The following is a 122,259-nucleotide window of genomic DNA, read 5'->3' on the forward strand; positions in this document are numbered from 1 at the left end:
ATCACTTGAAAAATTTGTGGGGTACTTATGAGAAATTTTAGTAAAGTAAGAGTGAAATATATTAGGCGACAAACCATGTTTAGATTTAAACATGAACAGCATAACTTCCCAGTAGGCATAGGACCTAAAGAAGACGTCTTTTGAACGTTGAAAAGACGTCCAAATCGTTCAAAAGACGTTTAAAAGGTGTCTTTTTTACGTTCCGTGCCCACTGGGTTGATATATGTTAAGTTTATAAACATTGAGTGCATTAAGTTCCATTAAGAAAGGCTCTCCATGAGCAGTTCTCTTAACGCCAAAAATAATTTTGCATGCAATTTTTTGTTTACTATAAATTTTTTTAAGCTTTCCATAGTTGCTACTTCCCCATGCAATATTGCAATAGGATAGATAACTATGGATAAATGAAAAATATATAGTTTTTAAAGACTTGATATTAAGAAATGGTTTAACTCTATATAGAACAGAAATATTTTTGGAAATTTTATTTTCAATAGATTTAATATGAGATTTCCATGATACATTTTCATCTAATATTATTCCCAGGAGGTTTACATTTGATTCTCTTTTAATAACTGAATTATTCATAAAGAGATTGGGTAATTTTAGAGGGATGTGATCACTCTTACTAGGTTTATGAAACAACAAAAATTTAGTTTTCAGTACGTTTAATGAAAGTTTATTACAAATAATCCAATCATTAACTTTTATTAGTTCTTCATTAAATATTTTAAAAAGATCTTACATGTACACTATGTATTGTTTCCTGTTTGACAGGTAATTTTTAAACCAGAGTAGGTTATTGTTTAATACTCCATAGAGTTCTAGTTTTTCTATAAGTATGTCATGGTCAACTGTGTCAAATGCTTTTGACAGATCAATAAAAACTCCTAGTGTATAACAATCACTATTGAACCCATCGGATATATAATTTATTAAATCGATTACTGCATGATCCGTTGAATGTTTTTTTTGAATCCAAATTGTTTATTATACAGTATTTTGTTTTTGGTTAAATATTTATTAAGCCTATCATACATAATACGTTCTAACAATTTTGAAAAGCATGGTACTTCTTAAACAAAATCTGAGTTAAATAGATTTAAATCAGCTTTTTCTATTCGGTTAGCTTCAGTCTTTTTGTTATACGGTAGCACTTAGCCTCAGCCTTATACGGTAAAAAATTACTGTATGAAATATCATGATACATTTTTTCAAGATTTAATTTAGAACATGACAGTTGTAATTAAGAACCGTAATAAGTAATTTGAACATGAAAGCTATAATTAAGAAACGTAAGGGATCGTCCATAAACTGCGCAACGCTGAATTTAACGAATAAACAAAACAAATAGAATCAAACGTTTTTCCTCGCAAATCTTTCTGTCCCCCAGACCCCTCAGATCAAACCAAAACTTAAATAATTACTTTAAATTCAATGAAAACTGCTGCGCAAAAGAGTAAATGAATTTTTATTTTATTTTATTTTATTTCGTCATTAAAAAAAAAGCTTTTACAATGTTTTTACAACATAAAAATATAACATTAAAGTTTCGACCGGACCCGGCAGAAGACATGGTCTTATCATCCAGCCCCGTTAATATAACTAAAAAATTCGATAAAAATGACAAAGGAAAGTAGAAACTAAAGAGAAAACTGATTTAACAATCAATTTACTATTTGCAGAAAAAAAAGAAGAAAAAAAAAAAAAAAAAAATTTTTAATTATTTTTTTAAAATTATTATTTTTTTTAATTCTCTATTTTATTCTACTTTTATTTTTATTATACATGCACACACACACACACACACACACACACACACACACACACACACACACACACACACACACACACACACACATACACACACACATACATACATTCATACATACATACATAAAAGGATAGTAATTGCTTTGTATCAAAATCAAATAAGTGTTGTTTTGTTGCACGTTTAAATTGTTGAGTTGAAGTTAAAGTTTTTATATTACTCGTTAAAACCAAGTTCCATAACCGCGGCCCTCGGCAAGATATCGATAAATCAGCTTGTTTTAGAAATGTTTTTGGTATAAAAAATTTATTTATTGAGTATTTAATTTCGTATTTGTGGTTTAAAGAAAATAAGTAAGTTTGGAAAATGCTTGGTAGCATATTATTTTTAAACTTAAACATAAAAATAAGTATATTAAGAATATTTATTTCATAGACATTAGGCACTCCAATTTCTCTTAGTAGTGGTCTGGCACTAGCGTATTTATTTGCATTTAATATTAAGCGACTTGCTCGTTTTTGTATTTTGTAGAACGAGAATACTCAATCAAGTTTTTGCCTAAAAACTTGATTGAGTATTCTCGTTTAAGTTTTGTTTTATCAATTAGTAAATCAGGTAGTTTTAAGGGGAGGGTTTCAGATTTTGATAATTTTGTAAAAAGAATATATTTACTTTTTTCGACATTTAAAGAGAGTTTGTTAGCCTTAAACCATTCGTTCAGGTTCTCAAGTTCTTGATTAACAGTGTTAAATAATAGGCTAATGTTTGTGTGGCTAAAGAATACTTGCGTATCATCAGCAAAAAGGACAAAGTTAAGTTAAAAGGACAATGTTAGAAGATAAGTAAATATCGTTAATGTAAACAAGGAATAACAATGGACCAAGAATTGATCCTTGTTGGACCCCACAAGTAATGTTTTGTCGTGTTTTAGTGTTGTCATATGATAAAGCTTGTTTCCGATTTTTAAGGTAAGAGCGAAACCATTTTAAATTGTCATTTCTTATTCCATAATTATACAGTTTATAAAGAAGAATCTCATGGTCAACTGTGTCAAACGCTTTTGAAAGATCGAGAAAAACTCCAAGAGTGTATTTATTGTTGTCAAACCCATTTAAAATTTCGTTGACAAGTTTGGGTACAGCGTATTCTGTTGAATGGTGTTTTTGAAAACCATATTGGTTATTATTAAGCAGGTGGTGGTTTACCAGGTAGTTGTAAAAATTGTGCATTATGCGCTCTAATTTTTTTGAAATGCATGATAAAATAGAAATAGGCCTGTAGTTAGAAGCTATAGAATCATCTCCGCTTTTAAATATAGGAACAACTTTTGCTAGCTTTAGCTGATCAGGGAATACCCCATTTTTTAAAGACAGATTACAGATATGCAGATCGGGATATTCAATAATATCGTAGACATTTTTTACAACGTTCACGCTAATGTCATCTAGACCTGGACTTTTATTTTGTTGTAAGGTATTAAATGCATTTTTAAGCTCATCCGGAATTATATCAAGCTCGTTCATAACTGACGTTTTTTTTTCTAAATACGATTTATAACATTTTTTTCCAGGAGTTATTTTATTAGCTAGTTTTCCCCAATTTTTATGAAATAATTATTAAATTTCTCTGCAATATTTATTGCCTTATTGGCTACTGTATCATTCTCATCTGTTTTTAAGTATTGCAGGAATACTTTGGTGGCATCTTTTTTTTCCCCTTTTACCTCTTTAATTACGCCCCATGTTTTTTTGGTGTTACCGCAAAAGTTTTCTAATAAATTGCAATAATAGTTTTTTTTTGAATGCTATTTTAATTTTTCAAATAGATTTTTGTATTGTTTATATATTTTTTTGTTTTTATAAGTCTTTTTTTTCAAAAACTTTTCATAAAGCTTTTGATTTTTTTTTGAAGATTTAATAAGACCTTTTGTCATCCAAGGACTTTTAAGGTTTTTGAGTTTAGTTAACTGTTCAAGCTTCGGAAACGCTTTTTCGTACAAACTTGCAAAAGTGAGTTTAAAAATATTGTAAGCTGTGTTAGTATCTTTGCAATTTACAATCTGATCCCAGTTTTCCATTGCTAAGTTGCTTTGGAACTTTGTTATATTTGTTTGATTTATTTGCCTTTTTGTTATTATCATTGTTTTGTTTTCTTTTTTGTTGTTGAAAATGTTAAGCAGAAAAAATATTGGAAAATGGTCACTTATGTCAGATTTTATTATTCCGCTTTGAATGTTAAATTTTATAGTATTATTTGTAAATATGTTATCAATGAGGGTAGCGGTTACTAGAGTCTTATCGATGAGGGTAGCGGTTACTAAATGTTAGAGATGAGGGTAGCGGTTACTTAGAGTTACTAGAGTCGGCTTATTTATTAAGGGTACTACGCAGTGCTGTAAGAGATTATTTAAAAATCATTTGACATTGATATTAGTTTTTATTTTTAAAAGATCCAAATTAGTACCTCCCATTATATATAAGCGCTTATTTTTAGCCAGTTTTAGGTACAGAATTATATATTTTTTTAAAGATTTTATATTGCCATCTGGTGGTCTATATAAGCCAGTTATATACGCATTTGCTTTATTTTGGTTTGTTAATTCATTTTGGTTTGTCAATTCATGTTAATTTATTTTGGTTTGTTAATTAATTTTGAAAATGAAGTAAAAAAAAAATGATATTTTCAATTTTTAAATAAGTTTCGCGTTTCGTAATTGGTGGACGATCCTTAAGATAATTTAGAACATAAAAATTGTAATTAAGATAGGTAAGGTGTGATTTAGAACATAAAAGTCGTTATTAAGTAATGTAAGATGAAGTTTAGAACATAAAAGTTGTAACTAAGAAATTTAAGTTGTAATCGAAAACATGAAAGTTGTAAATAAGAAATAGTAAGATGTAATTAAAAAAAAGCGCTGTAAGGATCTGCATTAACAACTCAGCTGGTAAATTTTTGACCGAGGGCCATTGTCTGCTAAGACGACCAAATCCCCTAAATGAATCCCAGGCGCAACCCACTCGCGAAACAAAGCCAACATTCACCCGCCACAAGAATCTAGATTAAATAATCCTCTACAAGTTTTTATCATGACAATATTTGTTGTTGATATAGCTGCAATCAAATGTATGTTTGCACTAGGGCTTGGCAAAAACTAGAAAATTTTAAAAAACCGGTTTTCGGTTGTTTTTTTTAATTGTAAAACCGGATAACCGGTTTTACAATTAAAAAACCGGATACCCGGTTTTACACCGGTTTTATATTTTAAAAGCGAATTTTTATTATAGCCGTATAAATAAAACGTAACCTATAGGATTAATATACTGAAACAAAAAGAAAGATTTTCATACTTATTTCATTATTAAATATTACTTCATACCTATTAATTTCGTTCAAATGAACTTGGATCACTTTTCCTTTAAGTCTCTTTTTTCTAATCCTTCTTTTGAGACAAACCAATAACCTTTTTTAAATACTATTCATAACTGAATGTGCTTTTAACTAAAAATTATGCATGTGATCTGTATACAAAAGTGTAATGTAAAAACTTGTTTTTAAATATTATGAATCGTAATCGAAATATTATGAATCGTAATCATAATATTATGAATCGTAATCGAAAAACTTGTTTTTGTTGTTTAATTTTTTTTTTTTCAGTTTACAATGATAGTCGTGATGCTTAATAACATTAAAATCTTTAAAAAAAAAAAAACAGCCTACTAAAAACATAAAGCTAGGTTTCGGAAAGAAGATCATAAGGATCTTATAATAAGAAGCTTAAAAGTTAAACATATTTATTTGTAATATTACAAAGATATATTGAAAATTTAACATTATGCAAAGATGAAACAATCAAAAATTTTAATATATAATATGCTGAAGATTTAACAAATACATTTTACATACGTTTTTAGTAGAATTTTAGAATGCTGTCTATAGAGAAAATATTAGTTTTAAAATCAGGAAGACTAAAAGAAGGGTTCAAAATTTGGTAATACTATTTTATTTCACAGATGGAGTGCAAGATTTTGAGATTTAACAGTCTCAAATTAAAATAATTATTTTAATTTAACAATAAAAAAAGTGAAACAACAAACGAAAATATCAAAAAGTTGACAAAATACTTTAAGTTAATGTTACTCGACTTTCCTGGATTGTTTTGATTAATTTAACTATTTTAAAATTTAAGTATTGTTTAAAGATTCTGTCAGTATGTAAACTATTAATAATTGGTAAATAAATAAAACTAAATGCAATATCAAAGTGCTTTTTTTAAAAGTATATATTTTCACGATATTTGTGTTTTCCACGTCACTTATGTTTTTCAAAACAAGAAATCTTTAAACTACTTATCTATTTAGTAGTGTATAAAAACGACCGATTTTTTTTAGAAAAAAAAACCGGTTTTTAGTTTTGAAAAAACTGAACAAAAAACCAATTAACCGGTTGCGGTTTCCATCGATTGCCAAGGCCTAGTTTGTACCTTTTGAAACAGGTATTTTCATTGTTGCTCTTCTTCCATGTTGGCAAGTCCTTGCCTTTTTCTACAAAAAAGGGTAAAATTTTTTTCATCCAACTAAACTAATTGATGACCATTGATGTGTTCGTTGATATTCCGAACATATTCAGCTCTTTTTTGTTTGTTTTTATTACTGTTTATTGTAGAAGGCTCCTTGTGCACTCTTTTTTTAATGAAAATCTGCCTTCGAGGTAATTGACAATTTTTGCTAACTCTAATACTAAATTACTAAATTGTCCTAATATTTTTGTTTTGATGGCCACAAATGTCAATTGACAGTCACTTTCAATCCATTTTAGCAATTCTTCGATTTGGTTCTCAGGCAATTATTTTTTGTTTTAAACCACCTCGTCCAATAAAGTTTGAATTTCCAATGCGAACCCAATTGTAAGCTGTCTTATATTTGACCTAAAGATTGTGCGAGAGTCACCCAATCGTCATTTCGCTCAGAACCTCAAGATAGAACGGTATAGTTATTTTAACTAAGTATAACAAACCTCTTAAACAATACATCATATCTACTTTTTTTCATTATTAAAAAAATCTGCTAATAATTTATTTAGAAAAAAAAAATCATTTTTGGAATTATTCAAGTTTACCAAGCTGCTCAACTCGGCACATACTAATGTATATCCACGAAACACACTAATGTATATCCACGATAATATAAATAATATCCACGAAATTAGATAAGCCATTAATAAAGCTATTGTAAATAAACACTTCAGTCACATGACTTTTTTTCGTGACAAATTCAGAATATAAATATTGGCGAATTTTTCCGCAACTTTTTCGGAAATTTTTTTAATGCCACCTAATTTCAAACCCAATTGGCAGTTGTATTTCTATGTCAATCAAAATTAAAAAATGTTGATCTGTTAAGGTTATTTTTCAAAGTTTCTTTAAAAAGAATCTATTTTATTTTAGATTTTTCAAGTCGTTTTCTCAATAGTTTATTTTATTTACACTTTTTGACAAATTTACACTATTTGACAAGTACATATACTGTTTTAAAATGCTTTTTTTGGGTTCTAGCACATCAAAAAAAGATTATTTAGCTTATCAAATTACAATATTTGATATTTGTTTTTATAATAATTTGTTTTTTATGACTAGACTTTTCAATTAAAAAAAAAACACTATATTTTTTTTCCGATAATTTTCTTGATGCTATTATAGTACTCCGTTAAAGTCCCGTTCAAAAGTTTTAAACAGAACATTATGGTGCTCCGTCTAAAACTAGTTTGTACTTTTAATTTTAAAACATAATTAAAGAGCTTAGTACTAAAAAAACTCAAGTCATGTTTTAAGAAAATCTACTTTAATCAGAGATATAACACTTTAAAATAAGTATTTAAAATGACTGATTTAAGTAGATTTTCTCAAAACATTTTTTGGGACTTTTGTACTTTTAGCATTAGTTCTTCAATTTGCAATGTAAATTCTGATACCATTTAGACATACATTAAACGTTCAAATTTGGACGTACACGGTACGTTTAATTTTGGACGTACATCATTACTTACTATCTGAACTAAATTTGTACGTTCCGTCCGAACGTTTTGTGTAGGTACAATGAACGTACCCGTGCCCGCTGGGAAGTCAATTCAGCATGAAAAAGCTACAATTTTATTTACCAGTAACTTACGGTCCTAATTTTCAATACGCGTTAGTTACAGCGTCAAACAAATTACTATACTATACATTATATATAATAAATTGCTATAAAGAAAATAAAAATTATGAAAAAGTGAATGTGTGTGTGTGTGCGTATATACAGGACCTGCGCGAGTCGTCGTTTTTTGAAATTTCTGAAAAGACCTCGTTTTTTAAAATTTACCTACTGCCTAGTCTAAAGTTGCGGATAAAGAGCTCCCCCCCTTCTCCCATCAAAATATATAAAATTTAAATATTTATACTTATTTATTTGCTATGAAATAATTTGCAAAAATAGTTTACTTTACCTCCAGTCTACGTTGTAAATCATAAAATGCAATGTATCTATATACTATATCTTTATCTATAAAATATTACATCTATATATTATATTTCCAAAAATTAATAACTATTAAATAACAAAATTATATGAAAATTAAAAAAATATATATTTAAGAAAAAATAAAACGGATTATAAAATTTAGCCTTAATCCGTTCAAACTGACGATAAAACACGCTTTATTCTCAAAGCGCATAAAATTGTTATAATAAAAATAAATATATTGTATAAAACAACAATAAAACAATACTGCGAGTTTTTTTTTTGTCAATATAAAAAGCTTGCGCTAATATAAAGAAAACTCAGTATGTTGTTTTATTGCTGTTTTAAACAGTTTATAACATTAAACTTAAATTAAAGTTAAAAACATAAATCGTTATTTTATAGTCAGTGTGAACTAATAAGAAATGTTTTTATATCTTTTTTAAGATATTTTAAAGTTTTATACTAAGGTCTTTTTAAGTTATTCTTTTTCAAAATTGTCAAACTTACAATTAAGCACTCTTTAGAAGATGATATTCAATGAAAATTTTTGAAACAGGTATTTTCATTGATGATAATTTTCTTTCTCTAATTTTAATATAAATATATATATATATATATTTCACCTATTAAGATACAATATTTTTTATAAATGGTTTTATTTCCTTATTTCGGATATTATAAATATTAGGCGTAATGTTAGACCATTTTGTCACTGAGATCACAACCATTGTGTGTGTGCGTTTGTTTATATACTTTACATTAATAAAAAAAAAATTGTCAAGCATTTAGCGACCTTGATAAGTTAATAAACCTCTTTAATGTTAATCACATTTAATGTTGAAATATAAAACTTTTATCGCCATTATTAACGTGCTTTTTAAACAAAAAAAGCTTAAGCTCAAAAATGACGTCATCAATATTTTATGCCTCGTCTTTCGGCTTTATTATATTTTCGTCGATGCCACTTTTATTTAAAAGCTCTTTCAAAAACATGATCTCATCCTGGATAAAATAACTTTAATTAGAGGGCAAAAAAAGAGAGGAAAGTTTAAAAAAATTTTAAACAAAATTATTTTTTCGTTTACTTTTTGTGTGTTTATTTGCTGCAAAAGCATCTTGTTCTCCGTTTCTAAAGTTTCTTTTTCCGCAGCTAACTTTCGTTCTTTTTCAGCAGCGGTTTTTTTAATCGACGATATTATTCCTATAAAATAAAGAATTTTTCTTAAAATAAACCAACCTCAGCATCTATAAGGAATCCTTGATAATTTGTTATTTAAACACACACACGTACGCTGACACATACTGAAAATCAAAAATTTGGATTTTAAATTTTATTACATTTATAGTTTTATTTTGCAACGCTATTTTATAACATAATCCACGTGCTCGATAAAACGTAAAGCAGATGTTTTCTCGGATAAAATATAAACCATGTGTTGTATTAAACAAAACATCAACCAAGTGTTAGATGGAAGATAGCGTGTTATTGGTTATTGTTATAAACTCGTTAGATTAAATTTGTAAAATAGTTAAAGCTTTATACTGGAATAAAAAAAAAAAAAAACGAAAAAAAGAATAGAAAAGTTTTAACTTTACCAATAAATTCGGGTACAAAGTATTTATTACATAGTTTTAAAAAAGGACTCATAATTTTTAAAAAAAATAATATTTTAAACAATTGATAGTACAGTTAAACGTTTAAAATAAAAATGACTATTGCGATAAATAAAGCTAAAAAATAATTACAACTATCGAACAAATGATTTACACTTTTAATATTTTAAAACTAGCTACTGGCATAATACAATTACCAGAATTAATTTTGTAAATACACTTCAAAAAATATTAAAAATTAATCTATTACCATTAACAAAAAACTATAAAATGAATTATTAACATTCGATTGGATATTTACATAAATTATTTTTCCCTGCATAAATTAGAAATAGGATGTAAATATATACATTAAATATCATATCACTTAAATAAATTATAATAAATAAATTTCATATAAGGTATATATAAATTTACTTACAAGATACAATAAATTAAATGAAGAATAAAGTTCAATTTTTTTAAAAATATTTTTATAAATTGCAAAATACAAAATTTATAAAATCATTATTATATCTGACATTTGTATTTATAATAGCGGTTACAACATATTAAAACATATTTATATAGTATTATAGCATATTTTTATTTGTATTATAATTTAAATTTAATTTTTGTTATAACTTAGTTGAACAAAAAAGGTAACAACGATTTTTATTTCAATAAAGGACTTGTGTGTATATATATATACATTCATATATCTACTTATATATACACTTATATATATACATATACACATTTATATATATAAAATCTATTTCTATAAGTTTTACGTATATATAACTATCGTTAAAAAGTTTCTAATTATTATATAAATAATTATAATATCCTGCTATACTTTTTAAGATCGTGTGAAAAAAAGTATTTAGTGTATTATTAAGACTTTTAACTTTAGACAATTGCTTTAGATTTAAATTCTTTCAACCATCCATGAATTCATTGATAACACTTCAAGCCAGATTACCCAATCAAATATTAGCCGAACGCAATGTGACAATTCATCATCCCATTTGCTTATTTGTGAGAAAAAAAAGGCTCATTTTAAGTAGTTATTATTTAAAAAAAAAACAACGGTTACTTAATTTTTATTTATAGACCTAATAATACAAAATACAGATACCCAATAAAATCAACAATACCGGGTGCTTACTTTTCTTAACGTTAAAAAAAAAAAAAAATTAATTTAGTTTAAAAAAAATTAATTTTGAATGAATAAATTTTTTTACATCTTACACATTAAAATGACAATATTCAAAATATTGGTATCCATTTATAAAATCTATTTATACATATCTATTTACAATTAAAAAAAAAAAAATGAAGCGAAAAATCGCACACAAATTTTATGAACATAAAGTTCATATTGCAAAGTAATTTTTAAAGCTACATGTCAATAAGATGTTACATCTTCAGAAAGATTACCTGTTGTAACATATTACAAAAGGTTTCTAAAAACAAGCAGAAAGATTACCTGTTGTAACATATTACAAAAGGTTTCTAAAAACAAGCAGAAAGATTACCTGTTGTAACATATTACAAAAGGTTTCTAAAAACAAGCAGAAAGATTACCTGTTGTAACATGTTACAAAAGGTTTCTAAAAACAAGCAGAAAGATTACCTGTTGTAACATATTACAAAAGGTTTCTAAAAACAAGCAGAAAGATTACCTGTTGTAACATATTACAAAAGGTTTCTAAAAACAAGCAGAAAGATTACCTGTTGTAACATGTTACAAAAGGTTTCTAAAAACAAGCAGAAAGATTATCTGTTGTAACATATTACAAAAGGTTTCTAAAAACAAGCAGAAAGATTACCTGTTGTAACATTTTACAAAAGGTTTCTAAAAACAAGCAGAAAGATTACCTGTTGTAACATATTACAAAAGGTTTCTAAAAACAAGCAGAAAGATTACCTGTTGTAACATTTTACAAAAGGTTTCTAAAAACAAGCAGAAAGATTACCTGTTGTAACATATTACAAAAGGTTTTTAAAAACAAGCAGAAAGATTACCCGTTGTAACATATTACAAAAGGTTTCTAAAAACAAGCAGAAAGAGTACATATAAAAAGTAAACCTACCACAATATTCAGAATCAAAAGCAGCTTTAAATTCAATTAGATATTTTCCACAAATGTCCAGATAGTATATCATTTTCATAAAAAGTCATGTTATACCAGAAATAAATTTTACTAAAAAGTCATTTATAGAGCCTATAGAGCTCATATAAGTATATAACTTAAATGCTTCTAACTTAAGAAATATGCAAAATAATTAAAAGCAGTGTTCTCCTAAGTTAAAAAACTTCAAGTTAAGCAAATTTAAAATTACCAATGGGGAAATTCTAATTGGGCTAACCAATAGAATTACTAATGGAGTTAGTTAACCAAAAGAACTACCACTGCAGCTATTAAACAACTTTGACTGTTGGTGCAAATAAATAATAGATTATAACAACTATAATCTAAACGTCTATTATTGCAACCACATTTATTAATAATTTTTTTATAAGGTTTTATTAAACAAATCATCCCATGACATCCCAAATAAACATTCTGAAAATTCTAGAGAAAAAAATAAATTTTTTTTACCAGAATTTTCTACGTGATTTAATATTTTAAGTGGTGTACCCTATGGCTCTATTCTGGGAATGTATCATTAAATTTTTTAAATTTATTTTTATTTTAATTATGCGTGAGTTTCTGTAGAAAATAGAACTTTTGTTCAGTTGGACTTATCAGATACACTCTTTAATGTTGATATTCAGTTGGACTTATCAGATACACTCTTGAATGTTGATATTCAGTTGGGCTTATCAGATACACTCTTGAATGTTGATATTCAGTTGGACTTATCAGATACACTCTTGAATGTTGATATAATTAAACTGTTATAGTTTTTGCTAGTCTAAACAAAATTCTAAGATACTCAAAATTACTTTATGAAAAAAGATTTTAAAAGCTTAATTTCATAATAATATTTTCTATAAAGAGAGAAAAAAGTGATACGATTAACTTATTTTTTATGTACTATATTTCTTATCAGCTTAATACGATACCTTCCATGAGCAATTTCCTTAGACCAAAAGGACCCACTGAAAAAATCTGCAAATATAACTGTAAAAGTTATCTCTAATCAAAATCAAAAAAATATTTTAATAGTTACTCTATTAGAAATTTTTTTTTAACCAATTGAGTCATTTTGAAACAATCTGATGTCAAACAAATTAAATGCGATAAAATTAGAGGTGTGTGTATGTGTAAAGGGGAGAGAGAAGGGTTTATAACCCTTAAAAACATTTTAAATAGCTTTACTAGAAAACAATTTAATTTAAAAAACCTGTGGATATACTATGATGATAAGAATTGTCGTAAAAACAAAAGCAACAGTTATAATATCAAGCAACTTTTGAAGCATTCAAGCAACTTCTGAAGCATTCAAGCAACTTCTGAAGCATTCAAGCAACTTCTGAAGCATTCAAGCAACTTAGTAAATCTTGATCTTTTAAGCAGAGAATCTAGAAAACTGATTTCTATTCTGTTTTTTCTGAAGTTATTACAGTGTTCAGTAAATTAAATTTGAAGTTAGTGATGAAAAGTTTGATTGAAACCTGGTGCGTGATAAAGATTTTTCTGACACTGTAGTGAACATTATAACTGAGATCTAGATTGCTAGATTCATATAATTACCTAATAGAGTTTTGAAACTATAATTACACATAACCCATAACATGGAAGGTCCCCATCATGATGGCCCATATTGTTCCTTTTTGGTAAAGAAAATCAATGCCAGATTTGCATAACAAACACAAGAATGAATTCATTTTAAATTAAAATTTGGGCAAGATATAAAATAGCTGTAAATGAAAAGGAGATTTTTATATTAAGGACTAATTTATTACAAATTAAAATAACAAGTTTAATTACTAGTATATTATTATATTATTTTGTATTAGTTTATAATAAATTATTATAATTTATAATAGTTTATAATATATAATAATTTATTATAAATCCTTTCAAATAAAAATAATTTTTATAATTTATTATAAATTCCAAAAATTTATTATAAATTACAATAAATGTTTATAGTGTCTTATAGTGTAAGATGTAAATTATAAAACTTTTTTTCTTTTTTTTTTACCCATATAAATTAACAAGTTTTTTTTACTTGAGTTGAATGTTTTTAAACATATGAATCAATGTAATACACCCTGTATAAATTATATAAATTTAGTATAGATGACTTTCATGGTTAATGATATAGGTCGATAAATGAAAAATAAGTAATAGTGACACATTATAATAAAAATGCTTTTTTACAATTAATATTAAAAAATGTGCATAGTGCAATACAACACTAAAAATAGGCATTTTACAACATGTCTCACTTATTAACAACTCTATTCTTATCATGAAGCTTTTGAACTATATAAAATCAGCTTGTTAAAAAATTGAACAATAATGCCAGCTTAGCAATAACAAACATTAAAAAAAAAAAATATCTCCACACTTGGAAACTCTACTGTAGAAAATAAAAATGATGATAAGATATCAGTCAGTGCAGATTATGTTAACAACTACATTATTATTTAAAACTAATGTAACTACATTATTATTTAAAACTAATGTCACAAAAATTAAAAAAACAAAAACAAATAAATACCACTTATCACTCTTGTGATTCTCCAAAGCCGAAGAATAATTAAAAATTCAACTCCAAATTTTAGCCCACCAGAACTGCAGAGAAAATGATTCTATTTTAAACTCTATTCTAAAACGTTGCATTGTATAGCATATTTGTATACTCTATTGTATGTACAAGAATATAAAACACTATTTTATTTATTTCAACAATAAAAAATATAAACCTTGAACATCAATAAAATTTAAGACCTTGATGTTAAAAAACATGCATTTATTCAATAAATACCAGTAAATCTATGCTAACATTTTTTTAATGTTTTTATCGTATATATACTATAGATTACTTTGGGGAGAAAAATTAGAACATTTAAAGAACAGGAACATATCAATTTTCGTATTTATAGTCATTATGTAAAATGATCGCCAAGAACTCCAGACTAAAAAATAGTAGACTTGAAAACTTTAAATCCCTTAGGTGGTAAGGCCAAGGTGACAACTAGAGTTAATGAAAATACTCTTTTTCATAATTTAACTGCAACAACACTGTCTCAACCATTTAGTTTCAAGCCATAAATCTTACTAAAGCAAACAAGGAAACAAAAATGTCACTAAACAGTTTAAAAACACTTTTAATTTTGACCATTGATCATTAATGTCTTTATCAGGGTTGTTATCTGTCAAATATGTCTGCGACATATTTTCTATTGACATATTTTGACATAATTATATGTCTGAATTATTTTCTGCTGACATAAAATATGTCAGACTTATTTTCTATCGACATGTTTTGACATAATTCTATGTCTGACATACTTGCTGTTTGATATTCTTGAAGAAAAAATCAATCTAACAAATTTATTGCGCATTTCAGCTTAATTTAAAGAGTAAAGTGAAAATAGTTTAACAAATTGTTGCTTTTTCGCAACCAATTATGCTTCATAAAACTTTTATTTTAAACCCTGTAAGCAAACATCAGTTGTTTCATAAAGGTCTTTTTCTGCTCTTTTTAGAGATGCATCATTTGATAGTATTGACTAATATTGACTAGTATTGATGTATCATTTGATAGTATTTCATAGTATTAATTAGAATTGTCGATTTCCCTTATTAGAATGTAAAAATCATCTCAAGTATGTAAAAATCATCTCATTTGAGTTTTTATTACTGAAAGTAGTTTTTATTACTATGACTAAGCTTAAAATTATTCTTTTGATTAAAATAATTTAAAAAAAAATATTTTTAGTTATTTTTAATTAATAGTTGATCCTGAAAAAGGTTTCATTATGAAAAATTGAATTCAAAAGATTCTATGAAAAAACGGTTCACAGAATTTAATAAATTTTGTGCCAAATTATATTCATTTAAGCTGAAGAATTTGAAATATTTCGCAAAAATTATATTCAGCTCATTAAATTCATATTAAGAAGTCTAACTGGTAATAATTTATAACTAATTCTGTTAATTAATTTGTAACTAATTACGAATAATATACTTATAGTTTTAATAGCTATGATTTATTTAACAATAAAAAAATTGACAATTCCTCGAAAGTTTTCATAATGAAAAATTGAATCTTAAAAGATTCTATGAAGACAAAATTGAATCTCAAAAGATTCTATTGCAAATTAAGAGTTCATAGAAAAACAGTTGTTTGACTAAAAGAAAATGTAAATTGTTGAGTTTTTTAAACAAATTTTATTTTATCAATCAAATCCAGATTGTTTTTTACCAACATGGTAGTTAAGAAATCATTTGAAATGCAAGTACATAGATGGCTATAAACCAAAGTGAATCAAGAGAAATCATATTCAACTTTTACGCTGGAGAATGCTGCAGCGCAAACTACTTGCAAAATTTCATAGAGCCAATCCCATATCATTTTTTGATTTTTCTTCCAATAAGCAAGAATGTTGAATTCAAAATCTAATGTCACTCGCACTTCATTAAGAACCCATTTTAAAATTAGTTGATATCTTCATCTGATTCTGAAGATGCATTAACAATACCTTGTCTTGTTTCTCCTTCAGTATATTCAATGAAACGATGTACTTTTTCAGCTTCAACATCTTCTGAGTTCATCGGAATCATCTGATGAATATGACGCATTTAATTGTAGGGATTCTTCTGTTGATGAAGAATTTGACTGTTCTTGTCGAGTGCAAAGTTTTTGATGGATTTTGATCAACTGTGTGATTCTTCTATTCAACAGTTCTGTATTAAACCTGATGTAAAGCAAAATCTAGGATCCAGAACTAAAGCAGCAATAAATCTTCACATTAAAAAAAAACTTGTTCTTGTGTATTGATTGCGTTGGTCAGTAACAATTTTAATCCCAAATCACTTGCTGGAATGTCCTTGATTTCTATTTTTTCATTTGAATCCATTGAACGTAGAATTCACTAATTGATAATTTTGGTGATTGAAAACCCATCATAGCCGAATGTATTGGTAAAAATGCGTTGAAATATTCATGTATTAAGCTCCATGATGCATCATTTAATTTAACTTGTCGTGTCTTATCCTTTGATATGATTCTGCGTTGGTATGAAAATCTTTTATCATCAAAAAAGGGGAATCCCAACGTGGTGCAATGTCTATACAAGACTTTTTTAGATTTTTAAATGTTTGAATATATGCTACTTTTTTGGATTCAATAGCAACCTTTCTTATATAATTCAATGCATCTTCAAACATTGACGTTATGTCCTTGGCAACTAGCTGACACACATGTGCGCCACAAAACATGGCTGAACAGAACAATCCAACCGATTTTTCAACGCAAACAGTGTGAGCTTCACTATAATTTCCTTCTTCATTCTCTAAAGCACCAATATCAATTTTCTTGTCTTTGAAATCTATAAATTAGTCAACATAAATTTCAAGAATTACTTTCATTTGATCTTGTACATTTTGGAGAATATTTAAAGCCTTCATCATATTCTTTCCCTGATCTGTGCAAGTTGCGTAGATATTATTAGCACATTTTCCAATTTTTCCAATCACATTTTCCAATTGAGCAGCCAAAATTTCGCCAAACTGTCGACCTTCTTGAGTAATTATGCCTAAGGTTCTGTAAACTATTTCCCTGTCCTTGATATATCTGCAGCTAACTCAAAACACGTTTCTTCCATATCGCGACACACTATCAAACATCAACGACATAAGAACATTTTCAGTTTCTTCTCTTATTAGCAAAAAAATATTTTCACATGCATGTTGAATGTAGCGTTTCATGCTGTGACGATTTATAAAAAATTTGAATTCTTCGAATGCATTTTTCACTAAAGACATTTGTCCGATTTCATCAGCTGATGCTAAAGATAAGTTACAGCGCATCATTATTCAAATCATTTCTCTAATTAGTTGATTAACATCAACTTCTAGCTTGATTTGTTTAATTAATTGAATCTCATTGTCATTTCGATGCCTTGTAGTTGGGGTAGCTTCAACTAATTCAATTTCATTGGCTTTTTCTTTGTGTTTTCGAAGAAGGTGATCTTTGAGGTTACTTAATTTGCCTTTGTAAAATTTTTATTAATTTCAGATTGACTTTTCACTTGTTCATTCAATAAATTATTCTCCATTTTTGACTTTAAATCCTAAGGAAAACGAAAAAAATAATTATTCCAATATATATTTCACTCAAAACATTTTATGCAAGTTTATGGCAGTTAATTATACAGTTATAATGCAATTGTCAATTTTTTTATTGTTAAATAAATAATAGCTATTATAACTATGATTATATTATTCGTAATTAGTTATAAATTATTACCAGTTAGTCTTCTTAATATGAATTTAATGAGCTGAATATAATTTTTGCGAAATATTTCAAATTCTTCAGCTTAAATGAATATAATTTGGCACAAAGTTTATTAAATTCTGTGAACTGTTTTTTGATAATCTTTTGAATTTAATTTTTCATAATGAAACCTTTTTCAGGATCAACTATTAATTATAAATAACTGAAAATGTTTTTTTTTAATTATTATTTTAATCAAAAAAATAATTTTAAGCTTAGTCATCGTAATAAAAACCACTTTCAGTAATAAAAACTCAGCTTGAGATGATTTTTACATTCTAATAAGGGAAATTGCCAATTCTAATCAATACTATCAAATGATGCATCAATACTAGTCAATATTAATCAATACTATCAAATGATACATCACTAAAAAGGGCAAAAAAAGACCTTTATGAAACAACTGATGTTTGCTTATAGGGTTTAAAATAAAAGTTTTATGAAGCATAATTGATTGCAAAAAAGCAACAAATTTGTTAAACTATTTTCACTTTACTCTTTAAACTACAGTGCTGGCCAAAAAGACCTGACCACGCATTGTTTATCTATGTATACAGTATGTACATTGTAGTGTAGGCGCATTCCTCGGAATTTCACCATCACGCATTGTATGCGTGATTGGCTAGTTATTAGCCAATCAAAACAGTTGTACCATTGTTATATATACCATCCCATGCGTGACTGTGAATTACTATTTGTATTTGACTATGGTGACAACATCACCTGGAAAACGTGCTAAAATACAACTTTTGATGGAAGACGAGAAGTCTGAATGTGTGATTGCCGCACATTTACAAATGACTAAGACAACTGTTCACGACGTCATTCAGCACATCATGTTAACAGGCACCAGCGCTGCAGGAAGATCCAGTGACAGACCGAGATGTACCACATTAAAAACTGACGCTATGATCTGCCGTGCAGCCACAAGGACCCACTAGCATCATCTTCACAAATTCTCCATGAACTGCCTCCTGATGTGAATGTGAGCTCTCGCACCATTTAGCGACGTCTTGTGGATGATTTCAGTCTTCGATCCTATTGCGCTGCATTAAAACCACAACTCAGAAAAATATTGGTGACCGCCTCAAATTCTGTAAGGCACATAAAAATTGGACCATGGCAATGTGTCATGTTCTCAGACGAATCGCAGGTGAAACAATTCGCTATGCATAAAGTGAATGTTCGACGACCACCAAACACATGCTACAATGCCCGTTATGTTGCTCGGGCGGTAAAATATTGCCCTGCAATTATGATTTGGGGAGCATTTACTGCCAGAGATCGAGCGGGAATCCATCTCATGTCGCCAGGTGAAACTATCAAAGCTGTTAATTATTTGCAAATAATAAAGGAAAATGTTCTATATGGCTCAGAACTCTCAACTGTGACATCTTTATGCATGACGGCGCGTCATGTCATCAGGAAAAGATCGTCAAGACATGGTTTCAAGAGAATTCCATCAATGTTCTTGCTCCATAGCCTGGCTTGTCACTAGATTTAAACCCGATTGAAAATTGCTGGGTAAAAATGAAAGCAGAAGTGGCAAAAGCAAACTTGACGTCGGCAACAACTTTGAAGGAGGCTATACTGAAGGCGTAGTCCCAAAAAATAACGCCTGATAACTGTGACTCTCTTGTTGCCTCTATGTCTTGAAGAATAGAAGCTGTCCTCAAAACCGGAGGAAGACATTCGAGGAACTAGAAACTCTTTTCTGATGTGAACTACTTATTGGTTTCTTCGAAAGTGTGTCATTGACTTATGTGAATGTTGTTTGTTGAGTTTAATTCAATCATATTATCATTAAATTGAAGTGGTATTTTGTTTCTGTCTAAAAACCTTAGTGGTCGGATCTTTTTGGCCAGCACTGTTAGATGAAATGTGCAATAAATTTGTTAGATTGATTTTTTCTTCAAGAATATCAAACAGCAATTATGTCAGACATAAAATCATGTCAAAATATGTTGATAGAAAATATGTGGGACATATTTAAATGTAAAATGAATTTTAAATAGAAAAAATTGAAATTATATTTACAACACATATTACCTGAGAAAAATATCTAAAAAGAAAGAGATAGTGATGACCAGCCCATCAAATATCTAAATTTACAACAATCCATAAAAAAATTATGCTTAAAAATATTTTTAAAAAGTAACAATTTTAAAAAAAGACTTACTTCAAACTTTTGTTTGAAAAACTCTATTCCCATAGCAAATATTTTAATTACTAACTATAAAATACAAAAAAATGTTTAGTATTACTTTAAAGAAAATCATCATCGTCATCATCGTCATCATCGTCATCGTCATCATCATCATCATCATCATCATCATCATCATCATCATCATCATCATCATCATCATCATCATCATCATCATCATCATCATCATCATCATCATCATCATCATCATTATCATCATCATCATCATCATCAGCACCACCTCCAACATAAATATCATTACCTCCAGCATAAATAGAGTAAGTATTGAAAGGCTAACATAATGCAAAATCTTTTCTGCTTTTTCCACTTTGTGATTTTCTATGAAAAAAAAAAAAATTTTAAACAACCTATAAAATAAGATCCAGACAGTTATAGAAAAAAAGAAAATTTTTTAAAATAAAAACAAAATATTTTAAAGAAGGTACAAATTTTTGCATAATAAATGTCCCTTACATCAATACTTCTCAGCCCAAACCCATACCCCCTCAGTCAATGTATGCACTAAAAGCCCAAGCTAGCACCAATTTTAACTTAGTACACAATTGTGGTTTATAATATTTACTTTTTAATTTTTGGGCAGTAAGCTATACAACCTTAATCAACCACTTTTCAGTGGCACTACTTTTGACACCACTTTTGTGATTTTCTCTCCTTTCAGCAATTATATTTGTGAAGTGCCACTAATTAATGTCAACTAATTCTCTTTTAAAATTTTATACTTAATAAAAACTTATTATCTATTATTTGAGTTCCTTTGCACAGAATTTTCATTTTATTTTCATCTTTGTACAAGAAACTATGACAAAGTCTGTCAAGAAAGATCTGTGTATAAAAAAAAATTAAATTTGATATTACTTAGAACATGGCGGAGTACAATCTTTAAAACTCCCTCACCTCAAGAGGATCAGTATATCTGTTTTTCACAGGACTTATAATTTATATTAAAACAGTTATAAAAATAAACTAACCATTGTTGTTGACAGACTCTAACATTATCTCAGTAACAACTATAGCAATGTCTAGCAACACCAGCAAACAAATGATAATCTGGAAATTATGATGATGAATCACAAAACCTAATTTCTGTCGAATGCATGCTGTCCTATATAATCAAATAAGTAATATAACTATATATAAGCACACACATGCACATACATATAAAAATTTAGTCAATTAAATTACATAATACTATTATAGTGCAGATTTACATCAATGCATTTGTTGTATAGTGGTAGAGTGCTAACATTGTAAGCAAGAGGTATGGAGTTCAAACCCACCACATCTCTAGAAATACTAGCCTCAACAAGTTTCTCCTCGTCTCTCTTAAGGTTGAGATAAAACATCAATTTAGGGAAAAAATTGCTGTCAGCAAAAAATTACATAGCAACAACATTTAGAAACATTGCTAACAAAACTGCAAAATTTTAACTACTTAAATAAAACATAATGACATGCATATACAATTCTATTTTTAACAAGATTTTATTAGGGGGTGATAAAATCCTTTCTGATTTTTAATGTAACGGTCAATCCATACTATTGATATGCTTTTCAAATTTCCAATCGATTTCAAAAATGTGATATTCAGTAGATTTTTATATGATGATATAAATAAAGAAATTTAATAGAAAACTTAATTGATTACTTATATCAATAAGATTTATAACTTTTTATTACCCCCTGTTTTCTGTATGAAAAATAAATGAACGGTTTATATAGTTTAAAACTATATAAACCGGCAAAAGAATTTTATAGAGATTTCAGTTTTAAATTAAAATTAATAACTTACATTTTATATACAAGAAAAGAGCATAGTTAAACAAAAATGTATGGTCTTTTTTTGTGACATTTTGAAGCATTTTTTTTCAAAATGTTTTTAATAAAAAGGATTGTGAATTTTAAAATATTCATAAAATTCTTTTGTGACTTTTAATAGGTTGATACAGTTTTAGAAACATAAAATTTCACTGAGATATGGTACCCAGCATGTAACATGGGATGAATTTTGAAAGTGAAAATGATACAAATGATTAAGTAATTACTTTGTAAAGTTAAACTTTGTAAAATACTAAGCCTTCAGTTTTAAATTGACTACAGATTTGGGTCGGGGCAGAATATAATTTAGATATGAAAGACATTTATTAAAATTTTCATAAACTTTAAACATGCACGCGCATGTTCAAAGTTTATGAAAGCACACACACACAAACACATATACACACAAACACAATATTCATAAAGTATTTTTTTTCAAATAAATTGCTTACTTGTTAAGATGATTTTTTTAAATTGGTTAATAATAAAGAAAAAATTTTCTATAAATATTTTAAAATAATGTTACCAGGAAGCTATGAATCGCAAACCAAATGGTTAAAATAATTTTTTCAAATAAATTACTTACTTGTTAACATCACTTTTATTGTTCAGAGGTTTTTCTTCAACAATAATATCAGAATATTCCAGCACTTCTGCATCAGATAAATTTACTTTGGAGTCGTCTTTCATTTTAAATCTTCATTAAAACAAATCTTAAGAGAAAAGGTCTGTCTTTTTTTGAAATCAAATTCGCCCTAAACAATATTTCTAAGAAAATACATGGGTGTATATACACACACACACACACACACACACACACACACACACACACACACTGTAGTATAAAGTAAAAAACAAATTGGTTAAAATAAAAAGCTATGAAAACTTTTAGTTTCCATTGTTTTTGATTTTTGATCAATCAGTCAAAAATTATTGTAAACATTTTCAAGGGCTTTTTTTTTATTCTTCGAAAGATCATTGAAAATCTTCAAAGTATCATTGTACTGCACAAACTGCTTTAACCATTTACAAAAAAAAAGGATTATATTACTTAAATTATATAGGTAATTAATCAAACTATTTATCTATATAAATCAAATATGTGTCATATGTTATTATGGCATATATTCTATGAACATATAATTCTGGTTTGCAATTTTTATAAGTTTAATAAATTGAATTATAAAAAAATAAATATATATAAAAACATTGAAGAGTAATACAATATTTAAACTAAAAAATAAAAATAAAACATGTAATATTATTATTAATGTATACTCGGGTGTTTATAAAAACACCTTACTATATTTTAATATGCAACCTCTAATAATACCTCTTAATAATAATACAATATTATCAATAACAAAATAACAATAAATTTTATTCTTTTTAAATTTTAAATTTATCAACTCTTAACAAAGATTTATATTTTTAAATTTAAAATGTTTTACTAATATATAAAACTATACCCTCCCCCCAAAAAACAAAAAAAAAAACAACAACATTAAACTTGACTTTGTATTAGTATTTTTACTCTTAAAATTATTTTTTTTAGCATTTAATTAGTATTTTAAAATAGAAAAATATGTAATTTAAAAACAACAACATAATAACCTCAAAATCCATGTAAAAAGTTTTTATTTTGAAGTTTGTTTTGTACATGATCTTATCTTATACAAAAGAATAATGTAGTTGAAAGAAACAAAAAGAGGGCAAGGAAAATTTAAAGAAAAAAACAAAAAAAAAACACAACATATGGAAACATATTTTTGTGAGTTATGTGAGAAACTTTATTTATTTATTTTTATATTATATAAAAGAATGACATTTTTACACAAACAAAACTGAAATAAAAAGGAAATCTGGTTCAAAATGTTGAACAAAAACAACAAAACATATTCTTTCCATATAGTTTGCTATGTAAATGAAAAAGAAAAATCAACAGACTGAAATCATTATACAGATGGTAAACAACATGCAAAAATAAACAACATCTTTAAAATTTTTTTTATTAAAACAAATACAACACCAAAAATTTTTTTTTTATAAAAAAAAATACTTCTCACTGTTTTTATTTTCCATTGTCATTATGAGCCATCATCCTCTATTAAATTGAATTCTTAAATCTGAAACCATTTTTCTATTCAATTATATAAAAACATTTTACTAAATTATATATTCATATCTCAAAACATTTATTGTGAAAAAATAATAAACATATATAAACACACAAATATATATATATATATATATATATATATATATATATATATATATATATATATATATATATATATATATATATATATATATATAAATCAATAATTAAAATAACAGTATATGATATGATTTTTTATTTTAAACCATACTTTTGATTTTAATCTATAAAAACACATTTAATTTTTAAATCCCATTTATATATTTATAATTAAAATTTATGAATAAGCATATTTTTATATTTAATTTATGTATGTATGTATGTATGTATGTATGTATGTATGTATGTATGTATGTATGTATGTATGTATGTATGTATGTATGTATGTATGTATGCATGCATGCATGTTTGTATGTATCTATGTATGTATATACATTTATATACACAAATATATATTGATATAGATACATTCAATTTAAAATAATTAACCCAATATAAAATGAAATGGATGTCAAACAAAAAGCAAACAAAAACACTCATCCATTGCTCTGAAATATATACAGATAACACACTTTAATATATTCCTCATTCAGTAAATTTCAGAATTTTTATTTTAATGAATAAAATTATCACAAAATTTAAATAAGTTGGAATAAAAAAATAATTAGAAACAATCATTGCATACATTTACATTTTAAAAATAAATATTGACCTCTTTAATGATAGCATATAAACCAAACAATAAAAGTAACATAGTTTAATTAAAAGAAGAGCACATTAAGATTCAACCAAGTATTCTTAAATTCAAAATTAATGAAGATAACTTATAAAGAAATAGTTTAAAAAGAAAAAACTTAAAAAAATAAAAAATAAAAACATTTGCATTAAATTTTTTTTCTTTTCAATAATACATTTTTTATTTATGAACTTATGTGAAGAAAACTTTTTTTATGATGTAAAAATATTTTTAATTTTCTGAATAATATCTTTTCAACCACTTTCATAAAAAAGCTAAGATCCACCAATCAGTCTTTCGATGGCTGCATTTACATCACCTCCAGTGTTGGTAAGAGCTAAAAAATAAAAAATAAAACTAGAAAGAAGAGGTTATGAAGAGGAGAGCTGAAAAAAAAAAAAATCAAAAACATTAACAGAAAAAAACAATATTACAAATAAATAAAAATTTCAAAACTTTTTTTTTGTTAAAAACATTTTTTTACCATTTTTAAATTTACAATTTAATATATATATGAATATAATATATGTGAAAAAAAGTAGGAGTAAACATCAGACTTCTATCAATAGCAGTATAAGTATAAAATAAAAGTGGTATAGTATAATAATCTCCTGATCTGGAAAAAAACAAAAAGGCTGACAAAAAAAAAAAAAAAAAAAAAAGTTAACAACGAAAAGGGCCTTCTATAGTTTTATATCAAAATGAGAAACTGTCATCATGAAAACCTTGTAAAAAACAGTGTGGAACCATGGGTGTTAAACTTGAAAAAAATAAAAAATAAAAAAGTCTCTCTTAACCCTAAAAAAATAGTAGCACCCACAATACATCAAAGATTTAAAGTTTGGGGTTTGAACTCCATAAATCTTACTAAGTGACCACCATATCTTAATACAAAGTGACCTCTAGCACCACTAGTTGTTCTAACTAAACCCCCGAGTTGATGCATGCATACTCAACCACTAAATAATTCAATCAATGGTTTTGTATAATATGTAAAATAATATATATTTTCATATAATGAAAATATATAAAATCACTGTTTTCTAGTAAACCTATTCTAGTAAAAAATATTTTTATTAATGGTTAATATAAATCACGCAACATAATCAATAAATATATAATATAATATATATATATATATATATATACATATATATACACAAATATATACATATATATGTAAATATATATATTTATACATACATATATAAATATATATATATATATATATATATATATATATATATATATATATATACATATATATGGGTCATTCCATGCCAAGTGGTGCAAAGGTCCCTTATGGACCATCTCAGATTTTATTGAAATTTTTTGATTTTGTACATATATATGTTAAAAGCATGTTTTGAAAATTTTAGATCAATATCTAATATGGTTCTTGAAAAAACGCTATTTAAGTAGTGGGCTATTTTGCATAAAATTTCACTCTACAAGAAAAAAGGGTTTTTTCATCATTTTTAACAGCCAATAACTTTTGAACAAGTTAGTTTTTTACTTCAATTATTATAAGATAGCAAGTGTGCTGTGGATACTTTGAAAAAAGAAAAAAATATTATTTCTGGCATCTTAACTTTTTCCATAATGGCGGGCTAAAGTTGATTTTTTTGTTTTAAGAATAAGTTTTTTTGTGATTTTAAAGACCTTAATCTTAAAAACTAGTTACAAAGTTAATACAAATCAAATTGCCTGCTGATCTACATGTGGTGGATAAACATTTTTAAAAAAATCAGTTGATTAAAGAGCTGCATTCAAAAGTTATAGGTCTCCAAAATGAGTCCGATCGAGATTTTCGTATAATTGATCTGTGATGCAAAGCATATGTTACCTAAGATGGCACTTTTTTTTTTTTATAAAATTTTTTATACGCATCAATTAAAGACTGTTAATTAATAAAAACCAAAAAAATTAATGGGCGCTTATTTATAACCCCCAAAAGGTAGTCTCTAAAAGTCAGGTAAATTTTCCATAAAATTCTGAAATTGACATAATAAATAAATGCATTGAATTATATAATTTTATTTATTATGAAATATCAATTAAAAAATATCAATGCTTAAAGCCTTTTAATCTCTTTAGATAAAGAACTTTTAAATCCCAATAGATAAAGTCCCCTCCCCTCTGTCCCCTCCCCTCTTTATAATACAATAATTTTTTTAATGAAAAACAAACAAAATGTTTTTAAGAAAATAAACAAAAATAATAAAATTTACAAAAAGTTAAATTTCTCACATAATAAAATAATCTAATTGATTTCTTTTAAATCAATACTATAAAATCTTCCACTGTTTGACTGGACTTTAAGAGATTGCACTTTGCATAAAATATGCATTAGAGGTACCCAACAAAGATCATCTCTGCATGGCCACGTAAACTTGTTACATAAAGACTTTTTCATGAATTTCATATTAAGATCTTGATGCTCTTCTGAAATACTAAGAATATTTCCTAAATACCATTGAGCATCATAAACGCAGGCCACATATTCTCCTGGTGAGTAACTGGAAATTTTATTAATATAAATTCTGCAAGTAGAAAAATCCACATTAGTGCAAATAATATCAAATGAGACTCTTCTTAACTTTATTGAGGTAAGTGACATTGGGATAAAACTGTGGTGGTTTCGTGTCCCAGGTATTGTCGAACAAGAACGATATCTCTCTTCCAAATTGAAGTTTGTAGTATGTGTTTCTATTGAAACTTTGTCAACAAAAAAAAAAGATATTCCTTTGACGTGTTGAACACACCAGCTGTACATTTTGCTTGGTGTGTCAATAGGATCGTTTAGTGATTGTAGACGGGCTCGTTCAACAAGACGTTTCACTGTTCCACCAACACCATCACAAGGGCTTTTACCATGCGATGTTGCAAAAAAGTGCCACTCTGCAATCATGTCAAAATCGTGTTTATGGTAGCATAAGTTGATAAGATTTTTGTAATTTTTATATTGTGATGCAGCTCCATCACTAAAATAGATAATGTGTTCAAATGTTTGTAATTGTTTAAGTTTATCAATAACATTACCGATAAAGCAATGAACAGCATCTGTTCCATGTTTCAGATGATCTGATATAACACAATAACTTTGACTATCAAGTTTTCCATCTTTTATAAAATACGCAACAAAGGGGTGCACAGTTGCTTGGCTGTTATTCCAGTGAAAACCTTGCACTGCATCCTGTATTAGAAAACTATAGTTTTCTGCAAAGTCATGAAGAACCAAAGCTTGATTTTCTTTTAAATTAGTTTTCAAATGTTGGTAGTAGGTGGCTTGACTTTTTGATATAAAATGATGCACTCGTAAACTATCTAACTGTTCATAAACCATTTCAATAAATTCATCTAAAGGTAGAGTTGCTGGTACTAAAGTACATTGGTAACTTGATTTTTGCCATTGATAAAAGTTAACTTCACTAATTTCTTTTTCTGTAAACAAAGTGTCAATGTAGTCTAACAAAACCTTTTTAGCAGGACATTTATCGCAGCTATGAAGCATACAATCTCTATTTTCAATGCTACAAACCATTAATTTTAATAAGATTTTGTAATCAGAAATTCCAGGAATTTTCTGTACAAGGAGCTTTACATTTTGATGGTACTGGCAAACACAAACTGCATGCAGACCAGAAGCACCACCCACAGGAATGCACCACTTGGGCCTTAGCTCACAAAATTTTGAAAATCCAACTTTAAGATAATTATATTTCTTTTTAAACTCAATATGTAGCTCTTTCATATTGACTAGTAGAAGGCGCTTTTGGATATGTTGCTTTTTACTATCTACTTTAACTGAAACAAACTCTTTTTTTCCTGGACAAACCCTTGAATATTCATCGCATTCGTAGAAATGAACAACCTCTGTAATTACATCTTCGCTTAGTTTTCTACCCGATTTTGGAGAAGGTTTTGATAGTATTCCACTTTTTTTACTTAATTTTCTGGCTTGTACTACAGATCTTTTTGAAGTAAAAAAAAACTTCTGAGTTTTCTCTATTGACCAACTGTCTGGAGTGAGTGTAAGAAGTGTGATTTTTTCAGAATTTGACAATGTTTTTTCAAATTTTCATAATATTGTCATAATATTGTCATAATATTGTCTAAATCTGTGTTTTAGACAATATTATGAATGAATCACCCTCTAAAAATGTTTTTTTCAAACATTTTTTTGAGGGTGATTCAATTCCACAAAGTGCAGCTATTTCTAAACCTAGCACATTGGCAACAGCCTTTTGTGTATGAGCTCTTACGCTATCAATTTTACGCTTTCCATATGCAACTCTATCTTTTTTTGAAACAAGTTTTAGAGGTGAGCATCCAAAACTTGCAATACTTGAATTAAGATCTTCTTTTAATGTATGGTTGTCAACATAAATTTCTTTTTCTTGGAGTTCATTTTCTTTTGTATTATGTTTGCAATTCAGAACTTTTCTGCAACTAGTGCAAATTTTTTGACCAGGTATTAAACCAAAATCTTTGGCATATGAAAGACTGATAACTAATAAATAACTCTAAGAGAATCTAAAAAATAACGGAAAGAATTATTAAATATATTTTTTTTTATTTATTTAGTGTTATTAAGGTATTTTTATTAAATTAAGATATTAAATATTGAAACTTACTTTTCACATTTTTTGCGTGCTTGTTCAACGGATTACAACAATACCTGCGATGTTCATTCTCATACCTCGACAAGTAAACTTTCTTGTGATAGCTACAAATAAAATCTATAAAATTTATTTTGCTTCTCAAAGAAATAAGCTCTTGGTTTAGTTTAGACAGTTCTTGGTAGCGTTTACTTTTATTAGATAGATAGCACTGTTCATTTAATGCTTTACCAATACAGCAAGTAGAAAGCTCAGGCATATTACTTATTATTAATTAGTTCTAAAATACAACAATTTATTTGGTTTTATTAGTACTTTTTAGATTGACATACTAGTAATATAGAATTACATGAAACAATAACTAAACTTTTAAAAAGTAATAATTTTTTACGGAAAATTTACCTGACTTTTAGAGACTACCTTTTGGGGGTTATAAATAAGCGCCCATTAATTTTTTTGGTTTTTATTAATTAACAGTCTTTAATTGATGCGTATAAAAAATTTTATAAAAAAAAAAAAGTGCCATCTTAGGTAACATATGCTTTGCATCACAGATCAATTTTACGAAAATCTCGATCTGACTCATTTTGGAGACCTATAACTTTTGAATGCAGCTCTTTAATCAACTGATTTTTTTAAAAATGTTTATCCACCACATGTAGATCAGCAGGCAATTTGATTTGTATTAACTTTGTAACTAGTTTTTAAGATTAAGGTCTTTAAAATCACAAAAAAACTTATTCTTAAAACAAAAAAATCAACTTTAGCCCGCCATTATGGAAAAAGTTAAGATGCCAGAAATAATATTTTTTTCTTTTTTCAAAGTATCCACAGCACACTTGCTATCTTATAATAATTGAAGTAAAAAACTAACTTGTTCAAAAGTTATTGGCTGTTAAAAATGATGAAAAAACCCTTTTTTCTTGTAGAGTGAAATTTTATGCAAAATAGCCCACTACTTAAATAGCGTTTTTTCAAGAACCATATTAGATATTGATCTAAAATTTTCAAAACATGCTTTTAACATATATATGTACAAAATCAAAAAATTTCAATAAAATCTGAAATGGTCCATGAGGGACCTCATTAAAATTTGCACCACTTGGCATGGAATGACCCATATATATATATATATATATATATATACATATATATAAATATATATACATGTATACATATATAAATATAAATATATATACATGTATACATATATAAATATATATATATATATATATATATATATATATATATATATATATATATATATATATATATATATATATAAATAAACAAATACTATAATATATAACAATATATTAACAAACCACGAATGTTTGCAGCTCTATCAAGGAACCCCATTGAAGCTAACTGGTCCAATTGAGTTTGATAACGTTGCTCAGGAGTTAAATTTGATTCCCCTGGTGTGGTCCCCATATTTGTCATAAGCTGACCAAACAACTGGTTTAGAGAAGCATTGTTAGCTGGCATTGATGGCGTGCCGTTTAAATTTGATGGAAGATTAAAACTACAAAATAATTATTGAAAAATACAATAAAATATCAAATAATCTAAATATTTTATGTTTTACACACATACACACACACACCCAAACACAAATAACAATCTAAGTGTTATCTCAAAAATAAAAATTTTGATTTTATTCTATTTCCGAATTTTATATACTGAAATCATCTACTTAAATATTAAGTTCAACATTAGACTCTTAGTCCTAATAATAAAAATAAGATAAAATAGATAAAATTTCAACTTCTGTTGTTGACTTCTCAAAATCAATTAACTTGTACTCGGTCTGTTTTGAAAACTTTATTCACAGTCTGTTGAAATTATTTTTTGTTACAAAGTAAAAAGTACTTTTAAAGTACTTTTGCATACATGAAACAAGTTTTTTAATCATCTTGGAATAAAACTTAGCATATATTCAATCCATAAATCAATCATATGTTTATTGCAACAGACTGGCAGGTTGACACTAGATTATGAGGATTTATAAAACTAACTTGATTTCTTGGCATTATATATATATATATATATATATATATATATATATATATATATATATATATATATATATATATATTTTAATTTATTTTATAGATTATTTCAACCTAGTTTCTAGCTTTGCAGCTGCGCGGAGAAACTAAGTTGAAATATATATATATAAATATATATATATATATATATATATATATAAACATACACACACACACATTATAAGCATTGAAACATCATATAGGGTATCATACTATTTATTTCATATTTTACGTGATATTTCATTTTTTTTTTTTCATGTGATATATAGTGAGAGCCATTATCAAACTAATAAAACCGTTAAAAAAACCCTTTAAAATTTTTTTAATGAAAGTAACAAAATGATGTCATTGCAACATCAGATATTCAACATTTTTTAATTTTACAAACAGTGGTTTCTAATTGTGAGTTGTCACCAAATTGCCATTGTCACGATTTATAGCGTTTTCTTTAGATTTTGAAAAATAAAAAAAAAAAAAAAAAAAAAAATTGCTGCATTTATATCACATTTTGGATGCAGCCTCTGAACACGTTTACAAGGAAATTGATTTTTATTAAAAAAAAAAATATTTACAAAGGAAAACCAAAAAACAATTGTGATAAAAAATAAATAAAATATAAATTTTGAACAATATTTAGTAATATTTTTTAATAAATTTGACAGTTAAGTTAACCCATAACATTAACTTTGGTTTTATTAAACTTAAATATATCTTTATAATCAGAATTAAATTATACATTTTTAAAATCAAAATTAAATTATATATGTTTTTATCAGAATAAAATTATATATTTTTATTAAATTTTCAAATTAAATTCAAATTAAATCATATATTTTTTTATCAGAATTAAATTACATATTTTTATGATCTTTGCTTTCAAGCCCAAAAACCAATCATTACGATAAAATAAAAACAAAATAAATTAAAACTCATAACATAAAATAAAGATAATACAAAATAAAATGTGACTTTTTTTTTAATTAATTTAGTTTTTATTACTAGAAAGATATTTAAGTAATCGTATTCTTTTTAGGTTTGGTTCTTCTATTAAAATGTTTTTTTGAAGAAGATTTTTAAAAGCTATATTATTAAATTTTTACCATTAATTATCTTCCAATTGTTGAGTTTTTTTTACATGGAAAGTAATTAACTTTATTGTGCATCAATTGTTATAAAAAATATAAATTCACTTAAATTTAGAGCCAGAACTCTAACCACGGCTCTTTTTTTAAATCATTGTTTTAAAACTCACTAGTTTTAAATCAATAAAATTACTAGTTACTGGTGATTAAAAATATGTCTTGTTACTTTGATACCAGATGAGATTTGTGAAGTTTTAGCTCAATTGGATAATGCTGGTGTGTGCCTCATTGATGTTAAAAAATTAATATAAAAAATTGTGACATTTTAGAAAAATTCATGTTTTTTTCTTCAGAAAATTAAAATGGTTCAACTTTATTTAGGTCTCATTTTTTTTCCATTGCTTTTATTAACTCGCTGTCTCTGTTTGTCTGTGAGCATCGAATCTTGCAATCAATTTTTGAGTCACTTCCTGATGATACATTTTTTTCAAATTTTGCATACTTTGCAATCTTGCTTGATGACAATACAACATTCAATAATTAGTTTTGCAATAAGTCAATTAATTTAGTTAATTTTAATTAAGTTTTTTTTTATATAGAAACAAGAATAATAATTTTTAAAATAAGTATTGATTAATAATGATTTATAAAATAAGTATTGATTGTTTTCATACTTACACCTGCGTTTAGCATATTTGGATAAGGCGTTGACTTCGTTAACGGATTGTCTGTTCGAGACCCTATTCTTCCTGAACTTTTTTGTTTTTTTACATACGCATACAGCCAAATGTTAATAAAATAAAATAGTAATATCAGAAAAAATTGATTGCAAAATTTGTCTTTTAAAAACATAAAAACATTGGGTTTTAAAAATTCATTTTTAATTTTACTTGTTCACATGTTTTTATTATCTTCAAATCGAAAACGGGAAAAAACACATACTGAAACATTTTAGTCGCTGTGTAATAAGTTTAATAAACTCACAATAAGAGGTAATCCACTGTTATTCAAGGTGGTAGCCCTCTCAGCTATCAATTTTAAGTTCACAACAAGAGATAATCCACTGTTATTCAGGGTGGTAGCCCTCTCAGCTATCAATTTTAAGTTCACAACAAGAGGTAATCCACTGTTATTCAGGGTGGTAGCCCTCTCAGCTATCAATTTTAAGTTCACAACAAGAGATAATCCACTGTTATTCAGGGTGGTAGCCCTCTAATCAAGAGAGTAGACAATATCAGTTAAGGAATGAATTTAGATTTTCTTAAACAGGATAATTCGCTAAAATTGGGTTCACACTCTCAAACAACTAAAGACATTCATAATTGGTGTAGCCAGCTTTCTAACGCTTATTTGGAACTCTTTGAATGCGCGACAAAACTAGAAACAACAAAAACTGAAAATGATGAAAACATTAAAAATCTGAAGACAGAAATAAAGCAGCTGAGTCAAGCAAGTCTATCAGTAACTGGTCGCTTATTGTCGAACAGGGTATACAAAAAAACAAGCCTACAGAGCAGCTGATGATAACAAATGTAGCTATTAATGAGTTAGATGAAAGAAAAAGAGCTAAAAAAGTCATTATTTATGGAGTGACCGAATCAACTAAAGAAAGCATAGAAATGAAATCTGAGGATATTCTTTGCAATACAATATTAGCATCAACTAAAAAATTGAGAAGTAATGTCGCACATAAAGATATTTAACTTAGTCCAGATTTGAATGAGGCTCAGAGACTCCAAGACTTTAAACTCAGAATTGAAATAAATAAAATGAATCAAGCAAGACCAGACAATGACCCCTTTTGGTATGGTATCTGTGGCAATAAGATCATCAAATTCAAAAAGAAATCAGATCAATAATTTTATATATAGTTCAGTGTCAGATTGCAATGAAATTAAAAAGCTGTCATGTTTATACCTAAATGCTACCTCTCTTGATAACAAGTTAATTGAGTTCAAAGTAGAACAAGTGTGGGCAGTTGTTTATTTTGATAATGACAAGTATTTAAATGGATGTATCTATAAGTCAAATGATTTTTATGGATATAGCAGAATTTGAAGTGGTTTTTGGCCTGGCATGCAAATATATAGACAAAAATAAGTTCAAAGACTTACTTATCATGGGTGACTTCAACTTCCCACCAATCAACTGGTCAAATGGCTGTGTTGATGCAATTTCAAATGAGAATGGAATTAAATATAAATTTACAGATACTTTAAATGATAATTTTCTTTATCAGCATATTAACATAACAACTTTCCAGCTGTCAGATAAACAACTTGGAATACCTTAGATTTAATCTTTACAACTCAGTCAGCAAGTGTTAACAAAATAGATTCAAAATTTGTTTTGGGAAATATAACCAGAGGCCATCTAATAATATGTTTGAGTTTCATCTTGTCTGATAAAGCAATCCGCGACAACAAAAGTAAGCAAAGATTTATGTTTGCTTATTCCAATTTTGAACAAATATCTGATCTAATTTCAAATGTTGGCTGGATACAATGCTTCAGTAACAAAAATGTACAAGAAATGTTTGATGAACTGATTTTTTATACTGAGGTGGCATGTAATCATTTCACTCACTCAATTAAAAAGACATTAAACTTTTTGAAAATTAGAACAGCCTGGTTTAATGCTAGGTTAAAGTTTCTTATTAGAAGCAAACAAAATTTAAGATATAAAAACTGCTCATGTAAATGGAAAGACCCTGTTTTGAAATCTAAATACAAAATGATTTGCAAAAATGTAGCAGATAAGATTAAAAAAGTGAGACAAAACTTAATCTGGTAAAAAGAGCCATCGAGAATCCAAAGCTTCTCTACAGCTACATGAACAATCAACAATTAGCCAAAGATCCTATAAAAGCATTAAAGGGAGCAAATGGTAAAACCACACAGAATTCAAAAGATATTGCTGATATCTTAAACAAAAATTTTCAAGCTGCATTTGTGAAAGAAGATTATGGTTCACTGCCTTCTTTTGATTTAAGAACTACTGAAACATTCATTATGACAAATGAAGATTTTACATATGAAGATGTCTATCTAAGATTAGAAAACTTAAAAGATAACAAATCAAGTGGTGTTGATAATTTACATTCAGCTATTTTAGAGAATTGTGCATCAGCCTTTGCCATTCCACTTACGTATATTTTTAAAGAATCGTTTAAAACCAGCAAACTGCCAGTGCAAATTAGATCAGCAAATATCACTCCTCTGTAAAAAAAAGGCGTAAAAACCTTAGCAGGAAACTACCGACCAGTATCACTCATCTCAATTGCATGTAAAATAATGGTATAATCAGATGTAAACTTGAAACTTTTCTATATAAGTTTAAACTAATAGTCAAGCAACAGCACGGTTTTATTAAAAATAAATCATGCTTAATAAATACACTTGAAACACTTGATTTTATTTCAACCGCCTTAGGGAATGGTAAACCTGGTGATGTTATTTTTATGGATTTTGCAAGGGTATTTGACAAAGTGCCACATAAAAGATTGTTGCTTAAACTTACAGCTTATGGAAAATCTAGTCTGACAATACAATAGATTGAAGCATTTTTAAAAGAAAGAAAACAAAGAGTTGTGATAGGCGAAAATGTATCCTCTTGGGCAGAAATTACCAGTGGTGTGCCACAAGGGTCAGTAATTGGACCACTCTTGTTTGTACTATTTATAAATGATTTGCCTGAAACTCTAAAAAATCTAACCAAGCTGTATGCAGATGACACCAAAAATGAATGAAATGCTTTCCAGTGCATCAACTTTTTCTTTGCAATCAGATCTTGATTTTCAAGTGGACTCAAGACTGGCTTGTGAAACTTAATATTTCAAAATGTACGGTCATGCACTTTAGCCGGAATAACAAAAAACCACCCCTTTATATCAATGAACAAAAGTTAAACATAACAGAATCTGAAATTGATCTTGGAGTAATCTTCTCAAGCTAGCTGAAATGGAAACATCATGTAATAAAATGCATAGGCAAAGCCAACCAAATGTTGGGTCGGATTAGAAAACGCTTTGTTTGCTTAGATATTAGACTGCTGAGACTACTTTATGTTTCTTTTGTACAACCACTGTTAGAATTTGCAGTACAAGTTTGGTCACCAATTTGAAAGGGAGAAATTGAGTTATTAGAAAGAGTTCAACACCGTGCAACTCGATTAATACCATCACTTAAAAAAAATCAACTATGAGTATTGGCTAAAAGCTCTCAACTTGACCACCTTGACAAAAAGGAGACGAGGAGATATGATTCAACTTTTTCAATTCTTTATAAACAATAAAAAAAATTAGTATTCAACAAATTCAAACGAGAGTTTGTTGAATACTAATTTTTTTGTCACAGCTTTAAATATGTCAAAGAAATCACTAAGCAAGCATGTCGTGAAAACTTTTTATTTAATAGATCGGCCAATTTATGGAATAGCTTGTCAAACGAGTTAGTTAAAGCACAATCAGTTAACAGTTTTAAAGCAGGTCTTGATTGCTGGATGAGCAGCAATCAAGCAAATCGGCTGTCATAGTGTGTTAATACCATACTCACTGGCTCACACCAGTTACAGCAATTACTAATACTAATACTAAATTCTATTATAAACAACTTTAGATTCAATTTAAAGTTTCTAAAATATTTTTTCAATCAGAGCTTGAACTTTATGGAAAAATCAAACTGTTTTAAACAATGTAGAGAAAACTAATTTTTTTCCTTTCTTTATTAAAATCATAATTTCATGGTTATTTCCCTTTTTCTTTTAGCTTAACTCCAAAACACAAATCTTGACAAATAAGGTTGCTGTGTGAAGGATCAAGTTGAGCACGCTTCTATCAGTGATGAGGTAGGGATCAAACTCTGAACTTCTCTCGCTTACAAAGCTTAACCTTGGGCTACCACTACAGCATAACCATGTTTACTATTTAATTATAAATATATTTTTTCAGAATGTAAATAACTCTGAAACAGGACTCTTATCTGAAAAGAGTTTCTAGGACTATTTTTATTTTTTATAAAGAAAAAACCATGAATTTTTTCAAACTGTCACAATTTTTCGATCTTTAATGTCAATGAGACACAGTTTAGTATTGTCTGATTGAGTGTCACATTTCAGAGGATTCCCGATACAAAATTTCAACTTCAACGAAATTTCAACGACTGGAATAACTATAAATGCAATGGAGAGCCCATATGTTGACTGATATAGCCATAGGGGCAGTGGAGTGAAGTACAGTGGACTAGGTATTTTGACTTGGACAATCTTTTATTAAACAAAACAAAAAATAAAAATTTTTATTTTATGCATGTATTGGTTTTTAGTATCTACTTCATATATATATACACACACATATATATATATATATATATATATATATATATATATATATATATATATATATATATATATATAGTTCTATAGATTGTTGCATTTGGGAGTACGGAGGGAAAAAAACTGATTCTTATGCCAACAAATAAGTAACTTTTAATTACTTTTGACTTTCGTCCAACATTTGCGTGTTGTCAGAAAGTTAAAACCATTAATTTAATTACAAATTAATTGTTTTTTTAAAAAAAATGCAAAAACGCAAATTTAATTGACCAGAATGTTTTTAAAAACATTCTGAATGTTTTTAAAACATTCTGAAAATTTTTAATTAATTTTTAATGTTTTAAACAATGTTTTTATATTTATCTTTTTTAATAAAATGTTTTTATTTTTATTTTTTTTACTGTAAATCATGCACGGAGTGTTGCTACATCGACTATCTCATAGCCTGACTCGCAACAAAGTGCTGCTACATCGACTGACAAATAGCCTGACTCGCAACGGAGTGTTGCTACATCGACTATCTTATAGCCTGACTCGCAATGGAGTGCCGCTACATTGATTGAGGGTTTGGTTGGAGCAGACAGTCTATCAAGTAATAAAAAAAGTTAGGGGTTATATATATATAGACACACACATTAATAAAATATTATAAACATATATATATTTAAAATACATATATATATATATATATATATATATATATATATATATATATATATATATATATATATATATATATATATATATATATATATATATATATATATATATATATATATATATATATATATATATATACACACACACACACACACATAATTGGGTCTGGACCCAGTGTCTTTAAAACATTAATCCTGGTTCAAAACTTTTCATTCTGACTCCACATCTTTCGCTAAGATAAAACACTACCCACACCTTAGGTGGTCCTAAATTTTTACTTTTCAAAATTTTAACTAGCACTAAATTTACCTTATTGTGATGGCTTAATAACATCATGAGAGCAGACAAAGAAAGAGAAGAGATGAAAAATTAATCAGAAAAAAATATTATTACATTTAGTGTAAAAGATATTTGCTTGTTATTAAACACAATATCAGCTTTGCAGCTTATAAAAATCTTTGCAGCCGATAAAAATCAATGTAAATATTTATACTACTGATATATCATTAGAATTTATGTTAAAAGAATGAACACAACAAAACATTTTTTCAAGCAACAAACTTAAACATGAACTAATATTACAACTTAAGTCAGATGTTCTACACTATCTTTGTCACCCAAAAACTTGAATAGTAATAACAGTAAAGTTTAAAATTATAAAATATTCAACAAAACCAGCAAAACTGCCATAACTAAAAAATAATAGAGTTAATTAAATGTATTTCTAACAACCAAAAAGAAAATATTGTCAATGATAATGTTTATGCAAATTATGCAGATGTAGAAGTTCTAGAAGTTAATGTACCGTCCCCTTAATCACCACTTTTAAACTTAAATGTTCAATATATTCTTGGTAAAAACAATCAATTAGAAATTAAAAAAAACTTAAAAAAAAAAAAAATTTTTTGAAAAAATTAATAAGAAAAACAGGAAAGGAAATAATTTATTCAAATAACTCGTTTGCAAGATATTTAAAAATTGCATGCAGCCATCTCTTAACTATTTGTCTCGCAAGTGTAGAATCAAAACCTGCCTTCTTTGTTGCAGGACTCAATAACCACAGTAATAAAGTTGCAATTAAGTGAAAGATTTTTTGAAAGATTTTCTAGATTTATGCTACTTGGAGGCATATTTTCAAAAAAATAAAACAAGAAAAATTATTGACTTAAATTTTAATTTCATTATATCATTTCTTTACAAAACGAGTTAATGTTATTTTTTCTCGATTGAATGACCTAGCAATAGATTTTTTTTAACAAGTTACCAGTAATGAAAAAAATGTGGTAATTTGCAATACCCTAATAGAATGGTAAAAAAAGTTAAAACATAACAAAAAAAGACTAAAAAAAGCAAAAAGTTAAAACATTTAAGGATTTTAACATTGAATAAATTTAACAAAAACTAATTGTTGAGGGTGGAAGTAGAAAGATATGCACCTATACTTCTTTTGGACCTCAACAGATTTTTCAAAATTTAGTGCTAGTTTCAAATTTAAAGAGATAAGATTGAATAATCCTAGACGCTTCAGAATTTATGACAGTATAATGTCAAGAATCGTTTCAAACCAGTAACTTAAGAATATCAAATAAAATATACATCGGCATAAGTTGAGGAGCTTCTGCTTGTAAAGTTGCAATTCCTGTTTGAATTTGTTGAATAGCTTGAAGAACTCTAGGGTTAGTAAAGGCTGTTCTTGTTTGAGGATTTTGCATCTAATAAAAAATTACTAAAAATTAATTACTAAAAAAAACCATTACTAAAAATAAATTATAATTAAAATACATAAAATAAATATCTAATCATTAATAATGATATTTTAACCATTACTAAATAGCTTACAGATTAAAAAAATAATTTTCATCTGCTTTTATTGAATGAAAAAACTTTTTTAATACTTAAAAAAATTTGTTTCGTTTTTAGTTGAAAAATTCAAATTAAAAATTACTTTCGTGGAAGCTTTTTTATTTTGTAGCTTTTTTTAAAATTTGCTTTAATTAGTACTATTATATTTAACATTTAATATAATTTTTATTATTTCTTGTTTTTACATAGCTTTGTTTTTAAACATCTTTGCTTCCAACAAGGCTGCAAGCAGCCACTAATTAAAGTTGGAAGTTACTGAAAGAGAGAAGATAAAGATTTTAGAGCAAGATAACGATTGACAGCTGACTTAAAGGATTGCAAATTATATGAATCAGGAAAGCAAGATGAAGGAAGCGAATTCCAAAGAGCTGATGTTCGAGGAAAAAAACTAGACGAATAAGCGTTTTTGGAGCACTTAGGAACAGTCACAGAAAAAGGATGTGCCCATTATAGTATTTGTAAAAAAGAGAAAGAGAAGCAACATTACGACGATGTGATAATGGTTGGAGGTTGGCTGCAAGAGCAGGTCCAACTATGTTTACAATGCGTCTTTGCACCTTGTCTAAAAGAGAAAGGGCATCATTAGAAGAACCGCCCCAGATATGGCAACAGTATTCCATACAAGGCCGGTTTCGAGATTTATAGAGATAGAGAGTAGAATCCGAAGTAAGAAAGTGACAAGCTCGATAAAGAGATGCAACCTTAGCAGATGCTAATTTTGCAACCGATTTGATATATGGTTTCCAAGAATGATTGGAAGTAAGAGTTAATCCTAGAAGATGAAGAGTAGATGACTCATCGAGTACATCACCAATCATAAATATAGGAAGATCTAAATTATTGGGATAACCATTGGCTGAAAAAATTTGAGTTTTATCTGAATTAAAGTTCACCAGCCTCTGTGAGCCCCATGCTCTAGCAGAAGTGAGATCCTTTTCAAGCTCAAATGCCCCCTCCAAGCAATCAGAGAGTGTTGGTTTTATCACCACAAGAATAAATGGTAGTATCATCAGCAAACAATGCCACCTTAGATGTGAGAATATCTGGAAGATCATTAATGTAAATTAAAAAGAGTATAGGGCCAAGGATAGAACCTTGAGGAACCCCTGAAGTTACAGAATAAGAAGAAGAGTATTGTCCATCGAGGATAACTTTTATACTACGATTGGAAAGGAAGGATTCGATAATCTTAAAGATGTTGCCGGATACACCATAAGAAGAAAGCTTATGGAGAAGACCAGCATGCCAAACTTTATCAAAAGCTTTTGAAATGTCAAGAACAATGGCCTTAACCTCTCCACCTTTATCTAATGCACGATAAATCTTATCAGTTATTACTGTTAGCAAATCAGCTGTAGAACGAGAAGATCGAAATCTATATTGATGGTCAGAAAGCAAGTTATTAGATTCAAGATGAGAAATTAAGTGTTTGTTAGTTTGATTCAAAAACCTTCCTAATGATAGGAAGAAGACTTATGGGACGGTAGTTAGATGAATCAGATCGCTCTCCAGAATTTTTGAAGATAGGGATAAAAGATGCCGCTTTCCAGCAGGCTGGAAAACAAGACTCTGATAAGTACTTGTTGAATAGTTTTGAGAGTATAGACAACAGCTCCAGAGAACACTTCTTCAAGACAATAACAGGTATGTTGTCCGGGCCGCAAGCTGTAGAAGAGTCTAGGAAGGAAATCACTTTAGATCAGAAGCTGGAGTGATATGAATGTCAAGCAATGGATCAACCTGTTTGTTGGCAATATCAGGTAGAACGCAACTAGCGGAATCAAGAGATGATATTGATGAAAAGTTTTTAGCAAACAATTCAGCTTTGTCTTTAGGTGAGATGACAAAGTCTGAACCATACAAGAGAGGTGGAATTAAAGATTTGTCCTTATTATTGATACTATTAAAGATTCTCCAAAAGTCATGAGAGCCGAATTTTTGAGATGAGATACAAGATTTCATGACCTGAGAATAGCAGGCTTTGGCGTTAGGCAAAACCTTTTTTAATGGTTTCTGGCAGAAATAAACAGACGTCTGTTTTCTGGAGAATTGTTTTGCTGATAAATATGGAAGTAACGGTTTTGATTGGCAATCGCAGCAGCACAGTGTGAGGAAAACCATGGAGGAGAGTGAGGCTTGACCTAGAATCGTCGAGAGGGAACAAAGGATTCCATGCCAGCCTGAATCCACAAAGTAATGTAAGAAGCACATTTGTCAACAGGAAGACAAAAGATTTCTACCATCACAAAGAAAATCACGAAAAGATACGAATCACGTATCTTTCCGTATTTATAAAATGTTTATGACAACATTTTACTTATTATTTAAAAGAAATTTAGTATTAGAAAATTTTTTTATTACAATTAATTTAGGTTAATTAACTAATTTTATAACTAATTTTAAATAAATAAACATTGTAACATAGGAGATTAAAAAGCTTGATAACATTAATTAATGAGTAAATAAATGTCACATTAGGCTTATAATTATTTTTCATTTATATTTCATTTTTATTTGGACTTTTGGTTTCAATATTGCTGTCCTAACCCAAACCTTCAGCCAATGTAGCAGCTCTCTTGCATGTTCTCACTATATAAGCCAATCTATGTACTGAAGCTCTCATACCTCAATAAATTAGTATGAGGCCAGATTGCTAATTTAAATGTGCTTTTATAGTTGTATGTATATATATATATATATATATATATATATATATATATATATATATATATATATATATATATATATATATATATATAATGTATAATATTACATCACATAGACATGAAATTAATTAAAGTTATAATTAAATATAACAAAATAAATAATACCATTTCCATAATTTGTGGAAGCTGCTGTGAAATCTAGTATAAAAAAGATAAGAAAATTTTTGTAAATATCTATCTTTTTAATCTTATGTCTACTTATGGTTATTACTTATTTATGGCTCTTTATCTTATGTCTACTATGGTTATAAGTTTAAATTAAAAAGAAAAAACTCTACCCATTAATTATCATTATCTCATTCTATAAAATTGTTTACTTAAAAAGCTCTTAAAAACAAACTACACTCATTAATAATTTAGTTTTTGTTTAATCAGCTCTTATTTTAATATGTTAAAAATCAAAGATTCCCAGATAACTTAAAACAGAAGATTTTATCAAGCTAACAGCAAACATTAGAAGTAACTTTCCAGTTAGTTAATAGCATAGTCAGAAAAAATAGATAGTCCAGAAACAAACAAAGGAGAATTGTCTTAATTCTTTTATTAAAAAAATATTTGCTTGAAATTTTCCATCCTCAGTCATTTTTTTGTTTGTTTTCTTTTTGAGTTTTAACTGTAACCTAACAGAAACCATTATAAATGTATTAAAAACCGAGCGTAAACCTAACAAAAACCGAGCGTAAACATTGTTGTGCTCAAAAAGAATATATATAATATTTGCAAGACAAAAAAAAAAAAAAAGTTTTAAATAAACCAAGCACACCAAATAAACCTTTTGATAATAAAAAAATTAACTTTGCAAAATAATTGTCTAAAATATAATCTGGTTGATGAAGAATGCTTAAATATGTGATCTACTGATTTTTTATTTATCAATAAGTAACTCATTATCTGTCTATTTTCATTATTGTATAAATAACATTAGAGATTATAAACATATTCATATAAATAAAGGTTTAAATCCAACCATTATTAATGAACTTAAGTTAAACAAAAATTTCAGAGAATTAGAAAAATTTTTAGACATAAAAAGTAGATCAACTAGATATTTTTGGCAAGCAAAAATTTGTCCCAAAAACATTACCAGTAGTCTCACTTAATACCTGTGATGTAAGACTTACTTTCATAAAAGAATGTGGTGTTAACTTTATATGTTGATTTGTAAGTTGTATATATATATATATGTATGTATATATATATATATATATATATATATATATATATATATATATATATATATGAATATATATATATATACAATATATATATATATATATATATATGAATATATATAGATATATGAATATATACATATATATATATATATATATATACACATACATATATATATATATATATATATATATATATATATATATATATATATATATATATATACACACACACACACACACACACACACACATATATGCATATATAAATATAGTAAAATATACTCCACAAGCAACAGACTTTATTCAAGTGCGTTTAATTCCAAAGAGTTTTAGTGTATATATATATATATATATATATATATATATATATATATATATATATATATATATATATATATATATATATTTCAACATTTTCACTTCGAACAAGGCTGCAAGCAACCACTATTAGAGTTACTGGAAGAGAAAAGATGAAGTTTATAGAGCAAGATAATGATTGACAGACAACTTAAAAGATTTTGAATTATATGAATCAAGATGAAAAAAAGTGAATTCCAAAGAACTGATTTCGAGGAAAAAAACTGGATGAATAGGAATTTTTAGAGCACGTAGGAACAGTCACAGTAAAAAGATGAGTCTTAATTGAATGACAAGTATCAAGAGAATGAACTTTAGTAGATGGCACAAGAGATGCTAGTTCTTTAGAGCAATGCCCATTATAGTATTTATAGAAAAGAGAAAGAGAAGCAACATCATGACAATGTGATAATGGTTGGAGGTCCAACTATGTTTATAACGCATTTTTGCACCTTGTGTAAAAGTGAAAGGGCATCATTGGACAATCCGCCCCAGATAGGGCAACAGTATTCCATACAAGGACAGATTTGAGATTTATAGAGACAAAGAACAGAATCTTGAGTTGCAAAATTAGCAGATGCTAATTTTGCAACTTTAATTTTGTGAACTATCATATTTGGCAAGTATTTTTTTATTTACATTAAAATGTGTCTCTTAACATAACAAATCAAAAAACTACCAAAATTGACAGTAAAAATATTTTCATTAAAGGATTTCAATCTTAAAATTGACTCAATAATGCAATCTTGACCAATAATTGTTCAATTTTTAAAATAAAATAAGCAATACATGTTTTACAGAATAAAACTCATTAAATATATTCTTGCATGATTAAATAAGAATTTCGATAATATTTGTACCCGATGACAAGTTTAACAAATAAGTGCTGTTAATTAAACTTTTATAAGGTTAAATGGTACAAAATAATTTTTTTAACAGAATCTTAACAAGGATAAAATCATTTAATAAAAAATAAAACACAAAAATAATTTATAGCAATAGACTTAAAATATCTGAAATATTTTATTCATTGTTTTAATGCAAACTTTGCAAAATTTAGAAAATAAAATAACTAAAGAAACTCTAAAGTAATTTATGGTGAAAAACAAAATTATATAATAATAAGCAATTAAACAAATTCTTGTAACCTAAAATGAAAAAATAAATCTATAATTTGATGAAAAAAAGAACTTTTAGTTTTCTTATCGAAATTCCACAATGATGTCATATACTATAACTCTTTGAAATTAAATGCGCTTGAATAAATTATAAAATCTGTAGATTGCGGCATATATTTTAAAGACTTAACGTAACTGGCTAACATGGAGATGGCGAGCTTCAAGTAAAATACAAAGTTAGTTTTTCTTGATATACGTTTATTTTGTTTTACTCAAAAAAATTCAGCACAAACATTTACTTTTTTTTCATTCTCTATAATATGAACACAACTTGTCTCGGCACTTTGGGATCCCTTTAAGAGCTGTAAAATTAAAATTTTTAAGAGATTTTCATCTTTAGCTGGTTTTCCCCATGTTATCTTGCTGACTGGGAGAAGTAATATCAGAAATGTTATCTAATGTTCAAGTGAAGCTCTGCTCAAGTCTTCTTATTGGAAAGCTTACTTTTAGATTTTGCAGCCTCCATGTAGCTTTAGAACTTTTTCAATATTGTAATTATCTTGCTCATAAAGATTACTGGTCTTATCCCAGAAGAGTTTGGATGACTTAGATTTCAAAAAGGTTGCCTTGAGTACCCAATGCCTCCCTAACTTTAGAGAACTCTTTATAGGAGATAAAAAAAGTTACAAAAGATATATTAAAATGCAAACACATGTAAAATCATTATTGGCACATTACTGGCAAATTTTTTATAAATTGTTTTTTTGCAAATTTATGCTTTTATGATGAATTTTTAGCAAGTAAAGAGGTGCGAAAATGTATAAATTATGTTAAGACTTGCGCTTAGAAACTTAAGCTGATTTCTTTATTTGCTTTTAGAACAATATCATAGCATAAGCTTTGAAAACATGATTTTATGAAAGAGCTCATTGTAAACTCTATTATATCTTAGTTAATAACTTCTATAGAAAAAAAGTTTTTTCATATAAAACATTTTTTTTTCGTTCTGAAAAAAAAAAATACAGTCTCCTCACAAAAAGTGTTATCATACTTCAAAAAAATTTGTTGGATTATTTCATTTGTATTCCACAACTCCTACATTTTGCATTGATAAACTAAGAACCTGTTTTGCATGCCAACAAAATAGTTTTACACTGCTGCTTAAATTGACTGCAGTAGCTTTCACTGAAATAATACTTACTCTAAAATTTATGAACACCCACTTGGGTAACGGAAACATTTAACTTGTGTTTTTCTATCATCATCAAACAATGTATACATATATTTATATTTACTTATACAACTTAAAAATCAAATTTTAAAGACTGTGGTATATGTTTCCAGACTTTCTATTTCTTGTAACTATGTTAACAGAAAAACACTATCTATCTGATAAGTGTTATAATTGCTTTTAACAATCATGTTAAGTAAAGGACAGTAAAGAAGTCTATTTTGAACAACCATGTTAAGTAAAGGACAGTAAAGAAGTCTATATAAAAAAACTTTAATGTTATATGAAATTGTATGCAAGAACAAAAAATATATAGTTATATAAAAGAATATAAAGTTTTTTTTTTTTTTAACTTACTTGACTGGCCAATTCCGGATTATTTGCATACATTGGATTCATCTGTAAAACCTACAGGAAAAAAAAAAAAAAAAAAGGTAATATCTTATTAAGAAAGCATTTATTCTTTAAGTATAAAAATAACAGAATTTCTTTCTTTTGTTTTTTAGTTAAACATATATAAAAAATAATTCAAGTTTAAATACGAGTCAAATGAAGAGCTTCTTCATATTAGTTTAGAACTTTTTAATTTACTACTATATTATTATTAACTACTATATTATTATTAACTTATTATAAACTGATTTTTTTAATTTTTAGTATAAAAATATGCACTGTGGTATATATATATATATATATACTATAAAAAAATATTTTAACATACTTAATTGTTTAATTGCATACTTAATTACTTAAATACTAATTGCATACTTAATTACTTAAATACTAACTGCATACTTAATTACTTAAATACATTGCATAAAATGCCATTGATGACATCATACTAAAATAGTCATTTATTTTTATTATTTAATTTACTAATTAAATAATACAAACAAAGACTGAGAGGTATACCCATTAAATATACATTGTAGAACTAATTAATGGTATTAACAAACCACCAAAATCTAGTTTGAAAAATAAAAAACATTTTATTACACTGTTTTAAATGAGTGTAAGTTGTATAAACAAAAAATTTTATTCTTATAAATAGTAATGACTTATTAAGTTTATTATTATGTTTAAAATCTATTTCAAATATTTTATATTAAAAATTTAATAATTAAAATAAAAACAATTTAAACATTAAAAAAAAATTCTCTTAAAACTTCAAACACTTAAAAAAAATAAACTTCAAACAGCTAAAAAAAAAGTCTTCAAACAACTAAAAAAACAAACATCAATAATTAAAATAAAAAAAAAAAACTTTATATAAATAAAACACAACAACTTCAACTAAAAAAAACTTTCAACAATTAAAAAAAAAAAAAAAAAAAAACTTTAGTCAACTAAAAAAAATAATCAAACAACTAAAAAATAATAAAAAGAAAAATACTTTAAACGCCATAAAAAAAAAAAACTTTAAACAATTCAAAAGTAAATTTTACTTATTTAATCAAAAACATCAATTTTTATGAAGAAGAAGCATTCAAAAAAGAAACTGTTTAATTATATTAAGAAAATAACTATAATTTTAATTGTCTTTTACAAACAATAGTTTAACAAATAGATCTGAAAAAAGAAACATTAAAAGGGTAAGAATAGTGTTTAAAAAATAGCAACCTAACTTCATTGCATATTTCGAATTATTGTTTATTAAATAAATTTAATATCAAATTCCTTTTTGAATAAAAATATGTTTGAATAAAAAAGTCCTATTTTCAGTATGAAGTTTTTTTTTTTGAAAAAAACTAAAATTTTTTTATAGCTGTCATTTATAATTCTGTTTTAACTACACTTTTTTTTGTGATTTAAAGTGATTATTGAAAAATAGAAAAGAAATAAGAAAAATTAAACAAATAGTAATTATAAAAAATAAAGTTAATTGACTTCGTAGAAAAAAGCAATAACAAAATTGCCTAATAACTGTTTGATTTCTAAATAGCAAAACAAACACATTGTAGTATTTACCATGTAGAGATAAATATAAAAAAATAAAGATGTTGAACAAAACATTTAGTAAATATTTTTACCCTTCATATACAATTGTTATAAAAAAATTATTAGGTAGTGTTAAATCCTAAATCGCACTTCAACAAATAGAAAACTTTAATATAAGAAAAAATAGCAAGTTTTAAAGATGTTGTATTTTGCAAAGTCATGCACCCATTACACATTTTACACAGATAAGATGAAAAATGTTTTAAATCATTTTAAACCATTATATAAATTAAAATAATGTTTACTGATGACATTATATTGGGATCACTCATCATTTGATTCATCATTTGTTGCATTACTGGTGACTCCATCATGCTTGAGGTAAGTTCAGGATTAGGTACTTGTGATAAAAGACTTGCCATATTTCCATTAGATCCTGGAGTCAACGATGAATTAGCATTTGCACTAAATAAACTTTGAAAAAAAAATTACTTTTTTAAATTTTAAAAGTTTCAAAAAATAATAAAAAATGTAAGAAATATTTTGAAACATCAAATAATAGATTGAAATAAAATCCCAAAACAAAAAAAACCATAAAATATTTAGATTATTTTTTTACTTTAGCAAGAATTGAGTAATTTAATTGTTTTTGAATATTAATTTAAAAATTAATACTTTGTTTATCTAAATCTAAACGGAAGCAAATAATAATGAAAAGGCTTTTACAAATTTTATATTTATAAATACAGGAATTTAAAATAAAAATATGAGCAACACAATATTTTATATATGAAACACCTGAAAGTTATTGCATTTACTCAACTTAATAGCAGCAAAAATCCTAAAGTTATCTTTGAACTCTAACAGCCAACTACAGGGCTGAAATAATTGAAATAGTTGGCCCAACAGTTGAATTTATGTATCATTGAAATAGTTGGCCCACAGCAGTTGCTGTAGGCCAACTATTTCAATGATACATAAATTCTTTATCCTGCATAATATCCTTTTTTGAATTTTATTTGAAATTATAATTTATATTTGACAATTTACAGACCACTTACTAATAGTCATAAATAATAAGAAAAAGCTTAATAACAAAATTCAGCATGAGTAATAAAAAATGTGTTGTATCAATGTAATAAGGATGATTTGTTGTATACTTTATAATTTATTAATCACATTTTAAGTATTAATTAGATATATTGATTATTTTAACTAATACCTACATAAGTATATAAACAAGGCCACTGAGGATGTAACAGTAAAGGAGGCTTATTTATCTTACCTATCTTAATTATATAAATTGTTGAACTCAAAACTTCATGTTTATGAAGTGCTTTACCACTTCAGCATTTACTGGTTTCATGGTAAATGCTGAAGTGGTTAAACTTAAAAACAAATAAAAAGTACCATACAGCCTTGTTTGTATATTTTAAAAACTAAATTTATTTTTTATTAAAAAATTTCTAGAATGCAAAAATATTAAAGGTAAATGAAAAATAAAATAAAAAATTAGCAATTTCTTTTTTGTTTTTTTAGATTTATGTACTTTTAAAAAATATTCAATAAATATAAATGTTTTCATATTTATAAGTCACATCTACAGTTTGTTCAACATTATAATCAATTTATTTAAAATAAAAGCAATTTTGAACTTACAAATTTTAAAATAAATATGTATATAAAACAACATTGTTTAAATACTATGAAATTCAGCATCTTTTAATTGAAAATTACTCAAAAAAACTAATTAACAAATTTTTAACATTTTTTAACATAATGAAGTTAATTGAGTTATTAATTCCAATAAATTTTAACATTTTTTATTATACACTTAGATAGAAACTAAATATTTTTGCAAGTACTTGACATCATCTGTTGGATGATTATCATCTTGCTTCGAGTTACTTATTTTAAGCTGCTATCCATTTTTTCTCAAAATCTTTTTTTTTATCTAAAGCTTATTTCTTGCTTTTCATTAAGATTCCTTTTATAATTGACTAATAACTTTCAAGAACTGCTGCTCAGGACAATTTGAAGAACTTGCTTCCTTAGGTATAATGTCAAAACCACTTTGTATATACCATTCTAGAAAATTCTTGAAGTAGTGGATTATAGATAAATCAGATCAAAAGATTGTGGTAGTATCGTGGTTTTTAATAAATGGCAAAAGGCATTTCTTAAAGCATATAGCGTACCATTCAGATGATGTCAAATTGTTTGTCTGAACATCTATTCAGCTATTCACATTCAATGTTTTACAAGTAATGCATGGAGTACTTTTTGAACCACAGCAGCTGATTGTTACCTAAAATCAAACTTTCCACTAATAAAAATCTGATCTGGCAATTGTGAAAAGTTCTTTTTGCAATTGCTTCAATTTCTCCATCAATGCCTTAGAGTTTTTTTTATGATATACTTTATATTCTTGAACCTTCTTTTCATATCAAAACGTGCATTTAAATTTTCTTGCAAGATCTCTCTGCAATTGACACAGATTTGTCTTGATGAAACAAATGCTTTTATATTTATCTTTAAATCCTATTATCTATTATTATTATTATTATTATTATTATTAAATTTCAGACATTTTCCACTTCTAGATTCTCATTCAATAGATTGAGTCTTTTTATATCGCAGCAAAATAAATCCAACTGAGGATCGAGTAACACCAGTCAATTTTGAAATGTCGACTTGTGACAATGAACAATTTTGAAGAATTTAATATTTGTTAAAATAATAATTTTTTCGATTTTAATATTTGTTAACTCATTTTAATTTGATAACAATGATAACCAATACTTATTAGCATTACAATCAAACAATAAACTTTCAAATTGTTTTCTTTTTTACTTGTTGCTCCGTTTTTTATATGTTTTTTTTTTTTTTAGTTTTAATTAAAGAAATTTTTTTCCTTGCAGATTCTGTTTTGAAATTATATAATCTTCTTAAGATATTTTTTTTTGTCTTTCAACAAATTGCTTTCATGTGCGAGAAATAATAAAAAAAAAATTATTATATCTTAAGTGTTGGTCTTCTGGAGTTCTGATCACTCAAGATATCTATAGATATCTGTAACGTATATATGTAAATCTGATATCAAGATATCAGATTTGCATATATACGCTACAGTTAATTACTGGACAGATTTGCATATATACGTTACAGTTAATTACTGGACAGATTTGCATATATACGCTACAGTTAAATACTGGACAGATTTTCATATATACGCTACAGTTAATTACTGGACAGATTTGCATATATACGCTACAGTTAATTACTGGATCACTGGATATATTACAGCTGAAAAGTTAGCATTGAAAAACAAATTTATTAAATTTCTTACTTAAAAGGATTAATTGTAGCAGTATTTCTTGAAGATGGAGGATTTGAGGAGCGAGAATTTGGATTCCATGGGTCAGGTAATGGGTCTAAATTTTCAGTACCGAGCTGAGGATTAGATATATGAGTTGTACTGGTTGAAGATGGATTTTGACCAAACTGGCCTCTTATTTGTTCATCTGCAGCATTCATCATTGGCTCTTGCACATCGGTATATAATCGCCGCAAAGCATTAAATCCACCAGGTATACTCTAAAATAAAAGACTTTTTTCATTGTATGTAGAGAAAAAAACAGTATAAAAAAAAAGTACAATCAGCTAAAGAAGTAGTTGCTTGCATTAAAAGTTATGATTTCTTTATTAATTACAAAACCATGTGAACGTATATGTTTTATATAAATATATTCTTTCAGGTAACCTTGATTGATTAATAACAAAAGTAATTAATCAATTAATGACAAAAAAACTATCCAAAAAATTTTTTTTTCTTCAGAGAAAGACCATCTCATTGTGCTTTAAATGAATAAAAATTTCATTGTGTCTCTAAAATGTTTGAATTATTTAAGCATACTTACTTAACTGTTTTTTTCTAACAATTTTGTTACTTGGAGCAACAAGAGCATTGTGTTTCAAATATTGACATAAATTTTCGGTCTTTAACAGTTGTTGTATTTAAATATTTAAAAATCTGTATATGTGTTGTGGCCTCATCTAAATTGTCTAGAACAATGTTTGTGTGTATGTATACAAGGTCATAGAGCTAAATGGGTATGACTGTTAATTATACTTTTGCTTAATACAAAAAATGATGTAAGCTTTTTGAGTATATTCAATGTATCGACTGATACATAGCTATAAACGTGTGCTATATATTTTTAATGATTACTGACAGTACATTAATGACGCAGTTTTTACATTTTATTTGCAACTTACAGTTAAAAAGTATCAATGAGCCAAAAATTACATCAAAAAATGTATTTAAAAAATATTAAAAACTTGAAAATAAAACTTATTCAAAGCGTACATTAATGTTCTGTCTGTGAAATAAATAAAACATCCCAATGTCTTGCGCTTCCTTATGAAATACTAATAGTATGGCACAAACAACATTAGGTAGCTATTTCTGCACTCATTTAATTAGGTAATAAGTGATAAGAACATAAGGATTCATTAATATTTCCAAAAAATTTTTTATTTGTACAGTGCAATCATTAAAAAATGAAACAACTAATTATTTTCATTAAGTATCAAATATATCCCACTAATTTTAATTAACATACCTTTTTTTTTAATAATAAAAAAAAAGTTTATTTATTACAACAATTTTCTGTTTATTTTTGAGATTAAGGTTTCTGACTATGTGTTTATTATACATATATTTTCAAGTATTAAATTCAAGATTTAAATGATTTTAACCTATTTAAGAGCTGTCAAAATGTTTGTAAAATGTTAATAAAAAAAAAAAGAAGCTAATTTTATATTTAAAAAATTTTTTAAAACATTTTTATTATGTAGTTAATTTAATAATAACAACAGTGGTATGATAACAAACAAGGTTAAAAGATTCTCTTCATGGTTAAAAGATTCTCTTCAAGTTTAAAAGATTACTCTTGGGAATAGTAATAAAATTTTCCTTCAAGCAGGTTTATTTCAAAATAAAATGAACGAATTGTATAAATGAATTTTATAAAAATTTAATAACTAAAATTTTAATAAACAAATTTTTATTTAAACAACATTTTTTAAAGAAAAATATTTCCAAATATTTTTAATATTTGCTTTGTTTCTAATAATATTTTATAAAACAATTTGTTTTTATCATTGAATATTAAAACTAAATGTCGTGAAGTGTCATCAGAAATGAAAAAAACCTTTAAACATCCTCTAAACATTGTTATGAAATTAATTTCAGAGTGAGTCAATTTTTAGCACAAATTTTATAAAATTTCTATTAGTTTTAACTTAAACCTTGTTCCAATAGCAACTAATTAGCTTAATATTAAATTGTATTGTAATAGTATTGTCTATTAAAATGGCTACCTGCAATGATCCTGTTTTTAGAAAAACTATTAAAAAAAAACAAAAAACTAACTCATGCAAATAGACAGCCTAAGAAACTTTTAAGACAGATAGATTGCTTTAAATAGATTGACCAGAATGCTGGGTTGGCTTACACCAAACTGCCCAATCCAATTGAAACAAGTTTTTTAAAGATCTTGCATCATTATACTTGTAACCAGAGCTTGTATATACATTAAACATTTGTAGATTTATATAAACATATCATTACAGAAATTGTACAATTTCTAAAATAATAATTAATTTATATGAAAGCAAAAAATTAATTAATTTTTCAATTTTTTTCCTGAAAAATTCTTTGCTAATATTCTGAAAAATTTAATGTAAATTCAATAATTCACATTTTTTTATTCTATGTCTTTTGTACGTAAATTTATTAAAACTGTAAAACAAATGCCCATACAAATAGCAGAGGCATAAAAAAAAAGGGATCAATTTTGGTTAATGGAGTTAACATTACAATATTATGACTGTGGTATCATCGCAAGAACTCGCACACAGAAGACAAATGTTATTTCTTACCTCAAGGTTGCTCATAGCACGATCTTGATTTCTCATCATCTCTTGCATCATCGAAGGATTGCGCATCATTTCTACTGTCTGTCTCATTATGTCTGGATTATTTAAAAGATGAGAGATTTCAGGATTATGCTCTATAAGGTTTTGCATTTCGGGATTGGACATTATAATAGATCGTAAAAGGTCAGGATTGGATGAAATACTCTGAAACAATGGAGTGTCCAAAGCTTGACGCAACATTTCAGGATTGTTCATCATCTGTTGCGCCATCTGTTGTTGCATGTTACCTACTAAAAACAAAGATTGATTAAAATTTTTAAACTATTATAAATTGAAAAACTATAGTAAAATAACAATATATATATATATATATATATATATATATATATATATATATATATATATATATATATATATATATATATATATTTAAGTGTATAATTTCTTTAAAAAACAAAAAAACTAAGAATAATGTAAAACATTTATTGCAGCTCTAACCTAAAACCTCAATCAATGTAGCAGCAATCTCAAACAATTTTAGTTCAGCAATTAGGTTGGTATTGCCAAATGCCCTAATTCAGAGGGAAATATGTGTGTGTATGTAAATATGTGTATGTGTGTGTGTATATATATATACACACTGGCGATGATAACTCACCTGAAATATGTTCAGCCAGGGGTGTCAAAAGGCAGCGGACATCTATTATTTATCTTCTCCATCAACAACCAACCGGATAAAATCAATCATCACATTAAACTGTACACAGATGAAAGCAAAATTATAGCCACCATCATGACGAATCTAGACACACATGCTCTTAAAGCAGATATTGACACTGCAGTCAATTGATCCCATGAATAGCAAATGCATTTGAACACTGAAAAATCTACTGTAATGAATGTTGGACTCATAAGAAAGTCCAAGCATGAGTCCAAGCATGAGGGCAGTTTCTATTTGAGCTCAAATAGAAACTGCCCCCTCAACCACAAACAGTATACTTGGCTGGCTTAAAAAGGCTTCCCCCAGTCACAGTTTCATACTATGGCGCACTCTCTACTTAACATACATCTATTCCCCATACAATCATGATCATCTTTGTGATGATCATGATTGTGACAACGCAATCTTTGAAAAAGTGCAGAAAAGGCAGCGAAAACTGTTTTAGCAATCAAACATTTATCATACGAGGAGAGACTATTATGACTTGGGAATATGCCGAGACATTTATTGAATATAGAAAAAAAAAGACTTCCATGTGCCCAAGAAACAGCCATTGCAATAACAATACGGACTATGCAGATACAATAAACAAATAGAGAGACAATATGTAAAAAACTGCGCAGTACACAAACATTTCTTCACAAATCGTGTGGTAACCCATTGGAACTTTATTGCAAAAGGTTATAGATGCGTCTTAAGTTACCTCCTTCAAAGACTCAATTGTTTAGACCATCTGCTGCTTTGTTAGCAATGGGAACTTGTTAGGAAAAACAAGCCTGGTGTTGCTTCTCTTCATCAATGATTTTTTTAATTGATTACTATAAAAATTAAATTTATCTGTATATATATATATATATATATAGAAAGAGAGATTACTTAAATACATATACTTGTAAAATGTTACAAATGTATGTATTTAAAATCAGGTTAATATTACTCATTTTTATGAATGTTTAATATTTATTTTGAATAAAAGAATATATATCAGGCCTTGTAATGAAGCGGGAGCGATCGCTCCACGCACATAAAACATGCCCATAAACAACCTTCCAGGTGTGACAAATAGCGCTCGCTAGTTTTGTTACAAGAGTAAATAATTGCGCTTGTCTGAAGAACTTGCGAAGGAGAAAATTATAAGTTGGTTTTATAGAAAATATTTTTAGTAAATTTTTTTTTGCTAAAGTCAAAATGTTTAAACAGTAGAGTTTGCATACTTTGCTCAATAAAGTCATGCATAATTTATGCGTGACATACTTTAAATTTAATTTATGCGGTATAAGTTCAAATTAAAAATGATTTATTTCATCTATTTGAAAGCTAAATCCAGCGTGTTTTTTAAAAAAAATTCCAATTCAACTTTATCATATTATCTGCTTAATCGTACCCTGGTCGAAGCATTCGCTAACTCATATAGTTTTTTAGGGTCTATTTGACAAAAAACTTCGCTTAACTAGAACTTTTACTTTAAATTGCATAAAAGTCCATGTAATAAAATATCAATAAAGTTTCAATAAACAATACATTAGCAAATATATTTGTTATATAACTTTGAATTTAAACTTTTGGAAGCGTGCACACAAACAACAACAAAAAAAAGTTATGTCACTAGTTTCACAACGCATTTCTCAAAATATACGTCAGTATATAAGTTATATATCATATTTGTAAAAGTATATATATACTTACACTAATATATATTATATTAATATAATATATATTATATATTTATTAAGTATATAATCAAGTATATAAAATGATATTCACTTGATAATAATCAAATGGCGCATTTAATTTAAACTAAAAAGCAGTTTTCTATTTTGTTAAAGCAATGAATGAAAAGTTATGAAGTCATTACTGCTAACAGATAGAATGGAATGTTTACTATTTTCAAAACGTTTTGTCCCAATGAGAATAGAAAATTTAAATTAAAAAATTAAAACTTGATTGAATTTTGAAAAATCAAAAGTTTTAATCAAAAAGATTTTGTAAAAACATAAGATTCTTTTGCTTTATTGTTTAGAATTTTTCACACATCTTTTGTAAATAAACGAAATCTTTTATTATTTTTTTAACTACTATTTATTTTAAATTAAATTAAAAATGTTTTTGTTTAGAATGTCCGCAATCAAGCATGTTAATTCAACTCTAGTAGAAAACAAAGTTATGTGGTCAACTATTAGTTAATCGCAATATTGTTTTTATTTAATATCAAAGCTGCAGTAACATTTTTTCTGGTAGATAGACAAATGCATTAACTAAAAAACCAAGGCATTTTGTCTCATTTCCCGGACTTCACATAAAAAAAATTCAAACAAAAATTTGAATCGCCCATCATTTTCCTTGTACGCACTGGTACGCTTTTGAGTGACCCATGGCAACCAATTTCCAACTCTGAATATTACTCTCGAAGACTTGATGCTAAGCAAGCATAATTGTGCTCGTTGATAACATATTTCAGTATTATTGGGCAATATTATTCATCACATGCACTGATAAATATAAATATACACACACATATATGTATAAATAGTGTGTGTGTGAGAGAGAAATAGATTCATAGTAATGTTTATAGATGTATGTATTTAAAATCAGAGTAAAATTATTTATTTTGAGTAAAAGAATTTCTTATATTGTTAAAAATTTTAGAACTTTTATAAAACACCATGCTATATATACAGGGTTCCACTATCAAAACTGAGGCTAAAAGTAAGGATTTTAAGGAGATTTAATCCCAATATTTAAGGTAATTTGGTTGCAAACGATAACTTTTTGAAAGAAAAAGTAAGGATAATTAAGGAGGAAACAATTACATTAAAAACATAATCTTATTTTTTTCAATAAGTTTTAATATGTATGATATTATATATATATATATATATATATATATATATATATATATATATATATATATATATATATATATATATATATATATATATATATAATAAAGGTATAGGTGATGCAAAACGGTTTTACAAAAGTAGAGAAGTAATATCTGAACTATCAAAATCAATTAAAATGACTGTGAAACCTGAAAATATGATATTATATCAGTGCATAAGCGAAAAATCAAGAGAAAATGAATTTAAAAAAATTAAAACGCATTTGTTACTTAAGATTGACTTTCTTATTAATACTAAAAAAGATTTTATATCATATTACGGTTAATAGTATGATGGATTCATACTATTAACAGAAATATGATATAAAAATCATATTATTGTTAATAGTATGAATCCATCAAACACACTTGTTAAAACTGCAATATTAAACCTATCAAATCAATCAATCACAGTTGAACAAGTAAAATTATTAAATCTAGGTTTTACAAAATTTCAATGCAAAGTAAAATTCCATTTATTGATATTGTAATGTCAACAAAAGAATGTGCTTTGATATTAGAGCAAAAAATTAATGTGGAAACAGCTGAGTTATCAAGACAGATTATAATAAACAAGACACTAAATTTTTAACTTTTAAAATAAAAAGCAATATATCTAGAAACTAAAGAGTGGGTTTCTAAATTAATCCTTAATCTTAGACGTAAGTTTTGAAAAGTTGGCATAAAAATAGCTTTTCGTTTTGGAAGATCTTTATTGAACATATTATGCCAAAATAAATCAAAGCTACCGACAAACAGTTACCTGGGTGTTTACCAACTTGAATGTTTGTGGCCCTTTTTATGTGGGTGTAACCAGAAAAAAGATAAAAACACAAATAGCAATGACATCATTATCATAAACAACAAATTTTTTGTAATGTATTTTAGTTTGAAAATGGCTCTTACTATATCACATTTAAAATTGAAAAATTTAAATAAGTTAAACATATGTTTAAGATATAACATGTTATTTATACTACTATTATTATAATAGTATAAATATTATTCAGTATAAAAAATATATTATACAAAATACCTTGACATATATTATATATAAAGCAGTGCAGTGTTGCTTTAATAATATTGACAAATATTAACTTTAAAGTTGGTTATTATGGATATAACTATTAGTTAGTATGATTAGTTAGTAATAACGACGAATAGTATTTATACCATTGCAAAAAAAATGTACAAAGGAAAAGGTCTGTGTGAATTAGGAAAAAATGTAAGCTGAGTTTAATAAAAAGAAAAAACTTATATATATATCAGTGTTTGACTGGAAGACGTGCGATCGCACGCAATTAATACTTTGTTTTGACGATGTGACCACAGCTTTTGACATATTTTCAAAATTTAAAAATGCGCTACAAAAACTTACCTAGACTTATTTAAAAAAAACTTTAAACAAGAAAAAAAAATCTTAACGAAAGAGAAAATAAAAAAAATACTTAACTAAAGCAAAAATACAATATATATATATATATATATATATATATATATATATATATATATATATATATATATATATATATATATATATATATGTATATATATATACAGTCATGAACAAAAGTTTGCGACCACTGTGATTTTCGCATATTTTTTAATGTATTCTACTCTGAATTGCTTTTGGGCTACTTTAGTGCTACAATTTTGTACCAATTTGTGCTAATTGTCAATTAGAGTCTAAAATTGATGTTTACATGTTTATTTTCAGATATAACTGAAATATTTTGGAACATTTTATATTATGGAGACCTTATTTGAAGCAGTACTAGTTAAAATGGTACGCTGCAAAGAACTGACATCTGGAAAACGAGCTCAGGTCGTTATTTTGTACAAAGAGAACATTTCTATAAGACAGATAGCCAAAAAGCTCGGTATTTCATATTCCACTGTTGTAGCTACTGTAAAGAGAAATCAAGAGCTGAAAAGTTTTAAATCCCGTTCGAGCGCTGGGCGCCCGAAGGTTACAAGCAACCATATGGATAATGCTATAATAAAGGCAGCAAAAAAATCACCAAGAGCATCCTCAAGTGCCATTAGAGGCAAACTGCCTGGATCACCATCCAAGAAACCAAACAGTTGGACAATACGCAGACGATTATTTGATGCAGGCTTGAAATCTTACCAACCAGCACGGAAGCCGAAGCTTTCAATAAAGAATATTTGCGATCGCATAGTGTTTGTCAGAAGTACAGGCAGTGGACACCAGCCCAGTGGAAACAAGTGATGTTTTCAGATGAGACAACATTCACGCAATTCTACTCATTTTGTAGACATGTCAGACGCCCACCAAATCAGAGGCATAATCCAAAGTACGTTATACCAACAGTCAAACAGGCTCCAAAAGTTATGATTTGGGGAGCAGTCTCTGGTAGCGGTCGTGCCGGCATTTGGATTATGCCTAAAAATACAACGATCAATGGTGCTGTTTACTTGAGTATACTGATGGATAAGCTGCCACCATTTGTACCAATACATGGCATCACTCATTTCCAGCATGATGGCGCACCTTGTCATGGTACCAAGACTGTTAAGGACTGGCTGCATTCTGAAAACATCCCGCTACTGGAACTTTGGCCAGGCAACAGGCCAGATCTCAATATTATTGAGAATGTTTGGACTGTAATGAAGCAGAAGATTGCTGCACATAGCCCAAGTTCTGAAGATGACCTCATCAACTGGATTAAACGCATGTGGGTGCAGGAAATTACGCCGGACTATTGCAAGAAACTGTGTGAATCGATGCCAGGACGTATTGAAAATATTCTCAAAAATAAAGGATTTCATTGTAAATACTAAAATATGAATAGACATGCTGTTTAACCTGTATAGTGTGAATAAACATTCGAAATATATGTACTGATTTATAATTTACTACTTGTTTTTCTAAATTTTGAGTGTTTTTTGTAAAAAATTGCAGTGGTCACAAACTTTTGTCCATGACTGTATATATATATATACATATATATATATATATATATATATATATATATATATATATATATATATATATATATATATATATATATATATATATATATATATATATATATATATATATATATATATATATATATATATATACTCTTATATGTTGTCAGAAAGCTTTTTCCGTATTTTGTTGACGAAAATAAAAAATTAAAATGCAAGACCGGAATTTTTTTATTTATTAATTGATAGACTGCCTGCCTTAACCAAACCCTCAGTCGATGTAGCAGCACTCCCTTGCGAGTCAGGCTATTTGTCAGTTGATATAGCAGCATTCCGTTGCGAGTCAGGCTATTTGTCAGTTGATGTAGCAGCACTTTGTTGCAAGTCAAGCTATAAGATAGTCGATGTAGCAACACTCGCATGATTTACAGTAAAAAAAATAAAAACATTGTTTATATTGTTAAAAACATTCAGAATGTTTTTAAAAACATTCTGGTCAATTAAATTTGCGTTTTTGTGGTTTTTTTAAAAAACGAATAATTTGTAATTAAATTATATATATATATATATATATATATATATATATATATATATATATATATATATATATATATATATATATATATATAACCCAACTAAAACAAAACTCATCAAACTAAAATGCTTAGTTTATTTAACTTAATTTTAATTATTCTTATATTAAAATTCGTTAAAGAGACTTTCGTTGCCATAGAACGTCATCGTTTATAAAAACAAAACAATTTTTTTATTTTTTAATAACATTTATTATATAAAATGCATACTTTAACAATCTATATAATACAAATTTAAAAAATTATATACAACTGTCAATTATACTTTTAAAAAAAATCATTATCAGTAAATTGTTACTTTATTTAAAAGCGTTCCACTAGTATAAAGACATTGGTTGAGAAGCTTTGATGTAATTTATTTTCATTTAAGGTATAACTTAGAATATTTTTCATTCAGCGCATTTTTAAAATGTTTTTTGAAATAACAGGGTCAAATCGTCAAAGCAAAAGGTGATTTGCCTGGTCATATAATGACATACGATCGCATGTCTTCCTGTTAAAGACTGATATATATATAATACATATATAAGGTAAGTATGGGTATTAAGGCCCACCTAAAAAAATGAAAATGTAAAGAAATGCTGATTTTTTTTTGCTGCCAGTGATAAAACCAGATAACTCTAATATTTTAATGTCGAAAAAAAGTTTCACAATTTATTTTTTCCCTAAATTTGGATTAGTGGGCCTTATTACCCGCCGGGCCTTAATACCCATACTTACCTTATAGGGGAAGTTTGTGTACCTAGGGCTGGATTTTTTCAATGCCCAAATTCTAGGTCTCAAAATTGTCTAAAAATAGTGAAACTGATATGATCACAACTCAATTACTTTGTATTATATAGCTATGATGTCTTTAATTATAAAAGTTTAGTGGTTCTTGGCCACTAATTTTTAAAGTCTACTTTAAATCTTATTAAAAATTTTAATAAGCTTATTAAGCTATATATATATATATATATATATATATATATATATATATATATATATATATATATATATATATATATATATATATATATATATATATATACAACCATCACAGCATCATTTACAAGCTAATTAAAATTAAAATGGATTTGCATGCAAAAAAGAAAAACTGTTTTTATTCCAATTTAAAATCTTACCTCCACCAAGTCCTTCAAAAATTGGCAATCTTGAATTTATTGGGTTTGGAGTTGGAGCAGGCTTATGATAAAAAAAAAAAAGTTTTATAAAAATTTGATCTAATTTCATTTTTTTTTGTTCATTTGATCATGGCCAGCTCTTGTCAAAATGTTCTACAGGATTCTATAACATTTTAAAATTTAAATTCAATGGGTTTTAACTTTTTTGATTTTTCACAATTTTTTTGTAAAATATCTAACATCTATTACAGGCCTCCATAGGACTTTTTAACAAGAAAGCAATTCAATTTAAGTAAAAATCTTAACTCAAATATATAATAAAAATGTATAATACAACTTCCAACATTTCAAAGTCATTATATAAAGTAGGGTGACATATAGTATAATATGGATAGGTGGGGTAACATTGATATATTCAATTAGTATAGATAGAATAGATTATACATAATGCTAAAACTATGGAACTTACCAACACTTTATACACATAAATAGTAAAATAATTTCAGTTATTTTATGACATCATGACTAATAAATGTAAGATTTATAAAAGAACTTATTTGTTAAAGAACTATTATTATAGTTGAAATATTAGTCATTGCATTATTTTCACAAATCAAATTTTATAAAGTTATCATAACAACTATTTATAATGGGTTTTAAATTTAAATAATTTTATAATTTTTTATAAATTCAAACTACTGATCATTTTTTTTTTTTTTAAGTTAACTTTATCATTGGATTATTAGTTTGTGACTTTATCATTGGTTTATTAGTTTGTGATTTTATCATTGGTTTATTAGTTTGTGACTTTATCATTGGTTTATTAGTTTGTGACTTTATCATTGGTTTATTAGTTTGTCTAATGTTGAAACATGTTTTTAATCTAATAAAATTTAGAAAAGTTCACTGTATTAATCATTAGTCAATAGTCATGGAGAAACTGGATTTTTACATAATAGAGGTAAAAATAAATATTTTACTGGCAATATTACAAAACTATGCTGTTTTTGTCATTAATAGTAATAATAACTATTGTTATGCTAATAATGCTCATAACAAATTATTTAATAAATGATAATAATATGTAGGTCTTTTTAAATTTCATTAACACAAAGCCTTAGGAAGACTTTCTGCCTCTCTCTTTTTAATTAGGATTTTATAATATTTTAGTATTAAACACATTTTTTTTTAAATTTAACCAAGTTAATTCTGTTACAGGAAGCACAGTTGTTACAGTTTTTTTTTACTTTAAATAACTTTAAAAATATCAATAACTAATAATTCCCTAAACATTACTCAGCTACAATGATTAAGAATCAATCTACTTAACAATATAGTTTACAAACTATTGTATTAGCCATGTCTGGACTCTAGAGCTAGGTCTGTAAACTTATTCCAATTAATGCCTAGAAAGTGTCGTGACTTAAAGTGTGTGTAGAGTTAGGTGCCTGCTGTTATAACTGATTTTTAAAAAAAACTTAATAAATGATGTTATGCACTCTTTTTATATAATTAACTAAAAGCCAAGACATTAGTAGAAGCAAGCAGAACTAAAAAGATTATATAAAGATAAACTTGTATTTTAATATATTTTTAAAATAATATCAGATTATATTGTTATTAATGATTTGTTTACTAATAATCTATATAATGGATTGCTTACTGTTAGTTAAAATAAAAATTTCCATAAAAAATAACAATTATAACAAATATACCTTAATACTTCCAAGGTTTAAAAAAGTTTGTAACAACATTTTCAAATTAATAAACCCATGTTGCTTAGTATTAAGTCTTTTTTAACTTGAAGGAATTTTTGTGTACTAAATAACACTTTACACAGGATAATAATTCTTTAAATTACCAGCTAATTTACCTTAATAGTATAAACGTTTTTAATGGCAACAACATTCAGTCAATTATAACTATTTTTAGACTTTTAGTCAAAATACAGCAAAACTTATATCTAAGCATTAGAAATAAATAAATACATAGGTTTACCCACAGCCATTGCGTTTAACAGAATAATGGATAAGTTGGTAAAACACGCTCAGCTGTGCAAAAATTAATTATATTAGTAAAACTTTTAATATTTAAGTGTTTTCTGATTGAATAGTTCATCATTCACCGTTAAATAAGATTTTAGGTTTTTCTTACAAATAGTTGTGTTTTATTTGTCATGGATCATATTTGGAAGTATATTTCAAAGTTTAGGACCATAGTGGGATAATGCTCAATTACCAAAATGATTACTGCATTTTGTTTCCTTTAATTTTAGTGTTCTTTCTGACATTAAGTAGTAAACTAAATTGTATAATGACGTTGGTGCATCATTAAAAGGACCTTGAAATAGAATCTTTTTCTAATTTTTATCTGAATTGTTAAACTACAAATAGAATCTTTTTCTAATTTTTAGCCAATCTGTTAAACTACAGGTTTAACCTGAATTTAAATTAATTTTCTATTCTGGTTTTAAATACTAGTCTTGCTGCACAACTTTTAACAGACTGCAGTTTTTTAAATAGCATCTTTTCAATTCCAAAGTAGAGGGAATTGCAATAATCTAGCTGTGCAAATATAAGCAAACATACTATGGTGCACACATTTTTGTGTGATAAGAATCATTTTATTTTGAATATTTTGCTCAATATATAGTAGCAATTTTTAACAATCTTATTTATTTGTGTTTTTCAAGATAATTCGGAGTCAACAAATCTAATGCATTCCTTGTTAACCTTTAATAATATCTTTTTGATTGCTAGGCGGCGCTTTAATAAATATTTTTGTTTTTGATAGGTTAATACAATAGAATGATTCACTCATCCATTTATCTCAAGATATATTGGTATATCCGGGGGAAGTGCATTATATTGAGATGAAGGAAGGAATGCTTTCAGAGTTTGATAATCATCTGAGTATCCAAAAGTTTTAAGATTGATTAGGTTCAGATATTTGTATAGTATACAATTATCTGAACATAATCAATTGTATAGTTATTAAAGAGTTTTGGAACCAGGACTTGTGGTGCTCCATATTTACATTTTGGTTCGTGGAATATGAGTTACCAATTTTAACATTTTGGGTACGCTTAACAAAAAAAGATTCGAACTACTTGTGAACTATACCTATTTCACTAGTTAATATAAATTTTATATATAACATTATATAAACTATCTTTATATATTTTGTTAAACAAATTCTTACTTAGCATCATTATATTGCATGCTGATTTAGGCTGATAGTGTCATAAATTAATTAGTGAAAAACCAATAATTTTCTTTGTTTCTGTTATAGCAAACTGTATTTAATCAAATTTGTTTTATGTTATATCATTTTTAAAAACATAAAAATTTAAAAAATATACATATATCAGAGTGTAAACTAGCTTTGTGGGGCCCCATTAAATGCGGTATTCCCAAATGCTCATAAAATTTAAACTTCCAACTTCTCTCATTTTTTGACTAACTTTTTTAAAAGACCACCTCTGAAATATAAGTTAAATACAAAAAATATTTTATAATTATAGCAAACTGGTACTAGAAATTTATTTAGTGATAAAAATAGATTTTTTTACTTTGCTGCTTGCTTGTCTTCAAAAAAAAATTTAAATGAAAAAAAAAAAGGTTCATTCAAACATTTAAAAACAAATTTAAATGTTTGAATGAACCATAGTCGTAATAACATTTCATGAAAATGAATGAAAAAATAATTATTGGTATTCTTTATTTGCACACTATTGCTTGTGATTGCACACAATTGTGGCATATCAATATTCTTTTGTAATTAAATGATATTTGTTGTTGTTTTTGCTGAGACTTTATAATTGTAACTTTATTTCATTAGGCAATTTATGTATAAAGAAAATTAACATTAATTATGAAATTGAACTCACAATAAATGTGAAATATGAAATTTACAAGCTCATGTTTACTTTTCAAAACCTTTTCTATTTTTAAAACATTTCTTTTGATGACACAATTTATGATATGATGGTGTAAGGGTTCATCCATAAAGGACGCCAAGATCATTGGCTCTCTTCTGCGGAGATTTTCATTGAACCAGTGAAAAAAAAATATTAAAGAGAATACTTTTAAAATGAAAATGACAATGATATATTAAGATTAAAAATAAATCATTCTTAATAATAATTAATTTACACTGATTAAAATAATTTTAAAATATATAATTCTTATTATATCTTTGGAAATCGAAGCTTAATTTGCCATGTCGTTGTGAAACCACATTTAACTTTGTGTTGATTTCCTATGCATCTTCAATAAATGTGACAGACAGTATTTTATTTTATCTTTAGCGCTGTCCAATCTATGTATGCAGTGCTGAAGTGGAGTAGAAGAAGAAAGAATATAAAAAAAGGACCCGGCGCATTCCTGGAACTCATTTTAATTTCAGAGAAGGTAGGGGGGGGGGGAGTGATTGGGAAATATTTTGACAAGTGGGAGGGGGCTAGGTGATTGGGAAATATTTTGACAAACTCCTAATTTTGTCAACACTGTACCAAACTTATTCCTGGTTAACACCCTGTATGTATGTGTATATATATAAATGTATGTATATGTATATATATATATGTGTGTGTGTTGTGTGTAGGGCTGTTATTGATTAATCGATTAATCGGTTTTTTTTTGATTTGATTAATTAATCGATTATTCGAAAAATTAGAACGATTAATCGACGTTTTATATTAGGATTTGGTTTTATATAAAAATAAGCACTTTTTTTTTCCAATTTTTTCCATCTTTAAACACCGGATCGTCGACACTGGATTTAGTAATTGTTTCATGTTAAACCACGGAACTAACTATATAGGCCATAATTTCCAAGAACATCTTGAATATTTACATTTATTACTTTTATAAAAACTTTAATCCTCGTGTTTTACTTCATAATGGTATGTTGATAATAATCTTTTTGAATGTATTTTCGTGGGAATGTGTGTTCTGTTTTGAATTATAGTGTACTTACAAAGATTTTTATAAATTGTATTATAATTTTAGGATTTATCTGACAATATATGCAACAGCAATGATATATGGGTGCAGCCAAAAAAAAGAAAGTCTAAGGTTTGGGTTCATTTATTAGAAAATATAAACGATTCACGAACTTTAAAATGCAAGCATTGTGACACCAAATTTAAATTGCATTTATCAACTACATCCTTAATGTACCACATGCAACACAAACACGACCTTCTTTTAGAGTCTGCTTCAGGAAGCTCATTAGTTGCACAAAGTAATTCTCAAAAGATAGTTTCATCCTATTTTCAAAAAAAAAATTCTTGTCCTGGGTTAATTCTTGCAAAGTTAACAGCTTTAGATAAAATACCGTTTTCAACTTTAACAAATAGTGAAGAAATTATCAAAGGATGGAAAGCTCAAGGTTTAAAAATGCCAACAACAAGACAAGGAATTAAAAGTATTACACTTGAGTATGCTGACCAGATTAGAGAAAAATTAAAAAGTGATTTAAAAAAGAGAATAGAAGATGATGAGAGATTTTCATTATCATTAGACGAGTGGAGTTCCAAAAAAAACAGACGTTATATGTGTATGAATATCCATATGAAAAACGGAATTGTGATTAGTATTGGTATGATAAGAGTAAAAGACACAATGCCAGCTACCAAGGCAGTTGAGATTGTTATTAAAAAACTAGACGAGTTTGGTTTGCAGCTCAAAAACCACATAATTGCTGTTATAACAGATGGTTCGTCTGTAATGAAAAAAATGGGACGATTGATGGGTATTTATCATCAAATTTGTCATAGTCATGGCATACATTTGGCTGTGGTAGATGTTTTATATGCTAATCATACAAATTTAGTAGAACCTGATGACGAATATTTTGAAACAGAACTTGATAACTCTTCAATAAGTGACGAATGTGATGATGATGAGGAAGATTTTGAATTATGAAATCGAATTTGTTAAAGATTTTTCATCAGCAATAAATAAAATTAGAAAAATTGCTTGTTTTTTTAGAAAATCACCTGTAAAAAATGATTTCCTGCAAAGAGAGTGTCAAGAAAAACTGAGAAAGGAAAAAGTGATGATAATTGATGTACGTACACGCTGGAACTCAATGTTGGCGATGTTAAAGCGGTTCTTGGAGTTAAAAGAAATAATAAAATCAGTACTAATAAATTTGTCAGTTATTCATTTATATCCAACAAATTGTGAAATTAAGCAGGTTGAGGAAATTGTAGAATCATTAGAAATCATTGAGGTAAGTTCACTTGCATTGGGAAGGCGAGATTGCAATATAATTGATGCTTTAAAAATATTTGAATTTTTACTTTCTAAATTGAAAACTCAATCAAGTGAAACTGGTATGAAATTCTATGAAGCAGTAAGTAAAAGAATATTTGAACGTAGAATTATTAATGTAGAAGGCCTGTTAGAATATTTAGATGATCCCAACACTTACCTAAAAGCACTTACACAAAAAAATGCAATATTAAAACGACCAACAAAAAACGAAATTGCTTTAACAATTAAAGAAATTGTTCATCGTTTATTTCTCATTGATCAGAATGTTAATGAAAATAGTTTAAATCAAGAAGATGAGGCTACTCATGAATGTACTGAAAATATAACAAAAAAAGAAGAATTGAATCACATTTTGTCAAAAAAAAAACACCAATGTTTCAACTGTAGTAAATTTTCAAAACAACGTTTCATCTATTAAAAAAGAAATGAGCATTTTTGAAAAAATTAACAAAAGAAGTGGAAGTCATTTATTTGAACAAATGTACAATGCTTTGTTAACTATTCCACCATCGTCGGTCGAAGCTGAAAGATGTTTTAGTGCGGCAGGGCTTTTTGTAACTAAATTGAGAACATCCTTAAATGATGAAACTATTGATTCTTTATGCTTTCTTCGCTCATATCTTTTACAGAAACAAAATGGACATGAAATAAACATTATTTAAACTTGACTAGGGGAAAGGCGCCTATGATGGCATAGCGCCTATGATGGCATACCGGTCATATTTCCATTAAAATTGGTTTTGGTAAAAAAATGATTAGATCTACATGACTATACTGACTTTACATTAGTTTTAGTGAAAAAACGTCCCTTGTGCACAAATATTGTTTTTATAATCAACAAAAATCGATTTTGGGATGTGCTGTTGTAGTTTTATTTCCTTCATATATTTAAGATTGTGATTTTACTATTAACTGTGCAGAAATGAAATTTTCATGCATTTTGTATTCAAGTTTTGTGCATTTAGTGGAATAGTTACTTTAATTTTATCTTTTGAACAAAGCAGACACAGCTTGTTTTAATGAAAATGACGACTTTTACCCATGATGGCATACTGACGAGTTGGGGGTGTTGAAATATTGACGAGTTGGGAAAACCTTTTTTTTTTATAAGAAAAACTTATTTTTAAGTAAAGTTAAAAGAAAGTGATGCTCCAACATTTTTTTTTTGGTCAAAAAAATACATAAAACGCAATATATCCTATGCGCATGCGCAAAATTTTACAATGCTGGTGTGTAGCATGAAATGGTAAATTAGGATGGTTTCGAGTAATTTCTGACTTTTCTGAGGGAAGACTCTAAGGTTAAATGAAATCATTAAGTTATCCTCGATCCTAACTAGCCCCATCCTCCCCTATGCCATCATAGGAGCAGTGGTTGCCTATGATGGCATACTTGTGCTTTTTTTTACAATAAGGATAACTTATAAAAAAAATAAAACTGATGAAAACTCCCAAGGTAATTATTGTTCTAGATGTAACAAGGAATGTATCCATATCAAAACTTTTATTATTGGTCTTCAGGATACTGAATAATGAAGCTTCAAAGTTAAGTATGCCATCATAGGCGCCTTTCCCCTATATTAAAAATTTCTTATAAAACTTATATTTGAACTTCTGAAATGTTTTTCACTAATGTATTACGATTTAGTTATAAAACTTATTATGTTTTCAATAATTATATTAATTAAAGTTCTTTACCTCTTTTAACCATTTTAATATTATAACCATTCTTATTACAGTGGACTGTTTTATTACTTTGAAACAAAATTAATTTATATTTAAAAAACTCAAATAATACTATTTCTTGTGTAATTAAAGGAAAACTTTATTTTTCATAAATTAATCGATTAATAATCGATTAATCGTTTTTTTTTAAACCAATTAATCGTTAATCAAAAATTTCTCAAAATGATTAATCACAACACCCTTAGTTGTGTGTGTGTATATATATATATATATATATATATATATATATATATATATATATATATATATATATATATATATTTAAACAACTTTAAAATGTATTCTACACAATAGAGTGCTCAATGTTCTTAAAAGAACAGAGTAATTAAATATTAGCAGAAAATCACTTAACAAAAATTTTTGTCTTTTTACACTGTGTTTCATCAACAAAGATTCATCAGAAATGAATGATCAAATTATTAAAACTTCAATTTATACAAAAATGAAATTACAGGAAGTTGCAAATGTCTAAATTACTGTAAATTTTCACACATTTGTGGAACTTGCTGACACTATTATTAAAAGAATTTTTCAGAAATGATTACTTTAAAAATGTTTTTGATAGTTGATTCGATTCTGTTATCAAGGTTTATTTTTTTAGCAATACTTCATCGGTGTAAATAATATGCCATTTTAAAAAAATATCGTTCCTTTGCCAATTATGCCCCTGACATGACTGCCCCTGCCCAAGCCTTTGTAACACTAAAAGACCATAAACTAAATTTTCAAAACAAACTTCCTTGTTGGTTTTTGGTTCCCTCAAAAAGTGAGATTGGACATGTAAGCAAAATTAAATTGGACATAATTAATAATATTCTTAGAGATAAATTAAATTTGCAACAGTGGAAAAAAACCACTGATGTTATAAATTGGTTCTTCATAATCAAAAATAAAAATGACTATATTTATTCAATTTGACATTAATGATTTTTAGCCCTCAATAACTGCATTCTAGAAAAGACAATTGAATTTGCAAAAAGCCACACAGTTATTCCTGATGACACAATCCGTATAACAAAACATTGTGGAAAAACCTTACTTTATTTTAATAAAGAAACTTGGAAAAAGAAAAACATACATGACTGCTTTGATGTAACAATGGGCAGTTATGACAGAGCAGAACTTTGTGAATTTGTTGGACTATATATTTTAGATTTGTTAAGTAAAATAATCAATATAAAAGATTTAGGCCTTTATAGCGACGATGGTTTAATAGTAATGTGTAAAAAATCTGTTCCACAGCTTGATAAAATTAGAAAAGATATAAAAAATTTTTAAAAAATTGGCTTTCAAATCGAAATTAACATAAATTTAAACATTGTGAATTTTCTTGATGTCACATTTAACCTCTCTGAAAATTCATATAAGCCTTTCAAAAAACCAAACGATGAATTATTGTATGTTAATATTAACTCAAATCATCCACCCCAAATTCTAAAACAAATCCGGATTTCAAGTAATAACAGATTAAACCAAAACTCCTCTAATGAAAACGTATTCAATTCCTCTAAACGAATATTTGAAGTTGCCCTAAAAAAAAGTGGTTTTGAAAATTTTGAACTAAAATTTGACCCTGAAAAAAAGAATACAAAAAAAACGAAATAATACTAGAAATGTAATTTGGTTCAACCCCCCATATAGCAAAAATGTTTCCACTAACATAGGAAAAGTGTTTTTGAAATTAGTAGATAAGCATTTCCCGCCCTCTAATAAATTACATACAATTTTTAATCGAAATACAATTAAAGTTAGCTAAAGTTGCACAAAAATATGGAAAGAATTATAAAAGGTCACAATAATGCTTTGTTAAGCAAAAAAGAAATCCTAAATAAAAAAACTACAGAAAATTGTAATTGTAAACAAAAAAACATTTGTCCAATGACTGGAAGTTGTTTATCAAAAAATGTGGTATATAAATGTGTTGTTTCCTCTTAGAATGTACCTGATAAACAATATATTGGCATAACAGAGGGTGAATGGAAAAAACGTTTTGCCAATCATAAGCAATCTTTCAAAAATAAAAAGTATTCAAAAGATACCATGCTGTCAAAATATATATGGGAACTAAAAGAAAAAAATATCGATGATTTTATACTGAATTGTTCTTAAAACAGCGCCTGCATATAACTATATTTCCAAAAAATGCATACTATGCCTACAAGAAAAATTTGAAATAATTACACATGCAAATCAAGAATGTTTATTAAACAAAAAATCCGAATTAATTTCTAAATGTAGGCAAGAAAATAAGTTTCTCTTAAAAAACTATAAAAATAAATGAGTTCAAATAATATTTACATCAAAAACCCATTTTTAAAAAAAACATTTAAAAAAAAGCATAAGTAATCATTTCTAAAGAATTCTTTTAATAATAGTGTCAGCAAGTTCCACAAATGTGTGAAAATTTACAGTAGTTAAGACATTTATGACTTCCTGTAATTTAATTTTTGTATAAATTGAAGTTTTATTAATTTGATAATTCATTTTTTGATGAATCTTTGTTAATGAGACACAGTGTAAAATGAAAAAAATTTTTTATAAGTAATTTTCTGCTAATATATATATATATATATATATATATATATATATATATATATATATATATATATATATATATATATATATATATATATATATATATATATATATACATACACACGCATAAATATTGGAAAAATATTGAAAGAATTATTTTAAATTAAGAGTTTCTAAAATAAATTAAAAATTTACCGAAGGTCTAGATGGTGCTGTTACAACAGGTGTTGATTGGTTAGGAGGTTGGTCTTCAGTCTAATGATAAATTTAAATATAAAATTTCAGTTATATACAACTAATTAATCACATAAAAAAAAATAACTCCTTTAAACTTTTTTTTTAGTTACATTTTTCAATATAAAATTAAAATAAATGAATATATATATAGTTGTTGAGCGCTCGCTTCATAAGCGAGAGGTTCCGAGTTCGATCCTCACCACATCTCTGGTAATACCATGCTCAACTTGTTTCTCCGTGCAGTGGCCTTGTTCATCAAGGTTCATGTTTCAGAGTTATAGAGTTGAGAGAGGGTTGTAACCAAGCAGCCTCCTTGTCTGTAGTGGCCTTCACAGCCTTGGGGAGGTAAACTAACATAATATATATATATATATTTTTTTTTTCAAGTTTTTGCACAAACATCTCAAACATTTCTAGGTCGGCCGTTAGGTTGGCCATACCGAATGCCTACCCTAATTTCGATTCGAGGTTAGAAATGAGGTTTTGCCAAATCTCAAGTATCCTGATTTAAAAATGGCTTGCAAATTTACATTTTAAATCTTAATTTTGGACTAGTTTTGTTAGATTGTTAATTCCAAACAATGAAAGATTTTATTTAAAGTCAAGTCATCTTGTTTTAAAATATCTTGTTTCAAATTTATAAAGTAACCAATGAACGATTTTTTAAAAAGTACAATTGTTTTAAGAAGCCAATAAATTTTCGCTAAGTTGTTTACACACATTTAAATTTTGCAAATCTTTCTTGTATTTAAAAGTTCTTGTTTGTATTTAAAAGTTGGTTTTAAAATTAAATATAAAGTTTAAAAGTTGATTCAAAAATAAAATAGCAGTTTAAAGAAACCATTTAATATCAAAGGTAAATACTTATGAACATTATATTTAGAGTATATTTAATTATTGGTGTGAGTTGGTTGACATCAGCATTACAAAAGTTACGAAGCCCCCTACAACACAACATTTTAAAATTGAGCTAATCCAATATATGGTTGACAATAATATTAAATCTGAAATCTCACTCCTAGAGTGTTGAACAAGTGGTAAAACTTGTGAAGCATCCCAATATGTTAATGGATTCGAGAATCGACACAGCTGCATTTTAACTACACTACTAAGCAGGAAGATGCATAAACCATTTATTTCAAAAGGGCATTATTCCCATTCTTATGATGATATTTTTTAATTAAAAATGTTTTTCTAAAAAAATATGTCCCTGTTTAAAATGTTTTAAATTGTGAAAATGTTTATTTTGATATTCTTATGTAAATATAAGAATAAAAGTTTCATTATTTAAATCTTCCAATAGTTAACAAGTTGTTATAAATTTAGCTTCATTGTTAAACTTATAACTTACAATAACTTTAAATCATTCAGCAATGCAAATAATACTAAAAAACATTTAAATATCAACATATTTAAAACATCAATTTACGCATAACGCTTTTTAAAGTGTTTTTTTGCATAATCCTACAAATCTTAAAAACTAAATCCGCAAATTTTTGCCAACCTCTACTTTCCTAATTTCAAGGGTTGTGTATATATATATATACATAAAAAATACATATATATATACATACATACATACATACTAGGTATGTGTTTATTTATGTATGTATGCATGTATATGTGCAAGCATGTATGTATTTATTTATGTATAAATGTATATATTTATGTATGCATGTATGCATGTGTGTATGTATGTATGTATGTATGTATGTATGTATGTATGTCTGTATCTATGTATATATATATATATATATATACATATATATATATACATATATATATATATATATATATATAAATATATATATATATATATATATATATATATATATATATATATATATATATATATATATATATATATATATTATATTACTAACTTTTTTTTTTTTTTTAAACTTATATTAAATCACAAACCTTTATATCCTTTTTTATAACAAGATGAATAGTTGTTCCATCGTGAATTCCTAAACATTAAAAGATTTTTTTGTTAAAGAATTTTAGAGATTACGAATCTGAAAAAAAAAAAGATGTTTTGCTGAAAGGGTCAGCATTATTTTGAATGGGAAAATTACTAAAATTTGACTAATTATAGGTTATAAATATGTGTAATTATAACAATTATATGATTAATATAATTAAGAAAAGTTTTAAAAAATTATTAAAATACTTAAACTCAGTTTTATTGAAGGAAAGGTGTAGAGTTGTGTTCTATTTGAGATTATATAAAACTTTAGCTTGTTTTTCAAAGTTAGCTTTCAATCATTGATAGTTAAAAAGACAAGAAAAATGAAAAAAAAAAAACTTGCTTTACTGAATTTATTGTCACTGAAAACCAATTGAGTAACAACTCACTAAAGATGAAAAACACAGAGAGATACAATTCAATATGTTCTATTAAGAGAACAGCGTCATTAACAACAGAATGATTTTAATAAAAGATATGGCAAGAAGGTAGCAAGTTACGCTAAAAGCATAATAATAGAAATAATAATTTTAGAATTAATAATAGAGACTTAAAAAAAATTTTAAGTCTCTATTATTAATTCTAAAAAACTTATTTGAAAAAAAATTTGTAACTTTTTCTTTTAAATATATGTTACCAAAGAAAATAAAGAAGAGTTTACATTGGCTGGATATTAAATAATTTAAATTTTATATGCCTAATTTCTTATTTGATAATTTCTGAAATAAAGCAAATTGAAATTGCTTTAAGATACCTTAAGAGATAGAGTGAGTTCTAAAAGATTGCTTCTATTATCTTTCTAAGATGCAAGTGAACATAACAGACACGTTGCAGGTTGTTAAAACAATATACAATTATTCTAATGAAGAAGCTTTTAAGAGAGAAAAGAGAAATGTTAAACAAATTAAACTATTCTTAAATGACTGAAGACGATCACAGGCGACAGATTTTTTTTTAAACATTACTAAAAAGAAACAACTGAAGAAAAACATGCCAAATTAGATGTCATTGAACTAGCATTGGGCAGTAATTCAACAAAAGTCCAGTATTAAAACTTATTTAAAAGGAGATGTTATATAATTTGCTGAAACGAAACATAATAAAAGATTGAACTGCGCACTACAAACTAAACACACCAGACATCTAATATTTGAACTAAATGGAAAAATGCTTTTAAACCATAAATCAGCATGGAAACTAACGGCCGGTCAACGACCGCCAAAAATGACAAAAATTGCTATTTTAACATCCCAAATTTTCATAAAATTATCTAAATTATGAAAAAGTGTTTTAAAAAGTTTTATCGTTTTCAACAAGCTACTTTAATTCATATTGACATAAACTATTGAACTTATTTAGGTTACTTTCATTTTACTGGTAGTGAAAATTCGTTTTTCATAATTGATTGAAGTTTTAATTTTATTATAATTTTAAGAAAATAAAATACTTTTTTATTATTAAATTAATATGTTATTTTAATAATAATAATATATAATAATTGCTGTATTTAAATAAGAATATATATTAACTGTACTTATTTACATACTTTTGGTATTTTTCTTTAAATCTTTTTATTTACTTTTTGGTAAGTTTTTGGCACAAAGTGCAATGAATAAATAAGTGGTTTATAATCAAGTTAAAAATTACTATTTGCGCGCTTGCATTTTTTTCTATAATAGGATTCTTAAAAATTAATATATTTAGTAAAAATCTTGTTTTGTGTAACATTAGTAATGTAATTTAATTAGGTTCATAAAACATTATTTTTTTATTATTAAAATAATATTATTTTGATAATAATGATATATAATAATTGCTGTATTTAACTAAGAATATATATTTTTTAACTGTACTTAATTACATATTTTCGGTATTTGTCTTTAAATCTTTTTATTTACTTTTTGGTAAGTTTTTGGCGCAAAGAGCAATAAATAAATAAATGGTTTATAATCAAGTTTAAAATTACTATTTGCCACTTGCACTTTTTTCTGATAGGAATGTAATTAATTTAATAAGGTTCATAAAACGATCGTCTTCTTAATATTAAGTATTTAGTAAATATTATCAGCGCATAAAGTTAATAACATTATTATTAACTAACTAGTTGATCGGATCTGTAAAAATACGGGTCTTTATAAGTCTATTCCACACCAACCTTTTCTATACTATTTCCTTATATATCCTAGCTTTACGGACCCATAAAATGCGGGTCTTTACCAAATCTACCATTTCTAAACTTATCTATTCAACACTGGTCATTTCTATACCTACTGTTTGTTTACTTCAATGTTTTTAGGAAAAATTAATTATTTTTAAAAATTGCTTTAAGAGCACAAAAATTAACATACGCACCTTTTTCGCATACCTAGAGCTTATAAAAGATTTATAGTTAGGTTTGTTTTTCTTCTAAACCCATATCATTGATAGCTCAGTCGTGTAGTGCACTGCTGTCAATGTTGATTGTTTCATATACTGCCTGCAAACTCAACATATGCTGAAGACATTTACACTTACAGATGTTTGTATGCAATGCTATACAAACGGCAGAACTAATATCTTAGACCATTAAAAACTATAGAATATAAAATGCTGAGGGATCGTCCATAAATTATGCAATGCTAAATTTATTTAAAAAAAAAAGGAAATCTTTAGTTCTTTAAGGCGGTGATTTTCGTTGAACTAAATGAATGCAATTTAGATTTTTTATTTAACGCACAACTCTGCGAGGGAAAACTTTTGATCTTTTTTGTCTTGTTTATTTGTGAAATTTAGGGTTGCGTAGTTTTTGGACAATCCCTAATCTAAAAGTTAAGCCAAAAAATAATTGAGTATAATACTATGTTGATAGTCATCTAAATTCTGTCCTTGTTGCGCACTCGGTTTAGAATGTTTAATGTTGACATGGTAAAATAGTTGTAAAACTCTAAATTTCCTTATTATATAAATATTAAATAATTTTAACTTTCAATTATTTTAAAAAATAATAAATTTAATAAAATGGTATATTTTAAATATAAAATTAGAATTATGATCTTATTAAAAGATTTTTTAAACCCCTGACTGTTTTAAAAAAAGTTTAGGTCACCGCGTGGCAAGTTCAAATCATCAGCTTGCTTTTTTTTTTAAATTATTGTTACTTAATGTGCAAAAAAACAACAACTTTATAGTTCTATAGATTTTATATTCTATATATAAACATGTATATATACGCATTTTCCTTGCTCGAACTCAACGTAAAAAAACTTGAAATGTAAAACTAAAATAACATAAGTATCTTAATCATGACACATACACAACAAATTTCCCCCCTTTTTTTGATGTTTTTAGCATTTTAAAAATCTTTTTGTTTGTTAGAGTGTAAAAGTGTATAATATCGTTACATTTGTTTATATATAATCTCTATAAAACTATTTGTAGAGATTGTATAGAAACTATTTATACATAATATATACTATAAAAGTATTTAGTATTTTGAAAATCGAAAAAAATTAATAAAATAAATAAAATAAGAAAAGTTGCCAGCGAGTGGACTTGAACCACGGCTTTTTACTTCAGAAGCTCTGCATGCTAACCACTTGACCACGCTGGCACATTAACAAGCAAAATTTTAAAACTCTATAATAATTTTTTTTTAACAAAAACAAATATTATAGATCAAAATTAAGGAGAGGTTCATGCAATGCAATTTTCAAGTGAAAGTCAAACTGTAAAACTTGATATGTTCAAGTATGTTTTAAAATTACATAATTTGAAGTTTACGTATGTTAGATATTTCAGCACTTGTTTTAAACAAATTACGTACGCTAAGAGCGATTTACATGAAGCAACTTTGATACTTTTTTAATTTTTAAATTGCTCTGTTAAGCGGTAAGATAAAAGAAGTAATTAATTTTACAAAAAACCACTTTGACGATTACGTAAAAAAGTTTGAATGACAATTATGTTGGATATATGCGACATTTACTAATGAAAAAACTTAAGCTTTATTAAGCTTTTTTTAATCAAAATATATAGTATACTATATATTTTGATAAATAATGACTAATATAATAAAAAATCATTAATAAAATTGTTTATTGTTATTAGTAACAAAAAACAAGTTTATCCAATTTTTGCTTTGTATACAAAGTTATTAAATGAAACTTAAAAGAAAACCATAAAAAAAATATTTATAATTAAATGTTGCGACAAATTTTTTTATTTATCATTTTTTTATTTAGCAAGCCTGGGTATATTTATTCAAGTTTTTATAGCAATAAAAAGAAATTCATTAAACTTCTATTGAACAGTAAAAGCAAGTGAATAACAAAAAACAAAAAAGTTATATTTTATATTATCGCTTTTTATGTTATTTTTATTTTTATTTTGTTTTATGGTAATGATCGATTGTTTTGCTTGAAAAGCGCAAATATTGAACGCAAACACGCTTGAAGCAAACCAATACAAAATATATAATAAAAATAAGGTCTTGCAATGTCATACTTTATATAAAATATTTATTTATTCAAAATGTATTTATTTTGACCAGCATCTTTACATAATTAACAGTTTATGCGCTATTCAAAAAGTTAAGAGAAAAATCCTTAAACCTTTAAAAAATTGATTAAAAAGTTATTTAAATTATTCTTTTAACTTTTAATACGTTTAAGATATGTGTAATATTCAGACTTTCCAATAAAGTTAGCATGCAAACCAATCTTTACCTGTTTTATTTTTTAGTAGAAGATATATTTACTATTAAAGTTTTGTATTACCTCAAATATTATTAAATTTTTGGAAAATGCATTTTTTTATTCTTTTTTTTGGAAAGAAAGGATGCAGACAATTAACTGTTATTCGCAACATTTAATTGACACTCTGTTGATGATGACGATGTCTTCTACGAACGAGGCAATAAAATTGTTAAGAAAACTTATATTTAGATAAATCAAGAATAGAGTATAATTTCCACTTAACACTTTTAATGCGCAAATAAGGAAATTTCCTAATGAAGACACACATTGCAGACTCAATGAAATTTATAACAAGTCACATTTTAATGACAGTTGTTATTCTTCACTAATGACTATTTATATTTATATATAAATAAAGACAATCTAGGATATATAAAAAGTTTAATTTTCCTATTCTTTACCAAATTTTTAAAATTAAAATATGGATAGTACTTTGAAAAGTAAGAGAGTTACTTTGAAGACTTTTAATAGATGGGAGTTTGTCAAGGATTTTCAAATTGAAACCATTACAGAAAAAGAAACTACTTATTTAGTTAAAATCATATTTAAATTATGTGCTCTTCATCGAAGTACTATTTTATTAAGAACTAATGGAGCAGTAAGAGCAGCTGCCTTACGATTTATAAATGGTACAAGTAATATTAAAAAAGATGCACTAGTAGACATATATCAAGTAGGACTCACCAATATGTTATACAATTGCAAAATGAAGATTTTGACAATAATAAAGGAGCAAAAAATGTAAGGGTTTAATTTAAATTGTTGATGTTTTATTTAATAACTTCTTCTATTTTCAAGCCATTTCAATTTAAAAGCAAATAAGTTAATAGCAGGCCGCCGAGAGCGGTAACGCTCCGGGACAGCAACCCTGATTGGCGTCCTTATTTATTAAAATTTTTCTATATTATAGATAAAGGGTTGTTTTTTTTTTTTAAGGTACCTTCTTTTCATTTGGCGCCCCTTAAAAAATTGTAAAAATTAAAAGTAATTTAATTTTTACAATTTTTTTTTAATAATATTTGTTGTAACTTAGTGAATATGAATCCATAAAAAAAGATATTGTTTATTTGCGACCTTCTGATACAATTTGTTTGTTTAATTTTTTTATTTGCTTCTGAACTTTTTTTTTGATTATTAACTGTTATTTCTTTTTTTTTAAATAATACTTTAATTTTAAAATGTTTCATGCACTTGTAAATTATATGCAGTTCCTGTAGTCTTTGTAGATGGTACTTTTCATCGCTTAGTAACACGTTACTAATTGACAAAAATGACATAAAAAAAATGTTTTTAATTTATTTTAAATTGTTTTATTTTATTGAAAATTTGTGTGTAAATAATGTTTTAAATAATAAAATGCAGGTAAAATATTTTTTTGAAAAAGTATTTTATTTTTAACAATAAAATAACAATTGCATAATGTAACCTTTCTAAGGGCTGAAGAAGTCATTTTTTTAAGACCCAAATTTAATTGAAAGACAAATTTAGGCTATTTTAACAAATATTTGCCACTCCTTAGACCAAACTTATAAGATGGAATTGAATTTTCTATCAAACTAGATGTACTGGTTCTATATTAAATGCTATTTTTTATTTTTTTTTTTCTAATTATTTAATTCTTACAAATTAAATAAACGCTACAACTATTTTTATATTTCAGGGTGTGGATATTAAAAGATACTTCTTTATGCCAGAAATAAAAATGTTCAAAAGTTAGGTTACCAAACTTGGCAATTTTTACAATATATAGAAATGAAAAGATTCGAAATTCGAAATTTATATGTTCAAGTAACTTACTAACGTAACTTAACAAATCATTTTTTACTTTTAGTAACTTACTAAAAGTAAAAAACTAATTGATTATAAATTGTTCCAGCTGTTATATATTGAAGTAATTAGAAATGTCAATTTTTTTTTTTTGAAGTAATTTAGCATTTACGTTTTGCTGTTAAGCAAATTTGGCGCTGCTATTAACTTATATTCTTTTCAAAAACATAACTAGTAATCGTATTACCGCCATATTCATTATTGTTGATGATGGAGTAAGCACTTAAAAAATATTTTAAGTGAAATAGAAATGAGCGTTTTATCAATAAAAAAAGATTCGCTTCCCGCTAATTTTTTTGTACCATGAAAAAATGTCTTTGCAAGCAAAAAAATAAAATAAATTGATAATATTTGGTAATCAAATTGATATAGGTTGAACTCTGTTTAAAAATCATTTTTATATATATTAACAGGTGGATTTTAAGAATTTATCAAAAAACTTTTACTTAAATCCATCGTCAAAGAAAGAAATACTCATGATAAATTGCTACCGCAATCTGGTAAAAATTGCCTAAGAAATGGGGTGCCATCCTACAATGCTTCATTCACATTTTTCTGTTCTGGTAAGATTTAAAACTTTTCTGACATATGAGTGAAATACCATTTTTGCCATTATAACATTTTATTTAACTGTTAGTGTAGAATAAGGTATTATGAGCACCTTAAGTCAAAATTGGAATTTTTTCTAAATTAATTATGCTTAATCCAAAATTTTTTAAATAAACAATTTTTAGGGGTTACTACTTATGATCTACTTAGATATTCAGACACCCAAAATATTTTTCTTAAAAACACAGAGGTTTTAAAAAAGTACCCTAAGTGCTCATATTACCCAGACCACTTGGTAATATGAACACTTTAAATTAAGTTTAAAAAATAATATTTATTAAGTATAAAAAAATAACAACATAACAATTTGAACTAATTTGTGGAATATAATGAATCGTTATTAACAAAATTTATTATATAAATCATTAAAAAATCAAATTTTAAGCTATTTTTTATTGAAACAAAACTACTTTGTTTTATGTAACAACAACAACAACAAAAAACAAGATAGTCTGTTATTTTTTCAATTTTATTAACTCAAACCTTGAAAACGATAAAATTACACAGTTTTTGAATTTAACTTAAAGATGTTTTGTATTATTAAAATATTAAAATTTTTTGCTATATTTTGCTTTTATTCAGAAAGCAATCAATACCACTGCAATTATAGGACTTTAAACTAGGTAATTTTAATTTAAAACACTGGGTAATTTGAGCACGTTTGTTAGGGTGTCCCAAAAAACAACATTTTTGAAGAATATATGCAGAGACCCCCTTAATGTGTTCTATCTAATACCAAAACACTAGATTTAAAATTTTTTTTGAATAAAAAATATTTTAAGGGGTCCCTCAAGACCCTCGAATATTTAATGGGTCCCTAATATTTTTCAAAAAAAAATTTTTCAAAAATATGTCAACCTGGTACTCAAATGAAGCGAAATTATATAAAAATTTAAAAAATAATATAGATTTCAAATATAGAATTGTTATTTTTGGTTTTATTACACGAAAAATTACATTTTTTAAAAAAAAACAAAAAAATGAATTTTTTATGTATTTTTATGACAATTTTGATAAATAAGTTAAAATTTTTCCAAATTAAATATTATTTTTGAAATTTTTATATAATTTTGCTTCATTTGAGTACCAGGTTGACATACTTTTAAAAAACTTTTTTTTTGAAAATATTAGGGACCCATTAAATATTCGAGGGTCTTGAGGGACCCCTTAAAATATTTTTTATTCAAAAAAATTTTAAATCTAGTGTTTTTGTATTAGATAGAACACATTAAGGGGGTCTCTGCATATATTTTTCAAAAATGTTGTTTTTTGGGACACCCTAACGTTTGTATTACACAAAAATGTTTTTTTTTTAAATAAAGTCAAAACTAAATGTTTAATATAAAACTAAATGTTTAATAATGAATGATGATATTTTGCGTAATGCATAATGATAATATTTTAACAAAAAATTGAATAGCGTTTTAATTAGACAAGAGCTGCTATTTACTACATATAATATTATGCAAATTATACTGATTCTTGTTATAACCATATTGTTGTCACAGTTCCAAATTAAGTTGATTCAAAAATTATAAAGCAACTTTAGCATCACTGCTTACATCTTAGAAGTTTTTGGGTATGCTCATAATAACCAAGGTGCTCATGTTACCCTAATCTACCCTATTTGTTTTATTTTTCTACCTGTATATGTTTACAAGTTCTATTTTTTTAATGGATGCATTTAACATTTTTATTTAAGGTGAAGTGTGCAAAATTAACTGGCAAAATAAGCTTAATTAAACGAAATGAGAATAGTCATACTGAAAGAGAAATGATTAAATGTTGTGCTGACTCCGTACGTGAAAAATGTGTTGAAAACCTTAAACGGTGCAACTTTTTTTCTATTCTTAGTGACGGTAGTCAAGCAAGAAAAACAGGCAAAGAAAAAGAACTGGTTTTAGTTCAAACGGAAAGAAATAGTATACCAATCTACATGGTCACCAATCTACATGGTCAGTTGCTGGACATCTCACTCTTTAGTGGCAGTGACTCAAACTCAGTAACTAATGGTATAAACAGCATATTTGAATCAGATGCATCATTATTTAAAATAAGATCTGAACATTATACTAACAAAGTGATATGTGCAACTGCAGATGGTGCAAGTGTAAATTTTAGTGTACATAATGGTGTACTGACACAATTGCAGGAGAGTCGCCCATAGTTGATAAAAATCCATTGCATTAATCATAGGGTTGAATTGACAGTAAAAGAAGCATTTAAAGAAATCCCTGATTTTACAAAAATTGACGACTTTTATATTGCTAACTACTATCTATTAAGGAACTCTGGTAAACTAAAAGCGGAAGTTGAAGCAGCCTCAAAATGCCTTGGTATAACACTACAATTTACTAAAAATTATAGGAACAAGGTTTGTTGGACATAAGAGGAAAGGAATTTGTAGTCTGTTAGAAACATGGCCAGCTTTTATTATGGCTTACCAAAATTATGCAAGGGAGCAGACAAATATTCAAACTGTTGCGAAAGTAAAGGGGTTATTAAAATCATTTAAGTGCCATTCTTTCCTTTGCAAAGTTGGTTTGTACCTAGACAGCTTAGATGTTATAGCTCCAGTCACAAAAATATTTGAAACTAATGAGTTATTGGCTTATGAAATTCCAACAGTTATAAATCGAACTCTATTGGAGAAGACAAAATTCAAGCGATAGGAAAAGTTGATGAATTTATTGAGAGTTTTATAAACCGTTACATGGTCACTAATAAAAATGATGTAGAAGGTTCATTTGCTAAAGCTGGCGATAAATGAAGGCACGTTAAAAATCGTACATGTCAACGTAGTATTAGAAATGAATAGTTTTGTTTATGATGAATCAATTATGGAAGTTCATCAAATTAAAAAAAAGATTTTTTCAAAATTGTCTTTGTTATTGTCAAGTAGATTTCAAGACTACTAAAGAGAATTTATACTTTTTAGAAGTATGAAATTTATTGATCCAATACATTGGATATATGAAGACCCAGAATCGGGAGTGCCGGAAATCAACCTTCTAAGCAATTATTTTAAAACGCCATTAAAAAGCGTTGATTTTCAAAGAGACGCCGCATTAAGAGAATGGAAAAAAGTAAAGTGGCTAATTAAAACTGAATTTGACTGTCACCCAGTGCGCAGTTTGTGGAAAATTATTTTTCAAAAATATATTTAATTTAAAATGTATGTTGCCTTGTTTCATTAATTATGAGTATATCTGGATCGAATTCACAAGTTGAAAGGACATTTAGCACTGTCACAAATATTTTATCAGATAAAAGACTCTCTTTGAGTCACGAAGCACTTGCTGATTGTGTTGTAATTCTTGGAAACCATAGTCTTTGGTCGGTTGAAGAATATAACGAAATTATTGAGAGTTCTCCTGCAAAATATATGCAAAAGCGTAGAAAATGTCTAACTACTACATCTGATCAAGAAGTTCAGAAAAGTTTAGTAGACTTTGATCAAATAATTGAAACAAGCGATACAGATGACACAGATAGTGATATTGATAGCGAAGATAATATTTTAACAGACACTCTTCGTGAAATAATGTGTGTGTGTATATATATATAGCATATCGCGATTACTTTTCGCACCTTCGCAATTAGTTTTTTCTTAAAATTTGTTTTTTCGCAATCTTTCTTTTTTTCGTGATTATTCTTTTTTTATTTTAGAAGATTGATACTCTATTTGCGAATATTTAGTGTTCTTTTACAATATAAAACTGCAGTGACTTCTGTAACGATAAATTTTTTTTTAAAGCGGAGCATAAAGTAAAAGAAAGAAAAATAAAAGATTTAGAACATCAATTAGCAAAAATGTTCAAATGCTAGAAAAAGACAGATTGTTTAAGGAAGGAAAAATTTATAAAAAACAAACGATTAAATACCTATTTGAATCAAGAGTACAAGCTAATTATTGCAAATATTACCATGTGTATGGAAGGCTGTTTTCAATCTCTCCAAAAATCACCATTGTTTATACATTTGGTAGCTTTACTTGACATTTATAACTGGCCGTTAAATGTGAATGATGGAACTTTTGGCGATAAAGCTATCGGTGAAGTTGTTGAACATTTTTCTGAATTTTTAATTGGTGTAGGATGTGATTTGAATAATATACTTCATGAGTGGATCATTTTAAAAGCATACATGTTTCCCATCATAAGTAACAATCAAAATGAGTATTATTTGAAAATTTGGGAAATTGTTTTTCCAAATCAAATTTGGTCAAAGAATGCCGAAATATTCTTGATATTTTTGAACTATTTTTAATTTGTCCTTTTACAAATGCAAAAGTAGAATGAATGTTTTCACGTATAAATCGCGTAAAAAATGACTGGAGAAGTTGCTTTAGACAAGATCTCTTAGAATCTCTACTTCGGATAAGTGAAGAAGGTCTTGAGATTGACAAATTTGAACCTGATACTGCTATGGACGAATGGTATAATGATAAAGTTAGACGATTGTCAGCAAATTTTCATCGTTATCCGGAAAAAAAGAAAAAGAAAGTCAGGAAAAACAGACATTGATCTAGCGACAGTTACAATATCGGATTTGGAAGAAAGTGAAAGCGAGGAAGAAAATTGTGACAACTTTTAATTTTATTTTAGCGCATTGTAACCCCTTAAAAATAAAATATTAAATAATAACTTGTAATGGCGTATGATTTTTTGCTTGGTAAAAATAATTTTTTGTTAGTAAAAATCCTGAAAAATTCTAAGCATTAAACTAGTGAAATGATTACAAAACGATCAAAATATTTACGATTACAATCTAATACTTTTTCTATTAGCAATCAAAAAAAGTATTACATCGTAAAAGATTCTACTATTTAGACAAATTTTTTTCTTTCGCTTTATTTTATTGAATGAAAAAAGTGAACGCTAACGCCATGATATTTCTGTCTATTGCTTTTTCATTCAATGTATTAAAAAATACATTGAATGAAAAAGCAATAGACAGAAATATCATGGGAATTTGATAAGGTTACTTAGATAAGAAAACTTACTTAATAAGAATTTAATTATCATTCTTGTTTGTGATTGTGCGATTTTCGTGAAAATGTTAAGTTTTAACATTTTATCACGATGTTTTCGTCATTTTTAATAGTTTTTTATAACTGTTTCAAATTTATAGATTGTTTTGTTAGAGTTTTAAATAATTTTTTTTACTGTTAAAAATTTATAGAAAATTAAATATTCTAGTTGTTTTAAACAGTTTAAAATATGTAAATAAAATAGAAAATGAAATAATTAATTAAAAGATTATATCAAGTTCATTGATTTTACAAAAATACAGCCATTAGATTCAATGTAATATAATAATAGCAATAATGTAAATTATAACTAAAGCTACTTTACAACCGCTGAACATAAATGTTATGACATCTTAGGCAAAAATGAGACTTATTAAATATGTTATTATAAATAAGTTAAAATAAATAATGCCCCCTCCCTTCCGGCGGGAGTGGAGGAGGGGTTATGAGCAACAACAAAATCGCGATTAGATTTTTTTACGTTAATTCGAGCTCTGATATATATATATATATATATATATATATATATATATATATATATATATATATATATATATATATATATATATATATATATATATATATATATATATATATATATATATATATATATATAAGATTATATAGATAATAAAATAAAAGTTTATGCTCAAGTAGAACTTAACTATTAATTTTATTATAAAATATTAATAAATATTGTTCAATATTTTAATTTTACTTTTTCTTGAAAAAATAAAGAGCTCATTTTATCGCAATATTTTTTGCCATTCTGTCCTAAACTTTTTTTTTTCTTTTACTAAAAATTGTAGACGAATTCTAAGGCTGCATCAAAAATTTGCAGAATACATATGTTTTGAACATACAAAACTTGCTGTTAACAAATACAAATCACTGGTAAAGTAAATAAATAAAATGTCAATTTTTTAATTTTTTACTCCTTAACTTTTTATAAATAAAAAATTGTTTTTTAGTAGCAAAGCAGAAATTAAAAACTAAGATACAACATTTAAAAAAAAATCATATTTTAAATAATAAATTAATTTTTTAATGCATATATTAATGTTGAGAAAAAAAAAAAAGTTTGTTAAACATTTAAAAAAATTTAATATTTCATTTAATTATTTAATAATAATTTAAAAAATTTAAAGAAAATAAACATTCCAATATAACATTTCTTTATTGTTTTTTGTTAATTGAGTTATTTTTTTTATGGTCACGTTTTGCGGAAATTTATTATATTGCAGTAGTTTTGATGTCTTTAAAAAATAAAAAGATAATTTATGAATTTTATGACGCCAAACTCACATAAAGCTAATGCATTAAGCAATGGTTATTTAAAACAAGGCCTGATATTTGCATACACTTTTGTTCACATTTCCTTTTAAAACAAAGTGTTGCCACTCTTTTCGTCATTACCTCAGTTGCAATAGCTGCCAAGAGTTTTGTGTCAAACACGCTCAAAAGGACATTTCTACTGCTATTAAGTTCAGCAATATTATATAGATTAGCGTTATCAGTTTTGAAAATAATTTTAATGAGCAGATATATAAACTGAGCAATCATTTTTCTTCTTTAGCGCCATTAACTTTAAAGATTGAAGTTCTTATTTTATCATTATTTGAACAGTTGTATGTAATACTTTCTCTTCAAACTGAACTTAGTTATCTTTTTCATTCAAACTTTTTATTAATTTTTTCGTAGCTTTTTCTGACATTTTCGAAGTCATTAAAAGTAATGAATTTTTTTAAGATAAATTTAAAATGATCAATTGTGCATATGTATTTTTTTTTTCTCTATTAATCAATTAATAAAACAATCAGACAAAACAGATATTTGAAAATACATTTTGAGTAAAAACTTTGTTTTATGTAACATAATGTAATTGTAATGTTAAGTAGCATTTCATAAAGCGATTTCTTTTTTTTATTAAGTACACAGTTTCAATTTTTTTTAATATTTTGTAAAAATTGTTTTAATATTTAAAGAGACCCCAAAGTGCAAAGACAAATAGTGTTCATTTTAAAGAGAATGATTTAAAAAAATGTTTGGGCAGAATTTTTTTAAGTAAAACAAAAGAATAAATGTATACCAAGAAAAACAAACTTTTTTGTTTTACTCAAAGCTCACAGTCTCCATGTTAGCCAATCTCTCAAAGTCTTTAAAATATACGGTGCAATCTGCAGACTTTATTTAATTTATTCAAGCGCGTTTAATTCCAGAGTCTAAGTAAATGATGTCATTGTAGAATCTTTTTTTCTTTTGAATCAATTTTGAAACATAATTTGTTTTTGTTTTATTTGTTTATTTGTTTTTTAAAATAAGCGTTTATTATCAATCATATGACTTTCCATTAAATTTTATAAGAAGCTAAACTAAATAATGTTTTTTTTTAAAGCGCGAGAACAAAATTTAAGATTTTTATGTATAAGTGAAGGTTTAAAAAAGTGCCGCCTCAAGGCAGTGAGGCGCGTGCTTTTTTAAACCTTGACTATAGTTAAGTTTTGAAAAACCTTGCTAAAATCACACTCCTCACAGCCTCGAGGTGGTGCTTCTTTAAACCTTGGTTAAAATATAATAAATACAATAAATATTCAAAAAAGACGTTGATCACTCATATATTCAGAATCTTTTTACTTCTTATGTAAACAATGTGAACTTTTTTTCTAGTTTATCTAAGCCATTTATTACTATGACATTTTGTTCTCCTATCAAAATGACATTTTAAAAATACTTAAGTTTTAAACTAATAAAGAATTTTGGTAAATGACATCATTTATTAGAGATATTTGCTGAATTCTTAAATTTTTAGTTAGACAATATTTATAGAATTTACACTTAACAAACATACAGACAGCTTTTTAGTAATTAAAGCAATAATTAATGTTTTATGGCAATAATTCAAGACAGATGGTGATAAAAATTGTCAATGTGTTGCAGCGCGCATTAAAAATATATTATATTTAATATTTCCCAATTTATGTCGTATTTGAGAAGTAATTTACATTAAAACCTGTCTCTTAAATTTGCAAATCAAAAAAACTACCTAAACTGACAATAAAAAGTTTTTCATTAAACAATTTCAATTTTAAAATTAACTTGATAATGCTACACTTTTTATACAATCTTGACCAATGATTGTTCAATTTTGAAAATAAAATAAAATAAGCAATACATGTTTTACAGAATAATTTTCATTAAATATATTCTTGCATGATTAAATAAGAATTACCTGATGAAAAGTTTAGCAAATAAATGCTGTTAATTAAACCATAAGATTAACTCTTTCGCTACCAGTCATTTTAACAAAAATCAATACTCTGCGACTGTACATTTTTTTGAATAAAATTTGGATGGCATAACATTGAAAATTAATTAAAATTCGAATAGTAAATCTCTTTGAAAGCATAAAAAACTATATATCAATAGAAAGCTAAACAAATGAACTTTTTGATTAAATAAGTTTTTAACATGCATTGTTGAACAATAAGAAATGCAATGTGCTTAAAACCATCGTTTTAGAAATAGTAATTAAAACATTAAGTCCAAAACAAAACTCATTTAATGCATAAAAAGAATGTTTTTCGAGACAAAAAAAGATGTTTTTAACTACTTAGCCGAATACTTTTACACTTCTACAAGTTAAATTTTACAGTGTTAATGCTGCTTTATTTTAGAACTAAGTTTAAAGAAGTTTTTTTTAATCAAGGGTAACTCAAGATTTTTGAACTTTGTCAAGTGATAACTTTTTATAATAACAAAATATGGCTCTTATTTAATTTACATATAATTTGTTTGTTCTTAAGGTTTAATTTGTAATTAAACCTTCAGAACAAACAAATTATATGAGTCTAGAGTAAAATTTTATGTACAAAACAAGATAGATTGTGAAGCATACTCAAAAGCTGCTACCAGTGGCTTGCAGTCAAAATTTGAAAAAATCAAACGCCGATGTCAGCAGCTTGCAGTAGTGTTAATACAAAATAAGGATAATAATCATTTAATAACAATAGCTGATAACACTTTGTTAGGAGACTTTTCAGCAAGATGTCGCAAAATCCCACATATAAACACTGAGGCTGATAACTTGACCAATATAATTGATTAGAAAGATTCAGTTTAAGAGACCAATTCTTACAACTAGTCTCACAACCCATAAAGTCAAAGAAATTCTGCACAAGCCAATTTTCGTATTAAAATTCCATTAAATATTGAGTTAAGCAGATTTCATGTTTATACAATTTGAAAGAATATTTCAATATAAGAATATTTTAATTTAAGAATATACAATTTAAAAGAATAATTCAACTATAATTTCAAAATAACTACTTTGTTTACAACCTTGAAAACAGGTTACAGAGACTTGTGCAAAAATATTTTCCAACAAAAAGAGAAAAGATTATTAAAGAGCACAAATAAACTAATGAATTTTAAATAAAACTTGAAAGCTGTTATTTGTTAATTAAATATAAATTTTAATAAAACATATTTATAGTTGTTTGTTATAACAAAATTGTTTGATTTCTTTTTAGTTTTAGAGAACCAATGCTATATTAGAAATAATTTTATTTACCAACTATTATATTTTGCTACAAGCCTCTTAAAGAGTCTAAAACAAGCAAAAATGCTTAACTTAACTAAAATCAACCTTCATAAAACCTTTTCATTCTAAATATAGAACTTAATAAAAATGTAATCAAATAATTTTATTTTTTAATATAATTATTCTTTCCGATAAGTTATATTTTTCATTTTTTCTATAAAATGGCAGACTCTTCAAAAAAGATTTTTTGAGATCTCTTTTTTTTATTATTGCAGATTCAGAATCCTCATGAAAAATCTTCACAAAAATTAACACTTCCTTTTTTAATTTAATAAATGCAGGAAATAACAATGTACCTTATGGTAACATTCCCTGTCTAAAATAAGAAATTATATTTTTAAAAGGAATCTTCGCCAAAACTTTTTTTATGTGGTAATTTTTATCAGAAATCATTTAAAAAAACATTTTTTTTTTTGCAGATCCAAATAAAAATCTTTAGCAAAATTATTTAACTTCCCCTTCCATACTCATTTTTAAACCAACAACAACAAAAATAAATACAAACACCATTACTAAATAAACATTATTTCCTTGAATTTAAATAAATATAGTGAAAAAAATTTTAATGTAGGTTACTAACAACAAATATAGGTTACTAACAATAAATAGTCATCATAATAAAATGGACATCATTTTTATTATATTGGTATTTCCATTTTTTGAACAAACAAAATGCTTTGATAATTAGTAATTATTTTGTGAGATCCACAATAGTTTTTTGTTATTGTTTGAAATGGTTCTGTGTTTAGTTTAGTAGTGTGATGAGTAAAATTTAATTAATTTAACAATTTTTAATTTTTTCTATCTTTTGATAAATTAATAATCATAGCTTACAGTCAGTTGTGTGCAATGACTTATCACTTTTGATCATGCATATAATATTTTATTTTGACAACTTGGAAATGACATTTTGCAAGTTTTGATAATTTGCTAAATTTAAAAATGCACTAAAAAACCAATATAAACTAAATAGAAAATTAAAAAAAAACACAAAAAAAAACAACAACCATAAACTGAGAAACCTTAATGAATGAGAAAAAAAAAGGTAAACCTGAAAAAAGTTTTAAAATTGAAAACCATTTTACATAATAAACTTTAGAAAAAGATTAACATTTCGAAGTTATTTAATTCAAACTTAATTCTAAAGGAAGTTTATAATAATTTTATCATGGCAAGATTTCCCAGAAATAAACAGACTTGTTTGGGGTATATAGCACCTCATATTATGTTAAAAACTAATATTGTGTAATGAGTAATTTCATGTCAATTGAGCCAGGCCATGTCACCATACATCTCAGACTTTGCTGATTTTTATACAGTTGAGAGTACTTAGTAAAACAAGAAATCCTAGAAAACTTAAGCTTCTAGCTCCAAGAGGATCCTGAAATATGATCATTTTACTTTTAACTGATCTTGGCCAGGCCCCTCTTGTCCTCTCAGAATTATGACCTTTGTTTAAAGGTTCCAAGCCACATAGCTTTAAAAATATTTGATATTTTGACTTAAAAATTTGTACCTGACTATTTCCAGGGTTGAAGAATCCAATGAAAAAATCAATATTATAAAAAAATATTTTTAAGTACCTGTAATTATCAATTTAAATAAATTTAGACAATTTTTTATATACCTGATTTTGATGCTCAAGAAATCCACGTGGCCTTGATGATGTCAAAAAAAAACATTTTACACATTATTCTAAATTTTATGATTTTTCACAAAACATAAGAATTTTGATCTGCAAGTATATGGATTTCCATATATGGATAACGGGGCACAGGCCCCAGCTTTTTGTAGCAGAATCTTGAAATACATTTTCCACTACCTTTCAGACTAGCTAGAGCTATGAAAATTTCTGTATTTATAGTTTCTATAAATTAACTACTTTAAAATTAAAAAAGGGCCTAAGACAGTGAGGGAGGGAGCTGGGGGCATGTGCCCCACTTTTTTGAGCAGAATCTTGAGATAGATTTTTCACTATCTTCCAGACAAGCTGCAGCTCTGAAACTTTCAGCATTTGTGTAGTCCTCATGAACATGCGTTAAAATTGTTTCAGGTCAGACGACCAGATAGTCCATGGGGCTGGGGCACCTGGGGCCATGCCCCACTTTTTTCTCAAAAATTTTTTTTTTTCTCTTAAACTTATTTAAGATAACTTTAAAACTATTGTCTTCAAATTTTTTTTTAGATTTTCTTATTTAACAACGTTAAACATTTCTTTGATAACATTGCTTCCCAAATTTTTGGGATTTATATTTGTTCCATTTGGTTTTGATCATTCTATGTTCAATAATCTTTCTTAAAATGTTTTAAGAAACTTAATGTTTATAAGAATTTTGATTTGCATGTATAAGATTAAAAACAGTCTAAAGTAATGATTTTAACAGAATTTTATTTTGTATAATTTAAAATTGGAATTAAAAAAGATTAATATATTTTGCTAATTCTGAAATTGTAACAGCAAGTTGTTAACAGAAACAAAAAACATCCTGTCATTACACTAGTATAGAAGAAATATGTTACCTATTAAAGTCATCATTAACATTTTTAACATGAACAAATTGAGTATAATTAAACTTTGTGAACAGGAAACTTTCTTTTTGTCAAAGTAAGATGAAAGAAATCAATCACTGTTTAGTTTTATATTACCATGGTGATTGCTTAAGTTGCTTTTATTAAATTAATTACTATTGGTTTCTCATTTTTAAATCTCAAATTGTTTTTAATGTTACAGTAAGAATGGATTCATGTGATTTTGGAAAAAAGTTAAATGATACTTGTCATAAACTAAGTTATTGTAGAAAGATTGATTTAAAGAAATTTGATTGCTATAGAGAAGATGCCAGAGAAGAATTTATTTAGAGATCTGGAATAGCAGATGATAAAATTTTAACAATCTGCCTTCATCATGCAAAGATTTTTGGTACACACTTTGAGAAGAAGCACACAAAATGTTGTAATTTATTGTACAAGCATAAATCAAAAAGAAAACCAATCAAAGGTAAATATTGTTGATAAAAAATTATTGTAAAATCTTTTTTGAATAATGAAAAATATCAACTTTGTCGGAGCTGCTTTGATGCTATAATCAGTAAATTTCATGAACAAGATAATTGTGAACTTGAAGAATCTAGTTCATGTGGTATTTCTGAAAAGTCACGGGAGGCATTAAATGTTAGTTTGGAAACAATAGGTGTATCCCCCATAAAACTTCATGGCATTCCAAAGCATCAATGGTTATCTGTGCTAAAAGTAAAGTTAAAAAAACAATGTCAAAGTACGAAGAGCATATTTCAAAAGTATATAATGTTAGGGAAGAAGAACTGAAACATAAAATTCTTCATACGAAAATTATTGACAAAAGTAAATGCGATGATCTAGACAAACTAACAGCAGAAATAAAAGAAAAGTTAATTGTTTCTGACCAAAAAACTAAAATTCAGTTGTTAACATTTACACCCGAGTCTAGGTCAAGAAATTTTGCTGCAAGATATTTCAATGTCACTATATACCAAATTAAAGAAGCGCGCAAACTAAAGAAATAAGTGGGATTTTTTCAGTTCCAGGCACTACAAAAGTAAAAATATTTTCAGAATTAACATTAAATAGAGTCAACAATGTATACCATGATGACAAATTTACTAGACAAATGCCTGGTAAAAAAGATTACATAAGTATTGGTAGAAAACAACACATGCAAAAAGGCCTTATTTTATGTAATCTTAAAGAACTTTATGTTTCTTTTAAAACTAAATATCCTCAAGAAGTTATTGGATTTTCTAAGTTTTGCAGTTTAAGACCAAAATGGTGTATAACTTTTGGAGCATCAGGCACTCATTCTGTTTGTGTATGTACCCTCCATCAAAATGTAATACTCTTGACCAATGCTATACAAATAAAATGTACTTACAAAGATCTGATGACAAAAGTTGTTTGTGATGTGACAAGTAACGAGTGCATGGTTCATCGATGTCCGAACTGTCCAGGTATAGTTTCTTTAAAGAAGTTTCTGGATGCACAACTAATTGACAATGGCGAGGAGGTGTCATTCAATCAGTGGCAGAAAACAGACAGAACAACATTGATCTATCAGACAACAACAATGGAAAAATACAAATTGATGTCATCAGAGGCAATAAACAAGTTAACAGCTCATTCCTACATTGCAAAATGTCAAGCAAGATACCTAAAGCAACAAAAGGAAAATTTAGCAAAAGACTGCTGTATTGTCTTAAGTGACTTGTGATTCAAGATGAAATCCAAAGTTACCATTGGTGCTAAAGTCAATGCACATTGCACCCCATTGCCCTTTTTTTATTTATTATTTATTTATTAAACGAAAATGACCAACTTGAAGAAAAATCGTTTTGCTTTATGTCAAAAGATAATGAGCATGACGCTGGTTTTGTGTATGAAGTTCATACACAAATAGTTAACCATTTAAAAGAATATCATCCTAAAATTTCAAAGATTCTTTATTTTTCTGATGGTTGTGCTGCACAGTATAACTATCACAAAAACCTTTACAATATCTGTCTCCATAAAAATGATTTTGACATTAATGCAGAGTGGACATTTTTTGCTACAAGTCATGGTAAGTCACCATGTGATGGTATGGTGGCACTGTAAAACGATTAACTACAAATGCAAGTCTACAAAGGCCCATAAATGACCAGATATTGAACTGTAACAAAATGTTTGACTACTGTACAAACAATATTAAAGGGATTATTTTTTTCGAGATTGAAAAAGAAAGACTGAATTGCGCACCACTTTGAAAACACGTTTCGAGCTAAGTAGAACAATTCCTGGAACTAGGAGCTATCATCAATTTAAACCAGAATCTATATATACTATTAGCTTTAAACGAACAAGTGAAGATGTTCATATAACAGGCATTTTTTCTTTTTCTGGTATTCAAATGTCTCAAAATGATCAGCAAATTAACATTGATGCCTTGAAATTGAGTGAATTCATTATGTGTAAATATGATGCGTTTGATTGGATTGGTATGATCAATGAAATTGATAATATAGAGCAAGATGTTATGGTAACGTTTATGCACCTGCACAGTCCTTTTAATAAACGTTTCTGACCATCTAGAGTAGATACGTGTTGGGTGCCAATTACCAACATAACTTGTATAAATGATGCACCTGAAACAACAAATGGACGTTTTTATACTTTGACCGACAATGCATCTAAGCTAATTTTTACATTATCTTGACTTTCTTTTTTTGTATTTTATTTTGTAAATAATGAAGTAAAACAGAACAAGTATAAAGCAATAAAAATTTTTGAATACAATATTTTCAAAGTTATCTTAAATTTAAAACACATTTACGTGTTTGAAAAAAACAAAAATTTTTTTGGAGAAAAAAAGTGGGGCATGGTCCCAGGTGCCCCAGCCCCATGGACTATCTGGTCGTCTGACCTGAAACAATTTTAACGCATGTTCAACAAATGCTGAAAAAAATGCATTTTTAACGCATGTTTAACAAATGCTGAAAGTTTCAGAGCTGCAGCTTGTCTGGAAGATAGTGAAAAATCCATCTCAAGATTCTGCTCAAAAAAGTGGGGCACATGCCCCCAGCCCCCTCCCCTACTGTCTTAGGCCTTTTTTTAATTTTAAAATGCTCGTTTATAGACACTATAAATACAGAAATTTTCATAGCTCTAGCTAGTCTGAAAGATAGTGGAAAATGTATTGCAAGATTCTTATGTTTTGTGAAAAATCATAAAATTTAGAATGTGTAAAATATTTTTTTTTGATATCATCAAGGCAACATGGGTTTCTTAAGCATCCAAATCAGGCATATAAAAAATTGCCTAAATTTATTTAAATTGATAATTACAGGTACTTAAAAATATTTTTTTATAATATTGATTATTTCATTGGATTCTTCAACCCTGAAAATAGCCAGGTACAAATTTTTAAGTCAAAATATCAAATATTTTTAAAGCTATGTTACTTTGAACCTTTAAACAAAGGTCATAAATCTGAGAGGACAAGAGGGGCCTGGCCAAGATCAGTTGAAAGTAAAATGATCATATTTCAGGATCCTCTTGGAGCTAGAAGCTAAAATTTTCAAGAATTTCTTGTTTTACTAAGTACTCTCAACTGTATAAAAATCAGCAAAATCTGAGATGTATAAAGACATTTTTGAAATTTTCTGGCTCAATTGACATGGAATTACCCTAATATGAACCACAGCAATAGTTAAAAATGGTATAGAGATGTGATTCTTTTTAGATTTATCATATAACATTTTTACTATGTTTGTTTTGTTACTTTTAGGGTGCCAGTTATTTTCAGCAACAAAATAAACATACAATCCATTTAAGAATTTCATCGATTGATAGCTGCAAAAACAGCATCTTTAAATTGTCTTTTTTAAAATGTTTTACCAATATTGTACATTTTTCCCCCATACAAAAAGCAAGAAAATTTTTTTGATCTATTTGTAAAATATAAATTATATATATATATATATATATATATATATATATATATATATATATATATATATATATATATATATATATATATATATATATATATAGAGAGAGAGAGAGAGAGAGAGAGAGAGTTCTTTTCTTTTTCCAGATTATAATTTAACTTTCTCTCTAGTTTAGATTTGTTTGTTTTTTTCATATATATATATATATATATATATATATATATATATATATATATATATATATATATATATATATATATATATATATATATATATATATATATATGTATATATATATATACTTTAATGTAACAAGTTTTCAATTTAAAGAAATAAAATGTCATTAATATAATAAAGAAATCTAAAATATATGACAGCATTCACTACCATCTGCGGAACAATAGACATTGTTGCTAAACTCTACTTCTTGTTCATCTAAATCTGATAGTTCATTATAGCTAGTTAATAATAGTTTGTTTTCTGAGAAGACTTGCTAAGATAAAATTATTTTATATTTTCTTTGTAAAAAAATTTAAAATCACTTATTATAGCAAAAGTTTCGATTGAATAACTTTGAAATTTTATTCTTTTCTAAAGTCTATTAAATGAAATGGTTTAAATTCAAAAAATACCTTTTTTTTTTAGTTTTATTTTTTCTGGTTTATCTTACATTTATTTTCTAGATTGTGAAGATTTCTTTTCTTTTTTCAGTTTATAATTTAACTTTCGAGTTTAAATTTGTTGTTTTTTTTCAGCAAATTTTTAAAACATGCAAATTGTCAAAACATAAAAAGAGCTGTGGTATGCGATCACGCACATATTCTGCAAAAGACTGGATTATCTGGTTTAATTTGTAACCTTAACAACTTTTACAAGAAATTTATGTAACAGCATTCATGTCTAACATATGCATAGTGATTGCACTTGGCCAATATCTATAAAAAGTCCCCTCATGCAATGCAAGTTTTTTGTGCTACTGTTTTAAAAGGAAATAGATGCAAAATCAAATTAATTTAAATTCTTATGTCAAAAATAATTTGTGCAAGATAGTAAAAATTGGTCATATACAAAATTTAACATTCAATTTTTTCACAAAACTTATTAAAAAAAAAATGTAAACAATTTAAATCACAATATAACAAACAAAATCACTAAACAAAACAAATTGACATGCATCAAAACTCTGATAAATTGTGAATTTAAATTATTTTTATTTCCTTATCACTAGAACATAAAATAAGTGATTAAACTTAAGTTGAAATACAAATATTCGAATTTTTTAAATGTTCTGAATTATTTTTTTAATGTTTTGATTAATTTTTTACAATATTACTCACTTTGAACAGGTAGTAAGTTATAAATAACAAGCAAACATGACTTTCTTTAAAAAAATGTATAAAAAAATTCTACCTTCTGATTTAAGAGTATCTTGGTCTTTAAGTATTCTCCCAGCAAATATCAGACACAACTTTTCAATGGGCGAATTAAACTTAACATGGACTGCTTCACGCAACTATAATTATAATTACTAGCATACATGTAAACAATTTATTTAAGCTTAAGATAAATAATTAGAAGAAAAAAATGCAAATATAAATATAAATTAAGCAATTGTATATTGAGTATTAAATAGTTTAGCCAGAACTTATAAAAATATCTTACTTCAATATTGATAAAATGTTTCCAGTATTTAAAAGTTACCAGAGAAATGCAAAAATTGTTAAAAAAGATTTTGAAGTATTATAAATATATATAGAAAAAACCTTTTTAAAACAACATTTTAAAATTGATTAAAAAGTAAAAAAGAAATTTTATCTTCGAACCCATGGAATATGAGTACATATATTACCAGGCCTTGTTTTAAATAGCCTAATGTGAATTTTACATCATAAAATTATCTTTAATTTTTTAACTTTTAAAGACATTAACTTTATTAAATTACTGCAATAATATTAATTACCGCAAAACAAGTTAAATAATATTTAACTTTTTTTTGTTATTACTGTAAGGGAATGTTTCTTTTCTTGTTTTTTTTTAATATTAAATAATTAAATTCAATATTACATTTTTAAAAACGTTTGATATTAACAAATTTCTTCCTTTTCTCTAAATTTGCATAAATGAATTAAAATATGTTAAATTTTTGAATTTTTAAATGATTATATCTTAAATTTTTAATTGCAGTTTAGCAACTACAAATGATTCTTTATTTATAAAAAATTACCTTAATTTATTATTTATTAAAAGTTTATTAATTTATTAAGGATTTTGTTGTGAAAGCAAAGATTATTTTTCCAAACATATATTAAAATTAGAACGCTATATACAAGCCTTATCAGGAAGCGCATGCGGTTGCATGCCTTGTTTGTCTACACTTAAAGTAATTTTTTTAGATAACTTGACAACGCTTTTATATAGTAACCATTTTAAGAATTTGCAGCATAATAAAGCTATAAGAAACTAGAGAGAATAAAACACCAATACTCGAAGAAAGGAAACAAAGACTATACAAAATAGAAAATCTAAATATAATAAGCTTAAAAAAATTGATAAAAAAAAATGTAAAAAAAAATTTATACCTATATATTTTACTGTTTTTGTTTCCTTATTTTTAGGGTGTTTGTTATTTTGGCAAATTTTTTCAGTCAGTAAAAAAAACCAGTAAAAAGTATTAAGGAAATACTCTTTATTTTAATTTTGCGTTAGAAACATTGAAAAATTTAAAATTTGTTTTTCAAATGTTATTGCTAAACTTTTTTGTTTTTATCAATGCACAGGAAAGCGAGAAAACTAATTGCTATTTACTTGTAAAAAAGTTTTTTATTTAAAAAAAAATAAAAATTCATTAATAATAACATTTAATTATAAATATTTGGTTATTTTTACTATCCCCAATGAAATAGTCTCCACTTTGGTTGGATCATCCGAACTGTGCATATAAGCCCGATAGTTTATTTCTTGAGGAACTAGTGTTATCAACAATGCTCCAAAAGCTTGTGGGCTAGTGCTTTGTAACTTTCCTATTATATAAGTATAGAGAAATATTGTCAAATATAGCAAAAATATTTTTAAAAGCGAAAAGGCATCAAAACAAATAAACGTAAGAAAAAAAATTAACAAAATTTCTCATAGCTCTAGCATCTTTCTCTAGCGCCTTAGCAAATTAGTTTTTTAATTATATAAACTGATAAAAATCATGAATAAATTGCATATAAAAACTTTCAATTGTTGTTAAATTATTATAAATGATGTTTTTTTTATCAACTTGTATCAAATAAGTAGCTAAAAACAACAACCACCCTAAAAAAAAATAATACTAAAGTTGTACAAATATTTTTAAAAAAAATTTTTAACTTTCTTTTTTTAATTAAATTTTCAAGTTTATTTAATTAAAACTTGATATTTCGCTACAATTTTGTTTCCTATTTTAATATTATAGGAGTTCTTTTTCCTCGGCAGATAAATTTAGCTTTTTGCCGCAAATTATTAAAAAAGTTAAAAGATGATTTAACAGCCGTGGTCAGTGTGTCTAAAAAATCACTTTAAACGTGGACAAACAAGACATGCGACCGTACGTGCTTCCCAGGAAGGCTTGTGTATATATCATTTATTAATTTTATTTTTTTTTAAATAAGTAAAATTTAAATATTGAACAATATTTAGTAATAATTTTAAATAAATTTGACAGTTAAGTTAAACTCAAGCATTAAATTTAATTTCAATAAACTTAAATATATTTTTTAAATCAAAAGTAAATTATATTTTTTTTATCAGAATAAAATTAGATTTTTATTAAATTAATTTTAAATTAAATCATATATTTTTTTATCAGAATTAAATTATATTATTATAATTTTTGCTTTAAGCTTAAAGTGTTTGGATTTTTCAAGCAAAAAAATCAACCATCATAATAAAATAAAAACAAAATAAAAATTAACTTTTAATTTTATTTGAGCTTTTTCATTAGTAAATAGCGCTTATATCAAACATAATAATCATTCAGATTTTTGTAACAAATATTTTTGTTACAAAAGTTGATCAGACCTCTGAAATGAATTAGGCTAATTTTTAAAATTCATAAAACTTATCATATTTTATATTAATTTTTCATGAAATATAGCTTTGGTGACTGTAGTGGGCATGATGGCCTAGACAGAGTGAAAGTATATTAAAAAATGCTTTGAATATGTTATATAACTTTTATTTTCAGGTCAATTTTATAAAAACTGAATTTGCCAGAAATAATCAATACTTATTAACTTTAACTTCATTAAATTATCTTTAATCCACTTTGATATACATTGAAAAATTTATAATGCTGTCAAAACATTTAACAAAAATTTCACATGTACAATGCAATTACTATGGTTTAGTCATATCTTAAATGATTAAATATTTAAACATTGTGAAAAAAAGGCATGTTGTTTAATTTTTTCACAAAATAAAATTCACACTTGTAGTTCTTCATAACTTCTGCTAAGCAATAATTGAAATCAATAATTATATGGATATCTGTTTATGGAGAGGGTATTGAACAATTAAATAGTCCGTTGGTGATTCAAATCATAAACTTTAATTTTCATTTATTCAACTAGATTATTTATTTACTAGCCAAGAAGGAAACATTGTAATAGAAGAGCTGGGATTTGAACCTGCTACAGCCAATAATAATTCCAAATTTTGAGCAGTGCTCTAACAAACTGAGCTATCCCAATTTGTGTATATATCTATTTCGGCTGGTATCCTAAACCATGTACAAATCTGTGATAGGAAAAAAATGTTTGCTACAAAAAAATACTTTTATTTAAGCAAGGGTCATTATAACTCTTTTAAATGTGAAACAAAATTGTCAGTTTTTTCAATATTGAGTCATATAAAGCTGGAAAACCCATTTAAAAAGAAAAACATTTTAAACCATTATTGCAAAAACAAAGTAATAGTTTCCAATTTTTTAAATATTTGTTGGGAATACAATGTCAAACAAAGTACAAAGTATCTCCAGGTTAATAATTATACGTTAATCTGATTTGGGTCATTGAAAGTAATGAATAAAAATTGATTAAGTGAATATCTAATCTACTTTTTAGTAAAGTTTTTATATTCTAAAGTAAACAATTCTCAAGAAATTTATTAAAAATAAAAAGGCTCAGCACTCAATATAACTATTTAAAGGTGGCGGATCAACAATGATCAACAGAAATGATAAAAATTAAAAGTAAACAAAGTAATTTTATAACGATAAAAATTTACCCTAAATTTTAAATTTAACCAAATAGCGTACAGTTTAGGTGACATCAAATTCTTGTTTATCCGAATATCAATTTTAAAATCAATTGTGTAGAAAATTTAGAAAATTCTATTGATTTTGTGCGATGTTTTTAGAATACTAATTTTTTTTTAACATTTTGAAAAGATTCTAACATTCCATCTCTCATTAATGGGACTGACCTTATTACCTCTCTCAAGTATAAGGCAGACTATTTACAAAGAACTTTTCTTCTAATTCAACACCTAATTCTTACGTCCATTCTCTTCCTTCCATTCCAATTAAACAGATTAACCCATTGTAAGACATTCAAATCACTCCAGCTTCTTTTGTTAAAGTCATATTTCAATTAAACTCTTCTATGAATAGTGGTCCAGACAACATTCCTGTCATAGTCTTACAAAATTGTTTTCCGGAATTTTCTCTAAACTATTTAAGTGCTTGACTGAGTCTTGTTTTCCAGCCTGCTGGAAAATGGCATCTATTGTTCTAATTTTCAAAAACAATTTTCACAATGGAAAACATTTTGACCCCTCTAAGTACTGTCAGACTTCTTTCTGTTATTAGCAAGGTCTTTGAGCCATTGATCAACAAATTTCTAACATCCCATCTTGAGTCAAACAACTTACTATCAAACAATCAATACAGTCTTTGATCCTCTCGCTTAGAAAGAAATGATTTGATAAGATTTTATTGTGTATAAGATGGGTGCGGAGAAGATGATGCTAGGGCTATTGCTCTTGACATATCTAAAGCTTTTGACAAAGTTTGGCATGCTGATCTTCTCCATAAGCTTGCTTTATATGGTGTATCTGGGAAAGTTCTTGAGATTATCAAATCGGTTCTTTTTAACTGCTTTATTAAAGTCATTCTTGAAGGTAAACACTCTTCTTTATTTCCAGTAACTTCTGGGGTACCTTCTATCCTTTGTCCTGTTTTGTTTCATACATTAATGATCTTCCCAATAACCTTACATCTGAAGTAGCTTATTTTGCTAAAGATTCAACTTAATACTTCTGTCTTGACAATAAGTCTTCTCTTTTTGATCGCTTAGAACAGATAGCCGATCTTGAACCTGATCTCACCTCTGTAACATATTAAGGCTTGCAGTGGTTTGTAAAAATTAACTCTAACAAAACTCAGTTATTTACAGTAAACGACTATTGTAATACAGTAAACATTTCTATATTAATGAATGGCAACCCTCTCACCGAGTCCTCTTCTTGGACTATTTACTAATGACTTTTCATGGAAACCATTATACAATCAATTGCTAAATTAGCATCTACAAAGGTTGCTTCTCTTTGTTGTGCTCGCCTTTTTCTCTCTCCTGATTCCATTCTCTACCTCTACAAATCTCCTATTCCTCCCTGTATGGAATACTGGGAGGAATAATCATCAAATGGTGCTTTCTTTTCTAGACAAGTTCCAAAAACGCATTGTAAACATAGTTGGACTTGCACTATCTGCTAAGCTTGAGCCTCTTTAACATTGTCATAAAGTTGTAGCTCTTTCTTTTTTCGAAAAATACTATAATGGTTGCTACTCAAAGGAGCTATTATCTCTAGTTTCATTAACAAAAACTTATACTCGCTTGACTCGTCATTCACCTAAGTCTCATTCATTTATTCTATCTGTCCCTGCATGCTTTTAAAAACTTTTAGTTTTTTTTTTTGAAGTGCACGTAATAAAACGTCTAGTTTTATTTCCTGCACTTCAACCCTTTAGAACTCTCTCCCGTCTTCATGTTTTTCTGACCCATACAACCTACAACTTTTTAAGTGTCAAGAATTGAAATCTCCATAAGTCTCAAGAACTTCAAGTCTCCAGATTTCATTAAAGTACCCAGTTTGTTATTAATTAAAAACAAACTAAACACACTACAGTAATTAAAAAGTTGAATAAAAGTAATAAATGTATACTAATAACTAATAATGTAAAAACAACTAAAAGGGTTTAATATCATTTAATGCTGCAATTTTAGACACAATGAGGCTTGGTAAGTATAGATAAACTTTATATAATTCAGAAGCATTTAAATTAATAAGAAAGCAAATAAATCATAAAAACTAACATTAAAGAAAAAATAAAAACTTTAAGAGGTTACAAGAATAATTCAAGAGTTTCATAAACATTGATTCACTACAATTAAAGTAAGTAACATTAATCCATCTTTACATGACTATATTGCTATGAATTGAAAATGAATAATATATTAAATCAATACTTACTAAATACTCAATATTAACAGTATCAGACCATTTTTTTTAAATAGAAAACACCTTGTAAATCTTAAGGTGTTTTCCGAAAATTTAAAAGATTTTAAAAGTGTATAATAATTATTCAATATTTACTATCATAGTAAATGTTTAGCTTGAGATGTCCTATTGAAAATAAAATAAAAGTGGTGGAAAGATAGTTTTTTGGTAAGTTTTGTTATCTCAGAGATACAATTTTTTTTTTAAGATACTCACTTTTAACAAGGCTGCAAGCAACCACTATTAGAGTTAGAAGTTTAAGAAGCAAGATAACAATTAAATAACAAACAACTTAAAAAATTGCAATTCATATGAACAAGGAAAACAAGAGGGAGCAAATTCCAAAGAACTGATGTTCGAGGAAAAAAAATAGACTAATAAGAGTTTTTGAAAAACTTAGAAACAGTCATAGTAAAAGGATGACGAGTAACACAAGAATGAGTTTTAGTAGATGGCACAAAAGATGCTAGCTCTTTAGAGCAGCACCCATTATAGTATTTATAAAAAAAGAGAAAGAGTAGCAACATTATGACAATGTGAATGATTAGAGATTTATAGAGAGAAAAGAACCAAGAGTGAGAAAGAGGCAAGCAAAATAAAAAATATTAAATAGTGACTCATTTGTTAATTAGAATAAGAGTAAGAGTTCTTGCTTTTGAAGGTGTGTCCAAGTTAAGAGAATTATCTCCACTTCTAATAGCCAAAGATTCGTCATCAAAGATTAAAAAAAATTTGTACAACACATATGCTCATAGTGCAACAATTACAACTAAGTACCTAATTGAGCTTTAGAAACTAATAAATTATTGTTATAGTATCAAACAAATAATGTATATACATTTATAAGCGTGTCGAAATTTAGCAATAATAAAAAATAAACAATATAAATTCCATATAAAAGTTATCTATCCTTAATTATAAACAGTTTGGCAGTAAAGTAAAAAAAGCCGTAAAGTAAAAAAGTTATTAAGATAAACCTTTATATTACTCAACATTATGTTTTAACAATTTTAAGCAAATCAGGTTTTAAGCATTTTTATTATCAATTTTTAACACATTTTTGGTGACTTCTTAACTCTTTTGTAACCACTTCCACACATGATACAATCTTTCTTAATTCTTTCCTAACCACTTTTTTACATGATACAATCTTTCTATCTCTTGTACAGCGAACCTTACCACTTTTTCACATAACCTAATTGAACAACAGCCTATAGCAAATCAATTTTTCATTCAAAAAAAATGAAATAATGTCGTAATAATGCATGACGTAAATATTAGTACATACTTCTTCACTAATATAAAAAAAGATCATTTTTTTGAAGCGTCTTCATGATTTTCTTATAACATTCTTAATTATCAAAAATACTTTCAGGATTTTCTCTTATTCTTCGCAATGTTATCACCTCATTCAACATGACTGCCAATGCGATTGTTTTCGTCTGATGTAAGAGCAACTCAATCAATAAAGAATAAATGAAAGTTTTGAAGTCATTACTGCTAATAATTAGAAAACATTTTTATGAAATTTAATTATAAAAATTTCTTATATTAAAACGTTTATTTATCAAACGCTTTTAATTGAATAATAAACTTTTTTTATTTAATTTTGTTAAAACGTTTGAAAATAGATAGTTAAAAACATTTTGTTTGAATAATAGAATGAAAATTAAATAACACATAAAAAAAAGTTTTGTTATAAGCTCTATAATAGTAAACATTCCATTGTTATATTATTAAAAATAACTAAAAAATAATGATACATTTTTATTTTAAAGAATAACTTCAAAAAAACTTTGATTGAAAGCTATTTTATTTTTCCATTATCATTTATGCAAAGTTTAATTACAAAAAAGTTTTTTTGGTTGCAATGGGGCCATCCATAAATTATGTAGGCAGGTATGGGGAGGAGGTCACTCAAAAGTGTACCAGTGCATACAAGGAAAAGGGTAGACAATTTTTTGTTTAAATTTTTTTTATGTTTGGGAAATCAGAAAAAAAAACTTTAGTATTTTAGTTAACGCATTTGTCTATATCCGGGAAAAATATGTTACTGCAACTTTGATATTAAATAAAAACAATGAAATATAGCGATTAACTAATAGCTGACAACAAAACTTTGTTTTTTATTAGAGTTGAATTAACATGCTTGATTGCGGATATTCTAAACAAAAGAAATATTTTTAATTAAATTTAAATAAATAATAGTTAAAAATAAAAATAAAAAGATTAACAATAGATCTTTTATTTACCAAAGATGTGATAAATATTAAAAACAATAAAGCAAAAAAAATCTTAAATTTTTACACAAACTTGGGGATTAAAACTTTTGATTTTTCAAAATTCAATCAAGTTTTAATTTTTAATTTAAATTTTCTATTCTCATTGGGACAAAATGTTTTGAAAATAGTAAACATTCCATTCTATCTGTTAGCAGTAACTACTTCATAACTTTACGAGCAAATGGTTACACTCAACCGATTCGATTAAGTGGATATGATAAAGTTCAACTGGAATCTTAAAAAAAAACATCATGCTGAATTTAGGTTTCAAATAGAAAAAATAAATGATTAGCTCACTTGCACTGAGACATTTAATTCGAACTTATGCCGCATAAGTTAAAATTAAAGTAGGTCACGCATAAAATATTACAAATATAACTTCTTTATTTAATAATATGCTAACTCTACTGTTAAAACATATTTTAACTTCAGCAAAAAAATTTTACTAAAAATATTTTCTATAAAATCAACTTATAATTTTCTATTTGTCATGCCGAGAAGGCCATTTTCGACTAATTTATTATTGCTCTATTTATTTAAGAACATTGAGCACTATATTTTGCAGAATACATTTTAAAATTGTTCACACACATATATATATATATATATATATATATATATATATATATATATATATATATATATATATATATATATATATTAGGGGTATTCAAAAAAAGTGAATTTTCAAATCTAAAAAACCATACCCCCTAAATTTGGGGCAAATATATAAAAAATGAGCCTCACAAAGTTTGAGCGCTGTCCGTTCACTTTTGACCCCCCCCCCCCACAATCTAAAAAATTATGGGGAAAATTACCCAAAAGTGGTAGTTTTAGGGCAAATTGTGGGGGGGGGAATTTTTTTTTTTTTTTAATTTTTTTTTTCTGCTATATATATATAGGCCTATATTTTTGTTTAAAAATATATGGTTTTCTCCTTACTTCTCAAAAATCTGTTTGGTGATATTGAAAATCATGAAAATTGGTATTTTTTAAAATATATTTTCTGTTACGCCTAATGTTATATACATATATTTTTGTGTAAATTCTGATAGTTTAAAATTTTGAATTTTTCTAATAAATACAGATTAGTACATACAATAAACATTAAAAATGAGTGAAACAGAACTTAGGTCAATGAAAAAGGAACTTTTTATAATAAAAGAGGCAAAACCAGCTATATCAGGTATAAACATTTTTATTAATATTGGAATTATAATGAGTCATTAGTTGCTAAAAAATTTATTTTATTTATAAAATATAAATTTTTCTATTTAGATATACAACTTCCAACAGGCTTGGATATACTTCAACATTTAATATATAACCAACAATGTCGATCTGTATCAATATTAAGTATTATTGCTTGTCCCCCTAAAAAAAATTTTTTTGGATGTTCGGAGAGTTGTTGTGAATGTATTTTGTCTAAAATCAAGAGACCCTGGATTAAAGCTGGATTTGATGTGTTAACTGATTTAAGTTTAGTTAAAAAACTTTTTAAATTGCTAAGTCCTATTCCAACTTGAAAAAAAATGCAAAAAGGGGAAATAGTGGTGATTTGGCTAAACAAAACGAGTTTGAGATTGAAATAAAAAAACTTTTTTGGGCTGGTAATTCTAATCTCAAAGACACAATCAGTAAAGATAAAAAAAGATCACTAAAAGACAAGATTGAAGATCTAAAATTTCTTGAAGATCAGGAAAATGAAAGAAAGTTTGAAATATAGAAAAAAGGTATTCAATACTTTTAATTAATTACTTTAGCTCTTTCTCAAGCTCTGTTAATTCTTTTTTCCACTAATTTTAAAATTAAAAACTAAAACTACTTTTTTTCTGTTAATTAGGCAAAAGAAAGCATCAGGAAGAAAAATCGTTTACAGCCTAAGATTTTGAGAGATGATGTACCCAACATTGAACTTATAGACACAATTCTAAGCGATGATTCTTCAATTGAATCTGATTTCGAGCCAGGTGATTGGTATCATATAGAAGTCTCTGAAAACCCAGACACAGTAATAGCAAAAATTCCAAAAGATGTTTTTGCTGGAAATGTTTCACTTACTGCTACAGCCTGTGATATATCACCAAATGTTTTAAAGAAGGTAACAAATGCAATTCTATATCAATCAGGTGTTGATCTTAAAGAAGTTAAAAGCAGTCAGTCTACCGCATATAGAAAAACGAAAAAAGAAAATGAAAACATGGCAAAAATTTCAAAAGAAGATGTTAAAGCAGCCATAGACGCATCTCCATATCCATGTATAATTCATTTTGATGGGAAGACCTTGTTTGAGCTAAACAAAGGAAAAATGTTAAAGAGGGATAGAATGGCTGTTTTAGTTAACATTAATGGACAGACTTACCTACTTGGAGTACCTCCACTAGCGCCATCCACTGGTGAAGATCAGTTCTTAGGTGTAATGAACTTAATTAAGGAGTATCAACTTACGTCAAAAACTAGAGGAATATGCTTTGATACAACATCATCCAACACTGGGACGAATAAAGGATCAGTTTCCAGAATATCTCAAGAACTGGATAAGTATCTCCTCCAAAAAGCATGAAGGCATCATGTGACTGAATTAAGAATGCTTCACTTTTGGAAATTAGTGACCAATGAAGAAACTAGTGGACCTGATAATCCTCTTTTCAAAAAGCTTAAAAATATTTTTGAAGAACCTAATTTTAACTATATTTCAGTTCTACTGTTACGGTTTGATTGGAATAAGGTTGAAAGCAGTTTTTTAGAAAAGGCAGCTATGAAGTCATTAACATTTTGCAAAGCATACGTTAGTAAACCAGGTATTATAAGAGATGATTGAAGTGAGCTTGCAGAATTAGTTGTCACGTACTTATCCCCTATAACATATAAAGTAAGAAAAACTGGTGCTATTCATCATGCAAGATTTTTAGGAAAAGCAATTTATTATCTAAAGCTTCGGCTTTTATCCAATCAACTTACGTTTGTTCAGGAAAATGATAAACTGAAAATTGAAATTAAGCTTATTACAGAATTTATTGTTTGCTTTTATACAAAATGGTATCTACAATCTGAGGATGTCATCAAAGCTCCTTTTCTTGACATTACAGCCATACATCAAATGCATCTGTACAAGAAGGTATGTACAAACCCAATAGCTGTCGATGCTGTATTAGAGTCTCAGTATAAACACTGTTGGTATTTGGATTCAACAATGATACCTTTAGCTTTGCTAGATGATGAGTTAGCATTAGAGGAGAAGGCAAAAATTGCATCAGCAATTCTGTCATTTGATATGCCTAGCTCTGACTATTATAAAGCCTGAGAATAAAGTAAAGCAAGATATCAAGGAAATTTATAAAATGAATACAAAAATCGGGAAAAAACCACCATCCCTGTCTGCCTTGGTTGATGTCTTTTCTTACCTGATTTTTGACATGATTGGGTTTGATAAGCAACGAGTTCAAGACTTGCTCTCACTTACATCAAACTATTGGCATACTCAGTCATACTTCAAAAGTTTTCAAAAATATGCTAAAACTTTGATTTTTGTAAATGACCATTCAGAACGGTCAATAGGTATGATGGGGCAGTATATTCATAGATATTCTGATGAAACTGAAAAGCACAACAGATTGCTAACTGTGGACAAAGTTTGATCTGTATTCAGATCACAAGAACAAAAATCCGGTACAATTTCAAAGATTAAGTTTAATGATGGACTTGGTGTGATGCGAAAAAAGATAAAGAGTTAAACTTGATTATTATTAGATTTGTAAATTTTTTTTCTGTTATAAAACTTGAATATAAATTTATAATTTTATTTATTCTTGCTCATTTTGATTTTTCAATATAGATAAATAGTGTTTTTTTCAATATAGATAAACAACATTGCTGAGGTCACAACCAACAACTGTTCATTCTTTCTGGCAAATGAAGTTGGTTGCTCCCTTTGGTATGTCTTGAAAATAGTTGGAGAGGCCTTGTGTGTATATGTTAATACACACAAGGCTTATAAATAAAAAAATAAATATATATATATATATATATATATATATATATATATATATATATATATATATATATATATTTAAAATCTAACTTTAACTACAAAAATTCTGATTTTCATGATTTTCAATACCACAAAACATAGATTTTTGAGAAGTAGGAAAAAAACCATATATTTTTAAACAAAAATATAGGCCTATATACATATAGCAGAAAAAAAAATTTGAAAAAAAAAAAAATTACCCCTTCCTCAAGGCGCCCGAATATTACCACTTTTCGGTCAATTTTCCCCTAAATTTTTAACTTGAGGGGGGGGGGGCAAGTGATCGGACAGCGCTCAAACTTTGCGAGGCTCATTTTTTATACATCTGCCCCAAATTTAAGGGGTATGGTTTTTTAGATTTGAAAATTCACTTTTTTTGAATACCCCTAATATATATATATATATATATATATATATATATATATATATATATATATATATATATATATATATATATATATATATATATATATATATATATATATATATATATATATATATATATATATGAAGACCTCAGTGGAAAAACCGGCGTTGTCACATTTAAAAAGTATTGAGAAACTATTTATTGATCATTAATAAAAGTCTTTATTTAAAGCAAATGAAACTAAGCAATTTAAAAAAATTTATATTATAATTATTTTATTTAAAATTTATTCAAAACAAAACATTTTGTAATTTTTTAAACAAAAATTTTTTTTTCTTTGCTTTAAATAAAGACATTTATTAATGATCAACAAATACTTTCTCAATACTTTTTAAATGTGACAACGCCGGTTTTTCCACTGAGGTCTTCATATATATATATATATATATATATATATATATATATATATATATATATATATATATATATATATATATATATATATATATATATATATATATATATATATATATATATATATATAGATCTATAGTTTGTCATCTTTGGGAAGAGCGGAAGGAAAAAAGTGATTCTTACGCCAACACAGACGTCACTTTTAATTACTTTTGACTTTCGTCCAACAATTGCGTGTTGGACGAAAGTCAAAACCATTAATTTAATTACAAATAAATCGTTTTTTAAAAAAACCACGAAAACGCAAATTTAATTGACCAGAATGTTTTAAAAACATTCTGAATGTTTTTAACAATATAAACAATGCTTTTATTTTTATTTTTTTTAATAAAATGTTTTTATTTTTTATTTTTTTAATAAAATGTTTTTATTTTTTTTTTTTTTACTGTAAGTCATGCGCGGAGTGTTGCTACATCGACTATCTTATAGCCAGACTCGCAAGGGAGTGCTGCTACATCGACTGACAAATAGCCTGACTCGCAAGGGAGTGCTGCTACATCTACTATCTTTTAGCCTGACCCGCAAGGGAGTGTTGCTACATCGACTGAGGGTTTGGTTGGGGCAGGTAGTCTATCAATTAATAAAAAAAAATAATTCCGGTCTTGCATTTTAATTTTTACTTTTTGTCAACAAAATATGGAAAAAACTTTCGGACAACATCTACGGGTTGTGTATATATATATATATATATATATATATATATATATATATATAATATATATATATATATATATATATATATATATATATATATATATATATATATACTTGGGTAAATAAAAATTTAATTCTAAAAAAAATCGAGTAATGACATAACTCGAATGACAATAACTTCAATTATGAGATGTTGGAATTTTTGGGCTATATTGATTTTCTTTAAGATTACAGCTAAAGTTTGTAAAATGACTCCATAGCATCAAATCATAATAGAAAATGGAGAACCTTGCAGTTTTTGAATTACATAAATTTAACATAACTACAATAAAATAAGAAACTACTTATGAATGCAAAATAGAGCTGAGTTAACGTGGCGTTATATATGATTTGACAAGTTTTATATAAAATACCAATATTTCTTGAGATTATATTATTAATATATTTAATATCATCTTTCCAGGATAAGTTTTCACCTATTAAAATGTAAAGAAATTTGTTTGAACAAGCGCTCAATTTCGATACTGTTTACAAAAAACATCAGTAAATATGCATGAATATATTGAAACTTTTAAATAGAATTTTAAAATAGAATAAGAAGAACTTGCTTTTATCTGTGTTTAAAAACAGTCTTTGACATTAGCCTAAATTGATATTTGTTTTAGTTCCTTGTGTGCTACCTGAAATAGAGTGATGATACTGTGAGCATAAAATAGTGGTGTTGTCTGGAAACATGTGATTAGACTTGATGATTGATGCTATATTTAGGTCATTAACATAAATAAAAAATATTAGAGGATCCAATAAAGAGTCTTGCAGGACTCTACATAATATCATAAGTTAATTTGTCTGAGGACTGCCATTTAAAGATATAAAGTATTTTCTGTAAGTTAAGATTGATAATACTCATCTATCAGATAAGGTTAATGACATTACATATTAAATTAAGGTTGATGATATTCAGTGTCTGGAAAGAACAGACAAAATAATGATTAGACAGAAGCACAACTCTTAAAAATAATGTGCAATAATCTTTGATAGAGACTGGGAGTGAATCTCATTAGGTGCATCAAGCAAGTAAAGAGTTACCAGTCTCAAGAGAAAAAACTTAAGTTAGAGAAATTGTGAGACAAAAAAGCTTCAGTTATTTCAAAATCACTTTTAATCATACCATTGTTGAAATATTTTCAGTGACAGATCCAGGGAGTATAAGGGGTATGCATCCCTTTCCCACCCTACCCCCAACCCTCCACCAGAATCTAAAACTCCTAAAAAATTTCAGAAATGTGTTTTTTTTTCCTTTTATTTTAGTAGTTGCAAATGTGATACAAAATACTAAAATATTTTAACACTCCCCCCTCCCCCTTCCATTAAAAATTTCTGGATACGTCACTGGACATATTTAAATGTCTGAATCAACAACACATAAAATATTACATATAATTACATATATTCACATATTTAAATATATATGAAATCATAAAAAATTTCTATTTTATATGATTCATAATCAAGATTAAACTATCATAACCAATTATAAAAAAAAGGAGGGGGAACTGGTTGCTAATCTTAAATTCCTGACAGATAACAAGCATTATTTTCTAGTTGTAATTTAATTTTCAAGAATACAATTAGGATTTACGTAAAATCGTGATAAAAACTTATCAAGTCAAACCTGCCATGAATTCAAAATGAAATATAACTCATTGTTAACTCACCGAATATTAAAACAATACATAAAACTAAGTAAAAATGTAAATACGTAAATTATAAACGTATATAATATAATTAACAATGTATTTTTAAAAAATTGAAATTGATTATGATTCTGATGAAAAATAGTTATGATATTATTGAATGCTTTTTTAAAACATCCAACGGAAAATAATAATCTATTTGAAACTCTCTTGTTTTAAATATGAAAAGGCTGAAACTATACATACTTCTTTTATAGTAGCGATAGCAGAAATTTCAATAGTTTCTTTACTCGTAGCTGTTTTAACATTTATTTTTATTTTATTCTGCTCGAAAGTTTCCTCAACTTTCTCCGCCATCTTAAAAGATTTAGTTATTTTTTAAAGAAAAAACCAGGTTTTATCCGTAAATCGTAGCAAATTCGATTGTTTATCTCCGTCCTTATATTTAAAAGTAAATTTTACAAAATATGATATTGAATAGGAATTGAATTAAAAGTTTTGAAATTAAATGTTGTTTTAAGCGTAAATTATGTTTATTCACTGATGTATAAAATGATGATGAGATTGCATTCCCTATTTAGGAGTTGTAAATCTTTCTGCAAGGTTGCAACTAGGAAACAGAATTAAAATATCTAGCAAGGATAACCGCAGTTTTTTTTGTCTGTGTTAGATTTTAGATGTAGAGATTAGATTGGTCAACGCTTGTAAAAACATTGCGAAACTTGATCGTTATTACAATGTAAACTCAATGTTAAACCAATGTATATAACCTAACATTTATACAATGTATATGGATCAACGTTGATCCTATGTATACAGTATAACAGAATTGTTAACAAGACCATAAGTAGCAAGGCCAAGGGCACCAATTACAAGGCCAAGTCCAAGGCCAAAAGTTATAAATTTTTGCCTAACGTTAATGCCAATTATCAACTAAACTGTAAACTCGCAAGATTGTTCAAACATTTTACCAACTTATGTGTACTAGCTGGGTTGTTTTATGTTTTAGATTCAAATACTTGAATACTTGTTGTTTGCTTGAGAGATACTTTTAGATATTTCAAGACTACCCTTTCAGAGTAGTCTTGAAATATCTTAAAGTATCCACATTTTTACAAAATTTGCTCAAATTTAACGAAAATGTTGTTTTTGAAATGAAAAAGCATCAACAAACTAATTAGTTTATGTATAAAATTACTTTTTTTTAATGTGTTTGATTTATCTATATTAAAACTAAATCATTGTTCTAACTGTATTTTTCGTCTCTAAATCATTTTCAGAATATGATAAGCAACAAGCTTATTTCCTTGGAATGCCATTTAATTCATCAATTATTTTCAGATTGAGGTGTATAAAAACTTTTTATACACCTCAATCTGAAAACTTTCTTTTTTAGGTTTTTGATAGTATATAAGAACGAGTTTTATCGCACTTCGTTTCATTTTGTTACCCCAGTAATGACAAAAATTCATCACTTTTTTATCGCTTAGAACGGGTATCTAATCTGAAATCTAATCTTTTCTCTGTGGAGGTTGAGGCTTGCTGGAGCTGGTGAATTTTAACTCGAACAAAGCTGGTAATATTTATTGCAGTATTGTTAATACTCTTATATCGATGAGTTACAACACACTTACTGATTAAAAACCTTATATCTTCTCGGATTATTATTTTCTACTAAACTCTCATAGAAACCATTTAAACAACCATGATACATCTTTAGCATCTGCTAAAGATGTATCATGGTTTTTTAAATGGTTTTTTAAACAAAGTCAATGTTCTAAATGTTATTGGAAAGTGCTCTTGTTACTAAGCTTGAGTCTTTGTTGTATTGTCGTAAAAATGCGTCTTTTCTTACTTTCTAGAAATACTGTCATAGTCGCTGCTCAAGCAAGTTATTGTTACCCTACTCCATCAAACAAAGCTCAATCTTGTGTGACTTATTGTTCACTTAAGTTGCATTATTTTACTGAAAGTATTTCTATATGCTTTAAAACTTTTATTTACGTTTTTTTTCCTCAAACAATAGTGGTTGTCAAATCTCTCCGATTTTCATGTTTTCCTGATTTATATAATTTACATTTTTTTATTTTCTGTTTTTTAAGTCTCAATTGGGCTACTAGATTACAAATGTCAAGAAAATCTAATGGAAGACCACATTTTTGACAATACTGAGTCGAATCTACAATCATAGTTTCATCATAATGACTTAGCACTCTTTCGATCTTTATGTTTATTTGCATCAAGTTCTTATTTTTTTATTCTTCATTTTAATGTTCAAGGCCGTAGACAACTTTTTTTGATGTCTGAGCTAAGCATCTTTAAAACATGAAGAAAAATTTATATTTAAGTATGTTTATACATATGAGGAATGAGAATTCTATGCAAAAATTTGCGGTGATTTGAGACTGGGAGCAACAAAAACCCCAAAACGTTAGCCCCCCCCCCCTCCTTCAAGGAGGGTTATGAATCAAATTCGTTGTTTTTTTTCCAATCTTTAACCTCATTTATATTTATCAACAAATTTCAAATTTGATTCAATAATCTTTAGTTGATCGGCTTTTATGACCTTATAAAGTTTACAGCCCCCTCAATTTGAGAGGGGTGTAAAATTTTTATAAGGTCATAAAAATCGAACAACAAGAGATAATTGAACCAATTTTAAAATTCGTCGAAGAATATAAATTAAATTTAAGATTGAAAAAAACAAAAACAAATTTGACTCATTGCCCTCCTATTTGGGGCTGGGGGGGGGGGGACTAACATTTTTGGCTTTTTGTTGTTCCCAGTCTCCGATCACCGCAATTTTTTGCATAGCATTCTCATCCATTACATGTATGAACATACATAAATATGGAGTTTTCTTCATGTTTTAAAGTTGCTTAGCTCAAACATCAAAAAAAGTTGTATACGGCCTTGATGTTTCGTTTGAAATAGAACATTCTTTACCAGCATGATAGTCTTTTTTTTTCTCACATAATTACATTGTAGCTCATTCCATACTATTAGCGTTGTAGCTTTTACGATTATTTTATTGTAATTTTTTGACGTTTTTAAAATACTTTCCAAAGTAATGTTTATGAAAAATATGTTAAATTTTAAGTGAAATAAATTTGCATAAATCATAATATATAACAAAATAAAATCTTATAACACCAAATAGGTCTTATATAAAATTTTATTTTACCTAGGTGAACATATTGTTTCATACAAATAAATACACGTGTTTTTTGATTAGTCATAAGTTATAAACTTCATACATTAATGTTTAACAGCTCTTGAGCTTATATAAAAACATAAATAACTAGGCCTGATGGTTTATAATGTTATTTATAACAACTTCAATAATATAATGACATATCTTAATATTTCACATACATAGACCAACATTACCCCATCTAATTATATTTTAAATTTTAAATGAACCACGTGAATCAGTGTCTTAAAGCTATACTATCCTGATAATATAGTAATTAGGCTTTAAAAATAACCATTTTCCATATGCTTATGTCTTATTGGAATATATTTTCTCTAAAGTTTAAAAACGGAGAAAAAAATGACTGTGTTGATGTATCTAGCATTTTAACTAAAAAAAGTTCCGTTTTTAACGGTATTATATCTAACGGCTTATATTTTAAGATTAGTTTGCTTAATATATTATAACAAATTGGTAAAAACAAAAACTTTTATATTTAAAGCCATTATAAATATAACAGATAAATATGAATAAGACCCATATTACCCTTACATTACCTCACCTTACCCTAAAACTTTTTTTTCAATTCATTTTTTTACAAAACCTTGAAACTTTGTCTTTAATAAAATTCTCTTTTATACAGCTATATATAAGATATACAGCTGTATATAAAATAGTGTACATTGGGTGTTCAAAAAAAAAATTTCAGAATTTGAAAAACCAAACCGTCTAGATTTGAAGCAAATATGTTTAAACTTACTCACAAAAAATTTCAGCACCATTAAACCACTCTTTTCTTGCCCTCAAAGCACATGTTTGGAAAAAAAGGGACCCAAAAATGACTAAAAACGGATTACTTTACGTGTCTTGAGGGCAAGGCTAGCATAAATATTTATAAAACATTTTTTTTTCAGGGTTTAGATAAATATCTGTATTTTTGATTAAAAAAGTATGGATTTTTTCTTTCTTCTCAAAAAACGGTATAACTTACATTTTAAATCGGCTAAAAAACGTTTATTACCTGGTGCGGATTGTTTTTATAACCTATTCAACCATTAAATTAAATCTTTGTTATTTAGATTCACAATGTAGTTTGCAAATGTATATATTCAAACTAAGAATAGAATTAATAGAATTAATCATTTTATTTACGTTTGTTATTTGTAATATTTTAATCAGAATAAAATAAAATACTTCTTAAGTTATGACTACAATTTTTTAATTTGTCTTCAAAAACCAGACTTCGCTTTTTTTTTTAATTTTTGCAAAATTTGGAGATTTTATTGCGAAAAATGCTCCTTATGTGCAGTATCAATGATATTCTGAAAAAATCAAACATGTGCCGAAGTACCTTATATCATTAGTAAATACGCGGTTTTCAAGTGGTCTTTAAAAGTAAATCATTAACACATAAGAATTGAAAAGGTTTTTTCAAATTTACCGAAAATGTTGGTTTTGTAGTATATGTGGTTATTGCATATCACGATTCAATATTACTTATCAAATCGAAAAAAAAATATTTTAAATATCAAAAGATTCAAAAGATTTTGTAGAAGTTTTTTCTATAGTTTATCTAATTAATCTTTTTTTTGTTTTTTTGTATTTTGTTTCTTTGTTAAGGAGGAAAGACTGTTAGATCTTTTTTTGGTAAGACTAGTGGAGCTTTTTCCAGAAATCCTGAAAGCAGAGCAAACTTTGTCAACAGATATCAGTCTATTCTGCTTTTCCTCTTCGTTGATGTAACGATGGACATATTGCTGCATCATGCTGACGGCTCTTTTTGAATGGTCATTGACAACAATAAGGCCATTGGCAAAACTTTCAAAATTTTTAAACGAAGACTGTGTATGCCAGTATTGCGGTATAGTGAAAGGCAGTCTTTGGCGGATCTTTCTCAGTACTAGCATTATTTTCTATCTCTTTTCTGTTGTCTTTCTTTTCTTTCTTTTTCTTTGTTTTTATTTTTAAAGCGTTCAGTTTTAGGCATTTTAAATAAAAGAATTGCAGCTGCAATTTTTTGTTTTTCATGTCAAGGCAAATCCTCATCCAATAGAGCTAGTGGAATCATAGTTGAGTCCAAGTACCAAGTGTGCTTGTAGAGCAAATCAAGCACAGCATCAAATGCTTTTGAATTCCAAAAAATATTTTTAAATTGAAGTATCTGATGGATAGCTTTAATATTGAAGTTGGGGGCCTTTGACACAATATTCTATTCTAAACACCACTTGGCATAAAAACAGACCACAAACTCCGCGATAAGCTTGATTTCTTTTTTGAGATCGTTTTTTTTTGAACGAAGTCAAGTTGAGAAAATAAAAGTTGCATTTTCAGTAAATTGCTTTACCAAGAAAAAGGGCATCATGGGTAGTTTTCCTAATTTTATAAACAGAGGGTGA

At 26.6% G+C, this 122,259-nt stretch overlaps 3 protein-coding genes across 5 annotated transcripts; all 3 read right to left on the reverse strand.

Moving 5' to 3' along the window:
- Positions 1–9,049: 9,049 nt before the first annotated feature.
- Positions 9,050–24,560, reverse strand: LOC101236972 (voltage-gated hydrogen channel 1). 2 transcript variants are annotated; one of them, XM_065816329.1, is made up of 9 exons: positions 24,433–24,560; positions 22,953–23,121; positions 21,520–21,653; positions 20,793–20,869; positions 20,507–20,560; positions 20,377–20,429; positions 14,545–14,618; positions 9,354–9,469; positions 9,050–9,270 (listed from the first exon to the last, which is right to left on the reverse strand). In XM_065816329.1, exons 2-9 carry the CDS (start codon positions 23,054–23,056, stop codon positions 9,190–9,192), a joined length of 693 nt encoding a protein of 230 aa, XP_065672401.1. In that variant the 5' UTR covers positions 23,057–23,121; positions 24,433–24,560; the 3' UTR covers positions 9,050–9,189. The 2 variants fall into 2 exon arrangements, with proteins under 2 accessions (XP_065672401.1, XP_065672402.1); XM_065816330.1 differs by lacking the exons at positions 9,050–9,270; positions 9,354–9,469 and adding an exon at positions 10,635–10,895.
- Positions 24,561–25,402: 842 nt separating this feature from the next.
- LOC100211830 (ubiquilin-1) lies at positions 25,403–117,070 on the reverse strand. Of its 2 annotated transcripts, none has more exons than XM_065816332.1 (13): positions 116,917–117,070; positions 101,053–101,155; positions 76,335–76,384; positions 74,373–74,432; positions 63,614–63,674; positions 55,361–55,644; positions 52,764–53,011; positions 49,720–49,888; positions 47,834–47,884; positions 43,701–43,733; positions 40,603–40,718; positions 31,208–31,407; positions 25,403–25,597 (listed from the first exon to the last, which is right to left on the reverse strand). In XM_065816332.1, the coding sequence occupies exons 1-13, from the start codon at positions 117,025–117,027 to the stop codon at positions 25,536–25,538; spliced, it is 1,548 nt and encodes a 515-aa protein (XP_065672404.1). In that variant the 5' UTR covers positions 117,028–117,070; the 3' UTR covers positions 25,403–25,535. The 2 variants fall into 2 exon arrangements, with proteins under 2 accessions (XP_065672404.1, XP_065672403.1); XM_065816331.1 differs by having other exon boundaries at positions 55,361–55,647.
- On the reverse strand, positions 27,512–29,326 carry LOC136090173 (uncharacterized). Its single transcript, XM_065816333.1, has one exon. The coding sequence runs from the start codon at positions 29,012–29,014 to the stop codon at positions 27,524–27,526; it is 1,491 nt and encodes a 496-aa protein (XP_065672405.1). The 5' UTR covers positions 29,015–29,326; the 3' UTR covers positions 27,512–27,523.
- Positions 117,071–122,259: the final 5,189 nt, after the last annotated feature.

The sequence above is a fragment of the Hydra vulgaris genome, chromosome 13, assembly GCF_038396675.1.
Source record: "Hydra vulgaris chromosome 13, alternate assembly HydraT2T_AEP".
Taxonomy (NCBI): domain Eukaryota; kingdom Metazoa; phylum Cnidaria; class Hydrozoa; order Anthoathecata; family Hydridae; genus Hydra; species Hydra vulgaris.

Excerpts from the sequence above, each read along its gene's own strand:
- LOC101236972 (XM_065816329.1), bottom strand. The coding sequence starts at position 23,056 with ATGAAAGACGACTCCAAAGTAAATTTATCTGATGCAGAAGTGCTGGAA. Across the intron at positions 21,654-22,952 it reads AATAAAAGTGATGTTAACAA|GACAGCATGCATTCGACAGA; the intron begins GTAAGTAATTTA and ends TTGATTATATAG. Across the intron at positions 20,561-20,792 it reads TTACTCTATTTATGCTGGAG|TTAGTAATTAAAATATTTGC; the intron begins GTAATGATATTT and ends TGTATTTTATAG.
- LOC100211830 (XM_065816331.1), bottom strand. The coding sequence starts at position 117,027 with ATGGCGGAGAAAGTTGAGGAAACTTTCGAGCAGAATAAAATAAAAATA. Across the intron at positions 101,156-116,916 it reads CTATCGCTACTATAAAAGAA|TTGCGTGAAGCAGTCCATGT; the intron begins GTATGTATAGTT and ends TTATAATTATAG. Across the intron at positions 74,433-76,334 it reads TTATAAAAAAGGATATAAAG|ACTGAAGACCAACCTCCTAA; the intron begins GTTTGTGATTTA and ends ATTTATCATTAG.
- LOC136090173 (XM_065816333.1), bottom strand. The coding sequence starts at position 29,014 with ATGAAAGAGCTACATATTGAGTTTAAAAAGAAATATAATTATCTTAAA.